The sequence below is a fragment of the Nelumbo lutea genome, chromosome 1 (genome assembly GCF_056320005.1).
Source record: "Nelumbo lutea isolate HS-2025 chromosome 1, American lotus-T2T, whole genome shotgun sequence".
Classification (NCBI taxonomy): Eukaryota; Viridiplantae; Streptophyta; class Magnoliopsida; order Proteales; family Nelumbonaceae; genus Nelumbo; species Nelumbo lutea.
Window position 1 is genome coordinate 4,478,348 of NC_142684.1, and position 144,179 is coordinate 4,622,526.

The window sequence follows — 144,179 nt, forward strand, 5'->3', positions numbered from 1 at the left end:
TAGGGAAATTCATGGCCAGATAGTAGGTGGAGACCACCGCTCGTAGGATATGTGTGATTAGCTGCCCTATTATGGCATTGTATGGGGAGGGGGTTGTGACCACCAGGAAATCATGGTTGAGTCTGACTGCACAAGGCCATGTGCTGACTTCCACAGGTACTGTTATTTTTCTGAGGGGCCTGACTTCCTCTCCGCTGAAACCAACCAGGGGAGTGTTCGCGGGCTTCAGCTCGCTCCTCTGTAACTGTAGCTGGTCAAATGCCGATTTAAAGAGGATGTCAGCTGAGCTGCCTGAATCTACGAGTACGCGTCTGACCTCGAAGTCGTTGATCCTTAGTTTGATGACAAGCGCGTCATCATGGGGGTAGCGGACTCCTCGCGCATCATCCTCCGTGAAGAAGATTGGTTCTTCGGTCTTTGGTCTCTTTGGGGGGTTCTGTTCCTCGAGGGCCGCTTCGCGAACTGAAGTCCGGGCCGCTGTCGAGGTACGCCCTACTACCACCGAACCTCCCACAATTACATGGATGGTTCCCCGAACTGGCCTCTCTTCTGGAGGTTGTCGCTGCAACGGCTCGGCAGGTCTGCTGCTAGACTTGGGGGCATCCTTTTCGTGCTCCCCTTGCCGACCTGCCTTACTGTTATTATTGTTGTGCTATACAAAGTTTCTTAAGTATCCGCGACGGATGAACCCCTCTATCTCGTCCCGGAGATTATTACACTGCTCGGTACTATGACCATGGTCTCTATGGAAACTACAATACAATTTCTTATTTCTCTCGTTCGGATTTCCCTTTAGGCGAGGTGGCCACTTCACGTATGGGGCGTCCTTGATCGTCATTAAGATCTCGGTCCGCCCTGTGTTTAACGGCGTGTAATCCATCCGAACTGCTAGGGGAGCTCGGAATGACTGGTTCAGCTTCGGCTCCTGGGCTGGGTTTTTCCTGTCGACTGGGTTGGAGGGCTCGCCTTCCCTCTTTCTTTTCTCGTTCCCGCCTTCGGTTCGTTGGTTGATTTCTTCCTCTGTCCTCATGAACTTGTCCGCGAGCTTGAGGAATTCGGCCACGGTTGTCGGCTGGTTAGCTACCATGTGCCATTTGAATTCTTTGTGCGTTACCCCTCTTTTGGTCGTCGCGAGCTGCAACGCGGTGTCCAACCGCGATATCTGCAAGCATGCTTCATTGAATCGCTTGATGTAGCCCCGGATGGATTCTCCTTCCCTTTGGACTACTCTGAAGATGCTTTCCTCTGTTCTGGGGCACCGTTGGCTGGTGACAAAGTGTGCGGTGAAGACCTGCATGAAATGGGTCCAGCACTTTATCGACCCGGGGGCCAGGTTCCTATACCAAGTGCGGGCTACCCCCCTGAGGGTGGTAGTGAAGGCCACGCACATGCACGATTCGCTGGCCCTGGCGAGGTGCATTTGGGACTGGAAAGCGTCAACGTGGTCGTTGGGGTCGAAGGACCCGTCGTACTTGTCCAGAGGTGGGAGCTTAAAATTTCTGGGTAAGGGGACCGCTAGGAGTTCTGACGCAAGGGGGGAAGGGACCGAGAGAATCGGGGCAGCTCCTACCTTGTCTGAGCTCGTCTCTTCTTTGCCTCTGAGCTCTGACAAGACACGGGTGGCGGTTCAGCAACTTCATCGGCGCCTTCGTTGTTGAGTGGGCCTTGTACTGGCGCTGACCTCCGTGTTGCCGAGCTCGATGGGCCCGGAATGCTAGTAGTCTGCCGCCAGGGTGCCGAATCGGTTTTCCGTGAGCAAAAACTCGGGCTTGGAGCGCCGAGGTGCCGATCTCATGGGCGAGGTTCCCGACCCGCCTGCGACCTGTGAGGCGGGGATGATTTTTTTCTCTCTTCGGCCTGGGGACGAGGCCTGGCTGTTAGGGGGGTTCTGGGGCCAGGAGGCCTTTCCTTGGTGGGGGTGTCCATCCTGCGGGGAGGCCTGACCGGCTTCGGAGCGGGGTGGCGAGGTGGAAGTAGTGGTTGGTTCAGTGGCAGTTGGGGGAACTGCTATTGATAGTGATACTGAGAGATGTTGTGCAGCACTTGGTGCTGGTGAAGCCGGTGCTACTGGAACTGTTGCATTTGGGCTTGCATTGCCCGCATGCACTGCATCAGGTCGTCCAACCGGTTTTGGCTGGCTGCCAGGGGGACGGCAGTCGATTCAGTAAAGGTTGTCTCAATAGGGGAAGGAAAGGGGATGCTTGTGGCAGGAATGTTTACGGGCGCCACTGCTTGTGGCGTATTCAAGCTGGGGATCCCATCCACCGAAAGGGGGATGGTGAACTGTCCAACGCACACCATGGGGACTTGAAGTTGTTCCCTGGTGGTGTTTGTCTCCGTGCCACGTCCGGCGTTGCTGGAGGAGGCCATGAGCATTGGGTTTTTTTTTTTGAAGAAAAGGGGGTATGGAAGTTTGGAGGGAGGCTTTTTGAAGCTTTCCCACAGACGGCGCCAATTGATGAAGCGCGATCCGGCCGGTCTTAGCTATCAACGACCTTGCTTCTGAACTGAATAGCAGGGAACCTGAAACGGAGGAGATGAGGAAGCTCCGGGGGGAACCCGGTGTAACGGCTCCGAAGCTTAAGTTAGAATCCTTCAAAAGCAAGATAAAACCAGATAGTGCAAAGTTTACATACCTTGTTTGTTGGGGGCAGGGGACTCTTATAATCACTTCGCGCACTCGCTCCGAGGCCCTTGTCAGGTCGGGTATGATTACCCTTGCGTTTGTCAATTCGGTCGTCGTCCTTTCTGCTGGGACAGAACCGTCACTGCCTAACCGTCTCTCTAACTAGAGATGGCGGTGTCAGTGGCGGTGGCAGGTGGTCGTTTAGAGTGCGGCCGCCAAGTGTCAGATCCCAAGTCAGTCAGGTGCGGCGCCCTCGGGCACGGACTTCCTCAGTGTCAGGCATGGTACTTGTTCGGTTTTGGTGCCCAGAAGGTGATGCGGAGTGGTGAGCGAGGCGAAGTCTTGAGTTCGGAGGTATCTATAGGGCAGATCAGTTCGGCGAGGTGTATCCCGAACTGTTACAAGGCAAGACAGTTCGGCGAGATATATCCCGAGCCGTTACAAGTTTGGCCAATTCGGCGAGGTATATCCCGAACTGTTACAAGGCAGGCCAGTTCGGCGAGGTATATCCCGAGCTGTTACAAGGTTGGCAGTTCGGTGAGGTATATCCCGAACTGAAGGTAGGCCAGTTCGGATTACTCTGGTTTTGGGCCAAGGGTGAGTTCGGGCCCCCCTTAGGGAGTTCGGTCCGCTGGTGTCCCCTTGTTCACGCCTTAGGCTGGCCTTTTTGCCGAGCTGTTGTTTCTGCCACGTGTCGCATAACTGTAGGTCGGGTCAAATCTTCCTTCATCAAGTTTAAATACCCCTATGTTTGATTTTTAATTTTCTACAAATCCAAAAATAATTACACTTTGAATAAATAAAAGAATAAAATTTTAAAAACAAAAACACATCAGAACTTGCATTCAATTCATTTGCACTCCCATACTTTCGTACCAGTGCAAATGGAATTGCATTACAAACAAATCACAATGGTATTTTAGTAGGGATGCAAATGGTCATTCATCTCAATTCGAATTTGAATTAATTCGCATTAAGAAGACCCAAATATGAATATTTTATAATCGAATCAAATACAGATCCACTTTTGTCCAATATAATATAATCCTATTCAATTCAATTCAATTTAAATGTATCTAAAGAGTCATTAATTTCAATATATTCCCTTTATTCAATGATACAAAATATTAATATCTGATTGCAATCTGAACTCTGTTCAAAATTGATATAAACCCAACAAATAAGTGACCATTTGAATTAAAATAAAAGAATTAAAAATGGGCCGGTTTCAATAATCACTATTGGACACCCTAGGGCTTCCAAGGCCGATCCTATTAATTGTTTCAATAATCATCAATAGTTATTTTAAAATTTATTGTTATTAGTAAAAATGTACTTGCATTTGCATGTAATAGTATCGTTAAGATAAAACTATTTATAATTTATGGACAGTTTTTGAACAGTTATAAGTGAACAATTTCTTAATTATAAGTGGACAGTTTTTGAAGTGAGAATAAAGAATATATATGCCCTTTTTTTATGCCAGTTGTATATTTCTTAGATAAGGAATAAAAATGCCTAATGAAAAATCCAGAAAATAGAACTATTTGCTCTTTTATTTATAGTATAGATTAATGAGTGATTTTACGTTTTTTTTTTATTATTGTTTTCGTATCGACGATGAATTGATCGTTAAAATACAAAACATGATCATCATGAGCTTGCACGTGTAACGTATCTTACACTAAAATCAGTTCTAAAGAATCGGTTTAGATGTTAGTTATGTACAGCCCCTATAGCTCAGTGGTAGAGCATCAGTCTTGTAAACTGAAGGTCGTAGTTCGGTCCTGCGTGGGGGCAATTTAAATCAAATAGCTTGGCATCCAACACTTTTAAGGCTTATTATTTGAAATTTAGAATCATTTTTTTTTTGTAAGGAATGGTGGGAACCAGAACCAATCCGACAATAAATATTAAGGAATTGAAATCGAACAGATCCAGTAGGGTCTGTAATTTTAGACCCTGAATCAAACTTATGGGTTCTCAGATTGTCCCGAATATATATAGTAAATTTATTATAATCATGTTTGTATATATATGCACCTAATATATAACTTATTTAATATAGTGAGAATAACTGATAATCCCAAGTCAGAATATGTAGGTTTAAAGTACATTTGGGATAGGTGCCAGCTCAGAATTGATGTCAATTCATGAGCGAGTATGGATACATAAAGTGTGGTTTTTTAACCTTTTAAATGTTTATAGTTTTGCGGTAGAAATATGATATCTGCATTAGGACTGTCTGTACTTTTCCATTTAATATATTATATGTACATAATAAATACTTGGGTCAATTAGGTTGAACCAATTTCAAACTGATAATAAGACAATATATCAAAAATCAAAATGGACCCATTAGGTGCACATCCTGAAACCAAAACCAACCCATCAATTCGGATCCGTCGAGTCAGATCAGGCATTGACGGCTTAGCATCATTGCATTGAATGCCCGTTTCTCTATCACACCGGCATTACATAGGCAATTAAACTTCACCAAATCATAATCATATTTGGTTGGACTCTTTCTTTTCTTGTAAGAATTTGATTACTCTTTTTTCTTTTATATTTTGTAAGAATTTTGGTTGGGTTCATTAGGTACCAAATATTTTGTACTTATTTTATTTTAGATTATGCAAAAGTCATTTAAAAAAAAAAACATTATTTAGACATTTCCTTCTCACCAGCTCAGGGGGGCCGGGGGTGTTGTGTGAGCATTTTCTCTTACGTGAGTTGGTGTAAAAAACAAATAATTCGACAGTATAAAGGATAAAGCCAATGTTGAACCAATCATTCTTTAGGCCCTGTTGGAAGGAGTAAAATACAAATATATATAATACAAATACAAATATGTAGAGTACAAAACCTTATTTTTGTATTATTTTGTATGTATTTATACAGTGCATAGTGCATATTTGTATTTATACTCCTTTCAAATTGAGCCTTAAGAACTGCTTGTCAAAACACAGACAGGTGCAACTTGGACGGGCTGGGGTTGTGGGTCAACCCGAGTTACAACCAACCCTAGCCACAGGTAACTAACCAAATTGACGTGGTGGTTAGCTATGTGGGTTTAGTTTACCATAAAGACAGTTTTTTTGTGGTGTCACAAGTAACTTAACCATACAGATGTCTAATTCTAGTTTTTTAGCCAAGTTAGAATTTAATACACAATAGTTGCCAAAAAAGTACAAAACAACACGGAGCAGCAATTTTAGAAAACTACATGCTCCATCCCAATTTTTACATTTCCTTCCAAAGCAAAAAAGAAAAAGAAAAAAAAAAATACTTGAAACCCACCAAGATCAGAAGACTCAGAAAACGTGTTTTTAGATATGCAAATCTGCAATCTTTTTTTTTTCTTTCTATTTCGTCCATTGAGTAACAATACAGAATATACTGTTGGAACTCTTAGAAATTATGCTGCAAGAACAAGTTCTGTTCAGGAGAAGCAGGCCCAATCTCTTCCTCCAAACACCTCAACCCATCACCAGCACCCCCATTACCCAAGTTTTTTGCTTCTAAATTCTTCCCATCAATGTCTGCATCTGAAACTGAAGACTTCCTCCTTTGGGATGAGGCAACACTTGGAAATGTGATCCAGGAAGGAGCTCTAAACTCAAACCTTTGATCCTGATCAGCTTCGATTGCATCTGCATCTGAGCCTGATCTGTTTGAAGACCTCTGTGATGACTTCTTATGCAGCCTACTACTACCCAAGACCACCTCTGTAGGCAAGATTGGCTGCTCATTACATGGGCTCCCCATCAAAAGTGCAAGGGCTCTTTCTAATGCTGTTGTCACCTTATCCATGGATGGCCTCTCCTTCCCTCTCATTCTCACACACTTAGATGCCACGTTTGCTATCCTCCTTAGAGCCTCAAGATCATCTGGAGGTTTCAATACTGGGTCCAAGATTGCTGATACATCTCCAGCTTTGATCAGTGGAACTGCCCATTCAACTATGTTCCCTTCTTCGAATTGCATATCAATGGCCTTACGGCCACTTAGAATTTCCAATAGTAAGACACCAAAGCTGTAGACATCAGACTTGGTTGTTAGATAGTGAAGTCTGTAGTACTCAGGGTCGAGATACCCCAAGGTCCCTGCAGGTAACTCAGCCAATGGGGAGCTACTGTCAGCTGGACCTAGCAATGAGAGGCCAAAATCAGCAACTCGAGCGTTGTGTTCTTCGTCAATGAGAATATTCGAGGACTTGATATCTCGATGAATCACAGGTGGGCAAGCATAACCATGCAAGTATTCAATTCCGCGAGCTGCCTGGACTGCAATGGTGACCCTTCGGACCCAATCCAATTGCTCTTTCAGGCTTGGGTCCTTGCCATGGAGGTGTTGATGCAATGACCCATGAGCCATGAACTCATACACCAGAAGCCTCTCCCCTCCTTCTTCACAGTATCCCAGCAGATTGAGCAAGTGTGCATGGTTTAGTCTAGAGAGAAGATCAAGCTCAGTGTGGAACTCCTTTGAGTTTTTTTTCAGGTCTGTAGATTTGATTGCTCTCTTAACTGCAACCACTGTCCCATCCTTCAATATACCTTTGAACACACAGGAAAAACTACCTTTCCCCACTTGGGATTCTTCCTTAAATCCACCAGTAGCTCTCTCGAGTTCCTCATAGGTGAATGTCTGAGCCCTCCTGAGCTTAAGGTCATCGAAGTCAGGTCGGACTTTACCATTCTCTTTGCTGATAGCCAAAACCCCATTGTTCTTGGTGACTTTTGATTCTGCCAATGAGCATTGGCACCTCTGTAATTTGTAACGGACATAAAGGAATGCAGTTAAAGAAACAGCAGTTACCAGGAAGATAGCAAAGATGAGCTCTGCAACAAAAATTGGCATCTGGAGAGACCAGAATCGACCATTTCTCTTTTTCCCTCCCATTACAGGGGAAGAAGAACAATTGGATATGCACTGGCCCGAGACACAGATAGAACAGTTGAACTCACAGACTCTATCAGATTTGGTTGTGCACTGCACAGTCTGATACATCTCAGCAGGGCAGCCATTGCTGCAAGGAAAACAAACATACGAGTTAGGCGCCTTGCACGGCTGACTTCCTTGGGTTAACTCAAAGAAACCACGAGTGCAAGGACTAGACGAGCAGAGACCTGGTGATACTGCCAAGGGCAGGGATGGGGGGAAACCAAGACCCCAACAAACGGGTTGCAGAGATTTTCCAGCAAGAACTCCACAGGTGAAGTAATCTCCAGCTGCAATCTCATAAACCTTAACTCCTCCAGGAGCTGGAGTGCTCTTATCAGTGTGAAAACCCCAGCAAATCACCCCATTATCAGAACTCTTAATTCCACAGGCATGAAATTTTCCACCTACAATAGAAATCATGGGATCATCTGGGACCAACTCAACATTCCCATCACCCAAATAAGCAGTCTTTTCTTCCCCGTTCATGCTCTTCCCCCAGCAAATGGCTCTAGAATTCTCACCTTCTACGACACCACACACATGAAACCCTCCTGCAGAAATCTTCCGAAACCTTGTATCTCTGGGAATTAAATCCATAACCCCACTACTAGTTTCATCACCCCAACAGAAAACGGTTCCATTATCAGAAAACAACCCACAATTAAACACAGAACCAGCTGTAATGGCCTTGATCTTGCCACTAAAAACATGGTTGGCTGTCATGTTGTAACCCCAACAATCAACTAGGGAAGTGTTTCCATGCATTCTTCCCATCTCTGGCATCCTCAAGCCGCAGATGTGGTGATCTCCAGCACTAATCTCTGAATAAGCAGCTCCCTCAATCATCGGTTGTGGGACACCCATTTTGATGTAAATGCTACTCCCCCAACAGTAAGGCTGGTTGGACTCCATTAGAAGCCCACACACAAATCCATCACCGGCGGTTAGGCCTAGGATCGGAAACCGAGAAGGAGCTCCGAAGATTACAGCTGAGTCTGCTCCATAGCAGGTCACAAGATGAGACCCATCTGACTTCAAACCACAGAAAACAGGACCATTCTCACCATAAGACACAGCGATTGAGGACATGGAGCCTAGACCAGACACCTGCAACCATGAATCTGCAATGGCCATCAACAACACTACAGCTTGGAGAAGAAAACCTGCTTTCCGGGTGTCCATCTTCAAAACCCAGATGAGAAACCTGTGATCAAACTCCAGGAATTTTTCGCCAATAAATCCAACCAATTATTTAAACAAAACCTGAAAGCTACAACAGTTATCTGAAATTCCGACCAACATTACAACCCAAATAAGAATCTACCACTTCTGACATCCAGTTCCATGCCCAGATGAGAAAGTCTTCTATATTGAACGACTCTTTACAAAGAAACAAAACAAGATAACTAAAAAACAAAACATAGCAGAAATTATGCTCAGAAGGAATATCTGTCCTGACTTTTGAAACTCCTCTTCTTGTTCTATTTTTCGGATGTGGGAAGAAAAACCACTAAAGACGAAGACAAGGAAATCCCATGTTTGAATAGCAGTGAAGGACTAGAATTCAAACCTGAGTGCTGCTTAGATAAATCATAAGATCCAAATGCCAAATACTCCGTCCAAAAGAAGCTTCTGTGATATCAAACTCCCCAGATGCTCTTCTTCTGCAAGACCCATACAAAAAAAAAAGAAAAAAAAAATTCTTCTTGCTTTTGGGTAACAACTCTAAACAGGACTTCAAAAATGAGTTCCAGGAATGCAATCTGCAACTTCGCAACTTTGATGCAAGCGGCACACCCAAGATCAGGTTCTACTGATTCTACCTTTAAAGCTTCATCTTCTGTAACCATCTACTGAAACAGCTTACAGATTTCTTTTTTCTTTTTTAAATCTCTCTCTTTTCTCTTACTAAAGTTGGTAGAGAGCTGAGAGATGTTGCAGAAACAAGCGATTAGTGAAAAACTAAAAAAGTGGATGGGTGAAGATGGGTTATAGAAACGGAGAAGATTGCAGGAATGGTGATGGTAAGTGGGAGAGAGCATTAAATGCCATTAACTTCCCAGCTTCAAACGTGACCAAGTGTAGGTGAGGACTTAAATGAGAATTTAATGCCCTTCATCTTTTCATGCCTGGTTTTCTGTAGTCTGTAACATGTCCACAATTTCGAATTTTTGCTAGATCAGTGCACCCATCAGTTCAGCACCCTTTCTTTACATGGGTGCCTTGTTTCTGCTTTTATTAATCCACCCTCTCCTTCTTCCCTTGTCTTGTTTCAAGCATCATTCTTCTAACCTGTAGTTTTTATGGATTCGTGTGAGGTCTTCAGTCTTCTCCTATTCTTTTTGGATTATAATACTGTGATTATTTTATAGAATAAGTGATTACTATATATAAAAATGTTGCTTCTTTTGGGGACAAAATAACATATTTTGCAAGAAGAAAACAAGGTTTATTTTACTGTTTTCCATGTGATGACCGATAGATTTTGAGTATAAGATTTGTTTGTTAAACTCTGATTAGGATTTTCATTAATTTATCAAAACATTTCCCTACCATGTGTTTTGGATACTTGGATTCTTCCTATTAACTAACCACTGAACTTGTCAAATTTTAAACAAGGGCTGGATATAACTTACCTTGTTGGGTGGATAATGCAGTCTGTCCTTGTGTCAAAATCATCAGATTGGGATATTCAATCTCAGGGTTGACAGAATAGTATGTTGGATTCCCGTAGCTAGGATTTTGAGCATAAAAGATTCCAATATTATAGTTCTCATATGTAGTCCCACAAGCATAAAGTGAACCTACTGTTTTCTATCAATTCCCAATCTGAAAAAGGTTTCTTCAACACTTTCACCTTCATCCAACTGGTTTAGCCTCGACCCAACTCACCCATTAATGTAAGAGCGGTCATACTTAACAGATGGACCGTTAAACATGTTAGTCTGTCTCAATATTAGGCCAAAAAGGAGGGGATGTTCCTTTTGTGCCAGGCATGGCCTTATTATCCACCATAAAAGAGCATTTGTTCTTTCTTAAAGGAGCAAATTGTTTGGATTTTGGGGCAATGTTATCAGACTTGGACCAGATTGAAAAGTTGTTAGATCACTCAGCCCGTGAGAAATGAAAATCATCAGATAATCAGGAACTGGAAAGCTCACTGTCTCATCAGTTTGTTAAATGTTAATCAACTTTCCAACTAGACAATCTAACAATCTAGTTAATTCATAAAATTATGACCCAAAGAGTAGAGATGATGGTGGATCGGGTTAAGTGGTAAATCTGCACTGACCCGAATCCATGTCAGAGATGGGTCAGCTTTAATTGGGCTTTTCTTTGTTTCTTTTGAGCCGCTTTAATTGGGCTTGGGTTGAGGTAAATCCATCCTAAACATTCAAATATTTGTATTCCACTACAATGGTTGAAATCAATCAACTTACATCATAAAAGTAATAACCAATCAGTTGGGTTTTCATCAAAATTCACTGGGGAATGCAACTGGTCAAAGACTTTCGGTGTCAAGTCTTTCCAATGTCATACATTTTTCCTTAGTATATATAGCCTTGGTTGAATATAGATGTACTATATGCGAGAAGGGTTGGGTCGAGCTCAACCCCGCCTTTGTTTAATTTGATTGAGTCGCACCCCTATTAGAGAAAATTTTAGTTTTTTTTATTAGACCCCACGGTAACAACATTTCTTTGGATGAATAAACTAATGTAGAGATGGCAATTTTTCCCATAAAATCGGGGCCCCACCTTGACATGCCTTGAATGGGGTAGGTTTTCCTCCTGTCACTGGGGGGATTTTAATTATAGGGTCAAAGTGGAGAGGGGTGCCCCACCCGGGTGCCTCGGACCTGCCCCACCACTGGGGAAGGGGGTAGGGGATTTTGGATATGGGGTGACCCGGGCGGGGATGGGGAGGGGTTGCCCCTTTTGAGTCCAGCTTTGGTCAAGGCAAAGCCTGTTCCAACAGCCTTACATTGGGAATATCTCCGTAATTATGTGATTTATTTCATGCACAATATTCCTAATGCAAGGTTGCAAGGGGCTGTTAGAACGGTGCAAGCACCGATTTTCCCTGACAAAAGCCAAATTCGCCCCTTTTCTCCTCCAATCTCTTTACTTAGGTTTCTATCCTAATGAAGGGGATGTTTGTAACCGTTGTCGTTTTTCAAAAAAATGGTGCCACATTGGATCCACATAGGCATTTCAACAAACGCCCATATTGTTTGGTTCAGCCGATTATTAAAAAATCAGGATGTCTCAAAAATCGGGACCCCACCGATACATGAAACGCCAAATTGGTGAGAACCATTTCCCCCAACGGTTGACTGATGTGTATCCTATGTGATGCTTACCTATCAGCATATAATGGCGATAAAAATCATCTTACCAAACAGCATACTGTTACTCATTGTCTATATGGCAGAAGCGTTTTTTTGTGAAAAATGGGTCTTGAAAGTATAGGTATTTTTTCTTGAAAAGCTGTGCCAAAAACGCTCACGCTTCCAAACACCATGGAAACTAGAGTCTCTAGTACAGGCAAAAGAATTTACCCGGAATCTAACTGGCAGATAGGGGTGTATCCATCTGATTAATGAAAAAACCAATTTTCTGGAAGATAGAGTGTATACATTCCATCCCTAATTGTTCAAACACAATTTAGTTCTTTAATGTGAATACCTTCCTTCCTAGCTAGCTTTCTTTATATAACATGTGATGTTCTCTGCACTTTGTTTTATTAGGAGTAATGAATCTGCAAATTGCAATTTGGTTTAACAGAGGGACAAGACGAATAGTATTCTAAATATTCATGAAACCTAATATAACACCATGTCTCTCTCTCTTTTCTCTCAGAATACAAAATCAGTAAATTATTATTTTTAAAATTGAAAACCCCACCCTTCTGCATTTAATTCAGTTGTTCAAGTGCCAAAGGGTTTGAACTGAAACATGGAGTAGCTTTAGTTGGATATAGGGTCAAATCCAGGTCAAATGAGTCCAATGTGCATCGAGGTTTTACTAGCCCCAACCTTCTCCTCTCTGTCTTGCCTTCAAAGAAAATTATTTTAAAAGGCTCAACCCTTAGAAAAAAATAATGTGGTATGCTTGCCCAAAAAGACAATTTTTAATATGATCATGACATTTTTAGACTTTTTTTTTTTGTTGGTGGAGATAAGTTCCTTGAATCAGAATCAGTTTGTGGGCCTCTCCACTTCATTGTGCAAGCCACTCATCCACATGGGCCCAACAAAATCAACAATTCGGTGGCCATGGAGCTCCAAAATATTTGATCCAAAGACAATTCTATAATGGATTAGAATACTTCATCTCAGTATCAGGATTTGGTAGGATATAGAACAACTTACAGCCATTCATTGGATTATTATTACATCAAGATTTGAGTATTTGTTACTTAAACATTAATTTATTCCACATGCCACGAAAGAATTTAATGAACAAGTACATGTAACAGGATCTCATTTATGGCACTACTTTAAATTTACTAATCAACTTTTGGAGTTTTCTTTGTTGAATTTCATAGAAAAAGTTGAGAGAAGAATTGTGGCACAATTTATATTTATATTCAGGTATTAAAAAAACATTATTTATCCATAAGGCTAAGTTTGGAAAGAGTACAAATACAAATATATAGAGTATAAAATCTTATATTTTGTATGTATTTATATTGTATATATTTGTATGTATACTCTTCCCAAACTGATCCTAATAGTCTAAAAGAAAAGGTGAAGAGGTCACTATATTATAAAGAATAATTTTTAGAGCTCCATCATCCCTAGTTTTATTTTTATAGCTTCATCATCCCTAGTTTTTTTTGTTTTTTCATGGGTACAGAAGCAAATACAAAGACAGGGGGTTACCTTGACCAATTGGTAGGGGTGAGCAAGAAAAACTAAAAAGCTGAACTGAACCAAAAATTCTCATTAATCGAACAGTTTAGTTTGGTTTCAGTTTAGTATTTTTGAACTGGTTCTGTTTTGATTAATTGATATAAAAAACTAACGGTTAACCGAATCGACCGGTATATAGTTATATATACAATACTTATATTTATGCATATTATATATTTTTATATTATTTATATATTTTATATATTTTTATGATTTATTATATATAATATATTATTTATTATTTATAATATAATATTTTATATGCATTTATTATTTTTTGATTATATATTCATCTACAATATATTTTATAAAGTCAAAAAATGCCCACAACAATTGAGTATATACCTATAATAATAAAGATGGTTTTACATCCGTTTGTCTTTCCTCGATGATCCAAAATTTCTTTTCCAAAAGAAGTAGCATTTTCATTATTTTTAATACAGATGCTCTGCCATTGCCATGCCTTTGTATACTTGTATCTCACGTTTCCCCTCTCTCGAAGGAATTGGGATGTGTTTATGCGCCTCACACTGACCTCACTGCCACATTCCACCATCGGTAACATTTCCCCATGAATAATAAATACAAGTATGGGAGGTGTTCCCAACGTGCAGCCAGGATATGCTATGAAGTGGGTGTGAGGTGTGCTCTATGAGGAGCATATCTGGACTCCTCTTGAATAAAGGTGTAAATCAGGCCATGCTAGGTTGGAATGGCATGGCCCACATATGATTCATGCAAAGTACGGGCCATGTCTTGCCGTCCCGCGGGCTGAGTCAGGTCATGTTTTCCTCCCATGGGATATTTTGGGAGGTCAACCCAGCACAGTCCACAGCCTGAGCCCACACGAGCCTTGTCATTACATGTTGTGCTGCAGGCCGAACCTTAGGCCAAGTCGAGCCATAGGCCGGACCAAGTCATGTTTTTTTTATTTTTTGAAAAATAATGAAAATTTTAACATAAATTAAATATATATACAAAAAATTAAAAAAGAACTTAAAATTTTATTTTATATGAATTTTGATGTATATAATTTTTTGTATATGCAATAATAAAATAATATAATATAATAAAACTGAAAATAAAATTATATATATATATATATATATATATGGATCATGTTAGGTCGTGCCATACCTGACACAACACACAATCATTCGCGTGCCCCACATTTGCAAGTTAAGTGGTTCGACGAGACCACGTAACAACCAAATGCCCTTTTGTTTGTTTTCCACCACTAATCCTTCTTTCTCTTATCTGAGATGCAAACAAAGTCTTCTCCTTCTTGGCAAACAGGGTTTCCCCTTTATATTCTAAGCGGCAGAGCAGAACAATAATATTAAACCAATCAATGCTGGGCCCTGTTAATTAAAAAACTGGGATTCATTGTCGTCAAGGAAATGCCATTTAATTATGTTTCAACTTAATTTCCAGGAACGGTCGCTCCATTTAATTATGTTTTATAAGATGGATTTCTAATTTAATCCACACACCATTATTTCAGTATAGCGACATGGTCAATGGCCAAACTTTAGTATATCTTCTATTTTTACCATAATTTTACTTAAGAATCAAACTTAGTATTGGTATTGTATTGGTATTAGGTATTGGTATTAGATATTGTATTGGATAATTTAGATATCGATATAGATATGGATATGCTTAAAAAATATATGGATACGGATCAAAATATATGGAAACGTTTGGATACATTAGGAAAATGTATAAAAATTTCATAAATATATTAATAATATTAAGTTTAATATTAAAATAACTATAAATAAATATAAATACATAGGAGTTTTATATTTTAATAGTATATATGAAAAAATATATTACAACTAATATAGCAAGATGCATAAATATTATGCAATTTTATGGATAATGCATAAATCAAAAATTCAAGACACATATTATATAGATTCTTAGAAATTAATACATGCACAATGACATTATTATTTTATTTTCTATTAAATTCCACTGCACAAAATATATGCAACTATTCTATTTGAATTACTATATCAACATTTCAATTTTACTATTTTTAATTTTTAAAATTAACAAAAATCAACAAAAAAAATCAATTCTCAAATGTTTGGAAAACAATATTTTCATTTTTTAAAAACTAAATATGTTATTATAAAATCTTAATTAATAATTTATAAAAAACATAATCTTAACTTAAAATATATCAAATCTATTAAAATTTTGAAAATATATATCATATGAAAATTCATAAATTTTAATTACTAAAAAAATTATTCCATTATTAATATTTTATTTTATAAAATTTCTACTATACAAAATTATTTTATTTTTATAAAAATGTAGATTAATGGAATTGACCAATTCAATTTATGTTATATTCTCCAATATTTTGTAAATAATATTTTTATCTTCGTAAATAGTAAATACATTGTTATTTAATGAAAATTAAAATATTAATAATTTATAAAAAATTAAATATACATATAATGTGCAAATTTATAAATTTTAAGCATTAAAATAATTACTCTATTATTAATATTTTATTTGTATAAATTTATTGAAATTAAAAATCATTTTTTGGTATATATGTAGAGTTGATAAATTATTTATTCCATTGGTTCATAAAATACTAACTTTGAAAATTATTCTTCTTAACTTATAGTTGGAGTTGTTGAATATTATTATATATTATTTATTTGGATTGCATGCATGTAGACTTTAATGTTGATAAAGGTGTACTTCATTTATTGTCAAAAAGTAGAAAATGGCTTGGTGGTTGAAGAGGCATATACTTTTGGTCATCGGGAGACTTCAGTTCTTTGGTTTGAATCACGCCCTCATTGTTGTCAGACAAAGGTGTGGTTTGTTGTCATATTGGTGTGTATATTGCATGATGCGCGCCGATACAACAGCGTATCAGACCGATACACAAGACTAGCACGATACGCAACGTATCCTATGCTGGTGAGGTCCAACATCGATACAATACACTCCGTATCAAGCATATCGTGTCAGTATATTAATCCTTGGCTTTACTACATCAAGTAGGGTATTCCTCTGATTTTATATGGGATAATTTAATAATTAATGATTTATCAAAAACATTGATAATTAATGGTAGTATGCAACACCCCTATTTTAGGAATGGTGATGTGGCAGGGGTCATATTCCACGTCCCCCATTTCAATTTTAAAATAAATCCCCGTTGGGATTAAAAGTTGTCTTCCATCCCCAATTCCCAATGGAGCTAGGTTCCCCATGGGACCCAAATCCTCAAAATTTTTTAATTAATAGTTTTTTAAAATAAATTTACTTAAAATAAAAGAAATTATTAAAATATAAAATAATATTTTAAATAAATTTTGATATATATAATAAATAATATCATATATAAATAAAATAATATATATAATCAGGGTCGGGGTGGAGTAGAAATTTCATTCTCCATCCCCATCTCCACACTACCAAAGACAATGGTGTAAGATTTGGCATAGAATTTCAAGCAGAATGATGATTATTTTTTGGTAAGATTGTCAAAATTACATGAGATTAATTGACACATTTAACCTAGATAGTTAAACCACTAAACTACTTCTTCAACAAGAAAACAATTTTGCTAGTTAGTCAATTTTAAATTTTGTCACTTACATCATTAATAAATATACTTCTTATTCATTATATGCTTATTTTTTGTTTAATATGATGAATATATAATATTAGAGTGTTCCATTTTTTCCACACAATTTTCATTCTTTACCTTTTTATATTTTTACTTAATTATGACAAGATAGATTGATTCATTTGCGATTTGACTAAGATGGTTGAACCATTGACCTACTACCCAAATGGAAGAATAGTTTCATTTTTTGGTTGTATTTAAAAAAAAACATAATTTTTGTATTATTAAAATTGTATGGTATATATAGCCATATAGATTTAATCAGCAAATCTTTTATACAAAATTAATAAAAACGCCTTAGATATGGGATTTAATGAGGGAAATACAAATTAATTCCTTAATCATAGGTCCAAATGAAAGGGAATTGAAAGAATTAAAAATAATAATGATGATAGTTTGAATATTCTTATTAGAACCCATGTAACAAAGATGAGTTTGGATTTTGTGCAAACACAAGTATGAGAATCTGTTTTTGTAACAAATCACAAGTGAACAACAGGTGTTTCTTATGCATTGAACCCATGTGGCATGTGGGCCCCATGCATACGAAATACCAGCATATTGACTTGTAATTCGCACATAGCCAAGTTCACACACTTGAATTTATAACTGATCCTATGTATTTTGATGATAACAACCTCATTGTGAGTACTAATGGTTTTACTAAGTATGCAATTATCTTAAGAAAACCTCCTTTGATCCTAAATTGAATGAAAGCTAGAAATGTAACAAAGATGAAGAAGTGGAAACTTTGTTGAATCTACTACTTAGGCATAATGATTTCATCACCATCGCCAAATCGCTTCATCGGAGGAAGTTCTAGCAAATCAAACATGAGAAAGCTACTAAAAAACTACTCTAATTGATCATCTACTACAACTCATCAAAGAGAAGACTATGAAGGCACTTGGCAAGCATACTAGTTGATCCCCCACACATACATGTTAAATTGTATGTGCAGGACCCAATAACACATTCAAACATGCAAATATTACCCATGGGTCCCACATCATCCAATAAAATTTCAACTAAAGAATCCCTTGTTTTCCCTCCATCGCATTAAGATTTTATTTTAAGCTCTAAATTAACTAAATCACTACCCCTCCAGATCTGTCTAATCCAAGCCCATTTGGCTCAATCCGACCCCACAAGTCAGTCCCATTATGCTCAAAATCCCCACCTTGACAAATTTCAACTAAAGATTCCTTCATTTCCTTAATCACACCAAGATTCTATTTCAAAGTTTTGGATTGATCAAACCACTCCCCTATCTAGATCTGCCTGATCTAGGCCCAATTGGACCAATATGACCCTACCAATCGATTCAGAATGTGCAAAAACCCCATCCTACCAAACTTCAACCAAAAATACCCCTGATTACCCACTCATCTAACAAGATTCAATTTCGGTCATTCTTATTGATCCATACACATAAAACCACTATGTATTCTCAGACTAATCTTAGCCCTTCATACTTTGACCCAAAAACCCCACCATTGGATTGGAATATTGGTTTAACCAAAAATTCCCAAAATTACTAAAATGCCCCTAAACTTCCTTGAAATTTCCAAAATACCTTAATCCTAAATATAAATATAGCCTAAGCTTTTTTCATTTCAACTAATCTATAATTCATCCTCCCCTTCTTTTCAACAAACAATGACGAAATGGTGTGCCTTCGATCTCCCCTCTCAAGTTTTTCTCTTTTATTTTTTCTCTCCCTCTCATTTCTCGATCACCACTGTCCTCTCTCTCTCTCTCTCTCTCTCTCTCTCTCCCTTTGTTTTTGTCAACTTATCTTCTTTCCTTTTATGTCATTTTCAGCCTCGCCTCAGTCCTCTCCCGCCGCTGTAATTTAATGTTGCATCAAGGTTGAACCCAACCACCAAAACACGGTGAAGAATGATGACATGAAAAATGAGAAGAACACGATGAAAAACTTGAACAAAGTTAACGAGTCTCAATTAGTACTTGTGAGAAGAAGAAGAAAAGGATGAGAAAAAGAACATACCTTGGGGTAGAGGTCTTCTCTCAAATTTTTGTCAAAAGCATCGAAAAGTTGAGAAGCCCAAATAGACCATAAGCTCAAAGCTTCTCAGATCTAGACCACTTTGATCTTTTAGGGTCTTTTTTTGGAATTTGTCTTTTGGTCTAACGGGCTTTCACTAGCCAAACAGGAAAAAAAAGACTATTTTTGGTCTATTAGGCTTCTAAAAGCCCAAAAGATCTTTTAAAAAGACTTTAAACAGGGCCTACATTAAGTTGTGCAAAACTGTGTCAATCTTTAGGAACTTGAGGTAATAAATTATTTAGATTAAGGCTGCAACCTGGGCTGGGTTGGCCCAAACCCAACCCAAAAAAGTTGGGCTGGATTGGGTCGGGTTGATGTTCGAGTTAGGGTTGAAATTCATGAACCCAATTTTACTTCAGGTTGGGTTAGGGTTGACCCCTTAGCCAACCCGAACCTGACTCTATAGTACACGTTATATAAATATATGTTATATGTAAGATATAACATACATTGATTTGTTTAGATGCATGATATTTGTATAGCCCCCACCACATAGTATCATGTATTTCTTTTAAGATAATCACTTCACTTAATCCTAATCAGAAAGATTAAAACCTTAATAACATAGTCATTTCTAACATTTGTTTTCTGAATTTTGTACTAAAAGAACAAAATAAACAAAAAACAAATACTAATGAAACATAAGATTAATATATATATAGTGAAAGTTGAGTTAAGATCTAAAATTGAGAAATTCTATGAGGTTTTAAAGGATGTGAAGAAGGTTGGGTTTGACTTCGGGTTGGGTTGGGTTAGGGTTGAAGGAATTTAGTTAGGATTAGGGTTGGGGTTGGGTTGGTCGGGTTGAAGGTTGGGTTGGGTTAGGATTAGGGTTGGGCTAGGGTTGGCCTCAACTTGACCCGACTTGCAGCCCTAGTGTAGATACTCTTTTTATGCTCAACAAGATTAAACTCAAGATGGTAACTTTAGAGACCAGATGGCCAGAATAGGTTTAGTTCCTAGACTTTCCTAGAATACATCACAAACCTTTTAATGAAATTTCCAAAGTCTCCAAGTATTGGGTTGTTTGATAGGCAACATTGCCCAGACTCTGTAATATAGTTAACTACCCAAAAATGCATAATCAACTAATTGTGACAGAGGAGGCATGATAGTCAAAGCATAAAAATGCCTTGTTGGAGAGACAAACTTGCCCTTATTGGGGTTCTGATCCACCATGCCCCTGGTCAGGGTAGGTTTTTTTACTGTTGAGTGGGTTCACGGAAACCCAAAGTTTTGGTGACCAGGGACGGCCGAACGGGGGCGGGTGGTATTTATCCACCCCACCATAGCCTTAGCCTCGAACCTAACCCAATTAAAAATATTATATATACATATATAAAACAATTCATCATAAACCCATTAAGAAATAAAGATATAAAGACTTACAAAATTTATAAAAAATATAGCATAATAAAATTTATAATATATAATATATTAAGAGAAATTTGAATAGAAGCTAGAAGGGCGAAGGCAAGGCTAGTTTACATTAAACAGCGAGGCAGGTAGGTGGGGCAAATTCGAGGATCCCCATTCCCTGCAATGATAGGGATGGGGTTGGGATTTCTAGCCATGTCAATGCATAGGGCAAGGCTAGGGTGGGGTACGTAAGTTCCAACTTCCAAGGACGGGATATACACAAACCGGCCCTAGCCCACCCTATTGCCATTCCTAGACTTGGGTCCCACCCCTTCCACAGGCTCCCTCCATTATTAGCCTATTGTATTGGGAGAGAGAGAATTTTACTCTCATTCCAATTCTATTTAATTGGTTAACTATCATAAAACCATAAAAATAACAAAAATAAACTGTTCTCATTCCATATAAAAATAATAATGGATCAATTGGAATCGTCATAAGGGGGATGATCAATAATGGCCTAGCCTAGCTCAAGATCAACTTTTTTATTTGGTAAAAATCTCGAGATCAGCTTAACCCATACTTCCACTTAACTTTCATAAACTATTTAAAAAAAAATACCAACACCCCTCTATGGAGATTAAATTTTGGGGTTAAAAAATAAGAAAAGAATATAAAGAATGAACTTGATAAACTAAGATGACCCAAATCAGTAAGCCTTTAAATGTTAAAGCAAAAAGAAAGAATGGGTCGGATGATGTGAAATAGATGTCAAATGCTTAAGACAGATTGAAAAGGGAATCTATATGCTAGCAACGTAGATGAGATATAGAGATGATTAAGTTAATGAACAATGTATTCTGACTTCCAATTACTCTATTCTGAGAGCAACTGTCAAAGCTCCTAATAAATGGATCAGTATAACTTAAATTTTAAAAACTTTGAATTCAAATGCGCTGAAAATGCTGAATTTAGACTTTTTGCCCTTGACTAATTTTGGTTTTGTATATATATTTTTTTTCATACTGGTTTTTCATACAATATGATAAACTTGCACATGCCCACTACAATTCTATAGAAAATGACGTTGGTTTTAAAGCAAATGGTACATTTTTGCATGCAGAATACTAGTTGTGATCCTGTGACACCTCAAAATAATATCAGACTAGGTCAGTGATTCAGTTCTCTGACGGCAAACTCTGCAAAGACTGTTAATGTTAGCATTCAACCCAGCAATTTTCAAAGCATCAAATGTTGATTGACTAATAAAAGATAAGACTACAGGAGAGAGATTTCTGAGTGGAGGAATACTCGACATTGTATCAGTTGAGAGAGACCCGTCAATAAATTTTTCATAACACGTTCGTTGGTAATCTAGCCAAAAGGAAAATTGGCCAAAATATGGCCTTGCAGACTTGTTCAATCAGCAGAGTTTTGGACCCGTAATGTAAATTGAAATATTGAACACGTGAAAAATCTTTAAACTATAAAACATCTTAACCAAAAGTAGATAAAATATAATGTTTGGCTAAGAAATGTATGAGAAGCTTCTGATCAAGCCATTACATAACTTATGAATCGAGTACTGTCATCCAAAATTGTAGATTACGAATTACAGAGGAAAGAAAATAAGCATATCCTAGCTTGGTACATTCAATCTTAAAAATGATCCAGGCTACATGAAAAGAATGAAGTAAATCTGAGAACTTTGAGTTTCCTCAGTATGAATGTACGATTAAATTCATGATGAAGCAAAGTGAATTGCAAATCAACACAGAAAAATGATGTCATCCATGTACAATTTAATACAGCATCCACCATAAAGATGGTTCAATGGACTTCAAGAAGGACAATGGGATTGAAAGAATTTATATGGCTCCCTAGGGGCTTAATATGTGAAGGAAAGAAAATAAGCATATCCTAGCTTGGTACATTCAATCTGAAAAATGATCCAGGCTACATGAAAAGAATGAAGTAAATCTGAGAACTTTGAGTTTCCTCAGTATGAATGTACGATTAAGTTCATGATGAAGCAAGGTGAATTGCAAATCAACACAGAAAAATGATGTCATCCATGTACAATTTAATACAGCATCCACCATAAAGATGGTTCAATGGACTTCAAGAAGGACAATGGGATTGAAAGAATTTATATGGCTCCCTAGGGGCTTAATATGTGAAGGAACTGATTATTTCATTGGTCAATGATCTACATTAAAGAATGTAGCAGCCGCAAACATCATCATTATAATGATCTCAATCAACTTTAATTCAAAAGTTTAGTGGTAATGAGTACCAGGTGGATCACCCTAACTTTTAGAACCTATGCTGTTGACATGGAAAACTGGGATTGAAAAAAAAAACGTGTTAAAACACATCAAAATAAATGATTGTGAAATGATCAGTCTGAATTTCACGCATTACCACAATTCCCATATGACTGTTAGGCAAGCTCTTGCAGCTGGAAGTTGTAAGAAGAGAAAATATGATCTAGATCCACCTTTGAGTTTCACTTTTACCCACACGCATCTGAATTTACTGGAACAGATGATAGAATCATACTCAGGAAGGATGATAAAATCGAGATAATGATATTTGTAATTTTAAATGCATGATCCATGAAGCAGAGGATGCACAGTGTTTAATTAAGAGGAGGAAACATATGTCTCACAACAAGAAATAAAATGCTAAATATACATAAACAGCTTATAGAAGAAAATCTCAATTCTCTGAGTATCCATGTTTGTAAGCATAGGGATCCCAAAGTTAGAAAATTTGCAATATTTATATTAAGTCAGAAAAAGTTTAAATATGTGACTGGGTGACATGAGTAGATCAACTCATGAGGTCAACTCAAATTGACTCAACCTATCAGGGCAATTCAATCTCAGCTTTGGACATTAAACGTTCTCGAAGCGTACACATGTTGGATAATGTCCAATTATTGTTGAAATAGCAGCATTTGTTGGCATGATCTCAAAATATCCATGAAACCATGAAATTTTTGATAGATTGGAGATGGGATTTTATAGATAATAAAAGAGCATCAAATATAGGGGCCATTGCTTGGTGTGATCGCAAAATCTCAGCCCAACAAGCATGAAATTTTTGTCTGAGAGCAGCCACTTTACACAAAAAGTGACAAACGTAAGGTCTCTATCCTGTCCACCCATCCCAAGACCCTAGAGATAGCTGAGAAGAACATGGGTCATGGCCTTCTTAAAGAATGTTAAATATCAAGGATTCACCCATAATACTGTAGATAATTTCCCAAGAGGATAAGGTTAACACGTAGCTGAACCTTCCACTAAATTTCATATTGTTGAGGTTCATCCACAATTGCTGAACTTGGCGATTGTGGCTAGGGGACCCTTTATCCCCATACCTATTTATCATTGCAGAAGAGGTTTTGAGCAGAGGCCCTTAGTCTTTGATGATCAATAACCAGGTGAAATGTTATCAAATACCAAGGGGCTGCTGCAACATTTCCCACTCCTTATATGCTGTTGACACAATTATATTTACAAGGGATGAGAAGAGAACACTCTCTAGAGTCATGGATTTCATCAAGAAATATGAGGCAGCTTCACGTCATTTAGTTAATAGAAACATAAGAGGTTTCTGTGTCAAAACAGCTTAGTCCCACAAGAATTCAAATCAGCAAGAGGTGCATGGGTTTTACTAAAAAGCACTTTCCTTTTGTATATTTGTGGGTCCCGATTTGTAAGAATCGCTAAGTGATGCTGTTTATGACCTCATGTCAAGGATATCCACTCGTATTGCTGGTTGGAGGAGAAAATTTCTTTCTTTTAGTGTGAAAGCTTACCATGATTAGAAATGTGTTGGCAAGCATTCCCATACACCTCCTTTCAGCTGTTTCTACTCCAAAGAAAGTTTTTAAACTGATAGAAATCTTATCTAGTAATTTCCTATGGTCTTGTATAGACAGTCAGAATAAGTTTCACTGGGTGTCTTGGAGAAAAACATGTATGCCCTTTGGTGAAGGAGTATTGAATATAAGAAGCATCCAGGGCATGGATAATGTGTTGCATACTAAAGCTCTTTGGAATGCTTTCTCAGTCATTCTCTTTGGGCCCGCTTGTTCAGATCAAAATGCTTGAAAATGGACATATGGAAGTGACTGAGGCAAGCAATTTTATCTCTAAAACCTGTAAGACAATTTTGAGTTTTTTCTGACTTTATTTTGAAGAATTCTTTCTGGTTAGTTGGTCAGGGTGATGTCTTCTTTTGGCTTGATATGTGGCTGGGTTAGGAACCTTTGGTTAACTATGCAAAGTCTGGAGCCACTATTGAAACTAAGGGTCCATTTGGTTCGCAGTTGGAATCAGAATCAGAATAGTCTATTCCTCACACCTTTTTGGTTCAGACAGGAATCAGAATTGGCTGGAATGGATTTTCATTCCCAAGGGAGGGGGAGGGAATGGCCATTCCCTCAAATGGGGCAATGTGGTAGGAACTGCCCACCACAGGTGCCCCTTCGAGGGTGACACAACCTCCCAAGTGAAGAAGAAGAAGAAAAGGATAGTTAATTCTTTCATATCGAAATCCATAGACCAGGTCCTTTATATAGAGACCTGAGACTCTCAATAGACTCTGAGCTTTCGGATATTCTTGGATATTATTCTGGTAGAATAATCACTGATTGCTCGAGTGAATATTCCCATTCCTAACGGCATCTGATAGGTTGGTTTGCCAACGTGGCCTTTTGGCATAAACTCGAGCTATGATGAGTCAATCCACTACCTGGGGTGGTGGATTGGACTGACCTCCTATGACTGTTCCTTTGGAGTCCATGGTGGGTTGGGTCCAAACAGCTCCGCCCCCCTTAGGTTGGACCTTGCCTGACCGTGCCTGTCTGTCGAAGCTTATCTCGGGTCTCATTGTGATCCTCAAACCCAGTTGATCCAAATCGGACGCACATGGCATCTATGAACTCTCTCCAAGTCGCTTGGAGGTATGATAAGTGAAACTATTGGAACCATATCAAAACCTCTCCCTCCAGGTGGATGGAGGCTATTGCAATCCTTTGGTCACCGTGGATTCCATAGTAGTCAAAATAGCACTCAGCCTTATATATTCAAGGTATCGGTTCATCACCTACGAACGTTAAGAAGTTCAGCTTAGCGATCCTTCCAGTTGAGAGCTCCATCCGACGATCCCCTTTGTGGCTGGAACCTTCCTGCACCGGTTCCCTGTAATAGGACGGCGTAAACTTTTCACAATGACCACCACCGCTAACGTTTCCCTCATCTCTCCCGCGAGCCGCTACAAGTCTGAATCCATCTTCTTGACTCACTCTTCCATGGCCAATGATCGGGTGCTTCGCATTGTTGAGACTAGTGCTGGCTCTGATACCAAATGGTAGGAACTGCCTACCACAGGTGCCCCTTCATGGGTGACACAACAGTTAATTCTTTAAGACTAGGACCTTTATATAAAGGAGGCCTGAGACTCTCAACAGACTCTGACCATTTGGTTATTCATGGATATTATTTTGGTAGAATAATCACTAGGTGCTCGAATGAATATTCCCTTTCCTAATGGTATCTAACAGGTTAGTTTGCTGACATGGCCTTTTGGCATAAACTCAAGCTATGATGGGCCGATCCACTACTTGGGGTGGTGGGTTGGACTGGCCTCCTGCGACTGTTCCTTTAGAGCCCATGCTGGGCTGGGTCCTAACAGAATGCCATTCAACTAGGAATTGGAATGGATTTATATTCAGATTAAAGGAGGTTCTACAAAGCCAGGTAGTTCGAATTTGGCCTTCCTAAGGGAGCAGCTTGTCGAAGAGAAAATTAATGATACTTTAGCATCTAATGTTTTTCCTCTCAGGTGAGTAGGATAAGGTGATCTGGAAGAGCTCCTCTAGTGGATGCTCTACTGTCAAAGGGGTGTGGTGTGGAATACAATTAGAACTCGTGGCCCTGAGATGGAAGGTTGGAACTTGGAAGGAGATATGGGATTCCTCAATTCTGCCAAAGGTTAGTTTTAGTGTTTGGTGAGTTCTCTGGAATGGGATACCAGTGCAATAGAATATCCCAAATATTAGAATTTAGTTTGCATGGAAATGTGTTTGTTGTAAATCTCCTGCTATTGAATTGGTGAATCATTTATTTACTGGTGGTGTTTTGGCAAGAAAGGTTTAGGCTGATAGCCAATGCCCAAATATTTCCCTTTTTTTCTCAAATGAGAATATCTACCAATGCATCAGTCAGTGGCAGGCCATAGCCAAAATGCTAGAAGGCAATGGACATGGGTTGTTGGAATGCTACCATGTTTTATTATATGGGAATTATGGAAGGAGCATTGTAGAATTATGGAAGGAACCTATACAAGTTCAGCTAGAATTCCTGCAAGGATTATTAGTTGGATTTGGGAAATTGGGTGTGCCAAGGAGTAGGATGGAATGTGCGGCCCTATAGAGATCTCAGCCATCTTCGTGATATTCCCATTCAACAAATTAAACCTAGGAGAGTGCTTCTTGTCTACCTAATTAACCCTTCTAGGGGTGAATGGATCTTGAACGTGGATGAAGCTTGTAGGGGCAATCCGAGTGAGGCTGGTGGTGGTGGTTTCATTTCTGATCCTTCCAACCAGGTAAAGCTTTATTTTGCCCATTTGTTTGGGACCTCAACAAACATGGTGGCTGAATGTAGAGCTCTCATGGATGGTGTCACCTTCACATGTAGACTTAACTGCTCTTCACTGCTTATTGTCTTGGACAGAAAACTTTTTTTGAAAGATAAAGTTAAAAGATTTCATCAAATAAAAAAAATAAAAAAATAAAAATTGCAGGTGGGTGATATATAATACCAAAGAGAAGAAGATAAACCCCTAAAATACAACTAGCATCACCTGGAACCAACATCAACAAAACCACAAAAAGAAACCATTCACACTCAGACCATACAAAACCTACACAAGATTGGGAAACCAACTCAAGACGACAAGCCACAGACATCCACAAAGCCTACAACAAACTCAAACATCGAGATAGCCCCGACCAAAAAACCTAATTACTCATCCCCTTCAAACACTTCCTCCTGCTTATCATCGTCTACATTCCAGCTCTCTCCACCTTCCCCTACTTTGACTTTCTCCATCCTCTCCTCCCTCCTCTTTTCAAACTCCTTGAAAGCTCTCCTAGCAAATGTCTCCCTGCCCCAAAATAACAGCCCAAGCCCTTTTCTGACCTGGATATCTCTATTAACGATTTCCTCAACAGGCACACCTCCTAACCTCTCAGCATTGCCGTCTGGACGGACGTCCTGCATTTCCATCAAAGGTTTAGATCCCTCCTCTATAGCCTTCTCAAGACTAATGACTTGAAGATATTAGTTGATGTGTTGAACAAGATTACTAATGAACCATGGCCTCTTTGTTGTTGGTTGAGGGTCATCCACCAATTACTCCCCTTTGTTTTTTTCTCAGCTCATCACATCTATCGAGAGGGGAATAGAGTGGAAGATGCCCTGGACAACATGGGTTCTGATCAAAAAGCTAAGTCAAATTTTTATGGCTTCAACGATGCTCTACATACCATTCAAGCTCTTATTCATGATGACCACATGGGTATTCCTTTTCTTCTTCTCAAATGATTTTTCCTTTTCTGAAAAAGAGGGTAACTTTATTAATGAAACAGGAAATACATGAGAAGATGTACACAGAAATTACAACTGAAAGGTTAAGTATGAAGAAAGCTATCACTAAACAAGAAATCCTTGTGAGCACCAGCTTTTGCTAGGCCATCCACAATAGAGTTTAGCTCCCTTGGGGATCCAGCCCAACTGTGCATTTAAGATAGAGAGGATATCTCTAGCTTCATCCAAAAAATAATCTAAAGCCTGGGCCACTGCCAGAGTCAGCTAGCCACTTGATGGTATTTCCCGAATCTCCTTTTATGAGAATGTTCTGATAGCCCAGATCTCTTTCAATCCTGATTCCAGTTAGTGCTGCCATGACTTCAGCCTTTGTTCAAGAGGCTATCCCAATCGGTCCACTGAAAGCCCAATTACTTGTACTGTCTCAAATGATTTTTAGTAGTCATAAGACAACCAATTATACATTTTATGAGCTAAAACTAATTTGTATAGATTTTTCAGAGGGGAAAGGTTTTATGTCCCCACAGGCCTTATTTTATTTTGATTAATAAAATAAAATGGTGCCCCCCTCCACCGGGAGTAAAGTTTGGGGATTAAAAAAACAATTCAAGCATGTGAAACTTTTAATCTCTTAATTTCTTTTTTTTTTTTTTTGTGATAGTAAAAGAAAAGATTCATTGAAAATAAAAAGATGATTACAATCACTCAAGTGTTGAGGAAACACTGAGGCAGAAAACTACAAAAAAAACTTTCAGAATAATAATTTTCTAATTCAAGAACAATCCAAAAGTTAGCCCCCAGATCTAATTCACAAACATGATCAAATTCAAATAAGATGAACACCCAATCTGCAACTCTGACGGTTGCCACAATTTTTTTTTCTTATCAATAACAACAGCTTCATTAATTTAAAAGAAAAGAAGGATTATGGATACAAGAGGGGAGATAAAATATCTTAGCTCCCAAAATACTGAATACAATGGGAATATAAAGAGAAAAAATTAAAGACTAGCCCAAAAAACAGACTCCCTATTCACCCCTTGCTTGGCCAGCCCATCCGCAAATGAGTTGGCACTCCTCTTCACCCAACTGTATTGTATCTCAATGTCCCTACATAACCATAAGAACTGCTTCTTTTCATTGTTATAGTTCCTGTTATGGACGCATTCGTGGGAAAGTACCGCCGCCGGCAGCAGCAGTAACGTGGGACCCTCATCAGATTATCTAGCTAGCCACAGTTCATCTTACCTTATCCTTATCTTATCTGCTTTCTTACTCTTATCTTATCTGTAAGCAGTTTAGTTAGTCTTATCTAGGAGTCTTATCTATCTTATCTGTAAGCAGTTTAGTTATCAAGGAGTCTTCCTACAAGGAGGACTCTTACCTCTTGTAATCTCCTATTTAAGGAGCTGAAATTATTGAATAAAGATATCAAATTTCCAGTCAAGAAAGAAGTAAAAGGAGAGTTCGGTGATCTCTTGGACAAATCACCCTCTAGTATGCCAAGATAGGTTCAGCTAGGAAGGGGAGGAACAAGGGAAAACAGGAGCTTTTCCCCGTGGACCGACCCATGACGAGATCCTATTCCCGGGCCCATAACAGTTCCACAATCCGCTATCCTCTTTCCTCAGCCAGCTAACCACCACCTTCGAATCACTTTCCAAGATCAAACGGCTGATATTTAATTCCTTTGCTCTACAAATTCCTTCAAGCGCAGCAAGGATCTCAGCCCTAAGAGAGTCGCCTTCTCCAATAGGGCCAAAGAACAAAGCAATAACAATCCCTTCCTCATTCCTGAAGACTCCTCTAGATTCCTTACCCTACTGCCATCAAAATTCAACTTTATAACACCCAATGAGGGGGAGAGAGCGCGGACCAAGAGGGACAAAGAGTCCACCTACCAGTGGAAGCAATCTCTTTCCAATTTCTATGTAAGTCATCCATAGGAAAGTCTGAAAACAACTCTAAAGATTTTAGTCAGTGGACAGCCCTTAGAAGGATTAGGTCTAATAGTTCTTCCAGGGTTCTTGCCTTGTCTAAAAAAAATGCGTTACTTTCTTTCTTCCCACAATGACCAGCACACAGTTGCCCTAATACTCCTCCACATAGTCTTCCCTCGCTTCTTAGGCCATCGGAAAAAAGAGGGAGAGAACAAACTTAGGACACACAGGTAGATTCCAAGAACACCCAAAGCGGGAGATAACCAAGGTTTAAAATGTCGACGTCAGTGGAAATGCCGGTCATCCAAATATAAGAAACATGCCGGAAATGTCAGAAATATCGTATAGAAATATTGTAAAAACTATAGAAATGGTGGAAACATTTTAAAATATGCAAAATATAGAAAGATATTTTATGAAATGATAAAAGAAGTATAGGCACACCTTTTTAAATTATTATCTTGTTGCAAATCATTAAACAAAGCTAAGAAAAACTAAGGTTATAGACAAAAGAATACATTCTGAAGTCGCCCTGTAAACTTTAAGATTCAGAACTTCATGATAAAATGTTAAAGCAAAATTTTAACTCAGAGAAAGTGTAAATGATTGTAATAGATCAACCAAAGAATCTATTACACGAACAAAAAACTAATATTTAACTTCATGTTTGAAATGAATATTGAGCTAGTTCAAAGTGGTAATCATATAAGTTAGAAGGACAATAAAATTGTTACTTAACATATTTACAATATTATACCAACTTATGTTATAATACTATCTCTTGGACTCCACATAGTATTGGCAGTGTTCATTGGGAAATATATTGATTCCAGTAAAATTTCATGTCACTACCCATGGAAGTGGAAATGGAAATATGTTGTGGAAACTATTTGTTGTACTCCACATAGTGCTGGTAGTGTTCATTGAGGAAATGTCGATTCCGGTAAAATTTCGTGTTGCTACCCATGGAAATGGAAATATGTTGTGGAAATGTTAGGGAAATTAGGGACATTTTAAACCATGGAGATAACCCACTCCCACACAGTTTTAGCAACCTTACAAGAGACCATTAGGTGGTAGCCGGATTCCCCATCGGCTTTACAAAGAGGACATCTATTAGGAAGTAGACAATAATTGAGTCTCTTTCTCTAGAGTAGCTTTACAAAGAGCACATCTATTAGGAAGTAGACAATAATTGAGTATCTTTCTCTAGAGTAGGTCAAATGTGTTTATTCTTTCCAGAAACATTTCCCAACAAAAAAACAACCCGAGGAGGAATAGGCTTGCTCCATATTTCCTTAGCCGGAAATGACAACCCAGAAGGGACAGAAGGCTGAGTTAAGGTTTCAAAGAATGAAGCACAAGAGAAAGTACCAGAGGTAAAAGGGGTCCAGAATCTGATGTCTTCCTTCTCAGGATTTAGGAAGACATTCTCAAGGGTGGCTAACAAAGGTAACAAGCTTTCCAAGTCTGTATCCCTAATTGCCCTCCGGAGGCCAAGATTTCACCCAAAACCAAAAGTGGAGTCTGAAGGAACTAAGAAAGAAGAGATTGGTTCATTTTTCAAGTCTGACAGAGCATACAAGGATGGAAACTAGTCCTTCAGAGGTCAGACCCCAACCCAAGGTTGTTCCCAGAATTTTATTTTGTTACCAAAGTTTAGACCATACCTGATCCAAGGGGAAAAGACTGGAAGCAGATTGTGAATGGATTTCCAAGGAGAAGCAGTCGTAGCCCTTGCCAAGATTCCAGGATCCCAACCATTGTCTTCCAGCCCATATATGCTTGCCACAATCTCAGTCCACAATTTATCCATTTCCAATGTAAATCTCCACAACCATTTCCCTAGCAAAGCCAAATTCCTTTTCTTGATTTTACCAGTCCCAAGACCTCCTAGTTTTTTGCACCTAGTTACCACCTCCCAACTCACCCTATGATCTCTCTTCTCCTCTCCAGGCTCCCACAGAAAATTCCTAATTAATTTTTCCAAGAGATTGGAGACCTTAGAAGGGATCTTAAACACTGAGAAATTGTAGACAGGTAGGTTAGCTAGGGTAGACCTAATGAGAGTGACTCTCCCTCCTAAAGAAAGATAATTTCTCTTCCAAGCCGCCAATCTCTTCTCAAACCTCTCCACCATCGGATTCCAGAAACTTACATTCTTAGGGTTGTCTCCTAAAGGGAGGCCCAAGTATGTCAAGGGCCAGTCTGAGATTGCTCACCCTAACTCACCTGCAAATTCCCTTAGGTCCCTCTTAACCACATTCACTCCCACCACACAACTCTTATCAAAGTTCACCTTGAGGTTAGAAATCTGCTCAAAGAGTTGTATTGCCATCTTTGGATTCTGGATCCAATTAATGTCCCCCGCTTCACAGAACAAGATTGTATCATCTGCAAACTGTAAGTGTGTTAGAGGAACCTCCTCCCTTCCTACTCTCCACCCGCTTATCAAATTCCTCGAATCTGCTGTATGGATCAATCTCCCAAGTACATCAGCAATCAAGGTGAAAAGGAAAGGAAAGAGAGGATCTCCTTGTCTTAGACCTCTCAAAGTAGGAAAGAAAGTCAACCACAGTTCCGTTCACCAAGATAGAATAATGACAAGTCCTGACACAACCCCATATCCAATTACACCACCTGTCTCCAAAACCAAAACTCCTCGAAACCTCCAACAAGAAAGACCAATCAACAAGGTCATAAGCCTTCTCCAAATCCAATTTGCACACCACTCCCTTCTTCGACTTCCTAAAGCTATCCAATCTCTCATTTGCAATGAGGATCTGATCAATGATCTGTCTTCCCTCCACAAAAGCACCTTGGTTGGGGGCAATAATAGAGGGAAGCACCTTCTTTATCCTAAGAAACAACACTTTTGCAATAATTTTGTAGAAGCTAGTCACCAGACTGAGAGGTCTAAAATCCTTTGGTTGTGATACCTCTTTCTTCTTTGGGACCAAATCAATGAAAGTCGAATCCAGGCCCGGATTTATTATCCCCCTCCTGTGGAACTCCTCAAAAACTGATATAAGATCGTTCTCCAAAATACCCCAACAATCTTGATAAAAGGCCATTGTGAAGCCATCTAGGCTCAGAGCTTTTGTCCTATCCATTGAGAAAATTGTTTCCTTTATCTCCTCTAATTCAAAACTCTTTTCTAACCAATCTCTCTTCTCTGCACTTAAAGTCGGCCAATCCAAACCCTCCAGCCACACTCTCCCATTCAGAGGCCTTCTAAAGATAGATTTAAAATGGTTTACTAAGGCCTCTGCAATTTCTACCAGGTGGGACAAAACTGCTCCATCAACTTCCAATTTAGAGATGAAATTCTATTTTCTCCTCTCATTTGCCACTGAATGGAAAAACCTAGTGTTTCTACCTCCCTCCTTTAGCCACTTACACCTGGATTTTTGCCTCCAACTAATTTCCTCCTTAACTAGGATGTCCTCCAACTGCCTCCTCAAAACCCATCTCAGCTTCCTTTCTTCCTCTCCAAAGACACCTCTCTCTTCCTTCAGGTCCAAATCTTCAATCCGCTCCATCAAAACTTGTTTTCTCTCTTCTAGTCTCCCAAACTCCAGCCTATTCCACTCCTTTAAATGTGATTTTAGGGATTGGAGTTTCTTGTGGAACCTCATTCCTTCCCAATCTACCACTGGATTGGATTGCTCCCACCATTCTCTAATCTTCTCAATGAATCCCGGATGAGTCAACCACATGTTTTCAAACCTGAATGGGGAAGGACCATCACTTCTCAAATCCTCCTTATCCAACACTATAGGCCAATGGTTTGATGTAAGTCCTAGAAGAGCTCTAGAAGTTAGATTACCCCAATGTTCCTCCCAATCTGTTGAGAACAAAAATCTGTCTAGCTTAGAGCAAATTGGCCTGGATTGAAGGTTGGACCAAGTGGAATTATTACTTAGGAGTGGAAGTTCTTTAAGTTCAAAAGAGTCCACAAAAAGGTTGAACATCCTCATACTTGTTGTCACTCTCTGCCTGGGGTTGTTAGTTTCCTCTATAAATCTCATTACATTAAAGTCCCATCCCACAACCCAAAGTCCTTCCCAGAGGCCTCTAATGTCACTCAATTTCCCATAAATTCTCCCACTGCTTGTAGTCATTGGGGCCATACAGATTTGTTAGAACCCATTCATACCCATCATCCACCTGTCTAAACTTTAGGAAGACAGAATGATCTCCTATTAGCTCCTCCACACCTATTAGGGAATCTTCTTTCCACAAGGTCACAATCCCACCTGAAGAACCCCACGAAGGAGCAGCCACCCACTTTATCCCCCTAGATCTCCACACACTCCTTGCCCATCTACCATCAAAATCCATTCTTTTGGACTCTTGAAGCATTACCACATCCGGGTTAAACTTCTTAATCACCTCTTTAATTGTTGCTCGCTTCCTGAAGTTGCCCAATCCCCTCGCATTCCAACTTAGGATTCTCATTTTAACCTATTAATCTCAACCCTAACTCCTCCAAAATCTATTTATGCCCTTTTCTTCTATCCCCTTTCACCTCAAACTTCTTATCCCCCTCAACATCTCTTCTCAATCTCTTCACTTTCTCTTCTTCTTTCTGTCCTCTTTTTTGCAAATAGGCTTTTAGGTCATTCGGATTTTTCAGCTTACACCCCAGCTTTTTCACAAACTCTGCGAATGACTCTTCCCCGCTGGTTACCTCTTTTTCTATTGTTGCACTCTCCTCACTCCTAGGAGTCTTCTCATTCCTTCTCTCATTACTTCCACCAACAGCCCTTTCTGTCCCCTTACACTCCCTCTCTGCAATTCCTTCCTCTCCACTTCACCCAATAAACTCTCAATGATTTCCCAAATTTTTGTCTCTCTCCATGTTCTCTCACCCGCTTCCTCCCCTTGTAGACTCATTGTGGCTTTCTGATCATGGACCTCTGACTTTGGGTTGAGAGCAGAATCTGGAACAAGGGACACAGAGCACTCATCAGTAGCAGAAACTGAATTGACAGAGTTTTAAGGAATTACCCAAGGCCAACTGAGGGATATGAGGAGAAAGCAAAGGAGAATAAATGGTTGTCACTTCCTTTTTTGAAACCTTGGAGCACACTGACTCCCCAGATTGGGGGAAAGTAATCCCATTCACTAAATCAACACAAAGACCTCTCTCTGTACCCAAGTATGTACCTCTCTGTTCAGTACTCTTTTTCAGCTCTGAGAAAGCCCGAACAACCACCATTTCGGCCTCTTGCGAAGCACTAAAACTTGGGAGGGGCTCAGCCGACTTCAGGTTAAGATCTTCTCTGTTACAAGAAGGAATAGCATTCACCCACACCTCCCCCCTCCTCCTTTTCCTCCCCCACTGAATCCCCAAAGAACAAAAGATCCAAGCTGAAGGGATCCCTGTTCTGTTCCTCTGAAGGATCTTCGTCTTCCGCACTGCATCAGCTCTCACAATCTTCCAAGCTTCCATCACTGTCAGAAGCTGAACCACAACTAATCCATCCTTGGTCAGCCCCTTCCTTCTCCTCTGTTCTGTTCCTCTGATGGTTGCCACAATATTCTTAATCTTCCACTGTTTATCTTCACTCTTATGTTCCTTTCTTTCCAGATGGTCCAACATACAGCAAATTGTATGGTAAACAGCTCCACACCATCTTAGCCTTTTTGCTCCCCCTAAAAGCTGGCCATTTAGAAAAGATTTCAGATGAGGACCTTGGCCGGAACACTTTCAATCCAAACAGAGCTGAGTAGAACTTACAGCAGAAGTCAACAATTCTACAAAAGAAGTGCAAAATTGTTTCCTTGTTCTCTTTGCACATCAAGCACATATTTGCCTACCTGAAACCTCTGATTTTAAGATGATTTATGGTTAAGACACTATCCATAGCCACCAATCATGTTTCATGCAAAGGCTAGCCTTGGAGTTGGAAGAACTAGGTTACCCAACACACCTTCACACGTAAAGATGAATAGAATGACTTCAACGGTAAACCTCTCCATCGTTGCACTCCTTCCACCACAACTCACCCTCTTGACACCTTTGAATTTAGGGGATCAAAATCAACTTATCCCCACTCATCTCATAGCATTGGTTGTTAGTGATGTCGTGGTCGGCCAATCTAAAATAATCTCGGACACAACCCACATAATCTCCCAACTCCACTCCAATCATCTTCCCAAAATTTTATCCTAGCCCCATTCCCTACCAAGAATCTAGTAAGATTTTTAAATTCTTGGTTGAACTTCATGATTCCCTTCCAAACACTCACCCCAAAAGAAGAAGAAACCTCCCTAATTCCCACCCAAATCTCCAAAGCCATTTACCAAGCAATGCCTTGTTGAAAATCCTCACTCGGCAGGCTAATCCCCAAACCCCCATTCTTTTTTGGTCTACACACTTTGTCCCAGCTGACTAGATGATACTTCCTTGAGCCCCCAAACCTTCCCAAAGAAAACCTCTTTGAATTTTTTTCAATTTTCTTTGCACTTCGGCTGGAATCTTTAGGAGTGAGATGTAATAGGTCGGTAGACTTGAGAAGACACTTCTAACCAACGTAATTCTTCCCCCTAAGGACAAGTATTTAGCCTTCCACCTGTCTAGTTTTTCTCCACTCTCTCAATTATTGGCCTCCAGATAGCTATAGCAGTAACCTTAGCCCCAACCGGCATACCCAAATAGTAGAAGAGGAGTTCACCTACTTGACATTCAAAAGCTGCAGCAAATTCCTCCTACACTTCTCTCCTGATCCCCTCAACCCCAATTATGGTACTCTTTGCTAGGTTCACCTTCAAGCCTGTCAACAACTCAAAATTAGCCAAAATAGCCCTCAGATTCTGTACCTGATCCACAGATGCATCAAAAAAAATCAATGTGTCATCCACATACTGAAGTTGGGAGATGCAAGGACCACCTACCCCCACTTTAAAGCCTCCAATCAGACCAAACTGCACCCTTTTAGTGAGTAACAGATTAAGAATCTCCATAACTAAAACAAACAGCGAGAGAAGGGATCTCTCTGTCTTAATCCCCTAGAGGCTTGAAAAAAACCCAAGGTCACACAAGCATAAATCCAGTTCCTCCACTTCTCCCCAAACACCATCAGCCTCTGAACCTCCTCCAAAAAAAACCCATTCCACATGGTCATAGACCTTCTCTATATCAATCTTACAAACCAGCCCCAGCCTCCCACTCTTAATTCTTGATTCAATACACTCACCAGCAACAAGAACACCATCCAGAGTTTGTCTACCTTCTACAAAATCCATTTGAGTTTCGTCTACTACTTCATGAATCATTCCCATTAACCTTCTTGACACAACTTCTGCAACTAGTTTATACGGACTACAGATCAGACTTATTGGACGGAAGTCTTTAATGTCAAAAGCTACATCCTTCTTAGGCATCAAAGATGAAACAATATACCTCTTTTAAGATCTATAAGATATTTATTTTCCTATCAAGTAGAACCATTGTTATCCACTTGCACTGGACAGGAAGGTCAAACCACTAGAACCGGGAATGGGGAGGAACCAAAAGACAAGACAGTTATTTGAAATGCTGACTTGGTCAAACTTACCCCATTTATATCAGTTAATATGTATTATAACCTCCAAGAAAAGAGTAGATCAATGGAGGAAGTGATTGAATCCATAAGGATCAGATCTGCACATTGGTCTAAAACTTTGGAGCTGCTTAGAGATGTTTCCACAAATGACTTATTATGGAAATGATCTGAAGTGGTACAAACAGATACACACAAAGAAGTAGTGATAATGGAATAGAAACATCCAAGGCCAAACAAATTGAAATTAAATTTTGATGGGAGCTCCCTTGGTAATCCGGGGAGGGCGGGTATAGAGGGAGTTTTTAGGAACCAAGACCATCTAGGTGCAGTTGTGGCTTTATTCTCTGGGCCAAATGGATTTGGCGACTCGGTTAAGGCCGAGACAATGGCTCTCTTACAAGGAGTAAAATGGCAACACATATGGGTGTTAGAGAGCTTGAAGTGGAAGGAGATTCTTATTGGTTATTTCTTGGGTAAAACAAACTAGTTCAGCCCCTTGGAAATATAAATTTGCATTTAGGGAAATTGACCACCTTGCAAAAGGTTGCAACACTAGCTTTGGATGGGTAAAAGAACAGCAAATGGACTGGCAGATGTTACCGCAAAACAGGGAGTGGACAGATCCACTCTATTTCGGGCAATGTTGTAATCTGTATTAGTAAAAGGGGAGCATGGTAATCAGGGTGGCCATTCTGGTTTCCGATGTATTTAGGCTACTGTGTAGCAAGGATCTGTAACTTTTCAAGCATTAATAAATTACTCTTGTGCTGATCAAAACAAAAAATATGTATTATAGCCTCTAATATTTATTGCTTTAAGTTTACTTTAATGTAAACAAGCTTTAAAAGATAACCTCAAACCATTTTCAAATTGTTCTCTATCCAATCAGAGTCTAACAACATTGAATATAACTAAACATGAAAATAATTGCTAAGATGGAAAACATTGAAAATTTTATCTGAATGTTGAAGATATTCTCAAATATGTAGTAGATCTAAAAGATACAATCAAACTTTTATTTATTTGATGGACTAATCTCTGGTCAGCACATTGGACCAACTTGAGAAAGATAAAATTTAGACATGCTGAAATGGGCTTAACTTCATTGGCTTTGTGCTCAATAATTTATTAGGCATTGGTTTGTTTGTCCAACATGAAACCCAGCCCCCCTTTTTTTTATAAATGAGTAAGATTTTATTAAACCAGCAAATAAGAGTTTCATGCAACCCATGGAAAGGCACGAGATGTGACATTTCCTTTAAAACTAGTTACAGAATTATAAGTACAAAAGAAATTACACAGAAGCCCAAAATAAAGTATCCCGAAAAACACCTTGTTTTGCAAGTGAATCAGCCATTGAGTTTGCTGATCTGCCTACCCACTGAACTCTGATTGTCATATTCCTTATTAACCATTTAACCTTTTTGAGAAGATCTCTAAAACCCCAAATCACCATGTCCGGATTCTTCAGCCAACCTACTATCACCTGAAAATCCCCTTCAATAATCAAATGCTCTATGCCTAGCTGATTTGCAAGCTAGATTCCTTGTACAGAAGCAAGTAATTCGGCTCTTAAAGAGTCTCCCACACCCGCAGGACCTGAGTACAAAAATATAATGTTACTATCTTTGTTTCTCAACACTCCTCCTATGCCTGAAGGTCCTAGATTTCCTCGGCTACTTCCATCTAAGTTCAGCTTGATAAACTCCTCCCCTGGTGGCATCCATTCAACCCCATGTCTGTCATTCCTGGTAAAAGTATTAGCCACTACTAACCAGTTTCTCCATAGATCATCAAAGGAGTATGGATCAAAGAGCTTTAGAGTTTTCAGCCACTGAATTGCCCTTGTCATAATACATTCTCTAACTCCCAAGAAGCTCCTTTCTTTTTCACAAAAGATTCTGGTGTTCCTTTCTTCCCAAACTGTCCACAACAAAGCTGCTCTTATGCACTTCCACATTATTCTCCCTCTCTTTGTATGCCACTCAAAGATGGACGGACTAAACAGCAAGTTAGTATCAGATGGCAGGTTCACCTACACTCAACCAACATAACATGAAACCAGCCCCTTGACCATCACAATAACCACTTTCTGGCCCATATAAAGCTACGAAAAGAACAGGTTTGTATTCCCTTCCCTCAGCCTTAGACCTGGCATCAACCCCATCCCCCCCCCGGCGCCTTTCTTGTTCTTTGTTCCCTATATCTGTTTTAAGATTTCTTGCTTTGTATACATCCTACATATTCTCTGATCTTTAATAAACTTTTGCTATCAATCAAAATGAAAGTAAAAAGTAAATAAGCAAATACACTTGCTATTTACAAGTTGCTAAATTTCTTATCAACCAACTCTAACATACCAACTAATTGCATGACCATGGAATAAGTCATAATAAGAAAGGAAGAAACCTTAGAGACCAGCCGTGAGGATCTTCTAGGAAGGACTTCTCTTGCTAGATGCTTTGCACTTCTTAAGTTTTTTACAGCATGTTTACTGTAGCCAATTTTGCCTTCATTATATTTCCGTGATTTCTTATTCTGAATCCCTTCGGAAAACACTGAACCCTGAGTCCTTTTACAAGTCCTCTCAGATGAGTTGTCAATCTGAGAACACCTGAAAGACAAAGGTGCAAGTATTAATGATGCACAAACCACCACAATAAATATTAGCACAAGACTTTGTTTAGGTACAGAAATTACTCTGAGCTCTCTCTCACATTTATGGGACTGCTTCTTTCCTGCACAGACGAAGATTAGTGTTGACAGTTTCTACATGACTGAATCTACAGAAAAGAAAATGGCAAAAACATGGTTACTTATCTATCGAAACTGAAAATAAAATATTGAACTCAATGTAGGTTCTACAGATTAAAACTATGTAATATATGGACATCCATCCAAGAAATATGCTTAAGTTGGGTTCAAGTAGATGAGGTTGACTCATCAAGGTGATCAACCAACTCAATTATGTAACATAATATATTTTAAACCAATATATGTGCAATTTGATGAAACTATTCCATTTTCCATTAATATTTTATACATAAGTCTTGTTTAAATAATAGATATAGCTCCAAAACTCGGAATCTTCCACCTACCTAAGATGGGCCACTTCAAGTTCAATATGGAATTCTTTATGCATCATTAAGCAACATACACATGTAGCAGTACACCACATCTTCGTTCTCTTCATTAACTGGTATTAAATTTATTTTATTCTGGATTTCTACATGCACTTACCTGCAACAAGTTGAGCAATGAAGCACAGCCGAAGAACTAAGTCCAGTCAAGATGCTCCTAATAAATTTCTTATTGAGGTGATTGTTGTAAATTGTAATAATTTAACTGGATTTAGCCTCTTTGGTTCCAGGTTGGAGATGGTAGCTCTTTGGACTTGATACATTACATTTTTATATGTAGACAAAGTTAGACACATTTCTCATCAGGCTTCTTGGTCATGTGCGATGGGATCTTGTGATTTGGGTCTTAGAAAGGATTTGAGGGATCATGAAATTTCCCTTATTATCATGGACTTTGGATATATAACCCTTGTGGTCTATTCTCTTGTACCTCTTTCTTGAACATTTTATCATCCCCATCCTTAGCAATGCAGACTTTTCCAGAAAAAGAGGTTTGGTCACTTCGATGTAAGGTCAGGGCTTTCTCTTGGGAGGTTTATCACTCAAGAATCAACACTGATGAAACAATAATGGAATTTTTTTTTGATAAGTAACAATTCTTTAAATTTTCATTAAATCAGTAAAGATAAACAACTATTACAAGCTTCCCCGATGGAGGCACGAGGTGCAGCCTCGCTCATAAAGAAAAAACAGCACAAGAATACAACTGAGCCAATATAACTGATCCCTAGTTAACCCTTGCTTAGCTAATGAATCAGCCAGAACATTAGCTTCCCTCCCCACCCATTGTATAATCAAACTCATCTGCTGTGTTAACCATCTGAACTTCATTTCGTCTCGATAGCACCATACCACTGAATCTGAATCTTTTAGCCAGCCCACCACCACTTTGAAGCCCCCTTCAATCACCAGGTTTTCCAAATTCATCTCTTTTGCAATCTGAACACTTTTTAGGACTGCAAACAGCTCAACCCTTACAGAGTAGTCTCCTTTCCCCGCTGGTTCAACCCATCTCTTTTGCAATTGAACACCTTTTGGTTAAACCAGTTCGGTTAATTCGGTTTTCAGTTTCGGTTTTTAGAATTAGAAATTCAGTTAACTGAATTAACTGAACTTTCTATTATAATATAGTATATAATATGTAAGATATAATATATATAATATATTTATTTATTAATATAAAATAAAATGAAATTTGATTTCATAATATATATTTTATAATATTTAATATATATTATAAGTTATAATATATAATAGAGTATATATTATTAAAATTCGGTTTTAACCAAAATAACCAAAATTTTTGGTTTTGCTATAATTCGGTTTCAGTTCGGTTAAAAACGAATAAACTGAATGCTCACCCCTAGTTCAGCAGGCCTTGAAAGAAGCTTGAATGCTTCTTTTATGTCTTTAATTCCAAAGAAGAATGGAGTTGTGGATTCAAGGACTTTCAGTCGATCAGTTTAATTGGAGGTGTCTACAAATTCTTGCTTCAAGGTTAAGGTGTGTTCTGGATTCACTCATCTCCATCTATCAGGGGGCTTTTGTTCATACCTAGCACATTCATGATGGGGTACTAATAGCTAAAAAATTTAATTGATTCAAGGAGAAGAAGCGGCAAGAAAGGTTTGGTTTGCAAAATAGACCTACAGAAGGCTTACTATCATGTCAACTAGCCTTTTCTAGACTATATGTTGGCTAGAGTGTGCTTTGGCACCAGGTGGAGAAATTGGATGAAGGTTTCTTAACCACATCCAGGTTCTCTATCTTAATTAATGAAACTGCTGATGGGAATTTCAAAAGCTCAAGAGGGTTAAGACAAGGCGATCCATTGTCACCGTTGCTCTTTCTTGTTGTCATGGAGGGATCAAGCAGAATGGTAACCTGGGCTGTCTGAAGCAGGTTCTATTGAAGGCTTTGAAGATAACCAACTTCTAAGATGCACTTTAGCAGTTTTGTGGGCCATTTGCTCTGAAAGAAATCTGAGATTTTTATTTTGTGTTTTTTTTTTTTTTTTTGGGGGGGGGTGGGGGGGGGCTAAGGATACATACCTGTACATCTTCTCATGTACCATTTCCTTTGTTTTAATGAACATATACTTTAAAAAAGAAAAAGAAAACTATGCCCGGGCCCATTGGATTTTTTTATCAATAACAAAAATTTATTTTATTAAAATAAAACAAGATTATATACAAAACTCCAGGGGGAGATAAAAAGACTTAACTCACCCCCAGAGAACAAACATGAAATTACAAGATTGCCCAAAACAATTGACCCCCTTCTTTGCCAAGTTATCAGCAAAGGCATTTGCAGTTCTCTTCACCCAATGAACCTGAATTTCCATCCCCTCATTAACCACTTAACTTCCCTCCTCTCATTAGCATAGATCAAAAAACCATTACCCTTAACTAATTTAACACTAGCCGTGAGTCTCCTTTAATAATCAACTTTTGAATGTTCAGCTCCTTTGCCTTCCTTAAACCTACCAATAAAGCAAACAATTCATCTCTAAGAGAGTCACCCATCCCAATGGGACCTGAGTACAATGCAACCACCTTCCCACTTTCATCTCTGATTACACCTCCAACACCTGAGGGTCCTATCAAGGAAAAATATGAGGATTGTATTCAAGCCCAATTCGACATGAAGACTCAACAAAGGCAAGTGACAGTGGTATTGCAAGGTTTAACACTGGAAAGACCATTGAATATCAACAATCCAACCATGGAAGATTATTCCAAAGTGAGAGTGCGAAGGCTTAGGAAGGAAACTCTGATCCCTTGGCAATATTGAAACACTATGAAAGGAAATACAAGAGTTAGAGAGAGGAAGAATCATAGTTAGTAGTTGGGTCCAAAGGTCAGCCAATAGAATAACTGATGCAATGGACAGGCAAAAGGTAACTGGAAAACAGCTGTTTTGGGGACAATGTTCTGAATTGTTGTTGAGACACAAATAAAGGGAGTACAAGTGTACAAGAAAAGGTCACGCCAACCTTTAAAGAATGTAACTAACAACCAACCACTAGAACAAACTAAATAACAAACTAGACAAGTGGACTGGACAAGTGGAGAGGCTGGTATAACAGAATTGTAACAGCAGTATATAAATAAGGAAAGGAAGTTAGGAGGGGATTATCGATTTGGGAACACAATCTCTCTCTCTCTCTCTCTCTCTCTCTCTCTCTCTCTCTCTCTCTCATTCAGGAGGCAAGCTCCCTCGAAAGAGTCCCTAACAAGTTGGTATCAGAGCCAAGATGCCAAGCACAAGGTCATCCGTAATGGAGAACAGAGTTGACACCATGGAAGAAGAAATGCAAAGAATATCGGCTGACGTCAAAGAAATCAAATAAAGCTTTGCATCCTTGCTTGAACGACTGACACAGGAACCACCTGCGCCGAATCAGGAAGAGTGCAATGACACCAGTCATCGAAGCAGTCAATCACAGCAAGAATCGAGTTTCCCATCTTCACAGGGGAAGATCCCACATCCTGGCTTCTGCGAACAGAAAGATACTTCGATTACCACAACACACAAAGACTTGATCGTGTCCCATTAGCTTATGCACACCTGGAGGGAGAGGCGATCGTCCGGTACCAGTGGTACCAGCAACGACACCCAAGAGCCACATGGGCAAACTTCACCGACGCCTTAACCATGCGATTTGGAGTCTCGGCTTTTGAGAGCTATGATGAAAGCCTCGCTAAGCTACGACAGACTGGCTCCATCCAAGATTATCAGATGGCGTTCGAAAGATTAGTTGTGCGCGTGCAAGGCTGGCCAGAAAACACGCTTGTCGGCAGTTTTGTTGGTGGACTCGTGGAAGAATTGCGGCTAGAGGTAAAAGCCATGCAGCCCACCATCGTTCTTGAAGCAGCAACATTAGCTCGACTACATGAAGACAAACTGAATTGGGCAAGAAGGATTAATCGACCTCTGGGAGCTACGATCAGACCAGGTATACCGAACCCAAAACCAGGTATCTTGGGTAAACCAGAGCCCAAATCAGGAGTAGGAATCATAGGCAATGGACAAAGGAATACCCAGAAGTATCCCTACAAGCCTTGACCGGTCTTGCTTCTTCTCAAACTATGAGAGTAACCGGACTGGTACAAGGGCGCCATGTGTCGGTTCTGATAGACAGTGGCAGCACCCTCAATTTCATTACCCAAACATTGGCCAGACAACTAGGGATTCCGGTCCAACCATGTACAGCCTTCTGGGTGCACGTAGCAAATGGGAGCAACCTGGTATGCGACAGTACGTGCACAGAATTAAAGATGAAGATACAAGGACATGAGTTCGAGGTAGATCTGCACCCCCTGGAAATCAGTGGAACAGATGTAGTTCTCGGAGTCCAATGGTTAAGGCAACTAGGGCCGGTCATATGTGATTGGGCCCGCCTCACCATGGATTTTCAAGTGGGCAGCTCACAGGTGCCTATTCAAGGGCAGCTGTCCAAGGGTCCAAGACATATTAGTCTCGCCTCCCTAAGGAAACAGGCAGCAGACCCAACCCACATCGTTTTAATGCGGATAGACTCCCACGAGAACGGCCCCATTCTAGCCCAAGGAAGCAAATCCGAAGAAGGCCTCACACAACTACAGCAGCTACTTCAGAAGTTCTCAATGATCTTCCAAGAACCTAAGGAACTACCACCGAAACGTGCCCATGATCATTGCATTCCATTGTTGCCCGGAACTACACCCACAAATGTAAGGCCCTATCGTTACCCCTATTTTCAGAAACTAGAGATTGAGAGGGAAGTGCAAGATATGCTTGACAGAAAAATTATACAACCCAGCCAAAGCCCATTCTCCTCACCAGTATTACTTGTGAAAAAGAAAGATGGGACATGGCAGTTTTGTATAGACTATAGGGCTCTGAACAACATTACTGTGAAGGATCAATTTCCCATACCGGTAGTCAATGAACTCGGCAGGGCCACCATATTCTCTAAACTAGACCTGAGATCGAGATATCATCAAATTCGGGTCCATGAGGGAGACATCCACAACCACAAGACTGCCTTTCGTACACACGAAGGGCATTATGAATTTTTGGTTATGCCGTTTGGGTTGACCAATGCGCCAGCTACGTTCCAAGCCCTTATGAATGACATATTTCAACCCCATTTGCGCAAATTTATACTCGTTTTTTTTATGATATACTTGTATATAGCGTTACATGGGACGAACACCTAGTACATCTACAAATCACCTTGGAACTGCTAAGAACTCATAAACTCCTTGCAAAGGAGTCAAAATGCGCATTTGGACACACAAGTACACTATTTAGGGCACGTGGTCGAAAACGGCATTGTAGCAACAGACCCGGAAAAGATCTCAAGCATGATAAATTGGCCCCAACCTCAAAATGTTAAGGAGTTACGAGGCTTCTTGGATGTAACAGGGTACTACTGGCGATTCATTAGAGGGTATGGACTGATTGCTGCCCCCTTGACAAGTTTACTTAAGAAGAATGGGTTCTGCTGGACTAGGGAGGCCCAACAGGCCTTCGAGACACTCAAAACAGCTATCCCATCCCCATCGACACTCGCACTTCCAGACTTCTCAAAGGACTTCATCATTGAATGTGACGCACCAAGCCAAGGAGTTGGTGCAGTCCTCATGCAAGAAGAAAGGCCACTAGCGTTTTTCAGCAAAGCAATGACAGCACAGAAATGGCGGCTCTACCTTCTAGGAAGGAGGTTCATCATACGAACTGACCACCAGAGCCTGAAATTTCTATTAGAGCAGTCCGTACTATCCCCAGAAAAGCAGCAATGGATAGCCAAATTACTTGGCTACGATTATGTCATTAAATACAAGGCAGGGCACACTAACAAGGTGGCGGATGCACTGTCATGACAGCCACAACTATTTCCATTACTTCTACGGGCCCAACATGTTCCATCATGGGTCAGCTAAGGGAAGAAGCTGAAAAGCACCCACAACTGAGCAAGCTGCGTTCACAGGTCCAAGAGGACCCTACTAGCCACGTAGGGTACACAGTGGAGAATAACTTGCTGTATAAACGCCGAATGGTGATACCACAAGATTCAACCCATATTTAGCAGCTTCTGGAGTGTTCCACTCATCCCCGGCAAGAGGACACTCGGGGATCCTGCGCACTTACAAGAGACTAGCCACCCAATTCCACTGGAAAGGCATGCGAAATTCAGTCCAAAAATTCATAGCCAAATGCGTATTTTGACAGAAAAATAAGGCGGATATATCCATGGACTGCTACAACCACTCCCAATTCCTATACAAGTGTGGGCAGATATATCCATGGACTTTATAACGAGGCTTCCCCTTTCCTATGGCAAGTCCATCATTCTCGTAGTGGTTGATAGATTCACCAAATACTGCCATTTTCTCCCTCTATCCCACCCCTTTACAGCCTCCATGGTGGCAGAGATTTTCACTAAGGAGGTGGCACGACTACATGGTACCCCTAACTCTATTGTCTTAGACCGTGACCCTATTTTTATGAGTCGTTTCTGGGCAGAACTTTTTCGACTACAGGGAGTGAAACTCTTCAAATCTACCAGCTACCACCCTCAAACAGATGGGCATACTAAGGTGGTCAACCGAAGTTTGGAAACCTATCTAAGGTGCTATGCAAGGGATAGGCCACGTCAGTGGCTCAAGTGGCTTCATTGGGCAGAATAGTGGTACAATACCACGTATCATTGTGCAGCAGGAATGACTCCCTTCCGAGCTCTATATGTGAAGGGATAGGAAATCCATCACATGGACGCCCAAGAATGTGGAATAAAGGGGGCGAATTTCAAAAATTTTTCTTTCCCTTCAACTGGGAATCAAATTCCCTATTTAGAAAATCATATTTTCAATGATCATTCTTGAACCACAAACTGAATCAGATCTGAACCAAAAGGAGGAGAGAGAGATAATACCTGATACAGAGAAATAGTATCTCTCAATGGTGGTGTTCACGCCCAAGAGAGGATCCAAAATCCGCTCCCACTAAAGATGGCGCAGTGCAGGGTGGAGCAGAATCAATAGTGTTCTTCCCAAGAACTTGATCCTTCCCAAGAATCACCTGGACGGCTTATGAATACAACTCCTACCAATCTTTTCTCCAAAAGATTGGAATCAAGATCAAATCTTGATTTCTCCCAAACAATGGAGATCGAACTGCTATAGGTGGCGGCTGCAGGAAGGAGGCGGCTAGAGAGAATTTGCAGGGTGCAGAATTCTCTCCTCAGTGATCTCAGCTCTGAAGACAAGACTTGAGTCTATTGGATGTTGTGTCTAAAGGTTGCCGCCCCCTCTTCCTTTTATAGACTTAAAGGGATCAGCTCCTAATCCCATTAGGAGTTGCTAACCTAAATCATATTTGGATTAGAAGTCCTTTTAAGATAATGGATAATCCCTATCTTATCTGCAGATTAGATCAGGCAGTTCCTAATCTAATTAGGAAGTTTCCAAATCTAAATCTCATTTAGATCTTGGACTCTCTGAGTGGATAGGGTGTGGGCCCAATCCTATCAGCTGATCTTATCTCAGAATTCGCCCCTTAAAGACTAATCAAATTAGCCCAGTTCGAAATGGGCTTAAGGCCCATTTAGGGTTATGTATTCATTAAGCCTTCCAAACTACTACCCAGTTGGGCTTCCTTGTATGGCGTGGGACCCAAACATTGATCTACACATCAACCACATGGGTTCAGCCCAGCCTTTGTTACAAGACCTGGCCGAATACACTGTTATGGACAGTGCACCCCCTGAAAACCATCAGATGGGCTCTATGGGCCCAATACTTACCCTAAGTGGTCCCTAGGCCAAGCCACCTTGTAACACCCAGGGACTGTGGGCAGATGCAAGATTAGCCTATCAGGTATTATCCTCAATGGTCTTACACTCAACCTCTCAGCCCATAATGATCATACACTGCCCGACAAGAGAGGACCTCTCCCTCGGCTGCAAGGAACAGTGTTGCACCCTCTCAAATATGGATCCCGGGAATTAAAACATTTTGCAAATCATTTCGAAACCATGATTTATAGACTTTTATATCTCATATAAAATATATTTTGCAAATCAAATTTCAACGATTGAAATCGGCTGCCGGCAGTCTTGGTTTCCATCAGTGAGAGTGCATCCCCGATCATTACCTTTGTCCGACAAAGGGGCTGATCATGTCACTATGATCACCCACTCAGATGAATTCCCAGACCGTCCCAACATACCCAAGCTTTGACCCCCGCTAAGGATCTCACTGATTGGTATATCAAAGACAGCCTAATCCGACACCTAGTGCAGTATCATAATCGAGTCTAGGGGTCGGGTGTAACTTTTCAGTTTTGCCCATCAATCTCCAATGTCCAAGGCAATACTGGAAATCTGGTCCAGTTCAAATATTCAATTAATCCCACACTGTATGTGCCTAGGGTTTCACCCTGGTAGCTGAGACAAGCCACTCCAACCGACTTGGTGGCACCATAGTGTCAGCCTTGTCAGAATAGGTCTCCCCAGACCGACCCACTGGCTGTGAACATTCTAAACTAACACGAGTCTCATTAAGTGTCCAGTTTAAGGTTATTACACAGAAACATACCAAGAGAACATGAATCAAATATGCACTTTTATTCATTTACAATAAACTCATAAAGTACATCATTTTGATTGAAGCTAAGGGCATACAAAACTGTCTAACAATATGGACGGGACCCACCTCCCCTACTCCCATATGAAAAAGGGTCTACAGCAGTAGTAGCAGTAGAAGACCAACTCCTCCAGCGAGATAGGGTGTTACAAGATCTCAAATCCCACCTCCATCGAGCCCAACAATGTATGGCAGACTCCTACAACAGAAGGCATAGGCCTATCCAGCACCAGATTGGGGAGCAAGTCTTCCTTAAATTACAACCATACAAGCAAGTTTCAGTAGCAGGCCACCGGTGGAACAAACTGATCCCTAGGTACTTCGGCCATTTCGGATTGTGGAACGCATTGGGTTGGTGGCATACAGGCTTGACCTCCCAGCAACATCAAAATTACACCTTGTATTCTATGTATCCCTATTGAAGAAATGGCCAAAAACAGGAGCAATAATAACAACCACCCTCCCATCATTCTCGGAAGATGGCCAAATTCAAACTGAGCCCACTCAGATAACAGATTTCAGGTGGATACGCAAAGGGAATCACATCGAACCAAAGGCATTGGTGGTATGGTCAGGTCTCTCAATTGAGGATGCAACTTGGGAACCTTACTTGGATTTATAGAATAGATTCCCACATCTTGACCTTGAGGGCAAGGTCGCTTTCAAGGGAGGAGGGACTGTTGAGACACAAATAAAGGGAGTACAAGTGTACAAGAAAAGGCTATGCCAACCTTAAAAGAATGTAACTAATAGCCAACCACTAGAACAAACTAGACAAATGGACTGGACAAGTGGAAAGGCTGGTATAACAGAATTGTAACAGCAGTATATAAATAAGGAAAGGAAGTTAGGAGGGGATTATCGATTTGGGAATACAATCTCTCTCTCTCTCTCTCTCTCTCTCTCTCTCTCTCTCTCTCTCTCTCTCTCATTCAGGAGGCAGGCTCCCTCGAAAGAGTCCCTGAGTTAGGCAGTCCCTAACAATTGTAATATAAAGTATATAAGAATGAGGATTTGGGGTTAGGGGGCTTTGACAACCTTAAGTAATGCCATTGTAACTTTTACATTTTTTTTATTATTTGAATGATAAAATTTGTATTCATAAAAAAAGAAATCATTATTAGTATATAGGTCTGTTAGTTCATTTAATTTAGAGAGTGAACAAACAGGAATTTTTCACATGACAATATGCTTTGGGGCCCAAAGGGTCCCATATGTTACTTGCCTGCATTTATTCATGAGGTACATTTCAGCTTAATCTGGCATAATCTGGGCAGAGAAGGGAAAGACATACCCATTCTTCAGCATATGTAGATGGAGGATCTCCACAGGTGCTCTGATCAGGCTCATAGTTCACCGACCTGCCATTTTCAGCATGTGCCTTTTGCATCTGATTATCCAAATCCAGCACACCACAATTCTGGAAAGGGGAATCTGATGTACCCTTGACACGACTTGCAACTTCTGAAAACTGCATTTCCATGGAAACACTAGAAGATCCAGCACATACCTCACTAGGGTTCTCAAGGCTGCCATTATTGAGTAGGATCAAATCCTCACAAGTTTTACCAGATACTAGAAGATTCCTTTCCTGCAAAACATTAGAATTTCCATTGCAGACTGTTTTGAAATTTTCAGGACAAGTGCTACCAAACTGTGAACTATGATGTTCAGATGACACAAGGCAATTTTGTTGATCCAAGTTTGTTTCCAAGACAGAACTAGAGGCCACTTTATGGGGAGGCTCTGAATGAAGAGTTACTAGATCCATTGGGCAGGATTCCATACTGGAAGCCACTAAGACCTTTAAACTTGAATTGGGAGTAGATACAGATGGAAATAATTCATTGTCTTCCTTTAAATTCCCAGATACTTCAGGATTACTGCTTCGTATTACAGTAAAGGACCTCAATGACCCATCAATTCCATCTTCATGAGCAGCCTGCAATTGATCTTCATCATTCAAAATTGAATTTAGGCAAGATCCACTATATATGAGGTCACCAGCAGTTTGATGGCCTAAATCGCTATTCTGAAGTTGTAATGTTTTCATTTGCTCATCACCATCTGCCAGCCTCCTAAGTTCCTGATGAAGAACCCGAGACTTGCTAGGCACTTTCTGGTAAATACACACCTCATTCTTCAAGCCTTTAATCCAGTCTGTCACATTTGAATTCAAATCAACATGAAGGTTAATCCCCTCTTCAGACCACACATAAAACTGGAAAGAATTAAGAGGTACTTCTGCAGAAGTCCCAGCAGAAGCAACCTTGTTCTCTGCTGAACAAGCACTGGAATTTATGTTCCTACATTGACTTGTTGGTACATTGGAAGACCCACCATCTCTAGTAAAACCTGGCAAATACTGATCAGAGATTGTTAAGCCCATGGATTTCAGGGACTCATTCTTTTCATACTTCAAACCACTTGTATCAGACTGAGCATTGAACTGTTGGTGAGTTGCAGAAACCTGAATGTCAGAAGCAGAATACCCCAACCCTCCTCCAGTTCCATTACTAGAGTTATCTTTCATGGGCATGTTCAAAGTCTCACCCGATGCCTGCATTGTCCAAAAAAACATAAAAGGTCAGTTCCACATACACAGAAACAACCAACAAACAACATTACAAAACAATCTCTCCAAAGAACAAGAATTTTTCAATCGCTCACAAGCTTAAAAGCTTCAAGTTATCTAAAATATTGAGAATGAGTACATGACCCAGAATTACACCTTCATAGACATTTGGACTGCAATGGAACTACACACTTCATTTTGATTAACAGTTTGAGACTGTGTACTGTCACAGCCCTTTGCCTCTTTGGAACACGAGGAAGGCCCACAGCTATCAGCATCAGAAGCATCAACACCTTGCATTCCTACAAGATCTTTTAAGACAATTAAAGAAGTTATTCAAGCAATATCCTTTCCTTCTTTTTATAAGAAATTCTAGTATCTTTTTTAACTACAAAATTTTCATTACTTAATATTAAGAAAATCTATAGATGATGCACACCTTTGTGGATTTCTCCCATAGGATTTATTTTTGGTACAGGTTCTAATTGTGAAGTAGATGATGTAGGTGCAGGAACATCCAAGGAGCGACTCCAATTAGCTTTTTTCTACACATTCATTTAAAACAAAACAACATGAGGTGTTTAACACAAAACCCAGAAATAAGTGTTAAATATACCCAAATTTGGATATCATTGCCTTGCCTATGTTAGTCAGACTCAGGGAAAAAGATGGACGTTTGACATATTAAAAAGATGGTTTAGAAGATAAGTAAAAATTGAATACTGAAAAAAATAAAACAGGCCTCTTACAAGAAATATGGTATTGAGACATACAGAGTTGCATCAACATCATCTATAAATTACAGGCTGACCATCCAAATGAGTTTAGAAACTCAAAACCTTCACAACAGCCCATGCATTGGGATGCTGCTTATCAAAAAAGACCATGGGCCCGCAGCCCATTTGCAGCCAGCATGCAAAACAGCTCATGCATTGGGCCAATTCCAGCAGTGATGGCCAGTTCAAGTAGGGGCACATACTCTCTCAATCAAACATTTGATTTTTTTTAATCAAAGATTTGACCTAGCATCATATCAGTCGAAGATTGAGAAAATTTATTACTTATTGAAAAAAAAATTATATATCTTAGATTTATTTCTTTCTTTCTTTGGTTATAAACATTGTTTTCGGATTATGAACGAATGAATTTTGATTTTTTTTATCAATAACAGAATTTCATTAGATTTTTTTTTTAAATAATTTCAAGAAGAGGAGAGGTAAACTTTCTTAACTCTCCTCACGAAAATTTACTATTACAATTGAGCCCAAAACAATTGATTTCTCCCCCCCCCCTGTTTGCTAGTATATCAGCAAACTCATTAGCAGTTCATTTGAGTTTTGACCAAGCAAAATTTCACATCCATAATTCGTGTCAGCCACTTGAACCTCTTCTTTTCATTATTAAAAACTAAGAAACCCTTTTCTTCCTTTTGTAGACACTCTACCTACCAGCCTTGAATCACCTTATATAATCAGCTTTCTAAGTTCACGCCCTTTCCCTTTTGTGACACCTCATAGCCCAAGATGCTTGCATACTCTAACATCTCCCCTTCTTCCATATTAACACTCACAATATAACTTTTATCAAAATTCACTTTTATGTTTGAGATTAGCTCAAAAAGTTGTATTGTCAGCTTGAGATTCTTTACCCAACTACTATTTCCTCCCTCACAAAATAATAATGTATCATCTGCAAATTGCAAATGTGTAATTGGAATTCTGTCATGACCAACCTTCCAACCCCTCACTAAATCTTATGAGTCTACCCTAGAAATTAGCTTCCTAAGGGTCTCAGCAATTAAAGTAAACAGAAAAGAAGAGAGAGGGTTTCCTTGCCTAATCCCTCTTAAAGCAAGGAAAAAAATTCACCACTGTTCCATTCACAAGCAAGGAGTAATGACAAGCCCTAATGCACCCCACTATCCACTTGCACCATCTCTCCCCAAAACCAAAACTCCCTAATACTTACAATAGGAAAGACCAGTCCACTGTATCATAAGTTTTTTTTCCAAATCCAATTTACATACAAAGTCTTTCTTTCCTCATGCACTCATTGGCAATGAGGATTTGATCAGCGATTTGCCTACCCCTTACAAAAGCATCCTGATTTGGAGAAATAATGGAGGAAAGAGTAACTCTAATCCTCAAAGATAGAACCATAGCTATAATTTTATAGAGACTGTTCACCAAGCTAATGGGTCTAAACTCACAAGGATATGTTGCATCATTTTGAATTACCCCTGCAAGTTTTATGGTTTGGTGCCGACTCCATTAGACCCATCATTAGCTTACTGCAATTAGCTTATTTCTTGGTGATCTATTAAATTTCTGCCCTAATTCCAGATTAGTTTTCTTTATTGTTCTACATTCCACTTCCATGGTTAGAGCATTGGTAGCAAGTAGTTCAACATGAGGGTAGGGAAAAGATACAACCCTAAGACCTAGACTCCTTCATGGGTCAGGTAGCCCAGCAGGCTTGCTTGCAGGATCAGGCTCAATCTGTAACAAGTATCAGGCCTGATAGTTGGGTTGGGCTTGAGCTCAAGCTTTTTTTTTTTTTTTTTGATCAATAACACTTTCATTAATTCATCAAAGGAGATTTACAAAAGGAAGACAAACACGCTTATCTTCCAAGAGCAACAAATAATCTCAAGAAAAGGAAAAAAGAAAGAGAAAAGAAAGAAAACACACTAAAGTTACAGCTTGGCCCAAAAAAGTGAATCCCTTTCTGCCCCTTGTTTAGCTAAACCGTCAGCTAGGGAATTAGCCGATCTTTTAACCCAACGTATCTTAACCTCCATCTCCCGCACCAGCCACTTGAATTTCCTCCTCTCATTATTGTACTTCCATAAGCCATTGCGATCTTTAAGCAGCCACCATATCACCACCTCTAAATCCCCTTCAATTAAGAGTTTCCTGATGTTAAACTCCTTAGCTTTTTGGACTCCTTCCATAACTGAAAAGATCTTAGCTCTAAGGGAATCACCCACTCCAATTGGGCCTGAGAGCATGGCAAAAATGACCCCATTTCCATCCCTAAAAACACCCCCAATCCCCGATTGTCCCGGATTTCCCCTGCTACACCCATCAAAGTTTAATTTCACGAATCCACTAGGTGGAGGGGTCCAAGCCACACTCATTTCTGACTTAGTTTGTGTGCAACTTGCAATTTCACCCCACTTCCTCAACATGTCATCCACAGTGTAATCAATGAAAAGCTCCAAAGATTTCAGCCGCTGTACCGCCCTAATATGAATGATAGCCCTCAGATCTGCTACTCCTCTCTGAGCTTCTAAGAATATCCTGGAATTTCTTTCTTCCCAAAGTGTCCAACATACCGCTGCCCTTAGTCCTCTCCACATTATCCTTCCCCTTTTTATCCGCCACCTGAAAAATGAAGGGGAAAAAAGGCCTTGCAAGTCTGATGGGGGGTTCCAACAACAACCAAATAGGGACAAAGCCCATTCCCAAATTGACCTCGCAAAATGGCAAGACACCAGTAGGTGAAAACCAGTCTCCCCATCCGCTTTACAAAGAACACACCACTGAGGTGACGAACAAGTATTGGGTCTCTTTTTTTGGAGTAAAGCACAAGTGTTGATTCTTTCCAGATAGGCTTCCTAACAAAAACTACCAACCCTAGGAGGTATTGCTCTGCACCAAACCTCATCAACAAGAAAAGGAGGGGAGGTAGGACTGGTGGACTGAATTAAGACTTTGAAGAAAGAAGCACAAGTAAAAATGCCATTGGGAGAAGGTGTCCAAATTCTAGAGTCCACCCTAATGGGGTCTAAGACAACGTTATCAAGAATTGCAATAAGGCTCAAAATAATGTCAAAGTCTGAGTCCCTCAAATCCCTTCTTAGACCCAAGTTCCACCCAATCCCAGAAACGGAAGAGGACAGGGTGGTAAAAGATGAGATTGGCTCATTTTTCAAATCAGAAAGAGCAAACAAAGGAAACTGATCCTTTAGAGGGGCACTCCCCACCCAGGTTTGTTCCCAAAATTTTATGGAGTTATTGGAATTCAAATCATACCAAATATTAGGGGAGAAAACTAGTAGTAGGTCACGAATGGCTTTCCAAGGAGAATTGCTTGTGGTCCTAGCTCTTATTCCAGCGTCCCATCCATTATGCTCCAGCCCATGAATACTTGCCACTATTCTAGCCCAAAGCTTCTCCTTCTCCAATGGGAATCTCCACAACCACTTTCCCAACAGAGTCATATTCCTTCTCCTAATATTCCCAAGCCCCCCACCACAAGTCTTATTCCTACAAACTATCTCCCAGCTCACTCTATGATCCCTCTTTTCCTCTGCCAATTCCCACAGGAAATCTCTCATTAGATTCTCCAAACTCAACCTTCACTGGGATTTTAAACACCGACAGGAAAAAGAGAGGTAAATTAGCAAGCGTGGCCTTAATAAGAGTACTTCTCCCACCAAGAGAGAGGTAGTTCTTTTTCCATGACACTAGTCTTTTTTCGAACCTTTCCACCATCGGGTTCCAAAAGCTCTCCCTCATGGGATTATCCCCTAAAGGCAACCCTAAGTAGTTCAAAGGCCAGCCCGAGACTTCACACCCCAATACTTCAGCACTCTCCCTGATCTCTCCCTCCTCCAAATTCACCCCCACAACACAACTTTTCTCAAGGTTAACTTTCAAGTTGGATATTTGCTCAAACAGTTGTATCACCGACTTCAAATTTCTAATAAAGCTCACATTACCGCCTTCACAAAAAAGAATCCTGTCGTCAGCAAACTGCAAGTGAGTAAGAGGGGTTTCCGCCCTCCCAACTCTCCAACCTCTAATGAACCCCCTAGAATCTGCTCTGTGAATCAATTTCCCCAAAACCTCTGCAATTATAATGAACAAGAAAGGAGAAAGGGGGTCTCCTTGTCTTATACCCCTACTGGCCGGAAAGAAGTCTACCACTGTCCCATTCACTAGCACTGAGTAATGACAATTCCGGACACAACCCATGATCCACTTACACCATCTAGCCCCGAACCCAAATTTAGTCAAAACTTTCCTCAAAAATTCCCAGTCCACCAAGTCACAAGCCTTTTCCAAGTCCAACTTACAAACCACTCCCTTCTTCTTATCCCTCTTAAAGTTCTCCACACTCTCATTAGCAATTAAAATCTGATCAGTGATTTGTCTTCCATTCACAAAAGCTCCTTGGTAGTGTGCAATGATATCTGGCAAAACCTTCTTCAGCCTCAAAGACAACACTTTTGCAATGATCTTATACAAGCTATTAACCAAGCTAATTGGCCTAAAATCCTTCGGGTGGGAAGCATCTTTCTTTTTTGGAATTAAGGCTATAAATGTGGAATTCACACCCGGATTGACAATTCCTCTCCTGTAAAACTCCTCAAATACCTGCAAAAGATCATCTTTCAAAATGTCCCAACTGTCCATAGAAAAAACAGCCTCTTTGATCTCTTCTAAACTAAAGCTTCTCTCCAACCTTCTCCTGTTCTCCACCCCTACATCTGGCCAGTCCAAACCTTCTACACACAGGCCTTCTTAGGATAGATTTGAAGTGCTCCACACAAGCCCCAGCAATCTCCTCTTGATGCACTAACTCAACTCCATCTACTACCAATTTGGAGATCAGGTTCTTCCTTCTCCTGCCTTCTTCTAGAGAGTGGAAAAACCTAGTGTTTCTGTCCCTCTCTTGCACCCATTTACACCGAGATTTTTGCCTCTAGCTAATTTCCTCCTTGTGCAGGCAATCCTCTAACTGTCTTCTTAGATCTCTCCTGAGCTCAATGTCTTCCTCTCCAACTTCTCCCCTTTCTTCTTTAAAGTCAAGGCTTTCAATCTTATCCAGCAGATCTCCCTTTCTTTTTCTATCCTCCCAAACTCCACTAAATTCCATCCTTGATTTTTGCTTTCAAAAATTGAAGTTTCTTATGGAATTTCATCCCCTCCCATTCCACCAATGAGTTACACTCAAATCACCACTCCCTTACTTTGTTGTTAAACTCTGGGTGGAGTAACCACATATTTTCAAATCTAAAGGGGGTAGGACCTCCACGCCTTCTTTACTCCTTACATAACACTATGGGCCAATGATCGGAGGTCACCCTTGGAAGAGCTCTAGAAGCCAAGATTCCCCAATGGACTTCCCAATCCAGAGAGAACAGGAATCTATCCAATTTAGAGCAAATGGGTCTAGATTGAAGATTTGACCAAGTAAATGTCTTTTGAGCTAAGGGGATCTCTTTAAGCTCAAAGTCCCCCACAAAGCTGTTAAACTTCCTCATGCTTTTTGTCACTCTCTGGTTAACCTTATTGGATTCCTCCAAGAATCTAATCACATTGAAGTCCCCACCCAAGCACCAGGGCCCATCCCACAACCCTCTAACATCCGCCAATTCCTCCCACAACTCCTTTCTCTTTCTGTAGTCATTCGGTCCGTAAACATTTGTGAGAACCCACGTAAAATCACCCTCAAGCTTGGACAGTCTCCATTGATAAAGAGGCAAATCCCAGCCATCCCAACCCATGAACAGGTCTACTAAGACTACAGAATGGATTTAGATGAGCAGATATACCCATATATAACCCCTACCTCCTCCCTTGGCAGCAGATGCCTAATCTCCAAGGTTGAGTCAAGTGGCCTACCAGGTCACAACACAACAGAGCACCCAAAATCAGTTTTCTTTTTTATTTTCTTGACCAGTAAGGCAGCAACACAGAAATTCATTCATTCATTAGGCTGTGTTTGGTTGTAATGCAAACACAAATAAGTACTCTGCATAAATACTCTCCTTCCAGTTCAAGAATGCAAAGTGTAATACTTTTTTGTATTCTTCCTGTTTGTTTGAAATTGGTGCAAGACATGGGCCCCATCATTAAATGCCTTAAATTTTTTGTCAAACACACCAACTATCAAAAGAGCACAAGTTTGTATCCAAAAAATGGGTACAGTAATGTGCTCTTCTCACGATACAAAGATGTCAGAAAAAACATTTTTGACATTTTAATCGTTACTTTTTTGTATGGCAACCAAACGCTCAGAAACGCTGAACTGGGGTATTGTATTGCAAACAAATGCAGCCTTAATAAAAAAAGAAATTACAACCAGAAGTTGTGAAGAAACTATCTAACCCAATACAAGACAAGCCCACCCTGCTGTATCGTGCAGCCTTTATTACAACTGAGCCCAGTACATATGTTGTCTATTTACTCCTTGTTTTGCTTAACCATCTGCTAAACTATTGGCAGATCTCCTAACCCGCTTGATTTTAATTATCATATCTCCTTTTGTTATTGGAAACGGTAACATCATTACTACAAAATTAAGATACAATTGGCAACCCCTAATATAGGTGCTGAACCCAAGTAATCTGAACTACAAAACTGCCCAGAAGAAACTTCCCCTCACAGTCCCCTGTTTGGCTAAGGTATCAGCCAGACCATTAGCTGATCTTCTTTTCCACTTGAAGCATGCACCAATCTCCCTTGTTATATTCAGAAATTCCCATATGGACTGTCAATACATCCATGCTCCCAGCTTGCCTAATTGCAGCCAATCCATCAACAATTTAGAGTCTCCTATCTCAATTTGGTGCAACCCCAATTGTTTGGCATATCTTACACCTTGAAGCAAAGCCATCACCTCGGCCCTCAATGAATCCCCCACCCTTATTGGCCCAGAAATCATAGCAACAATTCTCCCATCTCCATCTCTGAATACTCCCCCTTTACCTGAAGGCCCCGGATTACCTCTAGAGCTCCCGTAAAAGTTCAACCTTATATAGATAAATATGTATAAAAGCTTCCACATCACCCCTACACCTTTCTTTAGCCACCCCACTACCAGTTTCAAAGCACCCACAATCTAAATATATAGATAAATATGTAATATATATATGTAAATATAAATAATTAGAGCACACAAAATCATATGAACCATTACATAAAAAGGAAAAGAAAAATACAGATTCTGTTTTATCCATGAGCTCATTTTCAATCATGTAGGCAAATGCAACTTAATTGCCAAAAATACTTTATTCACAAGACAATTTACCTGAAAAAAAGAGACCAGCAACTTGACCAAATTCGAATTTGTCTTATTAGCAGAGAGACCATGTTTCTTGCACAAACCTTGAAGCTCTTTACGAGATAGGTTGTGATAGAAGTCTTTATCTTCCCAATTCCCCATTCAGTTGGTCTCAAATGTAAAATTAGTCCAAGTGTGCAAAATATATAAAGCCAAACCTGCCCAAAGAGAAACCAGATTCTATTATATCAGAAAATAGATTAGGGGCACCTATAAGAATAAAATGCACTTCTGCTTTATCCCAGAGATGGACATAACATTTTGAAGTACAAAGGGATCAAATTTTCACATTGAATGGTTAAATAAGAGAGCATCACAATTCCAAATCCGTCCATCCCCCCCCTCCTATTCACATACCTTTCTATCATAGTTGTCAAGGCGTAGCCTAGGCGACTAGGCGCCCTTGGCTGGGCGCCTCGTCCAAACGCCTTGACTTTTAGCAACTAAGCGCCCTTCTAGGCGACTAAACGCCCACCTAGGTGACAAAAATGATAAGGCAGGCGCCTTTTATAATATCATTTATATTGCTGTATCTTATTAATGTATGTGTTAATACATTTTATTATATGCTATATATATCAATTATATTTTGTTTTAATGTTTTACTATTGAAATTTAAAAGATCAAAGGGTTTTGAGAAGAAAAAAAGAAAGAAAGAAAGAAAAGAAAAGAAAAGAAAGGGGAAAGAAACAATAGAATAATAAAGTTCTTTTTTTTCTATTCTCTCTCTAATTAAATAAAAGAGAAACTCCATCCTTGTTTTCTTTTCTATTTTACTTTTCGTCTTGAATATTTATCATATAAAGTTAATAACCTTCTTTAGCTGCTAATTAATATGAATTTTCTCTATTAAATACTTATTATAGTAGTAGTATTTTTGAAAATAATGAAATTAATATATGTAAAAGATTTTTATCTTTTAAATGTGATGATTTGCCACATTTTTAGAGGAAATTTAATGTTCTTAATAAAGAGAATTGCTATTTTTCAATTAACATACATGCTGAATGGTATATAAAACTAGGAAACTAGGCAAAAGTCAGTTTTTCATACTATAAAATTTTTATCGCCTAGGCGACTAGGCACCCCAGTGTCACCCAGAACTGTCCAGACGCCTTGAAAACTATGCTGTCTATATTTATGTTGAGGTTTATCCGGACTATATTCAAACAAGCAAATTAGATCAAAACGCAACAAAGTTCAGAGTTTAAATTAAAAAGAAAAAAAATCATTCCTGCTACACTCGTAGGTTCAAAGCATCATATCATGCTTAGGATGTGGCAAAAAGATTGTAAAATACTCCTTGCATTTCACAAGAGGACACAATAATGCCTTTCTTCTCCACCATCTGAGTCATTCACTTAAACAAAATTCTTGAAGAATGAGTGGTTTATTTGTTTGGAGTGTTTGGATCAAAGTAGAGATCTGGTTTTATATGTTTTGTTTCTTTAGTTTATGCTTTTTTTATTTCTTTAAAGAGTTATAAAGGCGATTTGTGATCAGGGGTAAACTCATTTTATTGTAATTAAAAGTTGACAATATAGTGGAATAGAAGTTCTGCATATAAACTACTAGAAAATTAGAAACTAAACAAATTTCTAACAGAGCATCAAGGCCTTGGTGGTGTCCAACTTCTTTCATGAAACTCATACAAACTTACGATCAGCAAGAAGCATGGAATTTTGAAAATGTTGGTCATTAATACTTGGATTGCCTGGTGTTGGGAGGATTCTTGGAGAGCTAACTAAAGGTCATTTGGGGGCTCAAATGGAGATATTGAAATATTTTCCAAAAATCAAGAAAACCAGAGAATTCTAGGTAGAGTTCTGCATTGGCGCCTAGTCATTCCTTGATTGGTTTTGTCATTCTAGAGGGGTAGTTTCAATTTTGAGAAGTTCTATTGAGCGGTAGGCTTTTTGATCCTCAGGGACAACACCTTGGCAATCAATCTATAAATACTTGTCACAAGGCTAATTGGCCTAAAATCTATTAGGCGGTAGGCTTCATTCTTCTTTGGAACCAGAGCAATGAAAGTTAAATTCATACCCGAACTGTGAAATCTAATCAATTAAATTGAGAAGGACATTTCTCCAAAGGGCAATGGACAATGCAACAAGGGACGGTCAAGCATAAAAATATGACAGAACCAAAGGTAACCAAGAAAATGAAAAAAAAATACAATAAGAGGCATGGTAGGAAATTTGAAAACTAAAATAGAAACAGCAATTCAAAAAATAAACAAACAACTAGATATGTTCAAGGAAAATGACTTTATGCAGAATGGAACTGGTTACGCAGATCCTATCAGTTTATTAAAAATGAAAACGGTTATCATTCATAAAGGAATGAAAAATGAAGAAAAACATGTGCAACATTTAAGGGAAGAATGTAAAAGTATTACCTATTCAGAGGATCTCTATATCTAGAACCAGCGAATAGATAGAAGAACTAGAAACATCTGATTGCAGTCATTTATGATCAAACATTTTTGGAAGGAGAAATTAAAATAACTCCTAGTTTTGATAGTTGAACAAATATTAAAATATTTTTCCTCTCAACTTTTGAAATATGCAATGAATAAAATATACATGTAAGAATGAAATAAAGGAAGTCAAAAATAGAAAAATCCAAAAATTCAGAAATAGGTTGTGTTCTACATGCATGCTAACTATGATGAATACAGACAAGAACAAGGGATCAAGAAACCATATCATTATCATCTTAACACTGTTGTTTGTTATATATAGCAGTAAAAGCAGTGGTGGCATTAATAGTACTGGTTGCAGTAGTAGAAAATTAAGCAATTGGATGATAGGAAGAGAGGATTAGAAGAAAGCAACAAAAAGAAGCTAACACCAGAAGTAATAGTAGTTGAAGCATCAATAGTACTGTACTAGTAGTAACTGGGCTCCCAAGAATTTATGATTGAAAGTGAAATCTCAGTTCATTGAGACTTGACAGGTAGGCACCGATTTCCCAATTTTCCTATGGAATAGATATGTTCTTTTTGGACGTCTGAAAAATAAAGAAAATCTTCGAATTTAGCAGACTAACAGAGACTACTTATACTTAGTTAAACTCCTCAAATAAGTAATGCATAAAGAACAGGGGGAGAGGAAAAGATTATTCAACCGCCTTTATAGAAAGGAAGAAGATCAAAGTGGATTTCGACCCAACAACTCCGAAATAGTACAATTTTAATCCACAATAATAGTATGTCCTTTATAAGTTTAGGTGAACCTGAACCATACCAATTACAAAAGGCTGCATACAGGAATGGCCTAGAGCTTTACACGAAAATAGAGATCTTCCGGTACTTGGAAGATCGACACAAATTACTTAGCCAAACCTCTCAAATGTTTAGCCATCTCTCAAAGAGTCAAAAGGTTATAGAAAAACCAACAAGAAGCAGGAACCAGTTATTCGGGGAAAAAAAAGAACATAACATCTGGGTTGAGCTACACTTGTACGCAACAAAAGAGAACAACACAGGAAAAAAGCTTAGCCTTAACTACTGACTCTTTAAGTTACTACAGATTTCTAATTGAAACAGTTTCAAGGAGCAATAACAATATAATCCACAATAAAATAAAATAATTCGAAAAGCCAACACAGCGTTCAGCTTAGTACACCAAAAGGCTAAGAAGAAAAATCAGATCTTTGAGAAACAACGTACACGAAAGAAGCCCTAGTTTTCTTCATAATCCTTTTTAGATTCTTGTGTGAAAGCATTGAAGCTAGTCAACTCCCTTTAATCGTCTCTCAGCGTAAGCTAGAGCGATGGGAAAAGATGGGGACAGGTGAGAGAGCTGAGGGGGAGGGAATCTTCTATCTTCAGACATTCAGTGAGCCCCCAGTTTATGTGTTTCAAGCGGAGAGGTGGCTTTTAGTTTTAGGACCCAATTTTCTAGGAAAATGACATTAAAACCTCTAAATTCAATGATAATTATACTCTCACCACGACTTTCCCGAAAACACAAAATCACTCGACAGCTTTATGTTAATAAAATGCCTATTCTGCCCCCCACTCCAACTATTGCCTTAGCCTTTGCTTAGAAAGAGTGCAAACCTTAAACCGTTCCAAATCAGGTTTCAACCATTTTCTTGGGTTATTTATTAGAATACCCTATAGTTTTACGGATTTTTAATTTATCCTATAATTTTGATTTTACTAAAATACTCTATATAGTTTGCAACCTATTTACTTATGTTATTTTCTAAGAAAAAGTGCCATGTAGGCACTACATCAAAAAAGCAATGATATTTTTACCAACTTCTTATTTGGTAACGTTTTTACCAACCTCTTATTTGGTAACATTTTTCCAAAAAAAAATATTGTTTCAAATCACACCTTAAAAATCGAGAAATTGTGGTATGAAGAAATGCCAAATTATATGTTTTTTCAAAAAACAGCCCATTGCTGAATATAGTTTTATAGCATTGATACCAAACAAAACAATATTGTTTTTCCATAAAACAACCTATATGGCAGCACTGCTTCCAAACAAAAAGAGTAATATTATCACCTAATATGAGTGGAAAATGTTCAAGGGCATGGGCCTATGATTGTTTATTCCATAAGTAACCTTTCTTCATAAACAAAACAAAATTGACTAAATAGAGCCATATATAGTGGTTGTTCATGTTTTACTAAGGCAAAATTGATATTTTTATTTTTATTCAAATGGACATTAAGGTCAAAACTATCATTTTCCACCGTCATCTAATGAAAGGAAAATTAAGAAAGTCAGTTGCAAACTATGGCAATATTTCAATAAAACATAAATTATGGTATATTTTAGTAAATCCATGAAACTAAAAGGGAGTTTTAGTAAATGACCCTTATTTTTTTCCTTATCTTTCGTTTAGTTTTATTTAAAAATGACTTTAAAGTATTACTTGATTCTTTTACTATGGACGCCATACAATTTATTCTAATTTGTGCTCGTGATCTGGAAGAATGTGTTAGAAAAGCATGAGAGAAAAAAAACAAAAAAAAAAACAAAAGATACTTGGCTGAAAAGAAGCCAAATGCTAATGAGTTTTTCATTGCTCTTTTTAAAATTTGGGTGATGGCAAGAAATAGTTGGTTTACCTTCCTAGAGGGAGGAAAGGTTGTGGGGTGGAAGGAGATTTTTGAGTTGTTGCAAGATTTCCTTGGATGATTGGGGCATGGTTTTGTGAAAAGGAAAATTGAGATGAAAGAAAGTAGGATCCTTATCAAGGATTCCTTACCACAAGGAATTATGATGGTAGCAAAAAGTAATTGATTTGGTAGGGTCGACATCAATGTGGGGAGGGAAGATTGGGAGAAGAAGTTGGTGGTTGAAGCCAAGGAAACTCTAGGTATTAGAGAAAAGTGGTTGATGCACCGGTTTAGAGCTTGAATCTTAATGGCATGTTTTTTTTTTTTTAATCCCGTTTGAGAAGAATAACGTAATGTTTGGACTCTATTGAGATGGTAGGGGTTGAGCCAAAAGTCATTTAGGTGGTATTTGATAAATCTGTAAAGTTCAAAAGATACTAAAAGTGTTTGAAATCTGAAAAGAGACATCAATGTGGGGAGGGAACATTGGGAGAAGAAGTTGGTGGTTGAAGCTAGGGAAACTCTAGGTATTAGAGAAAAATGGTTGATGCACAGGTTTAGAGCTTGAATCTTAGCGACATGTTTTTTTTAATCCCAATTGAGAAGAATAACGTAATGTTTGGACTCGATTGAGATGCTAGGGGTTGAGCCAAAAGTCATTTAGGTGGTATTTGTTAAATCTGTAAAGTTCAAAAGATACTAAAAGTGTTTGAACTCTGAAAAGAGTTATTGATGCTTTTCTACTTTGTAGAGGCTCTCAATAGATAAGGTTGTTTGTGTTGGATCAAACCATTGACATTTGAAATTTCCTAATTTTATTATTTTACCCCTAAAACAAATTATTTGACAATTTTGAGTTCAATTTGCACTACTTCATAAAAAAATAAATTATTAAATTCAAAAATAATATTAAAAAATATGAATAAATTATTAAAATTATTAAAATATTAAAATAAGAATAAATTTGAAAATACATATAAATTTATAAATTAAAAATAAATAATTAAAAGTTAAAATAATAATGAAAATAGTAATAAAGTCTATGAAGCAACGAAAAATATTTAATAATTAGCAAATTAATATCTTACAACTATTAAAATATTTAATAATTATTAAAAATAAAAGAATTAATAATTAATACAAATAAAAGCTAAAAATAAAAAATAAGTGATGAAGGGTGATTTGGCACGACCTAGTAAGAAGGGGACATGTAGACGCGATCTGTTCGAGGGGTGACAACTAAACCAAACGAACCCGGCCCGCAACATATTGAGCTTGGAAGTTCAGCCACCTCAACCCAAAAACCACCTCAACACCCAATCCAGTTCGGAACTAAAGAACCGAAGTACCAATTCGGAGCTAAAGAGCTGAAACGCCACGTAATCTACTCGAAAGTTATCCCCAATGGACCCCAAATTTCTCAGATCACAACGAGACTCATCCTAGCTCCGCCTGAATTGGTAGACGATAAATCTTATCAACACATTGCTCCGCTTCGTAAATGGAATAGATCTTATCCGCACAGCCGATGATCCCGGAGTGCTTTTGTAAGGCCCACGACTACTTTATTATATAAGGACATAGAACCCCAAGGCAAAGGTACGCGTAATTATTTTACTCACTAGCATTCAAAAACTCAAGTATTCAGATCGCATTCACAGTATAATACTGACTTAAGCATTGGAGCGACCTCGTAGGGTTAGCTACCCTGGGTTCCCCAATCCACTATTTTGCAGATTGATCCAGCTCATCGCACAATTGGAGTTCGGATCGTCTTCCAGCTAGGAATATCTAGATCGTGCACCATCAATTGGCGTCGTCTGTGGGAAATGATCGGAAGGTCATCCCAACTTTAGTTACAATTTTATTTTTCAATTTTTCCCAATGGACTCTTCCATCAACATCGGAAAAAGTATCGAGATGAACGTCATCGGGGGGCAAGATCAACAATCAACCTTCCTAAAAGGTCCTACGATATGCATGGGCTAGTTTACTATTCTTTTTACAGTGTCAAGAGTCCCGTCATTGTCCGTACCACAGGGCACTGTGCAAGTGAGCGTCCTACATCCCCCAGTGGGCGTGACTTTCTCTGAGCCATCTGTGGTCCCTCTTGGAATCGGGCACTCCCAATTACATGACCTCATTCAGTGCGTCCGGACAATACAGATCCAGATGCAACAGGTCCAACAACTTAGTACTATCTATACCAGCAGTTCTCGCCACTACAGCCAAACCAGCATCCAATTCCACCCCGACAGATAGGGTTGCATCAGGGCCAGAACCCGAATTGGCTTGGAACCAGCCAGAATGTCAACCAATCCCCCCATCGGGGTGCGGGGACCTCGCAAGTACCGATTCCTCCCAAGGGTTAGGTTTCGCCTCGTAGGAGGAAAGACGGTCAACACACTCCTCCAACCTCGTAAGAAAATTTAGAAACGGGTATGGGGTTAGTAAGCTCAATAGGGCCAATCCGCCTTGACACTCCCAGCAGGAAAATGATGGCTTGTGAGGAGATAATAACAAGCTGGAGTTTGAGGTGCGAACACGAGGCGCGGCCCCTCTGTCCCTTGCGATAGCCAGTGCGAACCCCACAACTAAGAGAACCTAGCAAGAAGGAACCAAGATCCACCTTGCGATAATGTTCGTGGTGATGCCAAAATACCAAACTATATCAAAATCAGCAGTACCAACGCCAAGCCGGTGAAGAAGCAGAAGCGGCGACGTTGCAAGACATGCCGCTCCCCGGCCAAAAACAGTCCGTCGACTAAGCCAGGACAGCAAGCAGAGCAAGCCAAAGAAAATGAAGAAGTGAGCTCGGTGGCTACGAAGACTGCGCCTCCATTACTTTGTCGGTCATCTCCTCTACCTCCCAAGCTCTTGGCAACTCCGATGCCGAAAGATTTCAAGGTGCCCCCATTAAACAAGTATGATGGGTCATTTGACCCCAACGATCGTGTGGATTCCTTCTAGTCTTAGATGCACCTAGATGGGACTAACGAGTCCTGCATGTCTGTGGCCTTCTCCACTACATTTAGGGGGGTAGTATGAACTTGGTATCGGAACCTCACGCAAGACTCCACCAAAAGTTGGTCCCAATTTGTCGATCTATTTATTGCGCACTTCATTACCAGCAAGAAGTGCTTGAAGTCGCGAAAAAGCCTTTTGGACGTGGTTCAGAGGGAATGAGAATCAATCAGAAGCTATATAAAAGCGCTTCAATTATACTTGCTTGTAGATACCGGACCTCGATCCAACGGTGTGACTCACTGTGACAAAGAAATGAATCACCCATAAAGAGTTCAAGTGGTACATGGTAGCTAACAAACCGAATGATATCACCGAACTCCTCAAGTTGGCAGATCAGTTCATCGGTACGGAGGAGGAGATCAATCAAAAGTTCGACAACCCACCGCTAGAAAAAAAGGAAGAGAGAGAATGAAGGAATGAGCAATGGTGGGCAAAAAAGAAAGAAAAGCAAATCCCCGAGTAGGGGAAGAAAAAAGTCAAGAAGTTGTTCCCCCTCGAGCACCCACAATCTAGGTCAGCGTTACAAGACCCCACTTGTGGAGAGAATGATCTATATGCCTTTGAATGCTAAGCGAGGAGAGATCTTAATGTCCATCAAGGATTCCTCCTTCGTCAAATGGCCTCCTAGGTTAAGGGGAGACCCGGCAACAAGAAACCTGAATGTCCACTTCCATTTCCACCGAGATCATGGACACAGCACGGAGAATTGTAGGAATCTCCACGACGAGATAGAGGAACTTATCTGCTGTGGGTACCTGAAGAATTGCATATTGCGATAAGAGAAGGGGCAAGCAGATTGATAGATAGATTGACAGGGGTCCAGATGAGGAATGGCCCCGAGGTCAGCAGGCAGAATGAGCAACCACCGCGACAATTGCTAGAGGAAATACCAGTCCGCAGGGTGATTAACATGATCACCAGCAGGTCCATCATCTCCAGATGTACGTCGGCAGCTAGGAGGACCTCGATCTGTGAATTGGAGAATGAAGGTGAAAACCCGCCAAAGCGACCTCGGCTTAAAGAACCAATCTACTTCACTGAGGACGATGCACATGAGATCCAATACCCTCACGATGAAGCTTTAGTGGTGAAGCTAAGGATTAACGACTTTGAGGTAAAACACATATTGGTGGACTCATTTAGCTCAGCATACATACTCTTCAAGGAGACCTTTGACAAATTACAATTACAGTAGAGTGACTTGAAATAGGTAAATACGCCTTTGACAGGGTTCATCGGTGAGGATGTCAGACCTCTTGGTTAAATCACAATACCCATGGAAGAGATGCTTGAGATTGAACAAAAAATTATAACTCACAAACTTAATACCGACCTTTTAGTCAAGCCAGTAAGGCAAAATAAACGCAACCTCGCCACGAAACGTTAGAGAGTAGTCGATGAAGAGGTTGGGAAGCTCATCGCGACAGACTTCATCAGGAAAGTCCATTACCCGAGCTGGGTGGCTAACCCAATTCTGGTGATAAAAGCCAATGGCAAATGGCTCATGTGCGTTGATTACACCGACCTGAAAAAAGTCTACCCGAAAGACTGCTTCTCGCTACCCAAGATCGACCGCCTAGTGGACGTGACCTCAGGGCATGACTTGCTGAGCTTCTTGAACCCCTATTCCGGTTACAATCATATTAGGACGGATCCCGCTAACAAAGACCAGACTGCTTTCATAACTGAGCTCGGGTTATATTGTTACAAGGGCATGCCCTTCGGGTTGAAAAGTGTTGGAGCAACATAACGACGCCTTGAAAATTAGATTTTCGAGTCGTTAATCGGCAATAAAGTAGAATGTTATGTTGAGGACATGGATGATTTAAAAAACGTTTTTCAAATTTTACGAAGATATAACATGAAGTTGAATCAAATAAGTGCGTCTTTTGAGTGACTTTGAGTAAATTTGTAGGCTATATAGTTAGCCGATGTGGCATCGAGGCCAACCCGGACAAAATAAAAGTGATTCTAGATATGAGACCACCCCGAGAAATAAAAGAGGTCCAGAGGCTAACTGACCAGATAGCTGCCCTGAGCCGCTTCATATCTAAATCGGCAGACCGGTGCCTAACCTTTTTTAATGCTAGCTCACTTTTGGCAAACTAAAAAAGTACTTAGGTACTGCCCCAGTTTTAACTCGACCCAAAGAAGGGGATGTGTTAAAACTATACCTTTTGCGAGCGATGAAGTGATTAGTATGGTACTGATCAAAGAAGTAGATCGGGTTCAACGACCCATCTACTATGTTAGCAAAATTTTGAAGGATGCAGAAACTAGATAACCGGAGATCGAGAAACTAGCATACGCACTGAACATAGCAGCCCAAAAACATTGCCCATACTTCTGGGCCCATACGATCATTGTTCTCACCAACAAACCCCTAAGGCAGATTCTACTCAAGCCCGAGGTGTCTGGAAGATTAACGAAGTGGTCCATTGATCTGAGCGAATACGATATCCGATATAAGTCTTGACCAACAGTCAAAGCTCAGGTATTGGCAGATTTTGTAGCAGAGTGCACATTTGGCGTAGCGACCCCTGAGTTAATCGAGCTCACCCACACGACGAGAGCGTCAATTAGTGTGGCGCCAACCCCTGTCAGAATGGAACCAACCTGTGAAGAGGAGCCATGGATCCTCCACGTCGACGGCTTGTCCAACCAGCAGGGAAGCGATGCAGGACTGATACTGTACGGCCCAAGCGAGGTGAAGTTGGAGTATGCTCTCAGGTTCGGATTCGATGCATTAAACGAGGCATAATATGAAGCACTGATTGCTAGGCTAACCTTAGTAAGGGAAATGAAAGGCAGCTCATCGTATGCAACGAATCACAACTAGTGGTCAACCAAGTCACTGGTGAATACGAAGCCCGTGACCCCACTATGACAGCTTACTTGGCCAAAGCTAGAGAGGTCCTGTGCAGCTTCGTCTCCTATTTTGTCAGACAAATTCTGAGGCCGACACTTTGTCACGTCTAGCTAGCACGAGCAGCAACACTATGCGAACTGTGTATATAGAGGACTTGCCTCGGTCTAGCATTCTCAAGGGAGCAGAAGAGGTCGCTCCAGTGTCACAATCAGAACTGAGCTAGATCAACCCACTCGCGAGTTATTTGCTCCATGAAACCCTACCTGCAGAACGCAATGTGGCTCGGAGTATAGAGCTCCAGTCAGCCAAGTACGTTCTCATAGACGAACAACTGTATAGAAGATCCTTTACAGTCCCTTACCTGCGCTGCTTGCGACCCCTTGAAGCTAAGCATGTACTTCATGACACCCCTGAAGGCTTGTGCGGTGGACACATGGGGGGCAGAGCCCTCACATAGAAAATGTTAAGGCAAAGTTATTATTGGCCCACAATGAAGGCGAATGCACTTGAGTTTGTCAAAAAGTGTGACAAGTGTTAGAGGCATGCCAACATCCACCACCGACCTACTGCTGATTTGAAATACCTCACCAACCCATGGCCCTTTGCGCAGTGGGGAATCGACATCATTGGTCTTTTCCCACCAGCAACAGGGCAGAAAAGGTTCTTGGTTGTAGCAGTAGATTATTTTATAAAGTGGGTGGAAGCTGAACCATTGGTAACGATCACAAATCGTAACATACAGAACTTCTTCTGGAAAAGCATAGTATGCCACTCCGCACTACCCCGAGTGTTGATATTCGATAATGGGAAGCAGTTTAAAAATGCTAAGTTTTAAAATTGTTGTGTCGAAAAGAGAATTCAACAAAACTTTACCTAGGTGGCACACCCCAAGCAAATGGACAAGTAGAAGTAACTAACAGGGCAATACTTCGCGGACTAAAGGCTCACCTACTCGAGCCAAGGGATTATGGGTAGATGAACTGCCCAGTGTCCTTTGGGCCTACCGAATTGCTATCAAGACTACGACGGGTGAGACCCCCTTCAACCTCATGTATGACATAGAGGCGGTGATCCCAACATAGATCGAGGTACCCATGCTACGATTGGAGGACTATGATGAGGAAACAATTGATGATGAGCTCCGTACCAACCTGGACCTGGTAGAGGAGGTGCGAGACCTGGCTTACGTTCGGACCGCAGCCTACCAGTAGAGAGTAGCTCGGTACTATAACGCCCGGGTTAGAAAGTGACAGTTCAGTGTTGGTGACTTGTTTCTTCGGAAAGTGAGGGTACCTGAGCCCAACGTAGGTAAGCTCGGACCAAATTGGGAAGGTCCATACCGTGTAAAGTAGATATTCGGGGAAGGTACATACGAGCTCGAGACTTTGGAGCGGAAGTAGGTACCGCAAGCATGGGATATCGATAACCTAAGAAGGTGCTACTTATGAGCCTGTGACTCCAAGGAAAAATTTGTCTAAGTCTATGCAACCACCGAACTGATCAAAAAAGACGGCCGACTAGAGAGAGGACTGTAAGTCACTCCCAGAAGCCTAAGGGCTACGGTGCTGAGTTGACAAAAAGACATCGACAATATGATAAGTCCTAGTCACCTCCTCGGCATAGGCGCAACGATCCCCAATCGCCCCTAAGTAGCCCATGTATAGACAGGTCGGGTATATACCCTACAATGTCTATCCACCTCAGCGTACCACAACATAAGGTTAATTCCACCTGGAGTCCAGCTCGCCAGCTTGGCACTTTAGAATAACCAATCGCCTCTAAGTAGCTTGTGCATAGACAAGTCGAGTATATGCCCTACAATGTCTATCCACCTTGGCATACCACAACATAAGGTTAATTCCACTTGGAGTCTAACTTGCCAGTCTGGCACTTCAGAATATCCAATCGCCTCCAAGTAGCTCGTGCATAGACAAGTCGAGTATATACCATACAATGTCTATCCACCTCGGCATACCACAACATAAGGTTTGTTCGACCTAGAGTCCAGCTCGTCAGTCTAGCACTTCGAAATAACCAATCGCCTCTAAGTAGCCCGTGCATAGACAGGTCAGGTATATACCCTAAAGTGTCTATCCACCTCGGCGTACAACAACATAAGGTTAATCCCACCTGGAGTCTAGCTCGCTAGTCTAGCACTTTGGGATAACCAACACTTAGGAAAATTTTTTACTTAGATTTTTTGCACAAGATTTTTTGAATCATTATATTTCATTAACAAAAAGGTTCCGAATACATGGTTTCTATAACCAGGCTTAGAGGCTAGGGTCATACACTATATGGGGGGGGGGGTCCAAGAAAAGAGGAATGTTTAAACATCAGATCTGCCAGAATCCCCTCCAGCAGGTAGGTCGGTCTCCATGTTGTCCTCCTCTACGACATCCTGGCCTACCTTCCCTGATGGTCTCGCCTCCAGAAGTTTGTCATCGCTTTTTCCCTCGGAGGAGTCAGGTTCCCTGTCAGCTTCCTTCGCCATCTCAAAAGTAACGGCGAACATGAAGATCGGTCTGAAGTCGAGCTCAGGAAACATCAACCACTTGTAGAGCTTGAAGCCCGACCAGTACGATCCAGAGCCATACTCGACCTGGTGGTCGTGAAACTCAGGGAACTCGTTGAATTCCTTGATGGCGCGATCTCTTTCTTGAATCCTCGCCTCCTGAATGGCGGTGTCAAAGATCTCAGTGCGCTCTTTGATCATTGCCTCAAGGTTTTCATTCTCCCGAAGGAGAGCTTCCTTCTCCCCCTTGAGCTTCTTCTTTTCCTCTGTCAGCACCAGCATCAGCTCCTCTGGCTCTGAGCTCCCCTTTCAGCTCTAAGAACTTACCCCCGAGCTAAGTCCAACTCGCGATAAAGCTTTTCAGCATTCTCCTCAGCGTCCTGAGCTCGCTTCAAGCGGATCTCTGATTGGCAGACGAGTGAGTGAATAGCGGAGTTCACCTAAAAAATCGAAAGCAAACGTAAGTGTCGTTGACAGAAGAATAAGAAAGTAAGTGAAGGGGCAGATTACTTACCACCATACAGTAGGAGGCTGCCCTCCCTCCGAGCCAACTTGTTGACATGTCAACCCACTCTACGACCTCCTCAGGAAACATGACATCCTTGCTCTTAAGGAGCTCGAGCCTCAGAGTCATTATGCTCTCCTTTGCTGAAGGGGGCTGAAGCTCGGGCACCGAAGTACATTTGGGCTCGCGAGGCAGGGTCCCCTCATCCTGGTCCTTGTCCAAGTCAACAACCGGGGGCTGGGGACGGACTTCCTCCCCTAGGAGCTCGGTAGAGGGTGCCTCTGGTGCCGCAACCTTAGTATCTCTTCGAAGCCTTCGACGGGACCTCTTCGAAACTCACGTGGCTTTTTCAAATATAAATACATGGCATTTCCTGAGAAATTGCTCTGAAAGCTCACAACCCACTACCACTATACAAGTGGCATTCTCATTTTCCAGAAAGTCAGACACATGACAATTTCTGAGAAATTCCTGCTAAAGCCTACGACCCACTACTAGACTACAACCCCCACCATTCAGACACTTGGCCTTCTCATTTTTCTATAATGCTAGACACGTGGCATTTTTCTAATATGTTGATGCTAAAGCCCACAACCCACTACCACCATTTTCAATGAATTCATAAAAAATGCAAAAAATGCAAAAGTGATTATCCACAACCACTTCTGCCTACATTCTATCAACCTCAATTAATTATTAACCCTGTATGTATCATAACAAAAGAAAACTATCCATATTCTAATAATTATTGAAATTTTATTTTTTAAAATTTTAATAATTATTTAAAATATTAATAAATATAAATTTAACCTTATTGATTACATAATATAAATTTAACATTACTGATTCCCCGTAATTAGTACGTGGTGATTCACTATTTAACAACAAATGTAAGAACTCTTAGGTTATTCACAAAGAGACATTGTGGAACCCGAGTTCGTCACAGCCATAAATGGAAAGCATCTCATCCTTTACATGGTATTATATAGGGGGAGATGTACCCAATTCACGATGGATAACGTATTGTTGATAGGCATGGGCAGAGTTCTTGTGTGCAAGAGATCCGGAGCCGTGGAACCCACCCACCCATTTGGAGATTCTGGACTTGACTTCTAAAATCTACACTAAAACCGAAATTCGGTGCTACCGCTCCATCATCTACAGTTGTCACGTCTCAACATGGTCCCCAACATTTTGGCGAAAATGCCAACCAACTCCCAACTCATCCTCCTGCCAACTCCTTTTTCCTATTCCCATTGCACCACAGCAATTTTCCAACTGTCATCGTCCGCGTTTGGCGGGAGGAGGTGTCATGGACCGGGTTATATTCGATCGACCTGAATTGATATCGATCCGACCCATCCCAGTAACAGTGCGCCAGTGCCCATGTACTTCCAATATTAGCTCCAACGTCTCTCGTATTATTTATATCCGTTATTAACGGCCATTTTTTGTGCCCCTCTCTCCATTTTAAAATTCAAAAACGGAAGAAGAAAAATGAAGCAAACCAAAGTACCAAACCACTAACAAAGCGCGTCCCAACAAGGCAATTACTAAAAAACGCGTTTGGTGTATTTGTTTTACAAAAAAAAAAAAACTAAAAAACGCGTTGAAATGAAAGACAGCTTTATTGCTTTTAATTAAGAGAAGAGAAGAAAAGCAACGAAGAAATCAAATTAGTGATCGATCCAGCCGTTGTTGTAGGACCCCAATGCCTCTTCTAAGCGCCTATTTTTTCTCCGCTCTTCTTTCTCTCAACAACAACTCCAACCACAAATTCTCTTTCCATGCCAACCGCTCTGTCAACGATTTTCCATCTTTACATTCTTCTTAATTCAATCCTCCTCCTTTTTGTCCCCAAGAAACTTAGATCATTTCTCGCTCCCTCTCGGTTCTCCAATTCCCAGCGCCAAACTAGTAGCACAGAAGAACCACCCAAGGAATCATCCCTACCTACGTCGTCGTGGTCGTTAATTCAGCAAACAATGGAGACGGCAGAGCTGAGGCGGGTGTTCCAGATGTTCGACAGGAACGGGGATGGGCGGATCACAAAGAAGGAGCTCAATGACTCGCTGCAGAATCTGGGCATCTTCATCCCCGACAGCGACCTCGGCCATATGATCGAGAAGATCGACGTGAACGGAGATGGGTGCGTGGACGTTGAGGAGTTCAATACATTGTATAAGACGATAATGGACGAGCGGGACGAGGAAGAAGACATGAGGGAGGCATTCAATGTGTTCGACCAGAACGGAGATGGGTTCATCACGGTTGAGGAGTTGAGGTCGGTGCTGTCGTCGCTGGGGCTGAAGCAAGGGAGAACCGTGGAAGATTGCAAGAAGATGATAAACAAGGTAGACGTGGATGGAGATGGGATGGTGAATTACAAGGAGTTCAAACAGATGATGAGAGGAGGGGGGTTTGCTGCTTTGAGTTGATGGGATTTGTAGGGGATTCATGTATATAATTTCGGAATTAAACTCCGGGGGCCTTTGTCATCAAGATTCAAGAATTAATACGTCACATTCAATCTGTGGGTTAATTGATTTTTTGTATTTGTGTGAATTGGTAATGGTTTTAATGTTGCTTATCTATATATTTCTTCACTTCATCTTCATCTTGGTCAGATCTTGAAACAAACCGGTTATGTTTGATTCTGGTTATCTGGTTTCGACCTGATTAATTAGGTGCCATTTGGTAAATCTTTTGTGGGTTTTTACATAAAAATCTTAAAGTAGTTCAACGTTTGGTTGGAGGTGTGCCTTTTTGTTTGTACACGAGATGAAAAAGGCGAGAAGTGTTATTTCTAGCTTCTCGAAACGAGTTTGAATTGAGCTTTTCACATCTTTTGGGGGTGGAATCTTTCAAACAACTAGATCTTCCCCCAACCACATGAGAAAAGACGAAAACTTAAACCGACGACCCATGCAGTTCAACCATCTCGGTCAAATAGATTGACCCATGATGTCATAACTAAAATTACTAAAATAAAAATGCTATATACTGATGTGTTTATACATACATTTTATAATTCTTTGTATTTTTCATGGTTTTTAAAAACTAGATCGGACTGGAAAAACTAGGATGTTTTACCCCAGAACCGTTATTTTGCCAAAAACCGTTGATCTGGTTAGCAAACCGCTAACTCGGGTGGTCAAACAGTTCAAACTGTCCAACAATTTTGGCCATTTTTAATTTCTTTTTTTTTTTTGTCAGAAGGGGCCATCCGTTTGGTTCAAATGGCTAGACAGATCGACCCGAGAACCGAATCCCTGATAGTTTTGTTATCCGGTTTGGTTTTAAAAACCTTGGTATTTTTACAAAAATATTTTATATATTAACTAAACCATGGGCTTTTTTTTCAAACCAAGTCGATGGTACCGTTTTTTGGAAAACTAGTAACTGAAACTGAACTAAAGTCGATCAATTAACTAGTCAATTGGTTCGGTTAATCTCTAGTTTGGTTCATTGGTGTTCATAGTATTATATATAATAAATATAAAATTTTATATTATAAATAATAAATAATATTATATATTATAAATGAATATATGTATTATAAATATATACATTTATAATATATATATACATATATTAACTGAAACCAAACTGATTGGTTAGGTAAATCAGAATTTTTAGTTCGATTCCATCGGTTCAGTTTGTTTTTACAGTATTTCTTGCTTACGCTTACCCTTGGCAGTAAGTGAGTTAGAACCAAGGTTTTAAAAACTGACCCAGAAACGGAATCGTTCTAGCCATTGGTTTCTGGGTCAACGGTTTGACTGTTCGAGTCAAACGGTTTGAGCATCTTACCCTTTAGATTGGAATATTAGGATAAGATGCACATTATATAAGAGAAAATAACGGTTGTCTAAAGAAAAGTATTGGCTGAGCTGCAAGAGTTTAGAAGAAGAAGAAGAAGAAGAAGAAGAAGAAGAAGAAGAGGAGGAGGACTTGTAGGCTTGCAGCGGCGACGACAAACTACAACGGCTTTCTCAATCTCAAATCTCTCTCTCTCTCACACCTTTTCACACAAGATTTCTCAGATATGAGATTTCTCAGTCTCAGATATGAGATTTCTCAATCTTAGAGATTTCTGATTTATGAAATTTGAGATTTCTCAATCTCGTATATGAGATTTCTGATTTCTCAAATTTGAGATTTCTCAATCTCAGAGATTTCTCGGATATGAGATTTGAGCAACAAATCGTTCTCTGGGTCGAACGGTTTACCAGTCAAATTGTCCAGGTCAATGGTTTTGACCAAATGCTGAGTTTGGGGTAAAACAGAACCGATCACCTGAACGGTTTCTAATCCGAACAGTCTGACCGTCCAAATCAATGACAGTTCGAAAACACTGGTCAGAACCATCAAGGGGGGACTCAAATAGCATAGAACCAACAAACTACACTAATGTTTTTAAGAATAATAACTCAAAATACACTGTTAACAAACATCATAGGGATATACCTCGAGACTGCAAGCAAAACATCCTTCCCTTCAAAAGACGAAGGTGGTTCAGACTTTTAAATGAAGAGTTTTTTTATCTCAACCACCCCAAAGAAAGAAAAATAAAAGAAAATGCAAGGGAGTATATAGACATCAAGGCTTCCCTTCAAAAGACGAAGGTGGTTCAGACTTTTAAATGAAGAGTTTTTGACCTCAACCACCCCAAAGAAAGAAAAATAAAAGAAAATGCAAGGGAGTATATAGACATCAAGGCTTTGACTATGTGCATGAACACTCAAATAATTCAAAACCCAAATCTCATAAGAGGATGGCGATGGAGAAGGGAGAACTGAGTAGAGTCAGCTTATTAATCTCTTGCAGAAGGAAAAAGATAGCATCATGGTTTTTAAAACTAGACCGGATAAAAAAAATTGGGATCTGTTTCGTTTTCCCAAAAATTAGATTTTTTCCCAAAATCGTTAATTTTAATCCACAAACCGCTGAACTGAGAAATTAATCATTTAAACAGTTCAAATGATTTAAACCATATTTTTATTTTTTTGAATTTTTTACTTTCTTATTAGAATGGGCCAAGCATTTGGTTCAAATGGTCAGACTGTTTGACCCTATAACCAGACCCCTGATTGATTCGATCAAACGGATCGGTTTTAAAAACCATGGATAGCACAACAGCTGAAGCTCACTATATTAATTGACAACTCAAACATGGTTTGGTAGTGCCATCGCGCACAGAGTTAACGTATCGTGGAAAATAGCTGGTATGCATAAAACCGCTAGGAAATGGATACTTCCTGCTATCCTTTGCGTCTCCCCACAAAGCATGTCATAGAAAATGGACCATGGTTAGTAAATGCTAAATAGATGTGTTTGGATCTAGGGAATAAAAGTCTGAAATCGGAATTAGAATGGCCCATTCCGATTCTTGCCATTTGGTTGGTGGGAATGAGAATCTCATTCCTATTTTAGGTGGAATGGGATTCTCCCATATAGGGGAATGACCATTCCTGACTCCTTTCTAGAGAATGTAAATCCCATTCCCATACATTTATTTTATTTTATTTTATTTTAACATAAAACCCCTTTTCAATTCAAACCCTTTGTTCTAAAATTCGAAGATTCTATAATCAGGGTCAGTTTGGTTCGCAGCCGGAATCGGAGCTGTTTGGTTCAACTAGAAGCTGGAATCAAAATCAGTCAAAGTTTCCAATTCTGCCCCTGTTAAAAGAACCTCAAAAGCATCCACTAATTATATATTTTCAACATATACACATTGGGAATTCATGTAATTAAACCGGTTCTATCCTAAGAACTTCCATCTGATGACATCTTTAAAATCAAATAATCCTCACTAACAATTATGATTTATGAATTATATCTAATAAAACATGAACAAATTCATGGTAGTTCACAGTACCTAAATATTGCACCAAACAAGAACAAAACTCACGAAAACAAAATTGCCATGCCACTTGAATGAGTGCCTGAAATGTCAAATTCAACATGAATGCAAGAACGATCAGATTCTGGGGTGTGAAGTTCTCTCCGCACAACCACATTAGACCTTCATTCAAATAGGACATGATTCAGATTTGAAAAGTACTATACTGAACTTAAAATCCAGAATTCTTAACTTCCACTAGTACCTGCATGGATGTTGAATATCATATACAGCATGACCATTTGCATTACTCCAGTTATTGCCTTTTACTGGCACATCTGCAGGATCATAAAATATGACCCGGTACTCTGGAACAACAGCAGTGCAAGGAGTGGAAACAGATGTATCATCCTCATCCCTCAGCAGCTGATCCAACTCAGGCCATACCGATTCTCGCCTATAACAACAATAGTTGAAGCCATGCCAAACATTTTAATACAACATAATGAAGAAAGTAAGGATGAAGCAGAAAAATATATCAATTAAAAAAAGCAAGAAAAATTCGTAGTACCATGTTGCAAAGTCATCTTCAATACACTATCATCATATCCAAGAAAGCTTTATAAGAATTTCAAGATAAGAGCTATAGATTTGACTGGGTATAATAATACAAAATTTCATATATTGTATATACTTTCTAATGTGATTTATGCATTTTGGTTAGCTTGACAAATACATACCAATATAATGATGTATGTATTAATTCATGTGTAAAAAATATTCTTCACACACATCTAGTGGTGGATCAAATTTAGATAACTTAACAAACAAATGAGTATGCTTAACTAGTCAAAATTCTACTAAAGAATAATGAGGCATATTGATAACAAGTAGCTACATTAACTCGATCTGTTCACAATTCAGAAGTTGTGTTAAGTATTTGTGCTTTAAATTAAGTGGCTATGCCACATAAGCTTACCACAAGCATTCATCGGCATGGCAGTGTAGGAAAAAACAATGACAAGCCAAACATCTAATCTTGAAAACAAATTGTCAAACCAAAATCTGATTAATTGGCTGCTTGTACCTAACAAAGAACTGAATTTATTTGATTGAATACCTAACCAACCACCCAACAGCAATAACAATAGAAAAAAAAAATACTTGGTACTAATGTTGCTGATCCTCAAATTATTAGATAACGAAATTTGGTTGCATATGCTAATATAAAATAATTAATGAAAAAAAGAGTTAACACTCCATCACATTGGTAGTTGATGAAGGGATGATAGATCCATCATATGGATAGACAAACCTTGTAGGTAGGTTGGGCGAAATTTCAAAAATCTCTCTCTCTTTCATGTGGGAATCGCATTCCCAATTTTAGAAAACTACATTTTCAATGATCAATCTTGAACCATAAACCAAACCAGATCTAAAACCAAAAGGGTAGGAGAGGGATATACCTGATATAGAGTAGTAGTAACTCCCAATGAATGTGTTCACGCCCAACGAGATCTCCAAAGGCTGCTCCCACTGAAGATGACACAGTGTAGATTGGAGCAGAATCAGCAGGGTAGTCCTTCAGCAAGAACTTGATTTTTCATCAAAAATCTGATGGAGGGGAGCAAACACAACTTCATATCAGTTTTTCTCCAAAAACTTATATCAATAACCTTTCTTGATCGCTCCTACAGGTGGGAATCGAACTGGCTATGGCGGCAACAGTAGGAGAAGGCAAGAGCAGAAGATGGCATCAGTCTAACTGTATGTTGTCTTCTCTCTTGTATCAGTAATCTGATTGGTGAACTGGGGTTCGCCCTTCTCCTCTATTTATAGCCATAAAGAGAGATTCTCCTAATCCCATTAGAAGTTTCCTAATTCAAATCTTGTAATTGGATCTGGACTCTCTTTAAGAGATAAGGAAACTTCTAATGGCGTGGGACCCAAACATTGATCTACACACCATTCACATGGGTTCATCCCAGCCTCTGTTACAAGGCCTTGCCAAATTCACTGTAGGAAACAATGAACCCCTAAGTCCATCACCATGGGCTCTTAATGGGCCCAACATTTACACTAAATGGTCCCTGGGTCAAGCCACCTTATAAAAACCCAAGGACTGTGGGTAGATGCAAGATTAGCCTATCAGGTATTATTCTCAATGGTCTTACACTTAACCTCTCAGCCCATAATGATCAAACACTGCACGACAAGAGAGGACCTCTCCCTCGACTGCAAGGTACAGTGACGCACTCTCTACTCACATCGATCCCAGGAATTAAAACATTTCGCAAACATTTTGAAATCATAATTGATGGAGGATGGTTTGACCCGACCTATGAAATGATGACACGTGGACCTGACTCAGCACGAACAACAGCTCAACATCATAGCCTGGCCACAACTAAGTAACGAGCCTATAGAGCAGCTTGCTATATCATAGCTCGCTGTAGGGGGAGCTCGCTACAATATGAGCTCCGGGTCCCCCGAGCTACCTAGAAGGGAATACTCCAAGACTACTTTAGCTTGTGAGCTAAGGAAACCAGCTCGCTCCAACCCTTAAGCGGATAAGTCACCCCAGAGACCAACCTTGGTAAGGGTCACCCCGAAGTACTCCTAAGCTTGGTACAAAGTAGCTCGCGAATGGGCTACGCGCGACGTTCTCAAGAAGCTTCTATCTGACAAGACCGTATCGGTCAGACTGCGCCACGTCTCTCGACTGACGACGCAACCCTTGTCCTTTCGATAGTATGCACCCACGTTTCTCGGAAAGTGGAGGCGTGCCTGCCCCCTTTGGGACGTGTCACTCATCCAAGCAAGTAGTACGTTGTAACGATCACCTACGCAGGCCTGGCAGGTAACGGCTGTGACAAGAGCCCAGTGGCGGTTTCACCCGATTTGACAAGAACGCTCCTATAAAAGCCCTTGAGGCGAAGGGGAGGAGATCTTTAGATACTTGAATACCTATACGCTCTCATACTCTCAACTTGACTCTTTACTTGCTCGCGAGCTAACCTCTTGAGCATAGTGATAAAGCGTGACCTACACTCTTAGCTTTCGCACTCTTTTTTCCTTCCCTAACGTTCTAACTTAAACTTCAGAGTATTTCCGTCGGGTAAATCCCCAAGAATCCTTCTTCTTCATCTTCTCTGGTGCCGTCCGCCGCCAACAAGGAGCTAGTCAGCAGCCAGGTAGGAGTGTCCGAATCGTGTCACATCAATAGTATATATATATATATATATATATATATATATATATATATTATATATGCAAAACAAATTTCAACGGTTAAAATCGGTTGTTGGCAGCTTTGGTTTCCATCAGAGAGAATGCATCCCTGATCATTCACTTTGTCCGACAAAGGGGCTGATCCTGCCATTATGATCACCCACTCAGATGAATTCTCGAATTGTCCCAAATATTATGGTTTTGACCCCCTCTAAGGATCTCACTGATTGGCATATCAAAGACGGCCCAATCTGACACATAATGTAGTATCATAATCAAGTATAGGGGTCAGGTGTAACATTCTAGTTTTGCCCATCTATCTCCAAGGTCTAGGGCAATATTAGAAATCTGGTCTGGTTCAGGGTTTTAAGAAAACCCACACTGCATATACCTCAGGTCTCACCTTGGTAGCTGAGACAAGCCACTCCAACCAATTTAACAGCACATCAGTGTCAGCCTTGGCAGCATAAATCTCCCCAGATCTATCCAACGACTATGAAGATTCTAAACTAACACGAGTCTCATATGTGTTCAGTTTAAGGGTATTACACAGAAACACACCATAATAACATGAATCAAATAGGTATTTTATTCATTTACATTAAATGTCATAATGTACATCATTTTGATTGGAGTTAAGGGCATACACTGACTAACAATTGAGTCATTATAGTTATAACTGATACTATCATCAATTTATCACTGATTAGAATTAACAAGGAAAGCATGATCATCCATACCATCTGATCATGGGCAAATAGGAAAATAGTTATAAAAGCACATATATAAGTGCTAATGTGATATCAACCATTAGAATGAATCTCCAATGGTATAAAAGAAAAGGAAACATCTATGTGCGACACCAAAAGCACTGGATACTGGAACTTAAAATATGGTTCACGCCAGTTACCAAACCCATATAAAGAGTACCTTCCAAGATCCTAAACGTATAAAAGGTGTTATTGTACTTATTCATGCTAACAGCAATGGCCAGTTGAAATTTTTATGGACAAAACAGGGAGGATAGGCAAAAGGGAGAAAATGATTCTAAAAGCAAATCCAAAGAGCAGTGCTTCTCAAAACCAAGAACCCTGTTAAATTCATAGCAAAGAGGTCAAACAAACATACCCTGTTCAGCAAGGAGCTCATCCACATCCTTTGCCACCTATTTTCCCCATAAAACATAAAGATCAGAATTTAAAAGTGAGGTAAAACAACAATATGAGAAATTTAATAATCGAACGAAGACGAAAACAATGATAGGAGAAGTTTCATAGTCGATTTTCCTTTCCTACCTATTGAAATGCTCATATTGCTTGTTACCGAGACCAAACACTCCGAAAGTAAGTTTCTCAAGCCAGGTTCCCCGCTCTTTTCTCTGCATATCCATCCATTAACCACAGTTAGAACCAATCAACACAATTATCAAAACATGACAAAAGTAAGCTTTAGTTCACAATGTTTACCTCAGTAAACAGCTAACCACATTCTTCTCCACTGCCCTGTCACTAGGAAGGTTTGGTGTTTTTTCCTAAACTTGGTTATGGCTAGGTTTTCCCTGAGAAGGTAGTGGACCACCTGTGGCAGTGGAAAGGCAAAAGTCTAGGAAAAAAAGGAACGGTATATTGGAGTACAGTGACACATGCAATCCTTTGGGGTATTTGGGAAGAATGGAACAGCAGAGCCTTAGAAAACAAATTCAGAAATGTGGAAGACCTAATCTCTTTCATAACTTTCCTCTGTAACCTTTGGGTGGTTAATTCTGAAGCTTTCAAAGGTCTGTCTCTAAATGACCTCCAAAGTAACCTTCCATCCATCCTACAGTCCTCTCCTAGAGCTGAATCAACCATGAGAAGCCTTATTATGGAAGAAGGTGGGATGATCCTACGCTTTGATGGTGGTGCCCAAGGATCTACCAGCCAAGCAGGAAATGGTGGTGTCTTCTGTGGGGGATCAGCTGGGCTTATAGTGGTCTGATTGGGAGAGTTGATGCTATAAAAGCAGAGGTTTTGTCAGCACTTGCAGGAATTTGGCTTGCTAAACAGTTGGGCTTTTGCTTCTTAACTATAAAAGGGGACTCTGCAAATACGATAGCCTGGCTAAGGGAGAAAGAAGGAGGGCCTTGGAGATTTGCTCATCTGCTAGTTGAAGCTCAAGATATCTTAGTCATTGAATGTAAATCTGGTCTGGATTCTTAGGGAGCAAACCACTGTTGCAGACATCATTGCAAAATCAGGGGTTTCTAAGGAAAGTTTGTATAGTGACTTCTGCTTACCTCTATAATCCTGCCTCAGCTGCTTTAGCTTGTAATACATTGTCTCATGTACTTGTTCCTGTTTTAATTTAATAAAATTTACCTTTGCTAAAAAAAGCTATGGCAGAAAATAGATATGAAACTCCTTTAATGACATTCTGCAATGACAATAATTACAGATTGCTTTACAAGACTGTCAACCTGTATCTATAGACTAAGTAAGAAATGAAACCACACTTCTTATCTAGATTCAAACTCCAATAGAAAACAGTGAAGCGACCCTCCATGAGCACCTTGTTAATTAGGCATTGCCTTGACAGTGCTAATGACTTAACCGACATGGGCAAACTTGACATAAAGAATCTATTACTGTGGATGGAACAAACAGCCAGGTGGTCCACTAGTCAACTTGTCTTTGACTTTAACCAAATTTTTGATAATAAAAAATTTTACTAAAAGAAAAAAAAAGAACATACTCTGGTGATAAGCAATCACTTAGAAAATTGAAGTAAGAAAAAACCCTTCTACCTCATTCCCACAACACATTAACTGAAACAACACCACTAATAAATTCCCAACAAAAATCGCTGCACTCTTCCCCCTAAGCAACAACAGACCACACTACAGACCAATAAGCCACTCCAGAGCAATAACTACCCTAACAACCCAATTGACCGAATACAAGCTCCAACCCAATGAGCAATGCACCCCTGCAAGTCTCTACCCGAAAGATTTAAAAATTCATCAACTCTCCCCTCATTATGTATACATATTGGGACCATTATGTATATATTTTTCTATAAAACTGCTATAGGATGGATGCAACTGTGTAGGAATCTTAGTTGAATTCATGAAATTTGCATTATTTTATATATAATATAAAGAGATTCAAAATAGTGATATTATTATTATTATTAAATTAATTAATGAAACATGAGGGTTGGATAATGGGCTGAGTGTGGGAGGGCAATTAAAAAAATATAAATTATTCTGACTTTACGTGCTAAAGTGAAGAATTCTCCTTGTGCAAGCATCTAGTGAAGGGAACAGGATCTGCTCCTCACACTTGGGCGCCTCACATGCACATCCACCGTGCACTGGGAACATCTACCATGAATAATTACTTGTAAGTACGGAAGATGTTCCCAATGCATGGTAGGATGTGCGTGTGAGGCACCCTAGGTGAGGAGCAGATCCAGTCTCCAGAGGATCATCTCACTTGGCTGTTGAGGGCACATTGAGAAACTAACTAAAACATCTCTCAAATACATGCAGAACTTCAGCCCTCAATCCCTACAGCTAAATTATATAATACTTGGGAGATCTTTATAAAAATAATAGGAAAAAAAATTTCAACCATTTGATGAATGCTTGGTAGGATATGGTTTAGGGATCTGAATCATCTGATGATGCTTACAATTTGGCTTATTTTATTTTTCTATGTTGACAGGTATATAAAGATATGTGAGTAGAATGTTAGGATCATTATAACAGCTATTGGTTTTTGGCCTACCATGGAGCTTTAGATGGGTCCCCACCCCTGCATGTGCCAAGTGGACGTCACACACTAACAAGGTTTTTCGAATTTTATAAATTAAAAAAAATAGTGATAAATGGAAAACAGAAAACTCTGTTGATATTACAGTTCAAGTGGTGATTGGGTGTATACCCCATGATATTGCAGTCAGCTAACTACTATCACTAAAGATTACACCCAAGCATGTCTTATACCCAATGAAACCAAAACATAATTAGTAGTTGTAGCTGGTTTGATCATTACTCAACCCCATGAATTGGCCAAAACAATCCCAACAAGTCTACTAATGAATCGGAGGAGAGAAATAATGGCATCTGTTGTTATTACACCAGATTGAGAGAGGGTGTTTGGGTGTATTATTATTATTATTATTTTATTTATTTATTTATTTATTTGTGAGCAGATGTTTGGGTGTATTAGGAGCCAAGGTTTGATGGAAGCTGTATACACAGAAAGCTACTTTTTATCTATTATGGATTTCTTCTCCTATGTCACTGGTGGATGTATGCTATAAGTCAAATCACATAAATCTCTAGGTATAATACTGAGTTGATTTATTTTATACTTTCCTTTTATTTTCACCATTTACCCATTGATTTTAGATATTGAATTTACCCTTGGGCAACAAAAAACAATTGAGATACAAGATCAAGTATAAAACAACAGAAGAGTACTAATCACTCTTATATGTTCAATGAGGATCCAAAATTGGTTGTTATAGTAGTGTTGTTTGTGGATAAATTTTAGAACAACTCAAAGGTAATATTCCCTGTTGGTGAGATCAAACTGATAATGAGTATTAGTGTATTACTTAAACTGAACGATCGATTAAATTAATATTTCATGAAACAAATAAAATGTATGGAGTAGCTAAGGCGACTCACTGATGATTAAAAAAAAGGGGGAAAGGGATGAGAAGGGAACAAGGGTTCCAAAGAAAGAGAATCTGCTTTAGCATATTGAACTAATCATATTGAACAAGTGTTCCAATGAATGAATCGCAGAAAAAAAATAGGAGCAGATCCCAACTATATTCACCGATTACCTGGATCTGGTGTGAAAATGATGCAGTGAAGTCACCGAGCTTGCTGAGTTGTCAGTGTTAGGGAGTTAGTTGGAGTTCATTAATTCTGTTACATTGTTATTTCTGTTATTTTGTCAATACTTGTTATTGGAAGTTACATGAATGATGTATAAGAGTGTATATAAAAGGACTGTGCACAGATGGAAGGGGATAGACACGATCACAATTCTTTCATTACTCTCTCTATATATTTCTCTGTTATCTTCTACAGGTTACTCGTGTGGCTTTCTTCCATAGCCATACCTGTGAAGCAGACTACGGCTCTTGATAGTTTCTATCCTGAGTTGCATCAGAAAAACCGCTAATGGTAACAGTGAAGAAGTAGATCAATCCCAAAAAAGAGTAGGAGCAGATCTGCAAAAGATAAAACCAATCAGTTAGTGGAAAAAAAAAAAGAAGGAAGAATGAGGAAGAGGAGGAGAGGAAGAAGAAGATGGTGATGGAGTTTGGTTCGGCTCGTCGTTGATTTCAAAGAAGAAGAAGAAGAAGAAGGAGGAGGAGGATAATGGTTTAGCAGTGGTCTTACCTCGCCTGAGGTTGGTTTGACTATCTGTTCGGCGATGGAGTTCTCCCTATTGAGTGATGGAGTTCTCTCTGTTCGGCTCTCCCAATCTCTTCAATTGGATTGAAAATGAGGAGGGCATTTTTGTCAAAAGAATAAAAAATGATATTCATATCCGGAATGGGAATCGCATTACCTAGGGAGGGGTCAGGAATGGCCATTCCCCATACGAGGGATTCCCATTCTACCTAGAATGGGAATGGGATTCCGGTTCCGCCAAACCAAACATTTGGAATCAGAATTCCTGCAAACCAAACGCACCCTCAATTCTTTTGACCTCTATATTAGTTACCGTCGTCACCGACCCCATCTCCAACAAGGTAAAACCACTGTGGACCAACTCCATCTCCGGTGAGGAAAGACCGTCACCGACCTGCTCTTCTTCTTCTACTGCTTGTAACGATAATAGCATCTATTCCAGATACCAGAAGCTTGTTGTGAGATTTTGTCGCACAAGAGGTTCACAATCTCAACAAAGAGTTCAGGTCTCAAGCTGATCAACTAGTTTGGATCAGCCACCTCAAACATTGTAGGTGTGAGGCGTATGCTTGAGATTGGTAGTTCTGACATTGCAAGACACAAGTCAAGCATTCTACAAATTCACCCTCTCTGTTCATGAGACTCTTGAGGTCGGATTGCGAGATTTGGAGATGGTAAAGGAGGTTGGGTGCATCATCACTGGTTGTTGTGAACTCGAGTCCATCCTCCACTGATGTAGAGATGTCATTCTTAACTATTGACACCAAGAATTGAACTACCCCTACAGCTTCCCATGCATCTCTTGTTTCTATCGCTTTCGGACACTATTGACTTAAGCTTCCGAAAACATCTCATCTACAACTATGACAACAACATCATTGAATATCTTGGCGATCTTGGCCTTATTGACCGGTGGCTTTGGTGTCAAGAACCGTTCAATCCCTTTGGAGGCATTAAGGGTGCACCATGCTTGGATCAATTGTCAAGGGGTGTGGTTTGGAGTTAAATCAACATCCGACAAGACCCATTTGAATTGTTCCCGTCAATGGCTCTGCCATCCAAAAAGAATCTTGTGAACCCTTCAGTGTCATTACCTACCAAGATTCAGAACATGCCTATTATTGATAAACCACCCAAGGTCTATACAGCAGCTGAGATGGCAGAGAGAAGGGCTAGAGGATTGTGTATGTTCTGTGATGAGCCATTTACACCCGACCATCAATTAAAACACAAGAAAGCACATCTGTATGTGGTTGATTTGAATGAAGAAGAGGAAGAAGACAATAATGTCGAGGAATGCAGTGGAGATGAGACAATTGGCCCTTGTATTTCTATCAATGCCATAACTGGGAATTCTTACTTTCAAACTATGAGGATTATTAGTTATTATAATAAACGGCCCTTGCAGATTTTGATTGACAATGGGAGTACTCACAACTTTGTAGATGCACAAGTTGTGAAGAAGCTAGGATGTAAGGTGGAAGCAATCAAACCTATGGCAGTATCTGTAGTTGATGGAAATAAGGTCTTTGTTACAGCCATTTGCAGTAAATTCTCATGGCAGATTCAGAGTACTACATTCACTATAGATTGTATGGTATTGCCTCTAGGATTTTGTGATGTGGTATTGGGAATTCAGTGACTATCCACATTGGGGCCTATAGTTTGGGATTTTCTACAACTGAAGATGGAATTTAAAGTAGAGGGCAAGAAACATGTGCTCAGAGGTGCAACTGCCAACAAACTGAAGCATGCTGATGGTAAACAATTGTCTAAGTCATTGTTACAAGGAGGCCAATTAGCATTGCTCCAATTATGTCCACCAAGAGACAATTCTGATAAGGTAACCTCTTCTTTGTTTTCTATTTTTGCTGAACATTCTACATTACCTGAGGTAGTCGAACAACTATTGAACAAGTATGCTTCTTTGTTTGATGAACTTGTGAAATTACCTCCTTATAGGGAAGGGTTTGATCATCGAATACCTATGGAACCTGGGGCTTTACCTATCAATAAAAGGCCATATAGATACCCTTCATTGCAGAAAACTATTATAGAGAAACTAGTAAATGAAATGCTTGATAAGGGAATTATACAGGCAAGTGTCGGTCCATATGCATCACCGGTTGTATTGGTAGGGAAGAAATATGGTACATGGAGGCTTTGTATAGATTACAGGGAGCTTAATAGCAAAACTATGTTTTTCTGCTAAGACCCACTATGCTACAGAATCTGCTTCTAGCATTTGGCTGATGAGAAAATTTTGCAGGATGTTTGATTTTATCCTATTTGAACAAATCTATGCATTCTCCAATAGCAAAGGGTTTTAGATTTGGCAACCCAATAGAAAAGGGTTAGCAAATGGAGGAAATATGGGAAGAAGATGATAAAAACTGACATTCGTAGAAGATGTGGATGAAAATTTTAGAGACGAACCCATGCTCCTTGTCCGCTAAGCACCTAAAATACATGGAAGGAAAAACGTTCTTGATAAAAATGCAAAAAAAAAATGTGAATGATGTATGAAGTGGAATCTTGTCTCCTTGATGCTTGAGAAGACAAATACAAGATTACCCACGCTGGAGAAGACAAAGACAATATCCTGGATCCTTGTCGTTTGAGATTTGAGATTGAAGTTGAGGGAGAAAGAGTAAGTGGAATAAAACACAAAATAGCATGAAAGGGGATGTGAGTACTTATCAGAGGCCGTAAACATCACCAAAGATAAAAGATAAGGTAATTGGAGTTTGGATTGTTGCAGAGGTGGGAGATGAGAACAGTCTAACCTCGATACAATTTTATCACACTCATCGCACAACTTTCGTTTCTTACTGAGGTTACACCTATTTAGTGAGACCTTGTGTCCCTTATTTTGAGAATACTAATCTCAGCGTATCACATCATGTCTCTCAAAACAGACATGAAAAAATAAGAATATTTGACATCCAGTCGTGTGAACCAAAATAAATCATAAAGCAATGGTAAGGATGTTAGCATGGAGCATTAAGGGAATAGGGAGCCAAATTCATAGCTGGCAAATTTTGTATCTACTAAAGCTCCATCAACCAGATATTTTGTTTTGCACGGAAGCTCGTATAAACCCCGATAAGGGTGAAAAATTATCAGATTTAGGTTTTTTAAGTAATTTGTTGTAAACCCAATTGGGTATGCGATGGCCTATGGATATTTTGGAAAGATTATATAGATCTAAATATTTTAACTTCAAATGATAGGTTAATCCATGCTAAAATTTTTGAGCAAGTCTCGAGTACTCATTATGATATAACCTTCTTGTATGCTCCTCCCAACAGAGCAGAACAAGCAACTTTTTGGCAATGGATTAAAGATATTAGTAAACAAACACAAAATCCTTGGTATTTAATTGGTGATTGTAATGCATTTTGGTCCCAACAAGACAAGTGGGGAAGGACAACGGCCGTGAGTCAAACAAGTAGATTCAATGAAATGATGATACAATCTAGTAACCTAATAGAGCTTGAATCTAATGGTAATAGATACACTAAAGCTATGTTTGGTTCGAAGGAAAAGGTAAGGAAACCTATATGAGGTTTGTAAACAGGGGCGGAGTTAGATTTTTTTCTTGAGGGGAGGCAAAACCTGGAAAATATGAATAGGGGGGCCAAAAGTTAAAAAAAAAACATGAGTAAATGGTCAAATTATAAGTGGAATTTAAATGGTTTTATGAGAATTTTGAAGGCATAGGGGGGGCCATGGCTCCCCTCTACCACCCCTGTTTGTAAAGGCTTCCCTACCTTTCCCTACTTTTTCCTTTGAACCAAACACAACCCTAGAGAAAAGGAAATATTTTAGAGAAACTAGATTGGGTGTTCACAAATGACCAACGGAGAACATTGTTTTCTCATGCCCAACTAACTAGTCTACCATTCCTAAGTTCAGACTTCAGACCACTCTCTCATGCTCCTAGATACAAAAATTAAAGTAAATCGGGGCTATAAACCTTTTAGGTTTGAGCAAATGCGACTAGAAGAACCAAATTTAGATAAAATAATGGAGGAAATATGAACATCCAAAGTTCCAAGATCAAGAGGCCACCGATATTTTTTAGAAAAACAAAATTGGTAGCAGAAAAAATAAAACATAAGAACCAAAATGAATTTGGTAATAATTTTTATGAAAAAAAATATTTTAAGAAATTTGGAGGAAATTCAGAGAGAGAGAGATTTGCAAAACGCTATCCTAAATAAGAAAGAGGTTGCACTACAAAAATAACTAAATAAAATTCTCCAAAAAAAAAAAGAGATGTATTGAACTCAAGAATCAAGAATTTAATGGTTGAAAAATGGAAACAAAAACACAATTTCCACACCAAAATATGTCCTCACACCATACAAACAATACTTGAAGCACTGCATTGTGAAACATCTGAGTTCGGATCCTTTGCCCATGTTTACCCATATAACATTGCAGTCACACATATGAGTCTGGTCTCAATGCGAGACCGGATCTTCTCCTCACACATGGGCGCCTCACATTGATCTCACACACACATCCTACCATGCATTGGGAACATCTTCCGTACTTATAAGTTATTATTCACGAGAGATGTTTCCAATGCACGATGGATGTGCCTGTGAGGTGCCCATGTGTGAGGAGCAGATCTAGTATTTTCAAATGCATGGTTATAAGTGTTGTGACTTGTGAGGACTAAATCTGGCCATGGGACACCATGTCATGAGATGTGCGGATGCATATTTGATACTCGCTGCCAAACTAGGACCCACCATATATGATATGTTGGAGATCAGATTTGATCCTCAAGGCTTATTGCAGCTGTTCATTGGTAATATGTCTCCATTAAGGGGCGTTCTTTTCTGGATTTTGAGAGAGGGACTAAGAATCCCATGTTGTTTTTTCATATTTATGTGGGGATTAATGAAAGTTTATTTTCTTGGGTACCCATCTCCTAGGTGGATAAATAACTTTCCCACCATTTTTATGGCTAAAATGGTCATTGTCTTGTTTACTTAGGAAATAAAAGAACATGAGTAAATGCACTTATCCAAGTAAGTTTAGAAAAACTTAAATGGGTAATTGCATTTACCCGAATAAGTAATTGCATTTACCCGAATAAGTAACTTATCAAAAAGCCAATGAAGCCTTAATAAAACCATAAATACGCAGATATTCTCATTGCACAGCTACAATAGGGTGTGAGGAGAGGACGGTGTGAGCACGGTTATGTTAGGATCAAATCCGAATTCATACGTTGAAACCGAGTTGGGACGGTTCTTCTTGGCAGGAGATCCTAATTCACATAATCGCACCAGACAAAGAAGGGAGAAGATTCGAAAGGTCAAGGCACCTGCTTCTAACCAGTATCTCTCTTTACTTTCAAATATGTTCGATAAATAAGCCGGACTTTGTTTTCGCTTCACGAAGAACAATGGCAAGTTGCAGATCGGTTTTCTTCATTTTCGTACTTTTTTGCATATCAATTCTCTCCGAGACGAACTCTGACCCCCTCCAAATCCATGAAAGGATTGAAGAAAGAAAAACCAATTCGAGGGCTGTCGTAAATTTGAAAGGTGGCCCTGATTCTGTAGCCTGGGTGGTTCAGCTCTCTGATCTTCATTTCAGTGTTTTTCATCCGGATAGAGCTCTTGATTTTAAGAGGCTTGTTGCTCCAGCTCTTGCTATGATAAACCCAGCTCTGGTTCTGATCACTGGTGATCTAACAGGTATTCCTTTTGTCTTTCGTCTCATTTCCCTTTTTGTCTTTCTAGATTTCACATCCCTTTTTTATTTAGGATTGTTTGTTTTATTTCAATGTCGAAAAGCCATGGATTCTCTGTTTCTTTTTTTCCTTGTAAAGAATTTACTGACTCATGTCTGGTTAAGATATAACCAACGCAGAAGTGGTTTCAGTAGGAAAATTGTGGTTGGTTCACAATTTCAAAGAACTAACTCAGCTATTTATGTTTGGAAGTCATGTAGAATACGAATAATTTCAAAATATAAAATGAAATCATATCGAATACCAATAAAAACCGGAGATTCGTTAAATTTTAAGTTTGTTAATACTCTTGCAATGTGACATTCTTAATCTTTTTGCTTGGAAATACCATCTTGGGCTGTCATATTTTACTTTCACCAGATTGATTGCAATATTCAAGCTGAATCAATCCTTCCACATCCAGTCAATTGATGCAGATAAATTTTCTAAGGTTTTCTGGATATTTTATTTGTGGGTTTTGGCTCGCTGACTGTTGGGCAAGTTACACTATAGTAGCAGAACTGAATTTTAAACCAATCTCAGGACAGCAAGAATCTTTCACCCAATTTGTGTGTCAAAATGGGTTTGCTAACAACAATAATAACAAGTAAACAATTCAGCAAAGTAACAGAAAAACAGATAACAATCACCATACAATAGCACATCAGAATTTTTACGTGGAAAACCCCAAAATCGTGAAAAAACCACAAGACCTATGGTCCGTAAAAGTCTTCCACTAATTCAGAAATTAATAGGTACAATAGTCTTATCTAGTTGCAATTAGAGGCTTACAAATATCAAGGAAATAATCATTGGCTCACAAGAACAGCATTAACATCACCAAATGCAAGGTGGATACAACACAAACATAAGTTTAGATCTCACCAAGTTGCTATAAATCTGAACTGAGAAGTAGAGAAAAGGAAGGAGAATCACCAAATCTGAACTAGAGTGGGATTCTTAACTCCAGCACTTAATATCATCAAGAACGGGCTTGAAAGGCACCTCCGAACTTGATCTTGAATGGAACAAGAGCCAGTTTTTTTTTTTTTTTCCTTTTTCTTTACAAAACTCAAAGAACCAGAAAAACCTTTTTCTTTTTTTCTTTCTTTGGTTCTGTGTTTTTTTTTTCTTCTTCGTTCTTCTCTATTCGGTGGTTACGAATTTGACGCCACTTAAAAACAAAACCGAAATGTGGTAACCTTTTTACCACTGTTCGGCTCTCTTTTTTTAGGGAGAAAATAAAGGTGGGGTGGGCCCCTCCATATGGGCTGGACCCACACCCAACAATTCTTCCCCTCCAGCTCATATGGGGGGTTTCACCAAATCCGCAACTTCTTTGCAAAATTTAAATTTGTCTATAGGCAAGGGCTTTGTTAAGATGTCTGCATCATTCTCATCAGTATGAATCTTCTCAATGTTCAACAACTTCATATCCAACACATCCCGAATCCAGTGGTACCTTACATCAATATGTTTGGATATTGAGTGGAAAGTTGGATTTTTAGAGAGATGGATAACACTTTGACTGTCACAATAGAGAGCATATATTTCTTGCTTCATGCCCAATTCTTGTAAGAACTTCTTCAACCATAGGATCTCCTTACAGGTTTCTGTAGCTGCAATGTATTCAGCTCCGTAGTAGACAATGCAACCCACTTTTGAAGTTTGGATTGCCATGAAATTGCTTCCCCTGCAAAAGTCATTAAATATTTCGAAGTGGACTTTCGGGAATTAACATCACCAGCCATGTCTGCATCAGTGTATCCATCCAATATGACTTTACCATTCTCGAAGCATAAGCATATCTGAGAAGTACCTCTGAGATACCTGAATATCCATTTTAATGCTGTCCAATATTCTTTGCCGGGGTTAGAGATAAATCGACTAACTATACCAACAACATGAGCAATATCTGGCCTCATGCACACCATAACATACATTAAATTGCCAATTGCCGAAGCATAAGACACTTTCTTCATTTCAACTTTGTCTTTCTCACTTGTAGGACATTGTTTAGTGTTGAGCTTGAAATGACTTGCAAGTGGAGTAGTCACTGGTTTTGCATTGCTCATGTTGAACCTCTCAAGAACCTTCTCAATATATTTTTCTTGAGATAACCATAACTTCCCATTTTGTCTATCTCGAGATATCTTCATACCAAGAATCTGTCTAGTTGGTCCCAAGTCCTTTATTGCAAAAGACTTCTAAGCTCATTTTTCAACTTGTCAATCTTGTTAGAATCATGTCCAATTATCAACATATCATCAACATAAAGCAAGAGAATAATGAAATCACCATCAGAAAATTTCTTTACAAATGCACAATGATCTGAGGTGGTCCTAGTGTACCCATGATTAACCATGAAGGAGTCAAATTTGTTGTACCACTGTCTTGGTGCTTGTTTCAACTCATAAAAGCTTTTCTTTAATCTGCACACCAAATGTTCTTTTTCTTTTTATTTGAATCCCTCTGGTTGCTCCATATAGATTTCTTCTTTTAAATCACCATGAAGGAAGGCAGTCTTCACATCAAGCTGTTCAACTTCCAAATTTAAACTTGCAACTAGTCCAAGCACAACTCGAATAGAAGACATTTTCACCACAGAAGAGAATATTTCTTCAAAGTTGATACCTTTTTATGGCTGAAACCCTTCACAACCAGCCTTGCCTTGTATTTTAGTTGTGAGCCACTCTCATCAGATTTCAATTTATAAATCCATTTGTTTTTGAGTGCCATTTTCTCCTTTGGTAATTTCACTAAATCATAGGTGTGATTCTTATGCAAGGATTTTAATTCCTCTTGCATTGCTTTCAGCCACTCATCTTTCTTGTCATGTGACATAGCCTCTTGATAAGTCTTTGGCTCTCCCCCATCTGTCAGCATCACATATTCATGTGGAGGATACCTAGTGGAAGGTCTTATCTCTCTAGTTGATATTCTAAGCTGAACCCGTGGTGAAGGAACCGGAGATACATGTTCATTTTGTACTTCCTCTGTATTTTCATTTATAGGAGTTTCATTACTAACCGTATCATCCTGTTCATTTAGTACAACTTCCCTGTGATCAGCATCAACTGTAGGTGGGAAAATTGGATCCAAGTTAGTTAGAACATCAACAGAGAATTTTGGCTTTTCAATTTTCTCTATATCTTCAATTGTTTGATCCTCAAGAAATACAACATCTCTGCTTCCGATCACTTTCTTGTCCATTGGATCCCATAACCTGTACCCAAACTCTTCGTGCCCATAACCTAAGAAGATGCACTGTTTAGTCTTGTCATCAAGCTTGGATATTTCATCTCTAGGAATATGAAAAAATGTCCTGCAGCCAAACACTTTCAAATGACTGTATGATATGGCTTTCCATGTCCAAACTCTTTCAGGAGTATCTCCATTCAAAGGAACTGAAGGAGAAAGGTTGATGAGGTCAATTGCGATTCTCATGGCCTCACCCCAAAAGGATTTGGGTAACTTAGCATGAGAGAGCATGCATCTAATTCTGTCAGTAATTGTTCTGTTCATTCTCTCTACTACTCCATTGTGTCGAGGAGTCTTAGGAACACTTTTCTCAAGCCTGATACCATGGATCCTACAATATTCTTCAAAAGGACCCCTATATTCACCACCATTATCAGCTCGGATGCACTTCAACTTATTCCCTGTTTCTCTCTCAACCTTGGCATGAAAATACTTGAAAACATCCAACACCCGATTCTTAGATTTCAAGGCAAATGTCCACACTTTTCTGGAGTGGTCATCAATAAATGACACAAAATATAATGCACCACCAAGAGATCTATCTTTCATGTAACAAACATCAGTGTGAACTAAATCTAAAACACGAGGCTTTCTAGATGGAGGAAATTTATGAAATTCAACTCTACTCTGTTTGCCAGCTAAGCAATGTACACATGTTTCAAGAGGCATACCTTCCACATCAGGAAGAAGATTTTATCTGGAAAGTATCTGAATCCCTTTTTCACTAAAATGTCCAAGCCTCCGGTGCCAAAGCTCAATGGATGAATCATGAACTGTATTCACCTCTCCTTTGCTCAACCTTGCTTGCATCACATAAAGGGTATTGCGCTTCTTTCCCTTTGCCACAATGAGTGAGCCCCGATTGAGCTTCCATTTTCCATCACTGAAGGTATTTGCATAACCTTCATCATCTAACCTGCCAGTGGAAATTAGATTTAAGCGGATATTAGGAACATGTCTAACATTTTTCAAAATTAATTTGCAACCAGTATTGCTATCTAGACAAATGTCTCTCATGCCAATAATCTTGGATGTACCAGCATTCCCCATACGAACATGTCCAAGATCACCTGTAGTGTAAGTTGTGAAAAATTCACCATGGGGAGTAACATGAAAAGAAGCACCCAAATCTATGACCTAATCACTGTCTGGGCATGCAAAGTTGACATAATTATCATAAACAATAACATCACCCTCGGCTGCAATAGCTGTAGTATCTTTTTCTTCTTTCTTGCCTTCACCTTTCCTTTTGGCTTGTTCTCTTTTCCAGACTCTGCATTCATTTTTGTAATGTCCCGGTTTATTACAGTAATGACAAATGATATTTTTCTTGGACCTGGACCTTCCTTAGGATTTATCATATTTGTTATGGGGACCTCTGCTCTCCTTCCCTGTCTTTCTTTCTTTCTTTTCTGTCACAAGAGTTTGAGATTCTGAGTAAGTCCCTTGTTTTTTCCTTTTGTACTCTTCATTCAACAAAGCATCTTTGACTGTGTCAATTGTTACTATACCATTAGGGGTTGAATTACTGACTGAAACCACCGATGTTTCCCAACTGTCAGGCAAGGAACTAAGTAACTACAAGACCTGCACTTCATCATCCAAATTCAATTTCATAGTAGTCAATTGATTTATCAAATCTTGAAAATCACTCAAATGTTCAGACATATTAGTCCCATCTTTATATCTCAAGTGTGCTAGTTTTCCAATCAAGGCAACATTGTTTAAACCTGTTTTCCTTTCATACATAGACTCTAATTTTTTCCATAAAACATCAGCCCTAGTTTCTTGTGCAACATGGTGAAAAATACTGTGGTCAATCCACTGTCGGATTTGGCCTACAATTTTTCCTTTACTTCATCACCTCTTACGGGTAGGTACAAATCTTTGCAATAAAGAATGTCCTCCATTCTGGGTTTCCAAATGGCATAATTCGATGAAGTCAATTTTATCATAACACCCGGGGATTCCTCAATTTGTATCAACACAAACAATTAATTTCAGCCAACCTGGCTCTGATACCACTGTTGGGCAAGTTACATTATAGTAGCAGAAATGAATGTAAAACCAATCCCAGGACAGCAAGAACATTTCACCCAAATTTGTGTGTCAAAATGGGTTTTCCAACAACAATAATAATAAGTAAACAATTCAGCCAAGTAACAGAAAAATAGATAACAATCACCACACAATAGCACACCAGAATTTTTTACATGAAAATCCCCAAAATCGGGGAAAAACCACGGGACCTATGGTCCATAAAAGTCTTCCACTAAATCAGAAATTAATGGGTACAATAGTCTTCTCTAATTGCAACTAGAGGCTTACAAACATCAAGGAAATAATCCTTGGCTCACAAGAACAGCATTAACATCGACAAATGCAAGGTGGATACAACACAAACATAAGTTTAGATCTCACCAAGTTGCTGTAAATCTGAACCGAGAAGTAGAGAAAAGGAAGAAGAATCACCAAATCTGAACTGGAGTGGGATTTTTAACTTTAGCACTTAATATCATCAAGAACAGGCTTGAAAGGCACCTCCGAACTTGATCTTGATTGGAACAAGAGCCAGTATTTTTTTTTCTTTTTCTTCACAAAACTCAAAGAACCAGAAAAACCTTTTTTTTTTCTTTCTTTGGTTCTGTGTTTTTTTTTTCCTTCTTCTTCGTTCTTCTCTGTTCGGTGGTTACGAATTACGCCACTCAAAAACAAAATCGAAACGTGGTAACCTTTTTACCACTATTCGGCTCCCTTTTTTTAGGGAGCAAATAAAGGTGGGGTGGGCCCCTCCATATGGGCTGGACCCACACCCAACACTGACCTTTCAACATGGACTTAAAGCCTCCTTAACAGTATCCGTTGTTCCATCAAAATTCTTCTTCTCCATTTCTCAGTCTCTAATTCAGAATAATTTCAACTCACTCCATGGTTTAGAAGGGATGCTGAATGTTACCAATGGAATATGATATGGAAAATTTTTGATAATTGGGCAGAGTTTATGGAATCTAGTGTTGTGGTTCTGAAATAGCCTTATCAAGGTCCATCTCTCTCTCTCTCTCTCACTCTCCTCTCTGTTTTTTCTTTTTTTTTTTTCTTTTTCTTTTTGGTAAACAAGGCCCATCTCTTCTATATCCAACATTATATTGGCAGAACCCCTTGCCTAATAAAATGCCATTCACTTGCTGATTTTGAAAGGTATGGAGGACTTCCACAAACCTTCCTATTCATCATTTTGTCATATACAGAATCATGTTAGTTGCAGTTTAAAATGTAGAATTTTACCTTGAGTTTTGGATTTGTTTATGTAATGCAGTACATATTTTTTGGAGATACAAAGCTTAAGCATCATGATCCCTCATTTCATACCATTTCCAATAAAAAAAATGATCCCTCATTTCATTTGGACAAAATGATTGATTACAAACGTGGTAATTAGGAAATTCCAGAACATAATAATGAAGGGTTATGTATTTCTATCAATGCTTCAAACTTAGTTGGTTTATTCAGTGTTCTGAAAATGAATTAAGATTTCATTAAAGAGAGATATTAAAAAAAAAATTTAAAGAGAAAATTAGAGAAGATAGTGGGAAGAGAAGAGATTAATTAAGGGAGAAAAAAGCATGACATATACAGTCTCTGTCTCCTATACGAGCATGTTCTTACAAAAAGTAACAAAATACCCCTGTCCTTGCAATCCATTACCAATGTATACATCAATGCTCCTCTTCAAGCTGAGCATATATATTAATTGTGCCAAGATTGCTCAAATTATGATGAAACTTAGCCTTTGGAACACCCTTGATTAACAAAGTAGTAACTGGAGATTCATTCTTTCTTTGATGAAATGGCATTCAACATTGGCATGCTTCATTTGATAATGCTGGAATAGATCATGAGGAATATTTATTACAGCTTGGTTTATTTCCAGGGTTAATATGGATTAGAGGTAGATATCAGAAAATGTTGTAGTCCTAGGTTGTGTGGTGTCTCAATGGCCTTTGACTTGGGTTTACCTTTGGGTGATAATCCGAGGGGTGTTAGCTTTTGGAACCCTGTGGTTGAAAGATTTACTAAACGATTGGCCTCTTGGAAGAAAAGCTATGTGTCATTAAGGAGTAGGATCACATTGATTAGGTCAAATTTTGACCAATTTGCCGGTGTACTACATGTCAATGTTCAAAATCCCTGAAGGGATGAGTAAAAGTCTGGAAAAATTAATGAGGGATTTTCTATGGGATCTAGGAGAGGAGAAGAAGGATCATAGAGTTTGATGGGAGGTGGTGAGTAGAAGCAAGAAATTTGGGGGTTTGGGTGTCAGGAACATTCAACAAAGGAATACAGCTCTTCTGGGAAAGTGGTTATAGAGACTACCAACTAAAAAGGATAAATTGTGGGCTAAGGTGATCATTAGCATTCATGGGCGTGCATCTAATGGCTGGGATGCTAGACTGTGGACAAGAGAAACAAGATTCACCTTGGAAAATGGAAATCCTTCCATAATATTCTTCAAGTTTTCCTTACATAAGATATAACCTATGCTCTGTTAACCTTGTCAAATTCTAGGAATATGTGTGGTTAGGAAATTTTCCATTGAAAGAACAATTCCCATCTCTTTATAATTTGTCTGACTTTAAGGATGAGCCTGTGTCTTCCTTCTTACTGCTTTCTTGCTCAAGTTCAGGTTTTGCATGGAATCTGGGGTTTAGAAGGGGGCTTAGTGATGCTGAACTTAGCAATGTCTCTGTTTTACTGCAGTGCTTGGATGGGGTATTTTTGAACCCTTCTGAGTTAGAAAGTAGGATTTGGTGTTGTGATTGTTCTAGCTCCTTTTCTTGTGCTTCATTTGCATCCTTGACCCAACCCTCAGACAGTTCTTTAATGCCGTTTCTGGTTAAGGTCCTATTCCTCCTAGTGTGAGTGGCTTTTGTTGGGAAGTTTTCTTAGAAACAATCAGCACTTGTGATCTTCTTCAAAGAAAGAGACCATTTTGGCGCATTTCCTCTAACTGGTGTATCCTTTGTAAGGCAAATGGTGAGATTTTCTACCACTTATTGATATCCTGCCCTTTTGTTTCTATCATTTGGGAATGGTTTCTTACTTTATTGGTTGTAGATGGAACCCCCTGTCAAATGTACAAGGCTTGTTTGAGTCTACCTTTGTTAACTGGAGGAAGAGAAGGGGGGGAATTCTGTGGAGGTGTACAAGGTCATCTGTGTGTTGGATGGTTTGGGAAGAAAGAAACCAAAGAATCTTCTCAAAGAAGGAAAAGTGAAGCAATAATTGAGGCTATTACTATAAGAGTGATCCAATGGGTAAAGACTTTGTGCTGCTTTGAAGGTCAGAAGGTGTTTCTACTGATGACTTGGAGAAAGTGGAAAGAGATAGCTGATTCCTCTGTTTCAAAAGCTGTCATCAGGCCAACTTGGCCCACCTCCTTATGGGTTTATCAAATTGTACTTTGATGGTAATAGTGAGGGGAATCCAGGCCCTTCAGGTATTGGAGGAGTGTTCCAGAATGAAGATGGAAGAATTATTGCTTTCTACTTGGGCCCAATAGGCATGGGTGATTCTTTGAGGGCTGAAATCATGGCTGTAATGGAAGGAATTCAAAAGGCAAAGGAGCCGAACATCAGTAGACTGCTCATAGAAGGGGACTTAAAGTTAGTAGTAAGCTGGCTACAAAAAGAGGAAATTGGTTGGTGGAATTTTGCTAATGAAAAATGAAAGCTTAAGTGTATTACGCAAAATAAGGAAGTTAAGCATTGATAAAAAAAAAAAAAAATGGAAGTTAAGCTGCAGTGGGTATCTGGGTGAAAAGAAGTGCAAATGCTTTTGTTGATGTTTTGGCTAAGCAAGGGTTGGGAAGGGATCAACTTTTTTGGGCTGTGCTGTAATTTGTAAATTTAGCGGTCATCTTGAAGTGAGTTAGGAGAGCTTATCTCTTTCCGTGGTGCTCCTTTGTACTTGTTTCCATAATTAATGAAATTCTTTAGTTATTGATAAGAAAAATGTGTAATAATGGATGACGGGACCTCTTTAATCCTCAATGACAATACTTTTTCTATGGTTTTGTAGATGCTAGTGACCAAGCTGATTGGTTTGAAATCTTTAGGGTGATTAACATATGATTTCTTACATGGTTTAAAATGTCCCTTATTTCCCTAATATTTCCACGACATATTTCCATTTCCATGTGTAGTGACACGGAATTTTATTGGAATCAACATTTCTCCAATGAACACCACCAGCACTATGTAGAGTACAACAAATAGTTTCCATGACATTTCCATTTCCACTTCCATGGGTAGCGACATGAAATTTTAATGGATTCAACATATTCCCTAATGAACACTACTAGTACTATGTGGAGTCCAAGAGATAGTATTATAACATAAGTTGGTACAATATTGTAATTATGTTAAGGAACAATGTTATTGTCCGCCTAACTTACATGATTGCCACTTTGAGCTAGCTCAATATCGATTTCAAACATGAAGTTAAATATTAGTTTTTTATTTGTATAATAGATTATTTGGTTGATCTATTACAATCATTTATGTTGAGTTGGGCCTATTTGTTTTTTATTCTTATTTTAAGTTATTTAGTTAGGAAGTTGTTGGGCTTTAGGCCCATTAGTTTATGTTTTTAAGTTGTGACTATTCAGCTACATTAGTAGCCGTCCTACTAAGGGCATTCTTGTAATATCTCATCCTTTAAGTTAAGTATAAATATAATGAGGGGTTGGTGGCTAGGGTTAATCTAAGAATCCTGGTTGACTTCCTACTCTTTTCTCCTTCTCTTTTCTTCTCTACTGCTGAATCTTCATCGTCCTCCTCTTTCCCTTCACAAGAAATTCAACTAAATCTGCAATCAGTGATTCCTACTTGGTATAAGAGCAGGCCGAAGGTTCCTTGAGTTGTTTTCTCATGCAGCCCTAGATCGGCCGACTGCATGGTGATTTAAGAGGCTGATTGAAGATCTCAAGTAAGCCCAGTTTTTTGATTTTTTGGTGGATTTGTGTGCTCTGTAGTCGGTCTAGGATTTTACATCAAAATCAGGAAAAACTAGAGAAAGGGGAGGAGTCCTGTTTCTGTTGGACTCTTCAATTTTGACCTAGGAAGTGGCGCTCTAATTTTTTAGGGTTCCTTGGAGTTTTCTGTAAGGGGTGGTTCAAGTCCTACTTGATTTGGAGGCTTCTAGAGAGAGTGACTGCCTCTTCTCTCTCTTCTCCTGTCCCATAGAAAAGGAATCTTTTGTGGGAAGACAGTCCAGGACACCAGAAAGGTGTTGATGGTTCCAGAAGTGTTTCGTTTGATCTTCTTGCATATTTCAATTATTTTCTTTACTCTTTTTGAGAAGCATGGAGGGTCTTAGAGTTGAAAATAAGCCCGGGAGTGAAATGAGACCAGTGGGAGGAGGTGCTAGAGATCTTTTCGGGACTGGGACCATTACTACAGTTAGGTTGGATGGTGCAAATTACTTAGAATGGTCACAATCTGCAAAGATGGCCATTGGTGCTCGTGGGAAATTAGGGTATATCACTGGTGAAGAAGTAAAACCCGAAACTAGCAACTCCCTGTGGGTACAGGAGAATTATATGGTGATGACTTGGTTGTGTAATTCCATGTTGCCTTATACAAGTAAAATTTTTTTATGGGCAAATACAACTAAGGAAATATGGGATGGGGTTGTAGAAACCTATTCACAAAGGGAGAATGTTGCTAGGGTTTATTAGTTGAGAAATCAAATTATTTCTACAAGGCAGGGAGATAGGCCTATTGCAGCCTATTTTTCAACCCTTAAAACCTTGTGGTAGGAGATTGACCATTTAGAGACATTTGCTTGGGAAACCACTAAGGATGCAACTACCTATCAGAAACATCTAGAGAAGTATAGGGTGTTTGAATTTCTTACTGGCCTTAATCCTGAGTATGATATTGCAAGACAACATCTTCTTTCTAGGGACAGTGTTACCCTCTGCCAAGCATATGCCTTTGTGTCAGGAGAGGAGAGCAGGAGAGATGTGATGATGAAAAATCCTGTTTTTGATCAGTCTGCCATGGTGAGTATTGTGAAACCTAAACAAAGTGGAGATCGGGGTGGCAGTGAAATCAAGAAGGAAGATAAAAGAGATTTGATCTATGACTGCTGTAAGAAGCCTAAACACACAAGAGATACTTGCCGGAAGCTTCACCCACATCTTGTGCCGACTAGACTAAAAAATAAGAAGGGAAATGCACACATGGCAGTTACTGGTGACATTCCAGCCCCTCCTACTACAGCTGTTCTGGAGTTTGTTGCTGCTGCTGCAGTAAGAGCTGAACTTGAGAGGTATGGGCAACTTCTGAACCAGCGGGATACAGCTAGTTCCAGTTCAGCAGCAAGCGGACAGCAAGGTACAGGTGGTACTGATGAAGTCCACTCTACTTCCTTTGCTCACATAGGTAGTTCACACGTCATTGCAAATTATGTTTCTACTTCAGGTAAGGAGGGACCTCCTTGGATTATGGATTCTAGAGCCTCAGAGCACATGACCCATAGCTCTACTATTTTTTCTTTTTACCAGCTCTGTTCTGGAAAAGATAGGGTCTCCACAGCTGATGGTCCCATGTTCCCATTGCTGGGAAGGGATTTGTCAAGATTAGTGATTCTATTTCTCTACCCTCTGTCCTTCATGTTCCCAGATTGAGCACTAATTTGTTATCTGTTAGTAGTTTGATTAAGAACCTGAACTGCTCAGTAATTTTTTCTCCTGGTCATTGTATTTTGCAGGATCTGGATTCAAAGAGGACGCTTGGGAGTGGTCGTGAAGTGAATGGGATATACCTTCTGGATGTGCTTCCTCCTCATCAGAGTCATCATGTCAGCAAAGATAGTGAGTCAGGTTCTGTGGGTCAAATTATGCTTTGGCATAATCATTTGGGCCATTTACCTTTTTCTTCTTTGAGTCTTTTGTTTCCAAAACTTTTTGAGTCTATTAGTTTGTCAAGTCTGGAGTGTGAAGGTTGTCAACTTGGAAAGCATTGTAGACATTCATTTAAACCTAGTAATAAAAGGTGTTCTTCTTATTTTGATGTTATTCATTCTAATGTGTGGGGACCTTACTGTTGGTTCGGCTGTCTTAATTTGTATGTTTATCTTTGTTGGGTCTTAAGTCATTAGTTATTGGGCCTAATCTTATTTAGTGTTTATTTTGACTAGGTGTCCCATCACTAATCAGGGGCATTCTTGTCTATTTATGTAACATTATGTAATGTCCTTATATATAATAGATTAGGGCTGGCTGAGCATAATTCTGCCGCCCATTTCATTTCATTTCATTTCTTCTTCTTCTTCCTCTTCTTCTCTCATTCAAACAACCCTATTTCAGCAAACATGGTATCGGAGCACTGATCTTTTGACTGGTTACAACAGCAGCATCTTTTTCTACTCGCAGGTAACTCTCCCATCTTTCTTGTTGGTTGCTGCAAAGAAACCCTAGGGTTGGTCGTAGAACACAGCTAGACCTACATCTAGGGTTTCCCTTGGTTGTAGGGCCCAAGGGGAGTTAGACCCAGAGGCTGATGCCCTAATAAACGCAGTACAACAGGCTGTAGCCATTTGGCTAAGATAGATTTGTGTAGAACAGATCTAGGCGGAAGGATTGATCTCAGCAGTCTTAGAACTGTTCGTGGGTGAGGTTATAACCTGCGATAGCAGTGCTTAGCACACAGTAGAAGCCAACACAGCAAGTTGCAGGCTGCGGCAACAGTATTTAGAACACAACAGAAGGGAGCACAACAGAGTATAATCTGTGACAACAGTAATTAGGGCACAGTGTGCAGTGTAGTACTCGGTGTTTCAGCTCTGTGTTTGGTTCTCAGGACTGAGTTTACAGTGCAGCAAGTTCCGTAAGTGTGAAACAGTTCTCTATATATTGCGTTTACAGTCTTGACATTTACAAGTAAGTGAAGATGTCTTCCATATCCGGGGAAGTGTCTTCTAGAGATGTTAGGGCTTGTGGGAGGTCTCCTAATCTGCACAGCCTACAGATCACAAGTGTGTTGTTGGATGAGTACAACTTCAGGGAATGGTTTGTGTTGAGCAAGAGCAAGAGCAAGTGATAGACAAGAGGAGAGAAGAGAGGGAGAGAGGAGAGGAGAGCCGAGAGGACTGAAAGCCCCTATTGAACTTAGGGGGCGAAAGATTGATCTATTATTATTTATACTACTACAGCCGAACAATGTAATCATAGAGGAAATTACATCAGTCGCCTTATGGTACTAAACCTGAATACATAAACATAAACATCTGACAACACTCCCCCTCAAGTTGGAGCATAGATATCAATCATGCCCAACTTGTCACAAAGATCATGATGTGTAGAAAGGTTTAAACCCTTTGTAAAGATGTTTGCAAGCTGGTTCTCAGAAGTGACATAGGGGGTACACACTTCGCCTGTGATAACTTTCTCTCTGATAAAATGCTTGTCAACTTCGATGTGTTTTGTTCTATCATGTAGCACCGGATTGGCAGGAATGCTTATAGCTGCTTTGTTATCACAAAATAAAGTTATAGGTTTGGTCACTGGAAAACCCAACTCCCCCAACAAATTCTTTATCCACATGCCTTCAGCAACCTCGTGGGCCATAGCACGATATTCAGCTTCAGCACTGGATCTAGATACCACATTTTGCTTTTTACTTCTCCATGTAACAAGGTTCCCTCCTATGAAGGTGCAGTAGCCACTAGTAGACTTTCTGTCACTTTGGGATCCAACCCAATCTGCATCTGTATAAACTTCAACTTTCAAATGTGCATGCTTTTGAAACAACAAACCAGTACCCGAATACTTCTTCAAATATCAGAGGATTCTCTCTGCTGCTTCAAGATGAGAAGACCTAAGAGCATGCATGAATTGACTGGGGACACCAACAGCATATGCAATTGACTGAGGACACCATCGAAGGGTGCAAGAAGAAAAAACAACAAAAAACAACTTCAGTTGAATACTAGGGCACCCGAACAGCAGATGGGCAATACCTTCTTGAACTCCAGCCTCTCTGCAAACCAGAACCTCCTCTTCGTACATCAGGTGACAATCTCTCTACAGCTGAGCAATCAATGAAAACAGCATATGGGCTGGAATACGAAAAGACTCTGTACCAGAACTCTTTTCTGCGCTAGGAAGCTGAACAGTCAGGCCGACACCTTCTTCCTTCTTGAAGTCGAGCATCAGGGATACAACTTCTAGGAGATGAAGAGGCAACCTATTCGGCATTGGAGAATGACCTCAACTAATTTGTTTTCAGGCCTGGACGAACTTGCTCTGATACCATGTTGAGCAAGAGCAAGAGCAAGTGATAGACAAGAGGAGAGAAGAGAGGGAGAGAGGAGAGGAGAGCCGAGAGGATTGAAAACCCCTTTTGAACTTAGGGGGCGAAAGAATGATCTATTATTATTTATACTAGTACAACCGAACAATGTAATCCAAGAGGAAATTACATCAGTACCCTTATGGTACTAAACCTGAATACATAAACATAAACAACTGACAACAGTCTGTCTCAGCCATGCTTTTCATCACATCCCGTGAACTCACTGGTTACTTGGACGGGCAGAAGAAGGAACCAGAAGTGGGGAGTGCTGAATATGCAGCTTGGCGCAAAGAGAATGCTACAGTTATGTCCTGGCTACTTGCCTCAATGACTCCAAGAGTAGCTAGGACTGTTCAACATTTCTCCACGGCTGCCAAGATATGGGAAAAGGTTTCTAAAACCTATGGGCAGAAAAAGAATAATGCTAGAGTTTACAGACTGAATCAAGACATTGCTGCCTTGAGGCAAGGAGATATGAGTGTTGCAACATATTTTGCTGCACTAGAAGGACTATGGGAAGAGTTAGATCACCACCTTATTATTGATTGGGAGAGTGCTGGAGACAGAGAAAAGCATGACAAACAAATTGAAGAGGGTAGAGCATTTAAGTTTCTGGCTGGCCTAGATCCTATATATGAGAGCATAAGATCCCAAATTTTGGGAAGGGATGAAATGCCAGACTTACATCATGTTTACTACCTTGTGAGGAATGAAGAGGTGAGAAGAAAAGAGATGCAGGTTGATACTCAAACAAAACTAGCTGAACAGTCTGTGGAGCATTCGGCCCTAATCTCTACAAATCAAAGGGGAAACAGGTACTCTGACAAGAGACATCTGAAGTGCACCCACTTTGGAGGAGAAAGGCATGTGAAAGAGACCTGTTGGGTTCTCCATCCGCATCTGAAGCCAACTGCATTGAGGAAAGATAAGAAGCATTTGATGGGTCAATCTGCAAGTGTGAATTTGGCTACGAGTCAAAGTGATGATGGTTCAAAACACTCATCCTACAGTTACCTCCTCTTCCATGGGACAAACTTCTAATTCCCCTCGAACCGGGTCCTTGGGTTTTACTGCCGATGAGGTAGAGGTACTTAGCCGGGCCCTAGCCCGTCTAAGGACCAATTCTCCTCCATCATCCTCCCTTGCCAGATCAGGTATTGTCTCTGCCTTTAGTGCAACTAGTTCTATTGATCATGCCTCTTGGATTATTGATTCTGGTGCAACTGACCACATGACACACATGTCTTCTCTATTTTCTTCCTATCATTTAATGTCTGGCCAAGATAAAATGAGGGCTGCTGATGGTTCTCTCTCTACCATCTCTGGGAAGGGAGTGGTTGACCTAAGCAAGGACCTCTCACTAAAATCTGTCTTGCATGTTCCCAATCTTTCTTCAAATCTCTTATCTGTTTCAAAGCTTACCAAAAATTTGAATTGTAGCATAATCTTTTTTCCTATTCATTGTGTCTTTCAGGACAGTTTGACGAAGAGAATGATTGGGAGCGGTCATGAGTGTGGAGGTCTCTACTACCTTGATGCAGACATCAGTTCGGCCTTGCAAACATCTGCTACTTGTAGTCAGTCCAATGTGGAGTCAATAGCTAGGTTACATCTATGGCATGCTAGGCTATGTCATTTACCTTTTTCATCATTGGAAGTGTTGTTTCCAGAATTATTCAAAGGTGTTTCAAGTCAAGAGTTAGTTTGTGAAGTCTGTTAACTATCAAAGCAATGTAGAACTGTTTATTCAACTTCAAGTAATGAAATTCGAGCTTCTTTTGACTTAGTCCACTCTGATGTTTGCGGCCCTTCTCCCATTATTTCTGTTGATGGCTTTCGATACTTTATCAGTTTTATTGATCACTATTCTCGATGCACATGGATCTACTTATTAAAAGCACGAGAAGAAGTGCCGCGGGTAACCATGACATTTTGCAAAATGATTGAAACACAATTTGGTACGAAGGTCAAACAATTCAGGTCAGATAATGCTGTAGAATACTTTGAATGGTCCTTGAATATGTTTATGGAGGATGCTGGAATGATTCATCAGTCATCTTGTGTTAGTACCCCCCAACAGAATGGGGTTGTTGAGCGCAAGAATAGGCACCTATTGGAGACTGCTCGAGCCTTACTATTTCAGCACAAAGTTCCAAAAAGCTATTGGTCTCAAGCAATCCTTATTGCATTATATCTAATAAATCGAATGCCATCCAAGGTATTGGGGATGAAAACTCATTTCTCTGTTCTTTTGCCCTCATCTTCCTAACTTTTCTCTTCCACCGAGAGTCTTTGGTTGTGTATGCTTTATACATGTCAATCATTCGAAGAAGACCAAATTGGATCATAGGGCTACAAAGGGAATCTTTTTAGGGTACTCCCCTACTCAGAAGGGATACAAGTGTTATGATCCAGTCACCAAGAAAAAATGTCACAAAGGATGTGGTATTCTTTGAGTCTCAATCCTATTTTCACTCTTCCCAGAATCCTCTTCAGGGGGAGACTAATGGGATGGAAGAGGATTCTTCTGTTCCCCCATTCTTTGTACCTCTCTCGACCTCAGGCCTTCCATCTTCTCCTCCTGATCAACCTAGTTGTGGTATCCCGGGTGAATCTAGTGAGGCTCCCATTGTACCAGCTACTACTAGTGATGTTGCAAATATTACTGAAGACTCCAGCAGGTTGCAAAGAGATATCAGAATCACCTACAACAGAAGGAAGAAGGGTCCTCTAACTCATGATAGCGACCAATTGGACTCGGATCAACCTGTCTCAGAAACTCAAGGTAATCCTATCAGTTCCTCTGACTTAGATCTTCCTATTGCCCTTCGTAAGTCTACTCGTTCTTGTACTATCAGATACCCCATTGCTGATTTTGTGTCTCACTCACAGTTGTCTCCTTGTTATTGTTCTTTTGTGTCTGCTCTATCTTCTGTGCATGTTCCTACCAGGTACTGAGGCAGTATCTGACCCAAAATGGAAAGAGGCTATGGATGAAGAAATGAAAGCAAGGACTTGGGAATTAGTGGATCTACCAGAAGGGAAAGAGTCTATTATCATTAGCTGCAAATTTCTCATGGGAGCTACATCAGTTGGACGCGAAGAATGCTTTCTTGAATGGCGACCTGCATGAAGAGGTGTTCATGGATCCTTCACTAGGTTATGTTTTTGGCAAGAAGGTATGTAGACTGAGAAAGGCCCTATACGGCCTTAAGCAGTCCCCTCGAGCTTGGTTTGAGAAGCTATGTGGAGTCATGAAGAAAGGGGGTTACACTCAAAGTGGAGCAGATCATACCCTATTCATAAGGAAGAGAAATGGCAAATTTACGACACTTATTGTCTATGTGGATGATATGGTAATTACAGGGGATGATCAGGAAGAGATTAAAAGACTAAAGGAGTTTTTGGTTGCTGAATTTGAGATCAAAGATCTGGGCAAACTAAGATACTTTCTTGGGATTGAAGTTGCAAAATCCAAAGAGGGCATCTATATATGTAACGGAAATACATCATTGATCTTCTTCAAGAGACAGGCATGATGGGGTGTAGGCCAGCCGATACTCTAATAGAACAGAATCATGGTCTACAGGTGTCAGTAGGAGAGAGGACTACCTTGATAAGGAAAAATACCAAAAGCTGGTGGGGAAGTTGATTTACCTGTCCCTTACTCGCCCTGACATTGCTTATGCTGTACATGTTGTCAGTCAGTTCATGCACACTCCTAAAATCCCTTACATGAAAGCTGTGGAAAGGATCCTCAGATATTTGAAGTCTTGCCCGGGGAAAGGGATTCTGTTCAGGAAAAACAGTGAAATTGAAGTTGAAGGATATACTGATGCAGATTGGGCTGGCTCTGTTGGGGACAGGAAGTCTACTTCTGGGTATTGTATCTTTGTTGGAGGAAATTTAGTTACATGGAGGAGTAAAAAACAGAATGTGGTTGCTAGATCTAGTGCAGAGGCCGAGTACCGAGCTATGGCTCATGGTGTTGCTGAACTCTTATGGCTGAAGATCTTGCTTAGTGAATTTGAAATAAAGATTGAGTGCCCTCTCAGGTTGTACTGTGACAACAAGGCAGCCATCAACATTGCAAATAACCCAGTGCAACATGATAGAACAAAACATATTGAGATAGACCGTCACTTTGTTAGAGAAAGAATTGTCTCAGGAGAACTCTGCATTCCTTGTACTCCCTCCGAGATGCAGATTGCAGATGTTCTGACTAAAGGGCTAGCTACAGTGAAATTCGTGGACTTACTTGGCAAGTTAAACACGATTGACATCCATGCTTAGCTTGAGGGGGAGTGTTGGTTCGGCTATCTTAATTTGTATGTTTATCTTTGTTGGGTCTTAAATCATTAGTTATTGGGCCTTAGTTACTGGGCCTAATCTTATTTAGTGTTTATTTTGACTAGGTGTCCCATCACTAATCAGGGGCATTCTTGTCTATTTATGTAACATTATGTAATGTCCTTATATATAATAGATTAGGGCTGGTTGAGCATAATTCTGCCGCCCATTTCATTTCATTTCTTCTTCTTCTTCTTCTTCCTCTTCTTCTCTCATTCGACAGTCCTATTTCAGCAAACACTTACCATGTTCCTTCTATGGGAGGCTATCGATATTTTCTCTTATTTGTGGATGATTTCTCACGATATTCTTGGATTTATCTGATGAGACCCCGCGATGAAGTACCATCCTTGGTGAGACAATTTCATCAAATGGCGCTAACATAGTTTGGAACAAGAATAATGGTGTTCAGATCAGACAATGCCAGGGAATATTTTGAAAAACACCTTGCCTCACATCTGTTAGAATATGGTGTTGTCCATCAGAGCAGTTGTCCTTACAGTCTACAACAGAATGGTGTTGTAGAAAGGAAGAACAGAACATTATCGAGATTGCAAGAAGCATGATGATCACATCTACAATTCCAATTCGGTTTTGGGGTGATGCAGTTCTCATAGCAGTATATTTGATTAACAGGGTGCCCTCTCGTATACTTGGATTCAGCACCCCATTCAGTCTCCTTTTTCCTGAGGGGGAGATGTTTCATATTTCTCTCAGGGTGTTTGGGTGTGTCTGCTTTGCACATATCCTTGGTCCTCACCGCTTGAAGCTTGACCCCAAGGCAAAGAAGTGTATCTTCCTTGGATATGTAGAAAATCAGAAAGGGTACTGCTACTATTATCCAGTCTCTGGGAGCCGGCATGTTACCATGGATGTCACATTTTTTGAATCCACATACTTCTTCTCAAAGAATTATTCTCAGGGGGAGTGTTTTGGGGAAGTGAGTCAGCAGTCTATTCCTCTCCCAGTTTTAGTCCCTGTGTCTACTCCTGTGCTTGACTCTCCTGTGTCACTTACCTTACCACCTCCTTTGAATCCTGCTTCTCAGCATTACTTACGACAGAGACTTCACAAGGAGGTTGTTTCCACTACAGCGGAACTCACATCACTTCTTGTCGGTTCCTTGGAGAATCTAGATTCATCTGACATGGATTCAGGTATTCCTCTTGGTCTCACTACTATTTCAGTTCCCATTGATTCTACTAACCCTATTACAGATAACCTTGATCTTCCTATTGCTCTTAGAAAAGGGAAGAGAAAGTGTACTGCTCATTGTATTTCACTGTACTTATCCTATTAGTGGACTTTCTCCTTCCTACTGTGTTTTTCTTTCTTCTCTTGACTCAGTGTCTATACCTAAGGGTGTTAGTGAGGCTCTCTCCAAACTTGAGTGGAAGACAGCTATGCGGGAAGAGATGGCAACTTTGACTAAGAATCAGATATGGGACATTGTGGATCTACCAGAAGGCAAGGAGACAGTTGGATGCAGATGGTTTACACAGTAAAATATAAGGCAGATGGAAGCATAAAAAGGTGCAAGGCAAGACTTGTTGCAAAAGGGTACACAAAGACCTATGGCATAATTCTGTGTACCAGAAGGCAAGGAGACTTGTTGCAAAAGCATAAAAAGATGCAGATGGTTTACACAGTCTTGTATGCCCTTAGCTTCAATCGGATTTGATGTACTTTTGTTATTTAGTGGAAATAAATTAAAGTGCATGTTTGATTTATATTGTTTGGTATAATTCTGTGTAAGACCCTAAAACTGGACACTTATAGAAACTTGTGTTAGTTTTAAATGTTCACAGCCATTGGATAAGTCTGGGGAGATTTATCCTACCAAGGCTGATGCTGATGTGCCACCAAGTGTTGGGATGGCTTGTTTCGGCCATCAGGGTAAGACCCAAGGCACATGCAGTATGGGATTGCTTGAACCCTTGAACCGGACCAGATTTCCAGTATTGCCCTAGACCTTGGAGACAGATGGGCAAAACTGGAAAGTTACACCTGACCCCTAGACTCGATTATGACACATCACTAGGTGTCGGATCGGGCTGTCTTTGATGTGTCAATTAGTGAGATCCTTAGTGGGGGTCAAAACCTGGACATGTTGGGGCAGTATTGCCCTAGACCTTGGAGACAGATGGGCAAAACTGGAAAGTTACACCTGACCCCTAGACTCGATTATGACACATCACTAGGTGTCGGATCGGGCTGTCTTTGATGTGTCAATTAGTGAGATCCTTAGTGGGGGTCAAAACCTGGACATGTTGGGGCAGTTTGAGAATTCATCTGAGTGAGTGGTCATAGTGACAGGATCAGCCCCTTTGTCGGACAATGGTAATGATCGGGAATGCACTCTCTCTGATGGAAACCAAACTGCCGGCAGTTGATTTCAATCGTTGGAATTTTGTTTTGCAAAATTAATATGTATATGTAAATGTACGGTTTCAAAAGATTTGCAAAAGGTTTTAATTCCCGGGATCCATGTGAGTAGAGAGTGCGGCACTGTTCCTTGTAGCCGAGGGAGAGGTCTTCTCTTGTCGGGCAGTGCTTGATCATTAAGGGCTGAGAGGTTAAGTGTAAGACCATTTAGGATAATACCTGATGGGCTAATCTTGCACCTGCCCATAGTCACTGGGTTTTTATAAGATGGCTTGGCCCAAAGGCCACTTAATGTAAGTGTTGGGCCCATAGGGTCCATGTGATGGGCTCAAGGGGGTCACTGAGTCTTTCAGTGAATTCGGCTGGGCCTTGTAATAAAGGCTGGGCCGAACCCATGTGGCTGGTGTGTAGATCAATGCTTGGGTCCCACGCCATACAAAGAAGCCCAACTGGGCAGCAGGTTGGGAACTGGTTAAACACTGAACACTTAATGGGTCAAAAGCCCATTTCGAACTGGGCTGATTTGATCACCAGTTCATGGGGCGAATCTGAGATTAGTGTTGGTAAAAGGATTGGGTCTTTGACCTTATCCACTCTAAGAGACCAAATTCAAATTAGATTTGAATCTGGTAACCTCCTGATAAGATCAGGAGTTAACTAACTTAATCTGCAGATAGGATTAAGATTAACCTCTATCCAAATACTGATTTGGATTGGGATAACTCCCAAAATATTGGGAGGTTTCTTAATCAAGAAGAAAGATGAGAAAACCCTAGTAGAAATATCAGATTTCGAACTAGGGGGTTTGAGCAAGCAAGAAACACATCCTGCAATCTGAGATTTGATCTCTCACAGACTCCAGAGAGAAGAGACAGTTCTGCCCTCTTCGTCTCTGGGCTTCTCCTCCTTTAGCCGCCGCCACTACCTGTTGGAAGATTGGATCTTTGCAGCAACGGGAAGTCGAGAAAGCTGTTCTTGACAATAGTCTTGCAAGATAGACAAAAGGATTCGGTGTTCAAGGTTTCCAGAGGGTTCTTGTGAAGAATCTAGTGTGTAGGATGCACCCTACTGGTTCCGTTCCATCCACAGCTGTGTCATCTTCAGCAGGAGCGGATCTTGGTTACTTCTTTGGGCGTGAACACCAACTTTGGGAGATATTATTTCTCCGGATCAGGTATAATCCTTCCTGTTTTCTTTTGGTTCAGATCTGGTTTGTTTATGGTTCAAGTAGGATCCTTGAATAAAGTATTCTAAATTTAGGGAATATGATTCCCAGTTGGAAGAAGGTAGGAAATTTTTTTTGAAATTCTCCCCTCATTCTACACCCTTCTTGGCATCCATTAGATGGATCCTACCATTCTTTCAGACCAAACATTTCCTATGCAGTAAGTGTGGTAAGTCAATACATGCACGCTCCACAAGTCCGGCATTGGGAGGCAGTTGACAGGATTCTTTCTTATCTGAAGGGACACCCGGGTATAGGCATATTGTTTATTGATCATGGACAATTGAAACTAGAGGCTTATACAGATGCAGATTGGGCAGGATGCCTTGATGACATGAGATCAACTTCAGGAGTATGCACCCTTGTCGGGGGTAGCCTTGTCTCGTGGATGAGTAAGAAACAAACAGTGGTGGCAAGATCAAGTGTTGAAGCTGAATACAGGGCCATGGCACATGGAGTTTCAGAACTTCTCTAGATCCGTTCCCTATTTGAAGAAATTGGTGTACAAGCAGAAGAACCTATGATGTTGTACTGTGATAACCAGGTAGCAATTAACATCGCCCATAACCCAGTCCAACATGACCGAACTAAGCACATTGAAGTGGATAGACATTTTATCAGAGAAAGAGTGATTTCTGGAGAAGTTTGTCTTCCATACATTGCTTCTGATCTGCAGCTCGCTGATGTTCTCACAAAAGGTGTTGCAAAGAACAAGCTGGAGCATGATCTACGCAAGTTGGGAATGTGTGACATTTACTCCCAACTTGAGGGGGAGTGTTGAGCTGGGCTTAGTTGTTTTACTCTTATTTTAAGTTATTTAGTTAGGAAGTTGTTGGGATTTAGGCTCATTAGTTTATGTTTTTAAGTTGTGGCTGTTCAGCTACATTAGTAGCCACCCTACTAAGGGCATCCTTGTAATATCTCATCCTTTAAGTTAAGTATAAATATAATGAGGGATTGGCGGCTAGGGTTAATGTAAGAATCCTGGTTGACTTCCTACTCTTTTCTCCTTTTCTTTTCTTATCTACTGCTGAAATCTTCATCTTCCTCCTCTTTCCCTTCACAAGAAATTCGACTAAATCTGCAATCAGTTATTTCTACTATTTACATTTTCCGTGTTAAAATTTTTCTTTAACTCATTTTATCATGAACCTCTGAATCTTAAAGTTTACAAGGCAACTTCAAAATGTATTTTTTTGTCTATAACCTTAGTTTCTTAGCTTTGTTTAATGATTTGCAACAAGATAATAATTTAAAAAAAGGTGTGCCTATGCTTCTTTTATCATTTCATAAAATATCTTTCAATATTTTGCATATTTTAAAATGTTTTCACCATGTCTATAATTTTTACAATATTTCCGACATGTTTCTTATATTTGGATGGCCGACATTTCCACTGACATCGACATTTTAAACCTCCTTGATTTCTTAGGCACTGAAGTTATGAATGTTGAATTCATTCCTGGATTTATGATCCTCCAAGTATAAAACTCATTGAAAACCCTCAATATATCAAGTTGATAAAAAGACCCTCATTAAATCAAGCTTCAAAATCTCCCAACAATCTTGATTGAAGGCCATTGTAAAACCATCAGGACTAGGGGCTTTCTTTTGACCTATCCGCAGAACTGCCTCTTTGATCTCCTCCAACTCAAGCCTCTTCTCCAATAAATCACTTGAACCCCATTTAGCAAAAACAAAAATAATACCCTCCAAATTCCACCTTCCAGCCAAGGGCCTTTTGTAGATAGATTTGAAATGGTTCACAAAGGTGCTTGCAATATCCTCTTGCTCAATGATAGTCCTACTATCCACTTCTAGGGAGGAGATATAATTCTATCTCCTTTGACCATTTGCAACACTGGAAAAATCTGGTATTCCCATCCCCCTCCTTAATCCATTTAAATCTTGATTTCTGCCTCCAACTCATTTCCTTCCTAAATCACTTCCAATTCTTTTTTAAATCTCCACTTCTCCCCCCTTGGGACTCATTTAATTGACCTTGCTCGTTCAACTTATCAATTTCTTCAATTCGATTACTCAAATTCTCCTATTTTCCCTTGAATCTTTCAAAATGAGTAATATTCCATTCCTTAATTTTTAGCTTCAAAACGTTGTAAGTTTTTATGAAACTCACTCCTTCCCATTTTACCTGAACCCACTCCTCACCCCACCATTCCTTTACCTTTTGCAAGAACCTTGGATGAGTAAGCCCCATATTCTCAAATTTAAATGGAAAGGGGCCTGGGATCCCCACCTTACCATCTTGGAAAACACAAATGGGCCAGTAATTTGAAGTAAGCCTAGGAAGGGACCTTCCTGACAATCTATTCCAATGCTCCTTCCAATCTAATGTTACCAGGAATTTGTCCAATTTAGAGAAGATGGGATTATCTTGGAAGTTGGACCAGGTATATATTGTCTGTCCCCATGATACCCAGAACTTGACTCAATCCAATACAAGCTTTTGCACAGACTGGACTTGGATTTTTGGGATTTGGATTGGACGGGTTTGAAACTTTGGGCCCGACCTTAACTCAACTAGGCTTAGGTTGAGGCCTCGAGCAGCCCAAGCCTAACTTGAGTAAAGTTCAACCCAACATAAACTTTCTTGACCTTTTATTATATATTTATCCCATGTGCTGTTAGGAATGTTATTAGGACTGTTACTGGGCCGTTAGTGGGCCTGTTTTATGTGTTTTCTCTGTTAAGTTGTAAGCAGGGGTATTCTTGTAAAATCCCCTTTTTATTTGAACACCCTAACATATAGGTCAAGTGGGGTGCCGCCCCCATTACTTTTTGGCAGTCCCTTCTCTCTTCTCTGCTTTCTTCTTCTCTTTTCTTTCTTCTTTTCTATTCTACGTTGTATAAAGCAGGTCTGACTGTAAGAGGAGCTCAAGTACATCTTCTTTTCTGTCCTTTCTCTCTTGGGTTGCTCTAGAAAAGACTGTGGCTACTCAAACCTGAGAAGGACCTGATTTGGTAAGGGTTTTCTATTCTATTTTTTCCTTTTTTGGTCGCGACCAAGAGGGTGATTGTTTGGGAGTTTCACTTGTGTCCTGTGATGGATTGTTGAGTGTTTAGAGAGGTTTCTCTTAGTGTTCTGTATGGTTGTGCTCTGTGATCCAGTCAGCTGTGGTGTAAGCCTTGTGTTTTGGATCTCTAGTGTCTAGGCCTATGTTGTTTATTGTGCTGGTTTGTTTATGGTGGAAGTGCCTCCTTTTTTCGTGCAAGATTCTAAACTGTTGCAGTTTTTTCTGTGAAGTTCGGCTGTAGGGTTCTTCACTGTTTGTTTTGATTTGGTAGTGCTTGGAGGTTTCCTACACTACTATTCATTTCTTGTGGAAGGTGCTCAGTGTAGAGTTTTTGATTGCTTGAAGTGGACTGTTAATTTGATAAAGAAAAAAGAAAAAAAAAAGACCTGGTCACTCTCTTGTTGGTGCTGTTATTTATTTTGTTTGGTTGTATTTGTGGAATTGTTGTTTGCTGCACTTGAACAATGTCAATTGATGATTTGGCCATGTCTGAAGTCACTGGAGGTCAGAATATGGTCAGCCTAGGGGCCAAAAACCGGGGTTTCTCTGTTGTTATTACACTCCTTGATGGACTGAATCATTTGGAGTGGTCTAAAAGTGTTAAGTTGTATGTTGTGTCTATGAAAGCTTGGATATTTGTCCGGTGACATTCCTCAACCCAAAGAGGCTGGTGCAGCCCATGATAAGTGGGTTCAAGAGAATTATTTGATCATATCTTGGCTTGTTACTTCTACTCATCAATTCTGAGAAAGAACTTTATGTGGGCTGAAACCACGAAGGAGATTTGGGACCACGCTAAGGCTACTTTGTCCGAGTAGAGGCACAATGGTTGTATTTATCAACTATGGGTTGAGTCCTCCAATTGTAAACAAGGGGGGAAAAGTCTGTCAAGTTACTATTCATCTTTTACCTCCATGTTGGGGAAACTTGATCGTTATCAAAGTGTTGACTGGAAGAATGAATCAGATGCAAGAGTACAAAAGGCTTGTGAATCAGCAGCGAGTTTTTGCCTTCTCAGCAGGTCTTAATCCTAGTTATGAGTCCATTTGGGTTCAACTGTTCAGATTTTAGGGAACAAGGAACTCCCATCACTTCAACAAGTGTACTCGTTCAATCTGAGGAGAGTAGGAGGATATTCATGAATCCTCTACAGGGGGTGCAACAAGTAGCTCTCTTTGCCAAGGGAGGTAATGTGGATAAGAAACGTGGTACAAGGATGAAGAAGACTGAGGAAGTTGATAAAAAAATTAAGATGTACTTACTGTGGTAGACCCAGACACGCTAAAGAGACATGTTGGAATCTTGTTAGGAAGCTAGAGAATTTTCAGTCCTTCCAGAAGAAGCAACTACAATATTCTCAAAAGAATTCTAGCTTGGCTAATATTGTTTCTAGTTGTTCATCTCAAGAGGGTGTCTCTACGGGTCCTAACTCTAAGGAGGGATCACTGGATACCTTACGTGATCAGCTGGAAGAATATGATAGGACTCTCTGTCAACTTGAGGAGACTTCAATCACTCTTTCTACCTCATATGTGTCCACTTCAGGTAACCAGGCCTTTACATTTCATGTTACTTCATCCTCCAACCCTTGGATCATTGATTTTGGGGCAACCAACCATATGATTGGTAAACCTAATTTGTCTTTATCATATTGTTTACTTTCTGGTAGAGACAAAGTTGGGCTAGCTGATGGTTTACACACCACCATTGCTGGCCAAGGTGCAATGCCCTTACAAAATGAGGTTCTTCTTCATTCAGTTTATCATGTTCCCAAATTTCCTACCAATCTTTTGTCTATTAGTTGCATTACCAAATCCTTGAATTGCAATGTAACTTTTTTTTTTTGTGTTTTCTAGGATTTGACTTTTGGGAGAACGATTGGTAAGGGTTGTCTGGTTGATGGTCTCTACATTCTAGATGATGTTGCAGCTCTAGAGTCGAGTAATATAACAAGTTTTGTGAGTCTGTCTGAGAGTTCTTGTAATGATGCCCAAATTTTGCTGTGGCATTACCAATTGGATCATTTGTCTTTTTCGTCTTTAAGAGTCATGTTTCCAACTTTATTTAAGTCAGTGTCTGAGTCTTCACTTTAGTGTCCAACTTGTCCTTTAAGCAAACATTGTAGAACAAGTTTTCCTCCAAGAAATAAAATTGTTGAATTTCCTTTTCAAATTGTTCACTCTAATGTGTGGGCCCCAACTACTTTTGTTGCTGAAGGAGGTTATAGATACTTCATTAGTTTCATTGATGACTTCTCAAGATACACTTGGATTTATTTACTTCGTTCATGAGATGAAGTTCTAAAAGTAGTTCAAGATTTTCAGAAAATGGTATTCACTCGGTTTCATGTGGAAGTGCAAAAGTTTCATTCAGATAATGCTCGAAAATACTTCAAAGAAAACCAGAATAAGGTTTTTTCCTGGTATGGTACTATTCATTTGAGTACTTGTCCCAGGACCCTACAACAAAATGGTATTACTGAAAGAAAGAATGGGCATCTCCTTGTAGTGGCCCAAAGTTTGATGTTGCATATGCATGTTCCTAAGAAGTTCTGGGCCGATGATGTGTTGACAACTGCATTTCTTATCAATCATATGCCTACTCGTGTACTCAAGTTCAAGCCCCACACCAACTCTTGTTTCCTAAGTCCCTATTATTTTCTATCCTTGTCCGTACCTTTGGATGTTGGTGTTTTGTCCAAGATCTGTCTCCATCTTGTGGTAAGCTTGACCCACGTTCTATTCCTTGTATTTTTTTGGGTACCCCACCTCTCAAAAGGTATATAAGTGTTATGATCCTTCTTTCCATCTTCCCTTCTTCTCCTTAGGGGGAGAATAGTACTTTGGAGGAAAAGCGAATTCTGGTTCCCCACTTCCACACCTGAGCCTTCGGTTCCCCTTGTTGCTTCATATCATTCTTGTTCGCTTATTCATGCTCCTGTTTATCATGTTTATTCTCGCTCTATATCTCATTCTCATCCTTTGGGTCAGCATACGTCACCAGATGAAGAGGAACTTAAGACTACTATCCTTGTATCAGAGGATTCTCAAGAGGCAAGCCTGAAGGGCATTTCCTTTTGAACCTGGTAATGTTTCTTCTTGTGATCCTACTTGTGATCTCGATCGCCCTATAGCTGTTCGAAAAGGTGCCCATTGATGCACTACTAAGCATCCCATTAGTCATTTTACCACTTGTAGCAACTTATTTCCTTCTTATCGTTCTTTTCTATTTGCCATCTCTAATGTATCTGCTCCTAAGTCTGTTGCAGAGGCCCTAAATTCTCCTGAGTGGAAAAATGCAATGCTGGAGGAACTTGATGCTCTTCATAAGAATTGCACATGGGATTTGGTAGACCTTCTTAAGGGTAAAAAACCCGTGGGATGTAAGTGGGTGTTTACTGTGAAACATTGTTGATGGCTTCATAGAAAGGTATAAGACAAGGTTGGTGGCAAGGGTTTTTTCTCAGACATATGGGGTTGACTATAATAGAAACGTTTGCTTTGGTTGCCAAAATGAACTCCATTTGTGTCCTCATTTCCCTCGATACAATGTTTGATTGGGGATTGCACCAGTTAGATGTCAAAAATGCATTCCTATATGGTGACCTTGAGGAGGAGGTTTATACAGTTCAACCTTCAAGTGTTGCTTTAAAGGAAAGAAAATGCAAGTTTTGCTGCCTCAAGAAGTTGTTGTATGATCTGAAGCAATCTCCAAGGGCTTGGTTTGGCAGATTTAATAATGCAATCAAGCAGGTTGGTTTTAGATAGTGTCAAAGTGATCATACTCTCTTTGTTAAGAAGGGAATTGGGTGGCCATTCTTATAGTTTGTGGATGACATTGTCATTACGGGGAATTGGGAGTCAGAGATGCAAAAGTTTCTTAGGATCTTAGTTTGATATCAAAGATCTAGGCCCTTTAAAGTACTTCCTTGGAATTGAAGTTGCGAGATAAGACAAAGGCATCTTTATTTCTTAGAGGAAGTACATTGTAGATCTTCTACAGGATACTAGTAAGTTTGGAGTCAAGCTTGCAAATACACCAATTGATAGAAATCATAAGCTTGGTGAAGAAGGCGGGGAGCCTCTCTCCGATGCAAGGCAGTTCTAGAGGCTTATTGGGAGATTGTTGTACTTATCCATGACTAGAACTGACATTGCTTATGCTGTTGGGGTATTGAGCTAGTATATGCATGCCCTTGGGACTACTTGTCTTGCTGCTGTAGAGCATGTTTTGAAATACTTGAAAAGGTTTCCTGGTAAAGGTGTCCTCTTTTCCAAGCGTAGCCACTTGAAGGTAGAAGTCTTCACAGATGCAGATCGGGCTGGCTCAGTTGATGATAGGAGATCTACTACAGGTTACTGCACCTTTATTGGAGGAAATTTGGTAACCTGGAAAAGCAAGAAACAAGGTGGTTGCTCGGTCTAGTGCAGAAGTAGAATATAGGGTCATGGCACATGGAGTTGTAAAAATTTTGTGGTTAATGAATATGTTAAAGGAGTTGGGAGTTCAAGTTCACAGCCCAATATCATTGTATTTTGACAACAAGACAGCAATCAATATTGCCCACAATGCTGTAATGCATGAAAGAACAAAACATATCGAAGTTGACAAACATTTCTTTTGTGAGAAACTTGAATCTAGGGAAGTCTGCATTCCTTGTGCAAATTCTATGGATCAGTTGGGTGACATTTTCACCAAAGGTGTTTCAGGTACCTGACATATGGATATCTATTCCAAGTTGGGAATGATAGATATATACAGCCCAACTTGAGGGGGAGTGTTGTTAGGAATGTTATTAGGACTGTTACTGGGCCGTTAGTAGGCTGTTAGTGGGCCCGTTTTATGAGTTTCCTATGTTAAGTTGTAATCAGGGGTATTCTTGTAATATCCCCTTTTTATTTGAACACCCAATATATAAGTCAAGTGGGGCACCACCCCCATTACTTTTTGGCAATCCCTTCTCTCTTCTCCGCTCTCTTCTTCTCTTCTCTTTCTTCTTTCTATTCTAGATTATGTATACATGTATATTATGTATAATGTTATACATAAAACTATTTTGTAAACTTGTGTTTTTACTATTGTGTTTAACCTGGGCCTACACATGCACAAGCATGTAGAATAATATATTATCTTTGCTATGTATAATATACTTTTTCTAGAGTATATTTTCGATATTGGACTGTAAAATCCAAATGAAGTCCAAATGAAAATGTAGAAATGCAAAACATGATTTAGATAGCTTTCAAACTTGACCAGTCTTCCCAGGTCTCACCAAACCTGCTTGAGCCCAAGTCCAACCTGAGTTATATGTCAGGTTTAGCTTGCGTTGGGCCTGGATTTGTAAACTCAGGCCTTGACTTCAGGTCATGGCAGGCCTTAGTCCCAGGTCTTGATCTTAAGGTGAGGCCTAGGTTAGCCTTGAACCCAACCCAACCAGCCTAAGTTGCACCCTTACTTTGGATTGATCTACATCTCAAATTCTAATAGAGAAGAGCTAGAAAAACATTTTGAACCTATATTAGGAGGGCGAATGGAACTAAGAACCCATAGCTTTCTAAATGATATGGGGAATAAAGGAAGGCCTATAGTTTGCAAAACTTGAGGGCCTTATTAAGGTATGGCATGGACTATCTTTTGGCCCTGTAGGTACTTCAAATCTTAAAAGACCTTTATGACTCCTTGTTCTTGTGAGTATGTATTGGTGTGTGCTCACACTCACATGTTATTATTTGTATACATCTCTATCTGTGCACATGTACCTCTCTGAACTTATAATCTAATGTTAATGTGCATGTGTTCTTTCCTCTTTTTGATGTTTCTCTGGCCAGATGGGAAGAGCAAAGATTTGTTAATAATGAAACAAGATGAAAATGAGTGGATTGAATATCAAAAAGTAATGGAAGATGTTATTGGAAGGAGTGGACTTGACAAGAATATATTCTATGATCTTAGAGGAAACCATGATAATTTCGGTGTACCGAAGGTCGGTGGTTCATTTGATTTCTTTTCTAAGTATAGCATCAATGGAAGATTAAGAAGATATGGAAATGTGCATAGTGTGACTATAAAGGTGAGTGGTCCTCTCTAATAGTTTTAATTAGATATTACTTTATATTTGCATATCCTAATATCAGGTTTTTTTATTATCTTCTTTTACTCTTTGATGATCTTTATTAATAAGCTTCAAACAAAGTTTAACAACCCAATAGGATAATGGAAGATGAAAGATTTGTAACTTAATCCTATCAAGTGAATGTTCTAGTTGCATGGTTTGCGAAAATTCTGAAGACTTTTCTGTACTAGACATGGCCTTGATAAGGCTTAGATGAAAAATCAATATTGTTCTGATTACTTGTTTTTCTAAAGTTCACTTCAATAACACAGTCTCATGAGTCATTAAGTATTGAAAAAAAAAGAGAAACAATATCATAAATATTAAAGAAAGAGAAGGAAATCTAGAATAATACCTAGAGTCCTTTAAAGTACTAGAAAAGGAAAGGAAACACTCTATGCATTTGTTATCTTGTACCTTAAAGATCAGTGGAAGGCTGAAGCCAAACAATTGGTCTAAAGCTTAATTGAGGCTGAAGGGGATTTAAAAGTAACCATTTCATGGGCAAACACCAGAAGACATATCCCTTGGATCCATGGTTTAAAGTATTGTTACGAAATGCCCGTATCGTATCTTTTGAAAAAGATACTCTCCGAAACGCCTGTTTCCAGGTGTTTCGGAACCCTAACTTTTTTTAATAAAAACCTGTTTTAGCTTCCCAAAACCAAAATTTGAAAAAAAAATACTAAAAAAAAGAGTTTTGGGCATTTCTAAATACCGAAACGGTACTGCTGATATGCGTATCGTATCGATACTTTGAACCTTGTTTGAGACATGTGATGAGGGAAGTGGCTGAGATTGTGAAAGACATAAGGGCTGAGTTTAAGTGGGTCAGAAGGCGTGCAAATGGGTTTGCTGACTCACTGGCTAAACAGGGTGTAAAAAGACAGCCGTTGTTTTGGGCTGGTTTGTAATGGGGTTTTGAGCATAACTGCTTAAGGAATAAATTTCCTATGATCGTGCTGTATGAATTACCTTTTTAATCCATTAATACAAATCATTTTTTCTGATAAAAAAATCTTTTACCTTAAAAGAAATCTGCAGTTGGTACTTGATCAGTCGGACTACCACCATGGAGAATCTTCTTCCAATATTTGGAGAGTTGGAAATTGTTTATTGGTATCAATATCATTATAAGTTTTGGACCTTGGAGGTAAAGATGCAGAAGGAGTAACCCATGGTGCAATTGGAATTGTAGTCCTTAATACAAGGGCAGTGGACAACTGAATGGAGGCATCCTTAAAATATGTAATAATACAGATTAAGGTTTGACCAATAAAATGGAACAGGCAAAATGTGAGTTTAGGAGCTAGAACATGAAAATGAGATCCTTTGACTTGGTGACTCCCATGTCTTATAGCCAGGAGAATTCTTTATGCAATTCTGATTATTCTCTCCCTCCCTATCCTCTCCCCCCAAAGCTAAGATTTAAACCCTTTTTTTCTGCAAAGTATCTTCAATAGGTGATGAAATGAGAGAAAGTAGACTGTTCAATTCTCTTCTCCCAAAAACCTATTTCTTGATTAAGTCAATAAATCTTTGTCGTTTTATACTTATTTGTACCAGAGCAATTCTTCCTTTCTTCTCTCTTGAACCTATTCTAGGATCAGCAGAGTAAATCCATGTTAGGGTCTTAAATAAAACCATGTTAGGCTAGTCCCTAACATTTAAACCCTTTTTTTTCTGCAAAGTATCTCCAATAGGTGATGAAATGAGAGAAAGTAGACTGTTCAATTCTCTTCTCCCAAAAACCTATTTCTTGATTAAGTCAATAAATCTTTGTCGTTTTATACTTATTTGTACCAGAGCAATTCTTCCTTTCTTCTCTCTTGAACCTATTCTAGGATCAGCAGAGTAAATCCATGTTAGGGTCTTAAATAAAACCATGTTAGGCTAGTCCCTAACATGGGCTTGTTTTGGCTTGCCTCACTCTATACAAAGCAGCTTGTAGGACTAGAGTAATGCAATTAGGAAAGAAATAAAGAGATTTAAAGTTTAACATGCTTGCATTGTTGAGTGCTTGAAAATGTATTATATATTATGTTTAAAGCCCTGGTTTAAAATGTCCCTTATTTCCCTAATATTTCCATGGCATATTTCCATTTCCGTGGGTAGCAACATGAAAATTTACTGGAATCGACATATTCCCCAATGAACGCTACCAACACTATGTGAAGTACAAGAGATAGTTTCCATGACATACATACATATTCCCCAATGAACACTACCAGCACTATGTGAAGGGTAAGAGATAGTATTGTAACATAAGTTGGTGACAATATTGTAGATATGTGGAGTAACAATGTTATTGCATGCCTAACTTAAATGGTTACAACTTTGAGTTAGCTCAATATTCACTTCAAGCATGAAGTTAAATATTAGTTTTTGTTTGTGATAGATTATTTGGTTGATATATTACAACCATTTACATATTATGAGTTTAAATTTTGTTTTTACTCATTCTATCATGAAGCTTTGAATCTTAAGGTTTATAAGACAACTTCAGAACATATTCTTTAGTCTATAACCTTAGTTTCTTTGCTTTGTTTAGTGATTTGGAACAAGATAATAATTTAAAAAGGTGTGTGCATATGATTCTTTTAACATTTATTTCATAAAATATCATTCTATATTTTGCATGTTTTACAATGTTTTCACTTTCCACCATGTCTATGATTTTTAAAATATTTCCATATGACATTTCTGACATGTTTCTTATATTTGGACGACCAACATTTCCACTGGCACTGACATTTTAAACCTTGATTAAGGCATATGATGAACTCTTTCATAAATTAGGCACTAAAGAAGAAGAAAATGGAGTTTGTAAACCAGTAAAGATCTTGGAAAGAAAAGGTAGAGATTTAAACCATCTTAGCTGTATCAAAGAGGAAGAATAAAGAGTCTTGGTAAAAGATAAGAAAATCAAGGAAAGATGGGAAAATTATTTTGAAAATTTATTAAATGAAGAACATTTAGAGGGTGCTCATGAAGGAGAGACTAATAACTCTAATAGTATTAAAAATAACACGTATGAAGTGTTGTGGGACTTAACAGTATGGGCTTTAGCCCATTTATGTTATAATATTCTCTATTCTGTTGGTTTATATTGTTATTACGTGTTAATGGGCCTGGGCCTTCTTAGTTACATCTCTATTTACTAATGGGGGTAAAGTTGGCATCTCATACAATTATTGTTGCCTTATATAAATATCATTTTAATGGGCTGGTTAGAGAGTGCCGCCTTCAGATTCTTGAAGAGCAATAACCTACTCTTGTTCTGCTCACCTACTCTTTTATTCACCTCCTTTCTCTTCATATTTTTTTTTTCCTTTTTCTTTTATTGTTGGAGCAACAAGAAAGAACTCTACTGCTGGTCTTGGTCAGCTGAAGCTGTTTCTAGGGTTCTTTCCTTGGAAAAATCTCCAAGGAGGCCCGAAATAGTTGCTGCTATGCCTAGGTAGGGCACGGAGCTGTAGAGTAGTCATATGGACTACTAGAGAGACCTAGTTAACAGGTCTAACCGCTGGACTACAAGTAGTATCAGTCCAGGAGATTTGTGTGCGCTCTAGCCCTGGTTATATTTGGAGTTCAAGCAAAGGGAGGTACTGTTTGACCTATTCCACTAATTAAATAACAGTTTGGGTGAATTCAAGATGCCTTCTAGCATAAGTGAAGTTTCATCTGGAGGTTCTAGGATTGTTGATAATGTTATTCATCTTGGAAATCCTATTGTACATATTACTAATGTGAAACTAGATGAATACAATTATAGGGAATGGGTCATTTTAGCAAGATGGTCCATAGTAAGTCATGGATTACAAGGCTATATTGATGGGAAAATTAAGGAGTCCAAGGAAGATGTTCCAGGTTATAGGATTTGGTGTAGGCTAAATGCAACTGTGGTGTCATGGTTGCTAACTTTATGACTCCCAATGCAAAGATTATTCAGCACTATACAACAACCCATAAGATTTGGGAAAAGCTGTACAACACTTATGGTCAAAAGAAGAATATAACAAGGATTTATAGGCTGAATCAAGACATCTCTAGTTTGACTCAAGGGGACAAGAATGTTGCAACTTATTTTGCTACACTAGAAGGCTTATGGGAAGAGCTTGATCATCATTTATCCCTTGAGTGGGACAACACCAAAGACAAAGGAAGGCATGACAAGAAAATTGATGGACATCCATGCTCAGCTTGAGGGGGAGTGTTGTGGGACTTAACAGTATGGGCTTCAACCCATTTATGTTATAACATTCTCTATTCTGTTGGGCTGTACTGCTATTAAGTGTTAATCAGCTTGGGCCTTCTTTTTTTTACGTCTCTACTCACTAATGGGGGTAAAGTTGTCATCTCATGTAATTATTATTGCCCTACTATAAGTATCATTTTAATGGGCTGGTTAGAGAGTGCCGCCCTATTTTTTTCAACTCTCCTCCTCCTCCTCCTTCTCCTCCTTTCTATGTTTTCTCTTTTCTTCAAGAATCTGAATGCAAACATGAAGAAAGCACTAAATAATATGAAAAGGGGGAAATTATTAGGACATGATGGTATCTCAATAGAAGTATGGGGGAGGTAGGATTGTTATGGTTAACTAAACTATTTAATAAGATAACAGGAGAGAAGACGCTTAATGAATGGAGAAAGAGAACTATGGTGCCTATATCTAAAAACAAAAGCAATATGCAAAGTTGTAATTATTGTCATGGGATTAAACTCATGAGCTACACTATGAAACTCTGGGAGAGAATAATTGAGCAAAAGTTATGAACTTATGACATGAAAAAAGTATATCAAAGAACCAATTTGGGTTTATTCTAAGGAGGTCAACCATGGAAGCAATCTTTCTTTTCAGATGATTGATATAAAAACTTAGAGAGAAGAGAGATCTTCATATGGTGTTCATTGATCTAAAGAAAGCATATGATAGAATCCCTAAAGAGATACTATGATGGGTTTTGGAAAAGAAAGGAGTTCCAAATAGGTATGTGAACCTAATCAAAGATATGCATGAAGGGGCAATAACCAATATCAAATCACCTATTAGAGAGACATTAGATTTTATGGTTATGAGTTACGATGGGTCTTTACCAAGGCTCAACACTTGGTTCCTATTTATTTGTACTAATCATATTTGAATTGACTAAACATATTCATCAGAAAGTCCCATGGTGCTTGTTGTTTGCTGATGACATAGTATTAATTGATGAAACTAATGAAGGATTAAATGCAAAATGTGCCGATAAAAAAATTAAATGCAAAATTAAGTTTATATACAAATATCTTAGGAACAAGAGGTTTTAAAATATGTAGGACCAAAAGAGAATAATAATAATACACTTAGGAGATTGAGGAGGATGTCGCTCATAGAGTTAGAGTAGGATGGGAAAAATGAAGGTGCGTCTGGAATCTTATTTGATGGTGAGTACCACTAGGTTAAAAGGAAAATTCTATAAAATGGTTGTAAGACCAGAAATGCTGTCTGAAGCAAAGTGTTGGGAAATCAATAAATGACATGTCTAAAAAATAACCATGGCAGAAATGTGTATGCTGAGAAGGATGAGTGGAAAATTAGAAAAGGATAGGGTCAGAAATGAAATCTTTCGAAGGAACCTAGGAGTATCTCCAATAGGTGATAAATGAGAGAAGTGATCTGTTGCAAGTTGAAGGGGATAAAAGGACTAGGGGCAGACCAAAAAGGACATGGATTGAAAAGTAGTAACAAATTATTTAAGCACTCATAATTTAACAATGGATATCATACTGAAAAAATGGAATGGTAAAGCAGGATTCATGATAGGAATCGATCAACACCCTTGAAGACTTATTCTAGAAAGAAGAAGGCCTTACAACAGGTCCTGATATGGCATAGTGATGGTACGTGGGATTTGAACTGAATTAAGCACCAGGGTATTTTTGCCATTTTATAATTTTTCTGTAGGGTCCAATAATAGGGTTTGATTGTCTAGCTATAGTTTGTTTATATTTAAAATTTCAGTCATTGCATAAGTAGGATTACAGTTATTGAGTCTTCTTTGAATTGAAATAGGATATGACAGCTTAGTTTGAGTCCTACTAGGATTATTGAGTCTAACAGTTTGACTCCTAAGACTATTATGAGTTTAACAGTTTGACTCCTAGGATTATTATGAGTTTAGAGTATATAAATATGTATGGATGCTTTACACAAAGGCAATGAAGTTTCTTTAGTTTTCTTCAGCTTATGCTAGCTATGGTGAATGATTCCCATGCTCTAGAGTGATTCTAGGCACCCTGTGAGTGATTCTAGGTATTTTCTCTTTTCTTTCTCTCCAATTTTCTCTCTTATTCTTTCAAGAAGCCATTACAGATATCAACAGCCATAAAACTCTGATCAAGAAGATCATTCAACATTCTCTAAGGACTAGAACTGAGCTGGTCCTACATCAGTTGATATCAGAGCCAAGGTTATAGGCTGTTATCATCATGGCTACACGTAGTGGCAAGTAGTACAAGGGTCGTCTGACTGATACACAAAGAACTTCAAGAAGCTAAAGAAGAAGAAATCCAACAAGAAGCACCCCTAATCAATGAAAGGGATGGAGGACAAAACAACGGAGCTGTCCATGAAGATGATAATGGTGAAGATGAAGGATTTGTTAATCTTAGAGGATGACAAGGAGCCGCAAATTGCAACAGGGTACCACCTACACAAGCTAATCGAGCCCGAAATACCCATCAAGAGATTGATCAAGAAGCATCGCTCACAAATCTATTTGATGAGATGATGGAACAAGCTGAACATGGTGGTTATGTAGATGGTATAACCAAGAAGGTGAAGGTGGATGCTTCTGATTTCAATGGAGATTTAGATCTTCAATCTTTTTCAGATTGGCTGGTTGCACTAGAGGAATATTTTGACTGGTATGACATGACTGATGATCGGAGGATCAGATTTGCACGTATGAAGCTTGGTGGTCATGCTAAAGTATGGTGGAGAAGCATGGAGCGATAACTTGAGAATAGAGGTGATGGTCCTATTTCTACATGGTTAGAAATGAAGAAACATTTGAGGGATGAGTACCTCCCAATGGATTTCCAAGATGAGTTATATGAGGAATTGACTAACCTCAAGCAAAGTACGTTATCTGTAGTTGAATACAAGCATAAATTTGATGAATTATCTATTAGATGTAATACTACTGAAAGTAAGAGGCAAAAGTTAGCTCGATTCAAGAATGGACTAAAGTCTGAAATAAAAAAAGAGATGGTAACTGCTTGAGTCTTTGATTTAGAGAATGCCTACCAAGTTGCTGTCAGGATTGAGAAGAGTTTAAAGCAAACAAATACAAGGTAATTGGTATCACAAGCCAGGGAGTATGCAACTCATAAGCAAGCTGATGGGGGAAAGACTTCTAGGCCGGCATATTCTAATGTTAGACAGTTTTTGTATGCCCTTAGCTTCAATCTGATTTGATGTACTTTTGTTATTTAGTGAAAATAAATAAAGTGCATGTTTGATTCATGTTGTTTGGTTTAATTCTGTGTAAAACCCTAAAACTGGACATTTATAGAGATTCATGTTAGTTTTAAATGTTCACAGCCGTTGGATAAGTCTGGGGAGATTTATCCTGCCAAGGCTGATACTGGTGTGCCACCAAGTGTTGGGATGGCCTGTCTCAGCCACCAGGGTAAGACCCGAGGCACATGCAGTATGGGATTGCTTGAATCCTTGAACCGGACCAGATTTCCAGTATTGCTCTGGACCTTGGAGATAGATGGGCAAAACTGGAAAGTTACACTTGACCCCTAGACTCGATTATGACACTTCACTAGGTGTTGGATCAGGCTGCCTTTGATATGCCAATCAGTGAGATCCTTAGCGGGGATCAAAACCTGGGTATGTTGGGGCAGTTTGAGAATTCATCTGAGTGGGTGATCATAGTGACAGAATCAGCCACTTTGTCGGACAAAGGGTAATGATCGGGAATGCACTCTCTCTGATGGAAACCAAACTGCCGGCAGTTGATTTCAATCGTTGGAATTTTGTTTTGCAAAATTAATATATTTATATATATATGTACGGTTTCAAATTGTTTGCAAATGGTTTTAATTCCCGGGATCCATGTGAGAGGAGAGTGCGGCACTGTTCCTTGCAGCCGAGGGAGAGGTCCTCTCTTGTCGGGCAGTGCTTGATCATTAAGGGCTGAGAGGTTAAGTGTAAGACCATTGAGGATAATACCTGATGGGCTAATCTTGCACCTGCCCACAGTCCCTGGGTTTTTATAAGATGGCTTGGCCCAGGGACCACTTAATGTAAGTGTTGGGCCCATAGGGTCCATATGATGGACTCAAGGGGTTCATTGAGTTTTTCAGTGAATTCGGCTGGGCCTTGTATTAAAGGCTGGGCCGAACCCATGTGGCTGGTGTGTAGATCAATGCTTGGGTCCCACGCCATACAAAGAAGCCCAACTGGGCAGCAGATTGGAAAGTAATTAGACACTGAACACTTAATGGGCCAGAAGCCCATTTCGAGGTGGGCTGATATGATCACCCATCTTTGGGGCGAATCTGAGATTAATGTTAGTAAAAGGATTGGGTCTTTAGCATTATCCACTCTTGGAGACCAAATTCAAATTAGATTTGAATCTGGTAACCTCCTGATAAGATCAGGAGTAAGCTAACTTTATCTGCAGATAGGATTAAGATTATCCCCTATCCAAATACTGATTTGGATTGGGATAACTCCTAATTAGGAGGATTCTTAATCAAGAAGAAAGGAGGAGAAACCCAAAAAAAAAAGAAAAATATCAGATTTCGAACCACCTTGAAGAGATATAGGATATCTCCTGCGAATTGAGATAGGATCTCATTTCATACTCCAGAAAAAGAAAAAAGGCTGTTCAGCCTTTTCGCCTTTAGAGTTCTCCTCCTGCTGCCGCCATTTGTTTTTTGCAAGATCAGATCTTTGCAGAAAAAGAAAGTCAAGAAATCTGTTCTTGACGTTAGTCTTGCAACAAAGACTAAAAGGATTCAGTGTTTAGTGTTTCCAGAGGATTCTTGTGAAGGATCCAGTGTGTAGGACGCACTCTGCTGGTTCTGTTCCATCCACAGCAGTGTCATCTTCAGCAGGAACGGATCTTGGAGCATTCTTTGGGCGTGAACACCAACTTTGGGAGATAGTGCTTCTCCGGATCAGGTATATTCCTCCCATTTATCTTTTGGTACAGATCTGGTTTGATTATGGTTCAAGTAGGATCCTTGAATATTGTATCCTAAATTTAGGGAATATGATTCCCAATTGGGAGAAGGTAGGAAAATTTTTGAAATTTGCCCACCCATTCCGCAACCTTTATGGCGTCCATTAGATGGATCCTACCATTCTTTCATCTAATGCCAGCTCTAATAAGCCTAGTGGGTCTAGACCTTATCAAGGGGCTGACTATAAGAGTAAATCAGTTTCTAGTGGTGTTAACTCAGAAAAAAACAGCCTGATACTAGTTGCTTTAGATGTGAAGGAAAGGGCTATATGGCTTACCAATGCCCTACCAAAAGCCTTAATATCATTTATGAAGAAGGCGTTGAAGCAGTAGGTGACTTAGGTGATGACTTAGCTGAAGAAGAGGATTATTCCTTCACTGATGATGATTCTTTAGATGAAGACAACAACTATATTGGTGTAGTTTGGTGTATTTTTGCATCCCAAAGGATTTATCAAGGAAGATTGGCTTTGTACAGCAATATTTCAAATCATGGTAAAGAGTGGAGACAAGTATTGTAAGCTTATCTTAGATGGTGGCAGTAGTATGAATGTGATTTTTGAAGGCACTGTGGATTGGCTAAAGTTGACACTACATCTACAATCGTATAAGATTGCTTGGGTTGTTAAAACAACAATTCTGATAACTAAATGAGCCCTTGTTACTATTTCTTATGGTAGTTCTTCTGATTCTATTTGGTGTGACATTATTGCTATGAATGTTACACAAATATTGCTTGGAAAGCCTTAATTGTATGATGGGGGTATTTACCATTGTGGAAAGGGAGAACACCTATCACTTCCTGTTTAATGGGAAGCAAGTTATCATGAAGCCAATGTCACCAGAAGTTATTAAAAGGCATGCCAAGCCACCTCAAAAGGAGACTACAACCCAAGGGCCCATTGCTGAATCTAAGAAAAACTGTTGCATTTGCTCTCCAAAAAAAGAGTTTGAAGTAGAAAGCAAGGAGACAAGAGTTGTATATGTTGTAATTTTAATATCCAAGGGGGTAAAGCAACCAGGTGTTGTTCCACCTACTGAAATGCCTAAATAAGTGGTCCAAGTGTTGGATGAGTTTTCAGATTTGGCACCAGAAGAGCTACCTAATGAGTTACCTCCCATGAGAGACATTCAACATGCTATTGACTTGCAGCCAGGGTCACAACTGTCCAACTTACCAACTTATCATATGAATCCTATAGAGCAGGCTGAACTTCAACAAATTGATGACCTCCTAAAGAAAGGTTTTATTAGAGAAAGCCTTAGTCCATGTGCTGTTCCAACTCTTCTCGCTCCAAAGGAAGATGATTTTTGGCATATGTGCATTGATAGTAGAGCAATCAACAAGATTACTATCAAGTATAGGTTCCCAATTCCTAGGCTTGATGACATGCTTGATATGATGACTGGAGTGACCATTTTTTCTAAGATCAATATGAGTGGCTATCATCAAATACGGATTGGGCTTGGTGATGAGTGGAAGACAACATTGAAGACAAAAGATGGCTTATATGAGTGGTTAGTTATGTCATTTGGACTAACCAATGCCCCTAGTACTTTCATGAGGATGATGACCCAAGTACTTCGATCCTTCATTGGTTGTTTCCTAGTTGTTTATTTTGATGATATCCTTATATATAGCCATAGTCTAGAAGAACATATTGATCATCTACATCAAGTGATGATAGTTTTACGCCAAGAGAAACTCTACATCAACTTAAAGAAATATTCTTTCATGTCACCCAAAGTTCTATTTTTGGGGTTTGTTGTTTCTACTGAAGGCATTAGTGTTGATCCTGAGAAAGTAAAGTCTATCTTAGAATGGCCCCTCCCCACCAATCTTTAAGAGGTTAGAAACTTCCATGGCCTAGCAACATTTTATAGAAGATTTATTAAGGGGTTCAGCACTATCATTGCTCCAATTACTGATTCAATGAAAGGAGGTGAATTTAATTGGACTAAGGCAGCAACAAATGCATTTGAGACTATCAAGAAGAAAATGTCAAAGGCACCTATTTTACAACTTCCAAACTTCTCTAAAGTCTTTGAAGCGGCATGTGATGCATTCGGTGTAGGAATTGGACGGGTTCTCATGCAAGAAGGCCATCCCATTGCATTTCATAGTGAGAAACTAAATGAAGCCAAGCAGAAATATTCAACTTACAACAAGGGGTTATATGCAGTAGTGCAATTTCTACGACATTGGCAACACTACTTAATATCCAAGGAGTTTGTTCTCTATTTAGATCATGAAGCTTTAAAGCACTTGAATTCCCAAAAGAAACTAAACTATAGGCATGGGAAGTGGGTTCCATTCCTACAAGAATACACCTTCGTTCTTAAGCACCAAGCTGGAAATGAGAATATAGTGGCAGATGCGCTAAGTCGAATGGCTTATATACTTCATTCCATGAATGTCCAAGTCAAAGCAAGACTATGCTGATTGTAAGGATTTCAACATCATCTATACTGACTTACAAGCTGGGAAAGAGGATGAGTATCCTTCCTTTTCACTACATAATGATTATTTGTTTTATGATACCCACTTATGTCTACCAAATACCCCTTTACGGGGCTGTTATTTGGGAGTTACATGCTAGAGGTGTAGCAAGTCATTTTGGTAGAGATAAGACCATTGCTATGGTGGAAGATAGGTTTTATTGGCCTAATTTGAAGAATGATGTTGCTCGTATAATAAAGCAATGCAGGACATGCCAACTTGCCAAAGGACGAAAGCATAATACTGGGCTATATACACCCCTACCTATTCCTCATGAACCATGGCAAGATCTATCCATGGATTTTGTCCTTGGATTACCCAAGATTGCTAGGGGTCATGATACAATCTATGTTGTGGTGGATCGTTTCTTCAAGATGGCTCATTTCATACCTTGCAACAAAACACATATTGCTACTATATTTTTCTAAGAAGTTGTTCGACTTCATGGAATACCTTCTACTATTGTTTCAGATTATGAGTTATTTTTGGAAGACACTTTGGAAACTACTCAATACTCAGCTGAAATTCTCTACATCGTTTCACCCCCAAACAAATGGTTAGACTGAGGTAGTAAATAGAAGCTTGGGAGATCTTTTACGGTCTCTAGTTGGTGATTATACTTCTAGATGGGATCTAGTGCTTCTAATAGCTGAGTTTGCTTATAGCAGCTCAGTAAATAGATCCACAGGAAGAAGTCCATTTGAAGTGGTGATTGGTATTCAGCCTAAGTGGCCAATTGACTTAGTTATTTTACCACTAGATACACATGCTAGCATTGGGGCAAAAGCATTTTATAGGCACATAAGAGAGGTACATGATGATTTTAGGAGAAAAATTGCATTGAGTAATGATTTATATAAGACTAGAGCTGATATTCATCGATGATTGGCAAATTATCAAGAGGGAGACATGGTTATGGTACGTATACAACTAGAGCGTCTTCCTAAAGGTGTGTACAAGAAGCTCCACTCAAAGAGTGCTAGTCCTTACAAAATCATCAAGAAGATAAGTTCTAATGCCTATGATCTAGAGTTGCCAGATGACATGGGAATTAGTCCTATCTTCATTGTTGAGGATTTGACTCCTTACCATGGACATTTGGATTCTTTTTAGAATCCTGTATCTAAATTGCCAACTATTGCAGCTCCAAATGACATTCCAGGAGATGTTTTAGGTGAGGAAATAATATCTACTGCTACAAGAGGGTATCAGAAATTCCTTGTCAAATGGAAAGGCAGGCCTATGTCTGAGAGTTCTTGGATCACTGCTGAGGACTTTCGTCGTCTTAACCTAGATCTTTATGAAAGGTACGCTTCTTTTAACTTGTTGGGATCGAGTTCTTTCGAGTCGGGGAGAGATGATAGGAATTGATCAGCACCCTTGAAGACTTGTTCTAGAAAGAAGAAGGCCTTACATCAGGTCCTGATATGGCATAGTGATGGTACTTGGGATTTGGACTGAATTAAACGCCAATGTTATTTTTGCCATTTTATAATTTCATGTAGGGTCCAATAATAGGGTTTGATTGTCTAGCTATTGTTTGTTTATATTTAAAATTTCAGTGTCATTGCTTAAGTAGGATTAGAATTATTGAGTCTTCTTTGAATTAAAATAGGATATAACAGCTTAGTTTGAGTCCTACTAGGATTATTGAGTCTAACAGTTCGACTCCTATGATTTTTATGAGTTTAGAGTCTATAAATATGTATGGACGTTTTACACAAAAGCAATGAAGTTTATTAAGTTTTCTTTAGCTTATGCTAGCTATGGTGAGTGATTCCCATGCCCTAGAATGATGCTAGGCACTCTGTGAATGATTCCAAGTATTTTCTCTCCCTATTTGCGCTCTTATTCCTTCAAGAAGCCATTACAGCCATCAACAGCCATAAAACTCTGATCAAGACCATTCAACATTCTCCAAGGACTAGAACTGAGCTGGTCCTACATCAATTCATGTGGCCAACTCCATTTAGTTGGGATAAATATTCTATGATGATGATTGATTAAGACTTTATCACACCCTAACATCCTGAAAATATTTCATCCTTATTGTTTATCATTCTTTCCACTGTGTTATTGATTTACTTATTTTTAAATGTTGTCTAGTACTCAATATCTGATTTTCCTCAATTGTTCTTTTTTTAGAACAACTCTGAGTTGGCCTTCATCAAATCAGATAAATTCTAAAAAAATTCTGTATGTTATGCTTCTTTATTAAGAAATTGTGTTTATTTATCTTTTCTCTTGAGCCAAGGATAGCAGCCTTGCTAGAATGCACTTGCTCTCAGTGGCCTCTATCCTACTTAGGACTTCCATTAGGTGCAAATCCAAAGGAAAGTAGGTTCTGGAACCCGGTGGTGGAAAAATTCGAAAAAAGATTAGTAGCTTGGAAGAGAAACTTATTTCCAAGGGGGGTAGAGTTACTTTGATTAAAGCAACTTTAGCCAACTTGCCTTTATACTTCCTGTCAGTCTTTAGAATTCCTAAGAGAGAGGCAAAGAGGTTGAAAAAACTAATGAGGGATTTCTTATGGGAACCTGGTGAAGAGAAAAAAGATCACTTGATTAGGTGGGAGGTGGTGTGTCGGAGTAAGGAAGGAGGCCTAGGATTAGGGAATGTGGTGAGCAAGAATGAGGCTCTTTTAGGTAAGTGGCTTTGGAGGTGGCCCCTGGAGAGGGAGAGGTTGTGGCATGAAGTAGTGAAAAGTATCCATGGCTGTTCCGAATCAGGTTGGGATGCGGGAGTATCCCGAAGGGCTTTGCTCACAACACCTTGGAAGGCTATCTCTATGATTCTCCCCAAGTTCCTCAGTTTTGTAAGGTATGATGCTGGCTTTGGGAACTCCATTCTTTTTTGGGAAGACACTTGGGTGAGCTCTCAACCCCTAAAAGATCGTTTCCCTTCTCTCTATTCCATCTCCCCTTTTAAAAAGAAACCCATTTCTTAGTTCCTTCCCCCCCCCCCCCCCCCCCGCGGTTTGCCCTTTGGCCTTAAATTGGGATCTCGGGTTTCGAAGAGGGTTAAGGGATGAAGAATTCCTTTGCGTTTCAGAGCTGTTGTTACTTCTAGATTCGGTGTGTTTGGACCCCCCTAACCCGGACACAAGAGTCTGGTCCCTAAGCCCGGTTGGCTCATTCACTTGCGCCTCTTTCTTTAAAGCCCTTTTCTCCAATCCCTCCTCTCAAGTCTTCCCCGTTAAAGAGGTATGGTCAAGACCGATTCCCCCCAAAATTGCAGTGGTCTGTTGGGAAGCCAATTATGGTAAGATCAATACTGCAGAAAACTTGCAAAAGAAGAAACATTTTATGTGTTTGTCCCCTAATTGGTGTCCTCTGTGTAAAGTGAAGGGTGAGGACTGTAACCATTTGCTGATATCATGCTCCTTTGCTACCAATATTTGGAACTGGGTTGTTTCATTATTTGGGTGCAGGTGGAATTTGCCCTTTGAAGTAAAGTTGTTGTTCACTCCGGCTGCTTTTGGAAGATTGACAAAAAGAGGGAAGCTAATGTGGAAATGTATAAGAGCTTCTACGTTGTGGACTGTATGGGTGGAGAGATGCTAGAATATTTCTAGAACATGAAAGAAGTCTCGCTGAAATCAAGGAATGCATATTGACAAGGGCTATTTCATGGTTAAAATCTTCACACTTGTTGGCAGATTACTCCTTCGATGACTTAAGGAGAAATTAGGCTGCAGTGGCTGCTACAGTTTCTACCAAGATCAAATCACAAGCTGAATGGATTCCCCCACTGGATGGTGTGGTAAAATTGAATTTTGATGGAAGCTTCCAAGGCAATCCAGGGCCATTGGGAATTGGTGGGATTCTGAGAGACAAAGACAGCAATACGTTATCTCTATTTTCAGGACCAGTGGGTGAAGGTGATTTGATAAGGGCAGAGCTACTAGCAGCGGTACAAGGTATACAGATGGCTAGTCGAAGTGGTGTGTGACAAATCTGCTAGTAGAAGGGGATTCCAAGGTGGTTGTAGGCTGGCTAATTAGGCCAGAAGCAGCTTGTTGGGGCTACAGGGATCTGTTAAAGAAAGTTAAATGGATGACAAGGAATATGACTGTCAGGTTTCAGTGGGTTAGAAGAGCAGCAAATGCAATGGCTGATTCTCTGGCCAAGCAGGGGGTGTCAGGGGGAGATCTGTTTTGGGCTACTTTGTAATTGTGTCTCAGGCTTGGGCAGTTTTGGTGTATATGGTTCAGTCCTAGGGGGTAACATCTCGTGCCTCCTCCTAGGCTGATTGTATTTTTATTATTTGATTTAATAAAATTACTCTCATTTATCAAAAAAAAAGGATGGAACTTGGTTGTTCTACAATTCCTAAAGAATTTAACCAGTTGTGGAAACTCCAATAAGCACTCCCATCTTCTTTTGAAATGTTAATGGAACTGACCCAGTTGTGGCATTGAATTTTGAGTTCTTAAAAACCTCATTTAAATGTTTAGTTCTGGAAAATGTATTTACTTATAGTTAAATCCTTAGTTCTGCAACTGTTTCCATGAGAAAAAGATATTATTTCTTGTAAACTGGTTATTAACCTCATTTTTTATATGGTGATCTGAAACTACCAGAATGGTCAATGGAAGCATCTATTTGTTGGGTTTGATAACACAATGTCCATTGGTTTAAGGGGTCCAACTAACCTTTTTGGGCATCCTACTGATCAACTACTTGCTGATATAGATATTGAGCTTTCACAATGGAATTCTGAATTAACAAAACAGTTAACAAAGATATCCTTTGGGCACTTTCCACTTTCATTCTCAGCGTCCACAGATTCCAGCAAGAGTCTGAAAGATGTTTTTTTCAAGCACTCTCTATCAGCCTACCTATGTGGGCATCTTCATACAAGGTTTGGTAAGAATTTGAAGCGGCATCATTTGCCAGATGATCATTTCTTATCATCAGAGAAGTATTTCCAGCTAAATATCCACCAGACACCTAGAGGAACTAATGTGAACCATCTGAATTGTTCTATTGGAGCCCCACCAGTGGAAGAGTTCTGGGAGTGGGAGATGGGTGATTGGAGAAAGAGTAGGGCCATGAGAGTGTTGGCCATTGATGCAGGTCATGTTTCATTTATTGATATTGACTTCAAGTTAGGGGCTAAAAAAACTATTATACTGCCCACATTTCCACTAGATTCTCGCTTCATGCTCACAGCTTCATATCATCAAGAATATGGTTGTCACTCTATGGATCCTTCATCTTATGAAACCATTAGAGCTCTGGTGTTCTCAGTTCTTTCAATTGTGTCAGTTGTGGCAAGGATATATGACTCAAATCCTGGATATCTTCAAATGATCATGGAGGCATCTATGAGAAAGAATGAGGAGAACTCTACCAGGGGAGATCTTTATACCATCCCATGGAATTGGAGAGCATTTGAGGACCTATCTCCTGATCGGTTTTGGCTACAAATAGAAGCAACTGATGCCACAGGTAGATCAACTTTAAGTGAGTTAAGACCATTTTCAGTTAATGGTCTCAGTGCAAAACTCAATTGGAAGTGGAAGGAATTTCTAGTGATGGGTTGTCAATGGGCTGCCTTGTACTACCCAATTCTCTGGTCTGCCTTCCTATTTATTTTCTCCATGCTACTTATTCTGACTGTTCTTTTCTTCTGTTCAAAGAATCAGTACACAAATAAGAATTCGAGTCTTAACAAGGGCTTCTTAACCGGTATGTTATTGTTTTTAACAGAGTCACACAAAGTCTTACAGGTATGTTTTGGCATGCTAGCTTACTTGTTCTACCTGATATTCTTTCCTTGGTGCTTCGGAAAAGTTTTCACTGAAGGTCAGGTTAGAGAATACATGACCTACAAGGGTTGGGTGGTGAATATCTCTAATGAGAGTGGCAAACGCGTTTATGTTGGGTATCCAGATGTAATGGTGGTTGTCCTACCCCACCTCGTTTTTGTGGTCTTGCCTTCTATATTGGTTATAGGAGTATTGGCTACTGAAAGAGGGGCTTTCAGGGTTCACTATCTGTTGCTTTCAGGGAAGAAAGAAGATGACTATGATCAGAAGAACAAGAAATCATCGATGTATGTTCACAAGGAAAATAAAAGATTGAAGCTTTTCCTTGGTGGGCGTTGGATAAGAAAACTTCTCTTGGTGGTGTGCTTGATTATTTATTGGAAACATTGGAGGGTAACTCTCTTGAATTTTCTTGGGTTTTATTTTTTACTCCTTTTCTCCCCTTCCCTGATGAGGTTCACAAGGTTGAATTCTTCTTTATTCTGATTCTTATTTATTTGCTTTTGTTAACAGCATTGTGAGGCTTTGATGAAGGCTTATGAAATGAACCCT

General features: G+C 39.5%; 4 protein-coding genes, 1 long non-coding RNA gene and 1 other non-coding gene across 30 annotated transcripts in view; 3 read left to right on the forward strand and 3 right to left on the reverse strand.

The window, feature by feature from the left end:
- Positions 1–4,355: 4,355 nt before the first annotated feature.
- On the forward strand, positions 4,356–4,426 carry TRNAT-UGU (transfer RNA threonine (anticodon UGU)). Its single transcript has one exon. It is a non-coding gene; the product is annotated as a tRNA-Thr (tRNA).
- Positions 4,427–5,769: 1,343 nt separating this feature from the next.
- On the reverse strand, positions 5,770–9,876 carry CR4 (crinkly4). Its single transcript, XM_088982226.1, has 2 exons — positions 9,144–9,876; positions 5,770–8,777 (listed from the first exon to the last, which is right to left on the reverse strand). The coding sequence occupies exon 2, from the start codon at positions 8,753–8,755 to the stop codon at positions 6,038–6,040; it is 2,718 nt and encodes a 905-aa protein (XP_088838352.1). The 5' UTR covers positions 8,756–8,777; positions 9,144–9,876; the 3' UTR covers positions 5,770–6,037.
- Positions 9,877–22,083: 12,207 nt separating this feature from the next.
- Positions 22,084–64,049, reverse strand: LOC148873263 (uncharacterized). 21 transcript variants are annotated; one of them, XR_016105149.1, is made up of 9 exons: positions 63,806–63,991; positions 60,097–60,287; positions 52,493–52,598; positions 52,210–52,364; positions 50,773–52,038; positions 40,406–40,443; positions 40,115–40,319; positions 23,012–23,125; positions 22,084–22,931 (listed from the first exon to the last, which is right to left on the reverse strand). XR_016105149.1 is itself a non-coding variant. In XM_088965121.1 (8 exons), the coding sequence occupies exons 2-8, from the start codon at positions 60,229–60,231 to the stop codon at positions 23,123–23,125; spliced, it is 1,908 nt and encodes a 635-aa protein (XP_088821247.1). In that variant the 5' UTR covers positions 60,232–60,287; positions 63,806–64,049; the 3' UTR covers positions 22,084–23,122. The 21 variants fall into 21 exon arrangements, 11 of the variants coding, with proteins under 11 accessions (XP_088821247.1, XP_088821242.1, XP_088821246.1 ...); XR_016105156.1 differs by having other exon boundaries at positions 40,423–40,488; XR_016105155.1 differs by having other exon boundaries at positions 40,406–40,488.
- An 11,752-nt stretch (positions 64,050–75,801) lies between these two features.
- Positions 75,802–76,748, forward strand: LOC148873264 (Calcium-binding EF-hand family protein). The gene has a single exon (XM_088961913.1). The coding sequence runs from the start codon at positions 75,919–75,921 to the stop codon at positions 76,567–76,569; it is 651 nt and encodes a 216-aa protein (XP_088818039.1). The 5' UTR covers positions 75,802–75,918; the 3' UTR covers positions 76,570–76,748.
- A 3,039-nt stretch (positions 76,749–79,787) lies between these two features.
- Positions 79,788–84,810, reverse strand: LOC148873265 (uncharacterized). The gene is made up of 5 exons (XR_016105242.1): positions 84,677–84,810; positions 84,506–84,588; positions 84,339–84,375; positions 80,245–80,436; positions 79,788–80,162 (listed from the first exon to the last, which is right to left on the reverse strand). It is a non-coding gene; the product is annotated as an uncharacterized LOC148873265 (long non-coding RNA).
- Positions 84,811–93,808: 8,998 nt separating this feature from the next.
- Positions 93,809–144,179, forward strand: part of LOC148873266 (Calcineurin-like metallo-phosphoesterase superfamily protein) — a 51,132-nt gene continuing 761 nt past the window's right edge. For 2 of the 5 annotated variants that reach the window (XM_088961917.1, XM_088961918.1), the window contains exons 1-5: positions 93,837–94,346; positions 125,826–126,067; positions 142,437–143,307; positions 143,569–144,020; positions 144,141–144,179. The exon at positions 144,141–144,179 is cut by the window's right edge and continues 103 nt beyond it. In XM_088961917.1, coding sequence (XP_088818043.1) covers positions 94,052–94,346; positions 125,826–126,067; positions 142,437–143,307; positions 143,569–144,020; positions 144,141–144,179 — 1,899 coding nt within the window. In that variant the 5' untranslated portion in view covers positions 93,837–94,051. Of the gene's footprint in view, positions 94,347–125,825; positions 126,068–142,436; positions 144,021–144,140 lie in introns of all 5 variants that reach the window. The other 3 variants (XM_088961916.1, XM_088961915.1, XM_088961914.1) reach the window with 2 other exon arrangements.

What these genes read in the sequence shown, in the direction of transcription:
- LOC148873264 (XM_088961913.1), top strand. Translation starts at nt 75,919, where the DNA reads ATGCCAACCGCTCTGTCAACGATTTTCCATCTTTACATTCTTCTTAAT.
- LOC148873263 (XM_088965116.1), bottom strand. Translation starts at nt 60,231, where the DNA reads ATGGGGAATTGGGAAGATAAAGACTTCTATCACAACCTATCTCGTAAA. An exon ending in TATGGGAGAAATCCACAAAG is followed by an intron (nt 52,365 to 52,492) that starts GTGTGCATCATC and finishes TTGTCTTAAAAG; the next exon opens with ATCTTGTAGGAATGCAAGGT. An exon ending in CAGTCCAAATGTCTATGAAG is followed by an intron (nt 52,039 to 52,209) that starts GTGTAATTCTGG and finishes TGGACAATGCAG; the next exon opens with GCATCGGGTGAGACTTTGAA.
- CR4 (XM_088982226.1), bottom strand. Translation starts at nt 8,755, where the DNA reads ATGGACACCCGGAAAGCAGGTTTTCTTCTCCAAGCTGTAGTGTTGTTG.